The sequence below is a fragment of the Enhydra lutris genome, unplaced genomic scaffold (assembly GCF_002288905.1).
Source record: "Enhydra lutris kenyoni isolate GAN:26980312 unplaced genomic scaffold, ASM228890v2 scaffoldscaffold55, whole genome shotgun sequence".
Classification (NCBI taxonomy): Eukaryota; Metazoa; Chordata; class Mammalia; order Carnivora; family Mustelidae; genus Enhydra; species Enhydra lutris.
Genome location: NW_019154139.1, coordinates 15,451,791 through 15,595,969, shown reverse-complemented (window position 1 = coordinate 15,595,969; position 144,179 = coordinate 15,451,791). Strand labels below are relative to the sequence as shown.

Sequence of the window (144,179 nt, the reverse complement as noted above, 5' to 3'; positions counted from 1 at the left end):
CAGTAGATGCTGAGCACACAGGGCTACTGAGTACTTGAAAGGTGGCTAGTGCAATTAAGGAACTGAATTTTTTTTTTATCGTATTTTGTTTTAATTAGTTTAAATTTAAAGAGCCATCTGTGGCCTGTGGCTACTGTCTAGGCAGCTCCGGAATCTAGACATACTTAAGGGAGCTTATTTCTCAGGAAGGTACTAACAAAAGGCTTAGGTTAGATCAAAACCTGAGCAACATCTGTGATGGTTCATAGAATCCTTGCAGGGGGAAAAGGTTCAAACAGTTTAGTTCAAGATCTGAAGGAAGGCTACGGCCAGGTAGCCTGAAAAGTAGCCTGAATTTTCTCAATTCTGTACCAGATCCTTACAAACTTTGATCTTGATGGGCCCGCTACACACAGTGTGCGTGACAGGAGACAGTGACTTAGAGAACCTTGCGACTCAGAGTGTGGTCCACGGACCAAGAGCATTACCATCATTTAGAAGCTTGTTATAAATGCAGAATTGCTGGCTCAGCTCCCAACCTGCTGAATCAGAATCTGCCTCTTAACAAGATCTCCGGGGATTCAAAGGCACATTCAACTGTGAGAAGCCGCTGCTGTTGTGGAAAGGCTTTGGAGTTGGGCGGGATCTGGGTTCAAATCTGATTGAGTCTCAGGCCACAATTGTCTCACCTGCGAAAAGGAGGTAATACCACCTACCTCAAAAGGTTATTGCCAAAATTCAGTGAGTTCGTGTATTAAAAAGAAAGGAGCTTGAGGTCTAGTTTATGTTGGATGATTAATCATTCATTCCTTCATTTATTCAACAGGTTATTCCTGACTGCCTGTTTTATTCCAAGCCCACTTCCTAGCCTCTGTTTAAAACCCCCTCCAGGAAAAACGACAACAGTAACAAAAACTCAGGGAAGAAAAACATTTTGTTGGGGATGGGAAGGAAAGAAAATCTTCCTCTCCCACAGTTTTAATACTAGAACATGGACAAAACTTATCTTTATAGGATTCTTGGGTCTTTTGGGATCTTTATTGATTCTCAAAGCCCAGGGGATTTTCTCCACAATCCTCGGACTTTTAACTAAGGATAAGTGTGTAGGGAGGGAAGAATAAGAGAAAGATGTGGGAATTAGGCACATAGTGAAGGTTTGTTGTTGTCTTGCCAAAAAATAAAAAGCATGAGAGCAGTCTTAAAAATTAAGCACAAACTGTGAACCACACACATTTTCTTTTATTAGTTTCCTGAAAAGAGCAGCGGCAGCCGTTCTCACTGGAGGCCCCACTGATAGGACAGGAAATGTAAGGGGTGTTCTTTTCTAGGCCCCAGGCAAAAAGGGTTTCTCACCCGAGCCAGTAGGTGTTACTCTGCTAAAGCCTGCTTGAGTGGGTCTGTTCGATGGCTGGCACATGGCCATCTAGGGGTTTTGTTTCCCAGACCACAGGAGCCCATTTTTCCAAGAGTTCCACTAGCTTTTTGTTTGATAACATCTATTTCTAGCAGCATGTACTCCTTCAACAGCAACTTCGATGAAACGAAGATTTACTGAACACCTACTATTGGGCAGGCCCTCTGCTGGGGATACAGAGATGAATAAGGAACAGTTGCTCCACTCCAGGGGCTCAGACAAAAGTAACTTCCACTGCATTCCTTCAGGTGATGGCTATTATCACCACTGTGTCTTCTTATTGCTGGGTGGGGTGGAAAAAGAGAAAATCTTTTGGCTTCCTTGGCTGCCTCCTTTAAATGCCCACTGACCTCACAGTGCTCTGCCCAGGTCCCAGGGGCTTGAAGGGTTAATTACTTGCTTGCTGTGGCTGGTTCATTGTTCCCCTGTACTTCCCACCCCTCTCCAATTCTATCTCCAATTGTAAAATTTGTTTAGTATACGTTAATAATGTTTTTCTTTTCACAGAGGTAGTGTACATTCATTCTAAAAAAATACAGATAAACAAAATGAAGAAATGTTTTAAAGCCTTCCTCAATCCCACTGCCTAGAGATAACCTGTTTTAATAAAAAGGATCCTTTTAAAAATTATAACAGTAATATAATTTCATATGAAGCACAAAATATAGAGGAGGGCAATCAGGCATAATCCAGTCTTCTGGGGCATGATCATTTTGGAATTTTGTCTTTCCAGTCTCCTTGCAGCTGCTATAAATGATGCCTAACAGCCTGCTAGAGTCATTATCTCCTTGTATACGATGTACACATGCAAACCAGGAAGGGGTACTTTTAGCCACCCTGGTGAATAAGAACATGTATGATTTTATAAAAAAAAACACATTTAGAAGTTTGGTGTAATTAGCTCAATTTCTGCTGCTGTTCACATTTCATCCCTGGGGACAGACTCTGACCCAAGAAAAGTGTCTTTCTTCCATGTCATCTGAAATGGGACATAGAGAAATCTCTACTTTAAGAATGTCCAGGACAAGAATTCCTAGTGAATTCACAGGGAAGAGCGCGTGAATATCATCAAGAGCCTCCCACGTGCCAAGCTCATGTCAGTTACCGCTCACCACAGTTCTGCAAAATAGCTATTATCATGCCTGGTTTACAGATGATGAAAGAAAATTTCAGAGGCTTGCCCGAGATCTTCCAGCCAGTACTCAGCGGGACTAGACCCCAGAGCGGAGAGGCAGTGGGTAGAGAGAATGAAAAGCCTATGCCAGACTGGGGTTCAGAACCCCACTGGTCCCACCCACGGGGACCTCGGGCAAGTTAACAATCTGAGTTTCCCTGAACTGGACTTGAGTGTGACGCCACTAGCCTGAAGGGCGGACCTAAGGAACAGTCCTGAGAATCAAGCATGGAGTCCACTGTAAGGGTGTTGTGGGGGACCCTGTTGGGCAAGTCCCAGTTGTCTTTTATGGGGACATCTGAAAGAAATTCCTGTTTGATTTTAACTCTAAGGACAGGTGACTCCTGAGCAGCTTGTTTGCTATCTTATGGCTTCCAACTTGTCAGGTTTCCCTGTGGCCTTGTTTCCTAGAAAATCTCTGAGCCCAGGTTAAGGCCCACCTCTACGAAGAGTTAGATTAGACACGTTTAGCCTCACTCCTGTTTCGCTCCAGTTTTAATTTCTTTGTTCACTCCCACATTTGCATGATTTTCTTGAATCCTTTGTATTCCTATGAGCTCTTTTACATTCTTTCAGATTTAACCTTCCATTTCCTCTTCTGTGAAGTGGGGGTAGTATTTATTTTAAGGGTATAAGGCACTTAGCACAGTGCCTGGACCATATTAGATGTTCAATAAATGGTGTGTCCTTCATGCTTTTGGAATAAGCCTTTGTCCCTTCATTTAAAATGGGCGCTATTTGCATTCTGAAAGATTTTCCGGTTTACAACAGAGTTCAATACAGAGTTCTTTTAATAATAAACAAATATGTTCAAAGTCGGACTCCATTTTCACTTGCCTTCCAGAGTATCCCTCAGTGAACCTGTCTGTAATTGGCAAAGGGCTGGCCCACCAACTCCTCCTTCCACCTGCTCCACGCCAGTGTGGCTACTTGTGTGCTATTTGCGAAGTCCTTGGGACGGAAGGGACCGCATTCTTCAATGAAAACCATTCCTTCAGCTTCCCTCAGGGATGTTAGGATAGAAAAGATCTGCTGCAGAAAACAGAACTAAAGCACCAAGTTTTACTTCCCCTTAAGAATGGCCTCCCATAACCAGTTCTTCAATTTTCCCTGTGCCTGCAAGGGGCCGTTCAATTCTAGTCCCCCCCGTCTCCTACAATAGGTTTCATTATTTCCACTGATCAACATTTTGAAATTTATCAGAAATCGACAAGTGTATCATTTAGTGATTTCTTAAATTACCGTTTTTATAGTCTAACCATCTCATAAAATTCTTAAGCATCTTGAGGGTTTTAAAGTTTGTCAATTTCCCTTCCCAACCCCTAGCACTTTAAAGGTATCCAATTAAAAAGTAAATTAATGGAATTAGTAATATGTATGGAATAGGTCACCGTGAAGGTCACTGTCTAATAATCTTCAAAAAGACCTGGGCAGGCAGAGCCCAATAATCTACTTAGGGCTGCTTAGAGCAGTTTGTTGGCTCTCTGACACCTGGTTAGTTGAGTGTTGAGAAGTTACTTAGCTGTGCTTCTCTGAGCTTTCTTTTGTCCTCTCTCCTTCCTCCCCTCTTTCCTCTCCCTTTTCTTCTTTTTAAAATGTTTTTTGAATTTTGAATTTTGAATTTTGAAAAATTTTGGGCCACCAGCCTCTGTATCAAGCACCAGGGTACCAACAGGGGCCAAAATGGACAAGGCCCCTATCCTCATGGAGCTTCTAGTTGAGGGGGGATAAGCATTAAGTAAATCACATTCATGAATGGGGATAAGATGACAAATTATCGTAGACACCACGAAAGACTATAGTGAGGTAGGGGATCAGACTCCGTCTGGGGTTAGGAGACAGCTTCTCTCTATTGAGATATGAGGAATGAGTGGAAACTAAGGGAAGAATACAGTTTCAGGCAGCAGAAAGAGCATGTGCAAAGGCCCTGTGGTGCTGGGAGTTGTGGTTCTCTGGGGAAAAAAATGAAAGAAATCTATTGTGGCTAGATCAGAGAGAACAAAGGTGGGGGTAGGGGATGCTTCTCATGAGGTCAGCTAGGACAGAGACACATGCTCTGTAAAGATTTTGACTTTCAGCTTAAAGAGTATGGGAGGAGGCCACTAAAGTGTTCTAAGAATGGGGCATGGAGGAACTGCGTGAGTGACTTACACATCTTAATTTGTCTCTGCAGGAGCAATGCAGTCATACACGTGGTCTCTGACCTATACGGTGACAACGGCGGCAGGGTCCCCAGCGGAAAACTCCCAACAGCTGCCCTGTATGAGGAGTCCCCATGTGCCTTCTTCCTCCGTCGCACACAGGATACCAGTTTATCCGCACAGAGAGGAGCACGGGTAGGTGACCTGCCTGAGATGCCACTGGACTTCTACATTTGGGGTCATTTAGCAGCTGTTTTCTCAAAGGGCAGGAGGAGTGCTGTCCTCTGCAGGCACTCAGCACCACCCTGAGTATAACAGACTCTTGCAGTCCCCACGGGGCCCTGGTAGTGGGCATTAGCAAGCCCATTTCCCAGATGCGGAAACTGAGATGATGGCTCAAGTTCAGTCCCTCGGGGTCACACAGCTGATAGATGCAGGGCCCAGACTGAGCATCTGTCCTGTCACATCCAAAGCCTGTATTCTTCCCTCTCTTCTGCTTCAGAGCCCCAGCAGAAGACCCCCTTCCAGCAGTTTGCCCAGGCAGTAGAGCCTTGTGGTAGGCTTAGGCCTCCTGTGACTGGATTAGAGGAGGGCTTCCCCACCTGAGGGCTGAAGGTCTCTGGACAGCGGCAGTTGTTAAGGAGGCTCAGGGAACCCCCAGGGGTTCTATTGGTGCTTTGTGCCCAAAGAAATAAGTCATCGGTTTTGCCCATTTTTTCCCCAAATCTCTGTTGGGGAAAAAAAATGTTGTTGCTGTGATGAATGAACCACAAATCCATTAAGAAGTGTTACCTGAAGCAGAGGAGCTTCTTGTCATCATGCAGTGTCTTCATCAAAAGACACGAATCCTAGAATGTCTAATGTGCAGTCATCTGAAAACCACGTGACATTAAAAAGGACCCTTATTCTCAAGAAGGCAAGACTCTGCCACACGGGTACTGGGAGGCGTTTCCAGCTGAGCAGCTGTGGGGGACACGGGAGGAGGCCCCCTCAGGTGTCGTCCACATGGTGGCCCAGCAAAACGCAGCAAGACGCCAACCCCGAGGCTGGACGTCGGCCTGGCTGCTGGCTGACCGACTCCAAGATCTGTCCCCAGGGTCAGGTCCCCCTGACCTTTATTTTCTCAGGGGACCTCTTAGAACATCTTTCCACATCTTTAGAACAGACTTTGAAAATGGTTTCAGGAAGCCTTTTGATTCTGGGGCAATGGCAGAAGAAACACCCATGTGGTCTTCGGTCCGTGTTTTTGCTGAGAAGATGTTATTAAGAAGAACAGTGATAAGAATATCCTGTATTTCATAGGACTTTTATCTTATAGAGGGTTTTCACATATCTGACCCTCAGGATAACCAGGTTCAGCATTTTTACACAAGTGAGAAACAAGACTATGGGTTGCCCAAGGGTCGCACAGCTAAAAAGGGGCGGAGGCAGGTTCTCTGGCACCTGAGTGAGCGGCCCATGATGCATCCCCCATGGGGCAAGCTCACATACAACACCCTGCCCCACTGCGGGCAAGCAAAGGCCTGGACGATACGAAACATAAATCCCCAAGTAATTTCTTCTTTCTTTCCTATTTGACTTCAGGCTATAATATGGGGCTTTCCAACAGAACAGGAGTAGAAATTTCCGTCCCTAATTATGTTTTGCTCTGGGCTGGCTTTCATTCCCTGAGCGCACTCCGAGTGGTAAGGGAGGTGTGCCGAGGAGAGAAGGAAAATCAGCCTGGGAGTTTAAACTCACAACAGGGGGCGATGGTAAGAACCAAAAAGAAGGAGAAAAATGGAAAAGAAGAAAGAAGAACAAAAAGGAAAGAAAAAAAGATGAGGTTGATTTTTGGAGGCATGAAAGTGATCCGCCATCCCCATCCTGACTCCCACTCTTCACTGTGTTTCCTGCGTTTCAGATACACGGGAAGCTACAACTATGGGAGCTATGGCAGCCAGCATCCTCCCCCCATGCAGAGCCAGTACCCGGCCCTCCCCCACGACACGGCCATCTCTGGCCCGCTGCACTACGCCCCTTACCACAGGAGCTCCGCACAGGTGAGTCCACGGTCCTGCTTGCTGGCCCGCCCAGGCCTCGAGGCACTTGGTGGCAGGTCTAGTCAATTTAACACAGTTAATAGGTACCTTCTGTATACCACATGTGTCTGTCACCAAGGAGAGGGGAGGATCCTTTCCTCAGGGTCACGTCCACCTTTTGGTGGCTGCCCACTGAAGTGGGTGCTCGGCCACTGTTCAGGCTCCACTCCCTCTTGCCACGTGGGTGCACACCACCTGTCTTTGGTTCCATCCTCTCTAATCCCAGGATCCAGTCAGCCACCGTGTCTGCTGCCCTGTCTCAGGCAGCCGCCCACACACAGGATCTCTGTCAGCCATCTTGCTGGTGTCGGCCCTCATCGAGTCCTGTCAGGACTGTCACCTGGCAGCATTCTAACTGGTCTCTGGGTCTCATGTCTTTTCCTTTCCAGTCTGATCCACACACACACCCTCACCAGAAGAATGTTCCTGAAATGAACCCTTTATCAGATTATTCTCAAGCCACACACTTCCTTTGGCTCTTCGCTCGTCTAACAAACCAAACCAACCCTCTGTGGCCTGTGGTGAATGCAACTTGTGGTTGCACCTCTAACACCAGTGTTGGGCCCTCTGCTTGTCTAAGACACTGCTCTGGCTTCAGAGGCGGCTGGTCTCCAGTTCTGTTCAATTCTACGTCCTTAACAGCTATGCACCCCGCACTGTCCTTGCCTCAGCTCGGGGCTAAGCTAGATGGTGACAAAATCCTCCCACCGGTCTCTGGGTCACTGAACCTGCCCCCTCTCTGGTCCATCCTCTAGACTGCAGCTGGAGGAGTCTTTTGGAAAAAACCCGACGGGCCATTAATACTCTTTTCTTGTCATCGCATTCAGAGTCACGTTCAGTTCTCTTGTCTCTTATGACATGTTACCTTATAACGTGTCTTGGCATATCTCTTATGACTTGTTACCATCTGGCTTTTGCCTGCTCTGTGGCTGACCAGCCACCCCACTCCCATTTCCTCCAGCCATGCCAACCCCTGTGCGGTTCACAGATGCTCCTCTCCCAGGGTAGGACTTTCTTTCTCCAGACTTTTGCGTGTTGTTCAGGAGCCGCACTTGTCTCTGCAGCACCTCCTGTCACCAGCCCTTCCTTCCTCCAGGACCTATGAGGTCCCACTGCTCTAGACTCACATAGCGCCTCTGTCGGCAACCCTCCTCACACTCTGTTATCATCACTGACTTCTCTGACTCCTGCAGGAGACCCCAGAGCAACTCAAAGGCCAAAAAATAAGTCTAGTGTCCTTGGGTCACAGGCCCTGGCACCTGTCGAGAGCCACAGCTACCTCTGACTGAACACTTGTCATGGGCTGGGCACCATCCTGAGCACTTTACACATCGTCACGGTAATTTGTGCAGAACCTCCTGCCTGAGGATCTGAACCCAGGCAGTGTGACCCCGTGTGTCTAAGCTCCTACACGTGGCCCTCTGCCCCCTCTCCTGTGCCGGCATTCACTAAGAGTTTCTGGAACCAGTGAGACAGGAAGTGAGGCAACACAAGCAACGGGAGTGCAGAGGACCCTCACTCCATGCTGCTGGGGGGCTCGCAGCCAGGCAGGCAGGATGGGAGCGCTGCTTGAGGCGGGGAGTACTCAGGATAAACTGGAAAGGGGCCCAGTACAGGCAGGGAGCTCTGCTGCGGAGCGCTTGTGGGAGTCTAGAAGAGAGATGGCAGGACCCGAGCGAGGGCGGAGGCCGGGATTGCATCAGCTGCTAGCCCGAGGACCAGCCTCAGAGGGGAGGCACTGAGGAGCCTGTATCCACAATACATGGGCGCTCAGGGCAAACAGGTCTCTGTTTTGATTTCCATCTGCAGTACCAAGGGAAGCCCCAGTATAATCCCCAAACAAGCCAAGAAGTTGATTCCACTAAACCATCACCCGGGGCATTCATTATAGGTCTCCCAACTGCGTCATGCAGAGAAGCTGGCTCCTGAGGTCCTGCTTCCCTTGGGAGCAGAGTCTGTGCTCCTCACTGTGATCTGCAAAATACCTCCGAGCTGCTCTGAGGCCGGCTCACACTGAACAGAAGCAGCTCACGTGGGCCTTTACTCACTCACTCATTCATTCATTCATTCCTCAAATGACTGTGGGATGCTTGCTGTGTGGCAAGCGGGTGCCAGTCCCTGATCAGACAGTGGAGAAAGGGACAGAAGCGCACCTGCCCTTGGAGAGCTCAGGCTCCAGTAGGAGACAGTCATCTAAGCAGCAGTGGCCAGATCAAGCTCAAGTCCTAAGCCGCAGTGCCCGTCATTGTCCTCCCTCTTTCTTCCCTCCCTCATCCTTACTCGTGAAATTTTAGGGGTGATATCTTTAAAGCCATGGCCATAAAGAGAAACCAGGGTCTCCTAAAGGCCCGTGTGGCCCCTGGTGATCAAAGATAGGTCTGCAGCCTCCACTCTGGAAGCCACAGAAGTCCCGGAACGGAACACTATCATTTAATAGCAGCTCTTAATCAAAGGACCAAGGACTAATTGAAAGCCCATGGAGGAGCCCTTTGAATCCAGATGAGGGGTGAGAGGTGACAGGGTTGGGCAGCACCATGCCCTCCGCCCCTCTGACAAGGCCTTTTGACAACCTCTGACCCCCACCCCACACTCACACTCTGTGCTGGAAGGGTTATGCCTTAGCCTCCATTTGTTAAGTGGGGTGAGAAGTTAATTATATCACCTCTCTACCCGGGTTGATTGGGGGGGGTGTGGCCAGTACAACACAAAGAATCCTTTGTTTTTTCATTAACATATATGCATCAAGCCCTGTTTTAGACACTTGCAAATACACAGACTCACTTAATTCTCATAGCAACCTGGGGAAGAAGGCATTTTTCTCCAGTTTCTAAAGATGAGGAGATGGCCTCATAAGGTAATTTGCCCCAGCTTATGCATCCAGTAAGTAGCAAAGCAGACTCAAATGCAAATTCTTCAGCTCTGAACCCCAAGCCCAGGGCCATGCACACTACCCCCAATGTGTTTTTGGAGGGTAGATGCGAATTCAAGAAGTTACTACAACTATTCCCAGTCAGTTTCAAGGGACCAAAGAGAAGAATCCCATACCCTAGACTCCCTCTTTCTTTCTTCCTGTGGTACTCTGGTTTAACCTTGAGCATAGAGGGGAAAACCCACTGCAGGGCTGATTAGTACCTAAGTACTGAATATCACACTTCATTATATCAGACTCACTGGGGAAAAGATCAGTCTGAACTGGAGAAAAACCACAATTATAGAACACGGTTAAAGAACGCAGGTGGTCATCAGCACTAGAGTAACTGAAACCAATCTTGGCAAATGAACGCCCGTCTTCAGGACGAATGCAGTGTGTCCGGGAAGTGCCGCCATCCTGCGTCCCAGCCCCAGCGGGTGTATGCTCGGAATAATCAGAACCCACTTCTTTTTTGTTGTTGTTGTTGTTTTTTAAATATTTTATTTATTTATTTGACAGACAGAGATCACAAGTAGGCAGAGAGACAGACAGAGAGAGGGGGGAAGCAGGCTTCCCGCTGAGCAGAGAGCCCGACGCAGGGCTCGATCCCAGGATCCCGGGATCACGACCTGAGCAGAAGGCAGAGGCTTTAACCCACTGAGCCCCCCGGGCACCCCCCCCCATTTGGTTTTCGAACTGGAGTATGTGTGTGCCCTTATCTGTACTAGTTATTTGCACAACACACGCTTTCCTCTTGGGTAATAACAAACATAGACCTCCAGTCCTGCTTGAATTCTCATAGTTTCTGAATTAGTGAGTCCCGATGAAGGAGGTTTCACACTGTAAGGCTTGAACGATTTCAGAAAAACACCCTTCTTGTGACTAGCGACTATGCCATACTTGTTCACATCCAACTAAGTGAACGAGGGATGGTCTTGGTTGCCTCTTCCCAGGTGCCCCATTCCCATGCCCAACCAAACAGGGAAAACCAACCAGACCAAATCTGTGGCTGCAAAAGATTTCTGAGCCTCATTCAACACACATTTGTGGAACTTCTGCCCCCCCTCAGCGGCGATGAATGTGCACTGGGCCCTGAAGCCCAAAAGCCATTTGATCAACTAGAAGCTGGAGGGCTAGAAATTCCCCTAGCGTGGACTAGAAAGCTGTGCTTTAGCCCTCATCTGCATGGTCAAGGCCAGGCCTTGCCAGCCAATCCCACAGCTCTCACAGAATCTCCAGTGGCCCCGCCCTGCCCAGGGCCATTCTGCTTAGGGCGTTCCCCTGAGCCAAAGGGGAGAAAAGTCAATCAGCCAGGGTAGTGGAAGATCTCTGACTGCAGAGCCAGCATCCTGGGTTCAAATCCCAGCTCTGCCTCTAATCAATTCCCTTATCTGAAAAATGGGGAGGATCGTAGTACATACTTATCAGGGTTGTGAGGGTTAAGTGAGTTGATAAAGATTGGAACAGGGCCTGGCTCATGGGTAACACTATTTGTGTAGATCATCTTTCGTGACACCAACTGTGTAATTGAAGAATATCTATTTCTTTCGCTCTACTAGCTCTACGGAGACAGGGACCATATCTTTTCTTCCCGGCTATTATATCCCCAGGGCTCAGAATAGATGTGGCTTTTAGCAGGTGTTCAGTTAAGTATCTGTCCATGAAACAAAATGAATGAATGGCTCCTCACTCTGGTACTAAGTTGCTCTGTGACCTCAAGCAGATCGTGTCCCCTTTCTTGACCTCAGTTCCTGCATCTGTGGAAGGAGAGGTAGGACCAGATGGTCTGTCACTAAGGCTCTTCTATCATTAACAGATCATGATCCTATGATGCAAAGAAGAATACTAGTAACAGCTAACACATTTTGAAAACTTACTATGTGGGAGTTCTAAGTGTTTCATGTGTATTAACTCATTTAATCCAGACCCTAAAAGCTCAGCGGATGTGGCTTGTCTGGCCAAGATTTGGGGGGGGCGGGGGGAGCTACATCCTCTTCCAGAAGAGGCTAAGAGGAAGCCTGCCCAGGGGCAGGCCCACTGGCAGAAACTCGGTGCGGTGTGAGAGCCGCCTTTCATAGGAAAACAGTTTGTGCTTCTGACTAGGCCACCTTTCACCCCTTGCTCAAGGAGCAGCCCATTTGCTGAGGGTCCGGGATAAAGGGCTCATTCTTCCCTCTTCATGTGCAGGACCATCGAGTCAGCCTTGGGGTGGGGACTTGTTTCTCAAAATAGAACTTCCTAATGTGATTCCAGAGAGGCCCAGAATCAATCACAGCTGGGATGGCCACCTGACAGAAAGTCGGACTCCTGATGCACGCGCACATGCACGCACATGTGCCCACAAGCCCCCCTCGCACCCCTCTCTCACCGGGCGGGGACTGGGGACTTCTCCCCAGCTTAACATCAGTGACCACAGCGTGTAATTTAAGCCAGCAAATGGTAACTTCCTGTTATGGGCCCTCAACAAAAAGCTCCTTTATTCTGGGCAGAGCTCTCTGGACCCCAGGGTTTGTGCCCAGCATGCTTGAGGACCCCGAACGAAACCGGATGTAAAGTGTGAAAGGTGAGGCGGGTGCCACAGGCCGGCCTCAGCCGCTCCCGCCAGACTGAATAGAAGCTTCATTGGTGGCTTTAATCACCAGGCTGAGGCAGCGGGCACTTCAGCCTCTCATCTTTCAATGGTCTCTTCACCACGGGGAAAACGAGTCACTGACTCATTTGCAATTAGCTGACCTAACGGGACAGATTTTTCCATGCTGGATTCTGTGGTAACAGGATTTTATTGTCCCATTAGAGATATTTTGAGCCAGTCTCATTTCCAGGCAATTACGCTTTTGAGCCTGTGACACCACCCCTGGGCACAGCTGCATCTAGGGTCCTGGATTAGGCACAAAAGCCACACTCTCTTGGGTTCTATGGGAAAGAGGCTCCATAAGTCCATATGGCGACATTTTACCTACACAGGCCAAGCCAAGGCAGGTTCTGTCAGAATGAGCAGGAAGAGGTCTGGTCAGCGCTCTAAGACCCCAGGGGGTCTTAGAGGAGGGGGCTTAAAGCAAGAGGGACAGAGACATTAAGGTATAATGGGGCGTGTTCCAAAACAGGCATGTCTTCCTCTCTCACGTGATTCAGTCATGGCTGGTTATGCCTAGTTTGTGCCACAGCGATGTGGGGGGACACGCTACCCCAGCCCTGGGTTTCCGTGCTAGCCTCACGTTAGCCTGCCGGTGGCTGTGGGCAGGGTGCTTCACCTCCTGGGTCCTGGGGCTCTCATGTGCATACACGGCCTGGAGTATGTGATCCCTGAGCTGCTTTCTAGTGGTAACACCCTGGTGTTCGGTTGCCAGATAGCTGCTGGGATGCCCGGCATCATTCCAGATATTGGGAATATGGTAGTGAACATGGCGAAGCCCAGCCAGGAGTTTATGAATAGAAAGCAGTGGAAAGAGACAGCTAACAAGCAGGATGGTAAGGGCCTGACCTGAGAGGCAGAGCGTGGAGCATTTAGCATCCTGAGATAGGATGTCCAGAAAAGTCTCTGAGGAGATGATGTTTGTGCTGAGATCTGAAGGAGGTTCAAAAGGCAGGTGATGCAAGGAGCCTGGGGCTAGGGCTGGAAACAAGTTCTAGGCAGCGGGAACAGGTAGGACCAAATTCCCTGAGAGGGGAACCAGCCTAGCATGCCACAGATGGGAGAGGGGGCCTCTGGGCCAGGGAGAGCACCATGAGCCAAGGTGACATGCATGTAGGGAGCTTACTTAGGAGACTATCAGGAGGGGGAAGCAATCTTTTGGGGAAAATGCAAGACTGTTTTGTAATAATATTAACATTACCTGTGTGATACCTGGGATCTTGTTTTCTTGGGCAAGGTCAAGTACCACTATGATCTCAGGCCTGAGGCTTCACCATGGCTGCCACACACACAGGACCATGTAGATTCTTGTACTGGGCACAGGAGTGCACTCAAGGGTTTCTGATCCAATTCGGGGATATGAAAGCCTTGGTATGCGTTCAGAGCCCTGGGTGCTTCTCCCTTGACTTCCCAGACCCCATCTCCACTCTTCTCCCTCTCTCTGACCTGTTCTTGGGCTGGGAAGTGGCTGCAGTTTCAATACAAGGCATGCTTTCCCATATAAAGAAACCCTTCTTACCAGGAGTTGGAGCCGTCTCTCTTGATCCCTGAGTAACTGTTTCTCTCTGCATGCTTTGGGCCTAACAACCTGCCCCTGCCTTCCTCAGGCTCCCACTCAAAGCAGCAGAATGGTTCCGTGTGGCCCCCTTGACTAAAGGGAGCAGCCACTGTTGTCAGAATCCCTTCTCAAGGCTGTCTCGGCTTCAGCCTGTCTGTCTCCCTCCTACCTAATCCCTCGGGGCTCCACTCTCCAACTGTCAGGGAAGACAGATGGGGAGCAGAAGAATTCATACTTACTCTCTCTCCCCTATTCGCTGCCTTTGCCATCCTTGTTGACTGCCTCCCATCCTTGCTGGGGTGGCCCTTCTGTAGCCCAGGGAGGAAGTCTGGGTGTGAACCTGCCGGCAACTTGGAGCTCTCGAAGGGAGCCTGAAGCGCCAGGAGTTCCTCCCCTCTAAAAGGGGCTTATTTGCATAGCTGTCTTGGAAACAGAAAAGAATGTGGAAGAAGCACTTCTCTTATTCCCAGTTCTTTCTAGAGCTACTTCCCCTCTTCTGCCCTCCACAAAAGCACCCCTCCCATCCCCTCTCCATTGGCTTATCTCGACTCCTTCCTCCACATTCACACCAAGCCCGACAATTCACCATTTCCTACTTTGTGCCTCTTTCAGGACTTCAGTGAATGTGAACCAAAAAGAGAGATGTTCTCTAAATGATAGACACTAATAATAACCTTTGAAGCTGTTGGCTTGCTTCCTCTCCAAAAGCCTGCTTTTAGGCTGCAGTTCATAATTGAATTCAACTGTAAAATGCTATTTTTAATAATGTCACTGTGTTTTACTTGGTGGTAGTATTCTCTTGGGTTGATGAAATGAGACCTGTCACATCTCCCTAATGGTAAAATTCACAGCCATACCTCCATATGTCCGTATCTGTTTGGACATGCTGTTACTTGTACACACACACACACACACACACACACACACACACACCCCTCTACCTGTACTCCAGTGGGGCTCTTCCTTCTTTTGGATTTGACTTCCCCAAATATTCTAGATTCCAAGCACAAAATCAGTACTCTTACTTGAGTGAACACCAACTGTAGATATGAAATCCTTTGCATTTCTCCTGTTGGTTCCTTCCTAGACGAAGGTTCCATCTTTCAGAAGTTCACTGATTTCCTTCCTATCAACTTTCATTAATAGCATCTTAAGAAATTAACTTAAACTGTGAGCATGACCAATATTGTGTATATGCAACTTGCAAGCTAAGTTTAACTTTGTGGAATTTCTTTCCCCTCAACAAGTACCCTTTCAATAGCCCTACTTCCCGGATGGAACCCTGTTTGATGAGCAGTACTCCCAGACTGCATCCCACCCCAGTCACCCCCCGATGGCCAGAGGTGCCCACAGCCAACACGTGCTACACAAGCCCGTCTGTGCATTCCACGAGGTATGGAAACTCTAGTGACATGTACACACCCCTGACCACGCGCAGGAATTCTGAGTACGAGCACATGCAACACTTTCCTGGCTTTGCTTACATCAACGGAGAGGCCTCCACAGGATGGGCTAAATGACTGCTATTGCAGGAATCCATATTTAATATTAATAATAATTATTAATAATAATAAACCCAACAACCCACCCCCAGAAGACGTTATCTCTATACATCATAACTCATGGACTACTCCTAGGTGTCCATTTCCCTAATGAACGTGAGTCTGGGATTCAGTGTGGAATGAATCAACTTTAGTTCAGAAACAGGACTCACTGAAAGTCCTTCTTGAGATTGGGTTCCTGTAGCCAAGCCAGACTTGACTGTTTCTATAGAGCACTATTTTGGGCAGGCCAATCTGTGCCTTTTCCCTCTGTTCCATGACTTTGCTTTGTGTCGGCAAACACTCCCCATAAGCTACTTATTTTCCTGTTGACAAAAGCTCATTAGTCTTGATGGATACTAGAGACAGAGTCTGGTTTGTGTTCTTGGATGGGCACATAATTTACCAAGAGCATTCACCTTGCCGTCTGTCAGTCATCTTACTGTACAACGAACAGCCGTCAGGTATGTTCTACGCCTCCCTTCTTCCTGGTGGTGCCATCACTGCTTCCGGGAGCACCAGAGCAAAACGCTGGTGTCTGGAAAACTCTAGAGTCCCTGTTACTACACCCATGTCTTTCCCAGTACCTGCATTGTCTTGGAATGTAAGCACTGTCTAGAGGGAAGGAAGAGGCCTGTTCTGTATGCCTTAAGTTGATTGAGGTTGGTAGAGGACCGGGTCTTCTACATACAAGTATTTGTCCTAAGTTTGCACAATGGCTAGTGTCAGCAAAAGGCAGGAGAGGGGTTTTTAAAATTCTGTGAGAATGTGGGTTTATGGTATTGAGTATAACACTCAGCTCTGCTGTATTAACTTTGTGAAACCAGATGGACCAAACGTTCACTTACCAAGCACCAAGTGTGAAAACGACTTTCATGGTTCCTTCATAAGACCATAATAATTTCCGACACTTTGATAGAAAAAAAAAATTCAAAGCTGTGCCTTTGAGCCTATACTATACTGTGTATGTGTGGAAATAAGAAAATGTATTGTACTTTTGGAAAATTTTTTCGTAGGCATTTTTCTGTCAGATTTGTAGCAATTTGTGAGGTTTGTTAGAGATTAACATAGGTTTTCTTTCTGTATTATAAAATGCACCAAGCAATTATGGTGGACCTATTACCCTATGGGTAAGAAATAAATGGAAATATGACATCGGATGTTTTAGCAGTTGTTCTGTAAATAAAATCTTTGATCACACCACTCAGTGTGATAATCATGTCTACAGCTAAAATGGAAATAGTTTTATCTGTACAGTTGTGCAAGATATGGATGGTTTCACACTCAAATAAAAAGTATTGAAATGACCTCTTTCTTCATTTTCATTTTGCATTTGACATTTGACAATTTGTGTGTGCGTGTGTGTCAGAGAGAGAGAGAGAAATAAAGAGTAATACATAGCATTGTGAACACTTAGGGTCGAAGTAGGCAAAATTAGGTGGCCTCATCTGATTGTGCTTATCCACTTCCCCCATCATCTTGTCATAAAACAATCACTACCGTTTGATGGGCCACACATCCGGTCCTTGACTGATGTAGCATTGATAGCCTAATGGGGGTTTGTAGGGGACCAATTCTACATACAAGGATTTGGCTTAGGTTTGCACGATGGCTAGCGTCAGCAAAGAGCAGGTCTTATAGGGAATATTATTCTTCAATACCAGCATCATGAAGAGGTGCCCTGGTACTTAGTTCATTATGCTTTAATGATCACTGGGTGTAAAGGTATTTCAAGCGCAGGGCTTTAACTACTAATAAACTTCTGGGATAGAACAGTAACATTACTGAATACTTAATAAGTTTCAACAAATTCTTCTCCAGCTCTTCATTTTAATGATAGGGCTGAGGAGTGAGGATACAGAGGCAAAATGACTATTTTGTCCAAACATTAAAGAGTAGGATCTATGAGAAATTGAGAGCCACAGATTTCCAGAAATGGCAGAAGTGACTATTTTAACTAAAAGGCAAGAGAATTTGACAACTCAATTTGCATGTTGAAAGATTTATTTTTAAAGCCAAGGTCTTACTTGCCATTACATAACATATTTATACCTAAAAATGAGTTTAGGATTAAAATGATATATTTTACATAGCATCCCTTAAAAATATTTCCCTGTGTTGTTCAACAAAAAGAAAGCAGATGTTGGATTTCACTCTCTGAAGGTAAATTAGTTTGATCTCTCGGCCACGATGTGTTAGTTGGCCCAGTCTGAGGAAAGCAGCGCTGGAGGCGGGGGGGTGAAGAAGAAAAAATGTCAGAGTTAGTCACCGTGTAACAGGAACCGGAGAAGAACCAGGCCTGTTGCTCTCTTACAATAGAAAGCTAGTGCTCCGTAAAGGAAAGGATGTAGTCAGTCTGACATTGGACTTACCAAGCACGAAAAAAATGAAGCATCTGCCAAATTTTCTGGCCAGGTAGCACATAACGAACAACACTTGCACATAAGTAACAGCCCCAAGGTCGTTAAATGGACAGATCTTGAGGCAGAGATCGTCTCAACCAACAAGGGCCCAATCCCAGAGAACAGAGTGATCATTGCATCGACTTTGCAGGGGAGAGAACGCATGCCTCCTCCTCACCGCAGAGCCGAGGATGGGGTTCGGCGCTGTAGGAAGACCGCAGCTTTCCATGAGGACGGGGTTGCTGGGCGCTCTCTCCAGAACGCAAGGTGCCCGCTCTTGGGAGTGGAGTGTACTGCCCATGTTCCCAATTGTTCTAAACCTTCCATTTCAGAACTGAGAAGGATCTGATTAGGAAAAGACAACAGCTGCTGTGAACTCGTGACTCAAATGCACCTTCTCTCCCCTCTGATGGTTCCTCGCCAGTGACCAGAATGGGAACGGGCAAGGTTGGCAGCTGGGAGTAGGGCCAGTCACTTGTCAGAGGAAGAACAGAGGAGTCTTGGCAATAAAGGGACACTCCCCTCCTCAGGACTCTTTCTGAAAAGGACTCTGCCAGCTTGAAACTGGCTGAAGTCATGAACAGCAGCCAGGACGGCTCACCCACGCTGCAGGCCTGTGGTGTCCTAGGCATCCACCCTGCTGTGTCCCTTTGTCAGGCCTCTCGTGTGCCCCAGGTCTGGGAAGAAAGGGAATCTGTGGCCCTTCTGAGATTGCAACCCAGTCAGAGACCAATCAGAAATGTGTGCCATTGGGCAAGCCCAACCCAAATGGGGAGAGGGACTGAAATCTTGGAAAGAGATCTGAAAGGGAGTCTTGGCTTCACCACCACGTGACCTCGGAGGCATTACCTCCTCACTGAGGACCTCAAGTGGGCAGGTTCTAGGACTATAACAACTCAAGATTATGGCCTGTGCGCTGATGGAGCAAGGCCGGCAGATCCGGGTGCGGAGGGCAGACAGCTCAGGGGAGACAAAGAATGGACTGGCAGCTGGGCAGTGACTCAGAGAGGGAGCCACAAGAGAGAGGCGACGGCTCCACCAGCTGGTGCTCAGACACAGCCCAGGGTTCGTGCCCATGAGCCGGGCCGGAAACCTGCCCCCGCCACTGAGTGAGGCGTACCCCCTTCCTCAGAGCCAGTCCCCCCTCTTCCACGGCTCTGGACTGCGGTCTTCTGCTGTTTCCCCTGCCTCCAGCTCTGTCCTTCACACTTGCTTTAAAGTGACATCAATCAAAAGGTCGGAAGCGAATCGGCCGATGGAAAGAGCAAAAACAAACGGGCTGTTTGTCCCAACGTCTTGTACGTCTTAAAGGCAGAATCACAAGATTTAAAAAAAAAAAGTAAATGCTGGGGAAGGGATAGTATAAATACTCCCTTTATTAAAGGGAAAAGCGCATGTGTGTGTGGGGCGGAGGGGCTTGATGTAGGTCTCCTGAAGCACAGAGTTCACACTTAGTCAAGAGCCGGAAATGTGCAACACGTTGTCACTGCAAGCTTAAGAGAAAAAGATGGCTCTCCTCCTTGGCTTCGAAGTGAGGAAGCCCCAAGATTAAATCTCGCTCCCACTGAAGATGCTATAGAAGGGACATTCCTTCTCTAAGTAGGCCTGGACTTCAGCGGCTCTCAACTCTGGCTGCCCAGTGGAGTTAACCCTGTCCACGTTTTTAAAAATACTGACGCATACGTCCTATCACAGTAAGTAATTGGCCAGGAATGTGACAACCCACCAACCCCCCGCCCCCAACAACAGCACCAGCAGCTTTCAAGCTCCCCAGGTAATTCTAATATGCAGCCCAGGTTGAGAAGCCCTTCCACCTCCACGCTCTAAGATCCAGGGGACTGCTACTCCCTGAGTGCACACCCCGGGGTTCCAGTCTGTCCAGAGTGGAGAAAGGTGCCACTCCCCATAATCTAGGCCGCCTGGGTTCCCTGCAGCTGACGAAGCTACCCCTAAGGGCACTGTGTGGTTTGCCCTTCAGCCCAGCCCACCTCCCTACCGCCGCCTGCCCTCCTAACCCGGACCTTCTCTGCTTCAGTTCCTTGGCAACCTCCCAAGCTGAACCTGCTTGGACGCGGCCCCTGTGCTTTCCTCTTCTTCCAAGGAGGTCAGAACCTTTTGTGCTTCGTCAGCCTCCTCCCTGAAGCTCTTCCCCCGGCCCTCCTCCTGCACCTCGCGCCCCCCCCCAGCCTTCTCACCCCCATATTTTGCTGCTGCTGGTGTAGGTGCGACAGAAGACGTGGGCCCCAAGAGTTGAGAAAGGAGCTGTTGCTAGGAAAGGAGTGTGGGTGAAAAGAGGTGGTGGGCGGGAGAAACAGGGCTCCCCAGTCGTATTCCTCCCTTCGCCATCATAAATGCCTAAGAGCTAAAACCAGCTGTTTGAGAAGGATGATGAGAAATGATGAGGTCTGACTGCGACAGCAGGGGTGAGAGAATCAGCCTTGGGAACAGCTGCAGGGCTGCCGCTCGGTATTGAGACTGGCCTCCTGAGAGGGGGAAAGAGCCTCGGAGAGAAGCTGAGAAGAGTGGATTCTTCGGGAACTGCCAGACTGTGCTCCCACTGGGGCTGACCTCCCGAGTGTCCGGTCCCGCGCCTCTCAGACCCCATCAATGGCGAGAAGTGAGATGAGTCAAAGCAAGTGAGTCTAAGCGAGGAGCCCCACAACACGCTCCCCTCCCCTCGCTCTGGGCGATAGGCGGCGCATCTCCGAATTGGGTCTGCCTCTGTGGATGGAGGTCCCCATTTCTTGGGGTCTGCTCTGTGCCAGGCATATCATCAGATGGCCCGTCTCCATCCCTCACAACCTCCTTGCAATGCCAGTGGCGTAATCGTCTCTGTGTACAGATGAACAGACCGAGGCCCAAAGTCACACACGGTTAAGTGGCAGGGCTGGGATCTGAACACACAACGGCCCCACTCCAGCGTCTATGCTCTTCCTACAACCACACTCTTGCCTTCTTCCTCCTTCCTCCTTTGTCTCCACACCACCCCCCACCCCCTCACCCCTGCCAGCCTCTCTCCTCAGCGCCTTTGGCTTGTGCAGTTTTTAAATCAACCTTGACCATGGTAATAGAACCTACTGGGGTTGAAAAGAGTTTCAAAAGTTCTGGGAAATTCTTGTGTGTGCTCAATGAGGGCAGTCTCTAAGCTGGGCACCAGATCCTTCCCCCACGCCCGAGGTGGCATTCCACTAACTGTAAGTCAACAGCACGCGAGCTTTCCCTCTGTCATTTCCCAGGGTACCTACGAACAATACATGATCAAGGACCAAGATTGGGTCATTCTACACAGAAACAGGAACAAAAGAAAATCAGTAATAATGTAAAAAAAAAAAAAATACCAGGTCACAGGAGGATTTTTATTAGCAGGTTGAAAAAAGACTCTGCAGGGGAGGTGCAATGAGCCAAGTATTCAGGAGAATGAAGTCATTTGAAGGGGGGAGGCGGTGGGGGGGAGCCTGGCTACCTCTTGCTGTTCAGGTCACTACCCTTTGACAGCAGTGGCCTCTGACCTCAACAACCCCACAATTCTGTTTTGACTGACCCTGAAACCCATGAAATTCAGATGTAGGCACTGCCCAAAAGTTGAGATAAAGCTGACTAATATGGGAAAAGCTCCCGGTATGTGCCCCCAGCTGAAAGGAGCTGGCAGTTCTTTGGCGGTAGACGCAATTTATTCTGTCCTCCTCCTTTCAGGGAAATGCTAATCCTTCATAGGCAACTGGAGGGGAAGACTAAAATGTGTTGATGATGAATGACAATAATCCTTTGTCCCCTCCTGCCTCCTCCTAGGGTTGAACCTTAAGAGTTTAATCAAATGTTGGTAAGTAAATTAATGCTTTACTGCCTAAACAGTTAAAAAGCAAGTAGTGGAAAGACGGGCTTTGAGAATATATTTCTTCTGACTTGTGTGAATCTCAAACACTTAATTGCAAAGACACGGATATGGGTGTGTGTGTGTGTGTGTGTGTGTGTGTGTGTGTGTGTGTGTGTTTTGAGTGTTTTAGTCTCCTTACTTACACATACACATATATGACAATGTCCCCAAACTGTCCTATCCCCTGTTAAATTGTGTCAGCCTTAAAGACATTAACTTCAAGGCTGAAAGACCAAAGCAGTGTGCTAGAATTACTATTCTGTTGTTACACATCAGCAACAACAAAACTCGTGTGTTTGTACACCAGTAGGAATAACATGACCTTTATCCCCGGATCTTCCCATCATTGTGAGGGAGGCTGCATTTTTCATTCCAGTTCAGCTAACATTTCAGGGGTTACTCCACACTGGGGCTGCTGTGCTGCCCACTTGGATGGCCATCTCTTGTAACCCTCCAAAGTTTTATAATGCTCGCTACAGCTGAGAAAAATCAATGCTCAAAGAGGGTGAGTGACTTATCCCTGAACACCCAGGGACAGAGTTAAAATTCAAACGAGTCTTTCGGCTTTCAAGTTTTCCTGTTAGATACAAAAAATCGGTTGTCAGTAGGGGTTTTAAAGAATTTCACAAATGATGGGCTTCTGAGATGCACACAGAGAGTCGGGACTCAAATCCAGGTTTTCCAATCCCCGGTCCCGGGGCCTTTTGCCACATGACAGCATTGCCACCCAAAGCGCTGGGTTTTCCCAAGAGGTGTTGGATGGGATTCCAAGCCAGCAAGATGCAAATAGGTCTGACCCACATTCCAGCTCTTGGATAAATAAAAACTCCTAAAGGGCAGAGCCCATTTTGTGTGCTTCATTTGAGAGTCCCACTGTGGACAGTCAATATTAAACAACGATAGAAGGACTAACAGCATGGGTTCAATTTTAGCAATTAAAATACTGGGAATATGCCTGAGGAACCTAATAAAGGTGCTAAAAGGCTGGATCGAGTAAACAGAGATTTTTAGGAGGTTTTTTTTTTTTTTTAATTTTTTATTTATTTGACAGACAGAGATCACAAATAGGCAGAGAGGCAGGCAGAGAGAGAGAAAGGAGGAAGCAGGCTCCCGGCTGAGCAGAGAGCCCGATGTGGGTCTCGATCCCAGGACCCTGGGATCATGACCTGAGCCGAAGGCAGAGGCTTTAACCCGTTGAGCCCAGGTGCCCCAGATTTTTAGGCGTTAAAACAAAACAAAACAAAACTTTGAAGTCATCCAGTCCAACTCTAATTTTATGATACCTGAGAAATTAAAATAATCTGCACAATTATCTGACACTAGCTGGCAACAGACCCTCTCCTGTTTTCCCAGTGTTATTTATCTTTGTCATATGGCATGGTAAGAGAATGTTTTCAGGAACATCACATTCCACAAACTGAAGTTGCACTGGTTGGCTGTGGGGTCATCATTGATAATGAATTGTGTCTCGGATTTAACTTTTACTTATCCCACTGACCAACTGACCTCTTAAGGAATCTCCACTGCTGGCTTTCAAGTTTAACCAGGTTGGTATTTTTCAATAAGTGTCTCACTAATTTTGGTCTCTTGAACTCCTCTCAAGGCATCCCTCCCCCCGGTCTGCCAGCCATCCAAGCTCTCTCCACTATTCTCTCTTTATAATTCACCTTCTCCAGGAAGGCTTCTCTGCTTCCTTGTCTTCCCATCAATGTGTATCTTGCTTTGATTTGCACAGTGCTCAATTCTCCCCTTCCTGCTAGAAAAGATTCATGGATTGCCTGGCTGTTTCTTAGACCCCCAAAGGACAAGATAAATGGTTTCTACTCACTTTTCACTCACTTTTATTTTTTTTTGGGGGGGGGGATGCCTAGCACAACACTGTGCTCCAATAAGCACCAAATATTTGTTAAAGGAACAGACCATGTTAATTAGCTTCACTACAAAAGGGGGATTATTGGTAGAAAATGAAATAAAAATCACTTTTATCTGCTAGGTTATTCTGAATTCTCAAAGACTAACGGGTCACAGGCACACGAGTTTGATAAGTCTATGGAAAAACTAGTTGTGGTTGATACTCTATCAAAATCTTGGCCCAGTGGTTCTCAACCCTGACTGCTCACTCAAATCAACTTGGAAGCATTTACAGCTATCAAGACCTCACCACAGATCAACTGAATCAGAATCTTTGCAGCTGTGCCCAAGCAATGATTTGCAATGATTTGCAATACATTGGTATTTGATTGGCACATACTGATTCCTACAACCTCACCCTGATTAACAGATTTTTCTAAAGACTGAGCATGATCAAATATGGTTTTGTTGTTCTTGGAATCATGGAGTTTTGGAACTGAGAACTAAGATACTATCTGGACCAACCCCTTTATTTTATAGCTGAAGATTCTGTGACTTAAGAGAGATTGAGCAAGTAGCCTGACACAGTGGCAAGGTGATTCCTGTGTGACAGGTCATGTCCTGAATTAGTGGAATTCTCTGGTTCAGGGGCTGTAGCAAGTAGAGCAAACTGTTTTTTTCTTAAATTTCTGATTTCTTCTATAGAAAATGTATAAAGTGTGTGTGTGTGTGTGTGTGTGTGTGTGTGTGTGCGCGCGCGCTCACCCACGCACATACAAGATTTGGATTTTAAAAGCTGTTAGCACCAGGTACTCCTTAAAGACCAATCTGGCACATTCCATTGAGTCCATTGTCACAGCAGAGGAAATGCCACAAGGGGATATATCAAAGTCTAAAAGAAATGACTAATAGGTATTTGTGGGTTTTTTTCACTGGCCCCGGTCCATAACATTTTATGCTATCAGAGCCCAGTGCACTTCTAACCCTTAACTATACCAATTATTTATAGACTTATTGCTTGTGAGCAAGCTAATCAACACACTGAACTTCCCTTTTCTCTATAAAAAGGAAGATAGTGCCTGTCCTATTGACCTTGCATTTTTCAGCCATTAGGAGGATTAAATCAGATGATCTATTTGGAGATATCTGAGAAGAGTAAAGCACTATGTGAATATATGTATAGAATATACATATGAATAGAATAAATATATGTATAAAATCATTATATTACTATCTTTTAGAGCAACGACTTATAAATACTTATGTATTTTTTTTATTATCTGGGCTCTAAATCCTAATTCTTCAGTACCATGCCACCCAAGAATCAACAGGAACTGGAGCTATGCTGGACTAGAAGCTCTAGTCACTGAAAGTATCACATAACTAAATATTCAGGGAGGTAAAGTGATGTAGTGACCAGGATTTAGCTAGTCTAGGCTCTAGTCCCAGAGTCTGCTTTTAACTATTGACTTTGGACAAGTCACTTAATGTTTCTGGGACCAGAGTCTCGTCAGTGGTCAAAGGATGACTTGAATTAGAGTCAAAGATCCTTTTGATTTATAAAATCAGAATATTAGTGCTTAATTAAAATTACTAAAGTGCAATTTCCCAAGTTGTTAATTGATGTGGTTTTACATTTTTTTAAAATCTCTTTTTAGAAGTACAGGGTTGGAGGCTAAAAACATAAGCCTATTTCTGGTAAACAGACATTTTGAATCCATGTCTAAGACCCTCTTTAAAAGAAACATCTCAGGGCACCTGGGTGGCTCAGGTCATGATCTTGGGGTCCTGGGATAGAGCCCCACATCAGGCTTCCTGCTCAGTAGGGAGCCTGCTTCTCCCTCTCTCTCTGCCCCTCCCCACAGCCCAGCTCATGCTCTCTCCTGCTCTCTCTCTCAAATAAAGTCTTTTTAAAAATTCTATAAAAGAAATATCTCAACTCAGATACTTCATGCTTGTTAGTATCCTGTCCTGGTGCCCTTGTTCCAAAAATAAATCTATGGTTACCCAAAAGGCATGTAATATACTACTAGACACAGAGTAGGCACCCAAATACTATTACCTTAAAGCTCTCAGTTTGAGTCCTAGCTCTTGTTACCTAGCTCATCTGAGCCTATTTTCTTATCTATAAATGGGAACAGTACCTTCCTCAACGATCCATTGAGACAGTGTATATTAAAATGTTTTGTACACTGTAAAAACAATTGCAAGATATTACTATTATCTAAGGAACGTAGCTTATTATTACTGCAACACCTCTAAGAACTGTACTTTTTTTTTTTTTTAAGATTTTATTCATTTGACAGAGATCACAAGTAGGCAGAGAGGCAGGCAGAGACCGAGAGAGGGGGAAGCAGGCTCCCTGCTGAGCGGAGAGACCGATGCAGGGCTCAATCCCAGGACCCTGGGATCATGACCTGAGTCGAAGGCAGAGGCTTTAACCCACTGAGCCACTCAGGCACCCCAGAAACTGTACTTTTGATTTCAAGAGATAGATTAAAATCTTTCTGAATTAGTTTATTATGGGCACAGCATGTACTCCAGGGCCTGGCTCAACAAGTATGCTCAATAAATGTCTGCTGCATGAAAAGTATAATCCAGGGAAAGACCAAAAACTCCATGAGCTTAGATTCCATATTCCTTTTTATCACCAAATTCCCAGAGCTAGCACAGCATCTGACACATAGAAGAAGTAGAATAATTATGAGATGAACAGATTTTTGTCCCCTCTAGTTCCTCTTCCGCACAGCTCAGGAGGTCGACATGGGCAGAAGAGGCATTAAAGAGGATTTTTGGTGAAGGTTGCTTGGAATGGAAGTGAGAATTACTCGGGAAATTCACCCATTCTCTAACAAATAGCTTGGGAGAGCAAAAAGAGCATAGATTCGGAGTTCAGGTTGTTTCCAAATTGTCCAATCTTGGTATATTACTCTATTAACCTCCCCAAGACTGTTTCTTCATCTTAAAGTGAGAATAAAAAGAGAACAGTACCTCCCTCAAAGGGTTAAGCACTAGCATGGAAGCCCCGTAAGAGCAGGGGCGTTATTTGGGGCCCACTGTACCTACACTGAGCAGTACTGAACTTTATTGAAGAGTGCTGGGCACAACACAGGTTCTCAAGTACTTGTTGACTTTGTGAGACACCGACTGAGAGGACACAGGTGAAGTATGTAACAGGAAAATGGCACATAGTAAAAACATTTAGCAAACCTGAGCCTCTTTCACCTTCACTTTCCGCATCGCCACTATCATCACTAAGACATCAGTATTATTACAGGACTGGAGGGTGTAGAGCAGCTGTCTTTGGGGGAAGACCCGGATTTAAATCTCTCATTCCCATTTACCAGCTATGTGACTTAGGACAAATTACAAATTTGTCCTAACCTATCGGGGTTCCTTAGCTTCCGCAAAAATCTGCGTGTCGCGAGAATCAGAAGCTGCATGGCGACCACCTATCACTGAGTCTGGAGCCCCCGCGGCACGCGATACGTGGCAGCGACTATTACTAAGGGGGAAAAAAAAAAGACCTTTTATCCAGATAAGTGCCTGCAATTTCCCACATTACTGCTGCCGAATACATCATAACATGACCGCAAAAAAAGGGGAGGAAGGAAAGAATTTCGGAGAGACCGAAACCGCTAAACGAGAAAAAGAGGGAATTAAACCGGTGCTCGGCAGTTCCCACCACGGGATGCCAGTTTCCGCGACTGTCAACCTGCCCGACCAGCCAAGGCTAGAGCAGGACAGTCAGCTCCGATAGGAACAAAAAGGAGGCAGAGCCGACGCTTACACCCTCCCCTTAACGGTCTCCTCGCCGCCGGCCTCGAGCGGCCCCGGGACTCCCGTTTCCGGCCCTGGCCGGACCACAGCTCCCAGCATGCCTTTGGCGGGAAGTCTTTCCCGCTGGATGACTACTAATCCCGGCATGCCATTCGGCAAACCAGTAAATTAGTTGGAAGAGGGGAATGCCCCCAACGAACGCAGGGAATTGTAGTCCATTTAGGTGTTGGCTCTTTGAGGGGAGGAGAAGAGCCGGGTAGCTCTCGTCAGCTGAGGAGAATGATTCATAGAGGAGGGTCAGCAGAGAAAAACAGTTCTGTCTGCAAGCGCCCACTTAAAAGGCTGGACTCTTGTCCGAGGGAGGGAGAGGCAGGAGAGTAAGCCAGGCCTCGGGACTGACCCCGCCTCAGGCCGCTCGTCAGGCCTCTATCGAGTCCTGGGCCTTGACGGGGGCGGCCGCGAGGCGCCGGTTGCTGGGGGACCGTGACGTCGCGGGGTGAAAGTTGAGGGGCGGTGACGTCGGCCCAGCCCGGGCGGAGGCTGGCGGGTTGGAGGCAGGAGGGAGGGAGGGAAGGAGGGAAGGAAGGAAGCTGGGAACGAGCGAGCGAGCGGGGGCGCGAGGCGTTTACCTGGAGGCAGCGGCTTGGGCGCGCAGAGCGGCCGCGGCTCCCCCGCACCTGCGGCCATGGATGAGGAGCGCGCCCTCTACATCGTCCGGGCCGGCGAGGCGGGGGCTATCGAGCGGGTCCTGAGGGATTACAGCGATAAGGTAAAGAGCCCTGGACCCGGGCGTGCGGTAGAGCACCCCCGGGCCGCCCTCGGGGCTTGCACCTCGCATCCCTCCCAACCCCCTTCATTCCGGGGATGCGCGTTACTCTCCCCCGAAAACGTTTCCGGCTTGGGCATGCGTGTTTGTGCCCCCAGCCTTCCCCGTCCGTGCATCCTGCATCCCCCTGCCCCCACTCTGGCGCCCACTCCTCTGATTCCGGCCCAGCAGGCTGTCCTGTGGTCCTCCTCCCAAGCGTGCAAGTCACACCCCCGGAATCCGTAGATGTGCGTCGGTGCCCTGTGCCCCGTGCCCCACTCTGGGATGCCTAAGTGCACGCGAGGCTTCCTCACCTGTATAGCATGAAAATCCGTGTTTCCGTGCTTAAACACGGCCCTTGATAGGCATAAAACCTATCAGCCACGATGGCAATTCTTTGTATGCCTACAGCACCGCACACTTTCAAGGCTTGATGTCTCCTGTATGGTCAAACTTGATTCTCAGGGTGTTTATAGGGTAGATGGTACCATCCTTCCCATTTTATAGATGAGAAAACCGAGGCGTTAAGAACTGAAATCATGCCAAGGTCATGGACGTACTATGTTGTAAGTTGGGGGTAGATTCTGACTCCGAATAATACCTAGTACATGTATCGGATTAACAGCTTTCCCATCCATCATCTCATTTAATCTCAACAGCAGTCCTGTGAGGTTTTATCTTCATTTTGCAATTGAGATTGTCTCTGTTAAGTAACTTGCCCAAGGTCATCCTTGTGAGCTGGGATTCCAACTGAGGTCTTCAAACCATTAATTGTTCTTTCCACTTTACAACTGTGCAGTAAAAAGGTATCTTGTTATAGATCCCAGTCACTTCTCTGAATGTTTCTCCAAGAACCGTTAGCTCTCCATTACTTCTCCTTCCAGGAATTTTACATGCGCACTTCAAAAGGTAGCATATCACACCTTTATTCTTCATTCAGGAGATTACTTTATAGGAATTGACTGACTACTCACTTCTGTGAAAACAGCCAACACCAAGTCTCACCTTAGATACAGCATCTTCTTCCTTTCACTTGCTCCCTCTCGTAGTTTCCCCTTCTGTGTTTGCTGTGTGCCCACCACTGCACTTTATTGTACTTTGTATGATTGAGCTGCCATTGTGCCGTTTCTGCCCTGGGTGGAGAAGATCCAAAGATAAGACACCTTCATTTCCATTTCATCTTCCCAAAAACCCTGTGAGGAAAGTGGTGGTATTCCCCATTTCCCAAATGACATTTAGGATAATGTTGCCCTAAGTCCACACAGTCACTTAGAGATGGGGCTGGGATTTGAATATAGGTTGTCTGACAGCTCTTTCTACACTACTATGTTGCTTTCTCTGGGAGGATGTATGGCTTGATTAAATTCTGTTTGTATCTTGCTCTTCCACTCTTTGATACGCTTTACTATTGTGTATCTGCCTAATTTAGGAGAAATTCATTTAAGGCATAGGTGTACATATTGTGGAGATTATATTCATTTAACCTGATTTGTAACTCCTTTCCAAAAAGAAATTGAGGCAGCTACCAACTGATTTTCAAAAGAATGGGTGTTGAATCAATGAGTATTTATTTTGCAATTACTATATGCCAGATATCCAGCAATAAATAGGAACTTTCTTCTTTAGAGAAGGGAGGAGGAAAAACCCCCAACTGGATCTTACCACTTTCTTCAATATTTCTCCTTCCCTTCATGTCTAAGCTGACCAGAACTCCAGATTTGATTCCTTGAGTTTATCTCTTCCTCTCCTTGATCTCCCTCCAGGTTGGTTTCCACTTACTACTCCTGGCCAGGTGCTGTCAGAGTTTAGCTTCTGGACATCTCCAGCTCTCCTTTCACATTGGGAATGTTTTTAAAGTTATAGTGCCCAGTGTATATTATTTAAGGCAGTATTCCTGAAGTACTCTTTGAGCCATGCCTGAGAATGCTCTGATTTGACACGAGCCCTGTCAGTCAGCTCCTTCAGAAAAGAGCTCTCATGTTTAATGCTGATTATAGTAGGGCTGGCGTACAAAGAAAATAGCTAAGGTTCATATTGGCAATGGGGCTTTGCCCCTCAAGGCAAGGGAGACCTTGGAGGCAGATGAATAGGAAGGGGAAGTATGACTGTGGTGGTCTGGCAATAAAAAATGGGGAGGTGAAATTAAACTACCCAGCTCTATGGGATATGGAGTCTAAAACCCTTAAGTAGCTGAATACTGTGTGCTTCATTTTCCTCATCTGGAAAAATAGATTTGAGAAATGTTTAGGGACATTGAGGAGTCTAACCAAGAATGGAAATGAACGATGTACAGGGAAAGTGACAGGTTTGTTATTTGGAGGACGACGTTCTTTATGCTACCTTATTTCTCTAATAAAGCTAGAACTTGGGACAGTTCTAGAAACACAGTGTATACATTTGAGTAGGGTATGTAAATAGCCTGGACCATGTAAGAGGACTTTTTGCTTTCCAGTTTGAGGTTGAGTTCCAACTCTTTGAGCTCATTCCACAGATTTTTGCAGAGGAGCATGTTTAATGGGCTGTTCCCGCCAGATAGTGGAAAGAAGGTAGAATTTAGAGTCAGATAAATTTTGGTTCAAATCTGCCTTTTATTGGCTTCATGGCTATGGATGTTATTTTAAGCCTGAGTCTTGGCTTACTAATCTGTAAAATAGGGATACTATTACCTAAGTTATCATATGGCTTAAATTAACTGAAGTTTAATGCTGTACACTGAACACAGTGCACCTAGGAGGCGCTTACTCAGTGAGTTATAGTTCTAGTGATCAAGGTACTCAGGACATCCTGTGGCCATAGCACAGGCTCTGGAGCCAGACTGCCTGGACTCTGATTTTCAACTCACCATCTATGTGGCCTAGGACAAGTTACATAACTTTGTTGTGGCTCAGTTTCCTTACCTGTCAAACAGGGACAATAATAGTACCTACAGCATAGGTTTGTTGTCAGGATTAAGTGAGTTTTATGTCTAAAGCACTTAAAACAGTACCTGGCAGTGAGGAAGGCAGGAGTTAAACCTGTAGTACTGAGTTGATGTAGCCTGATTTAACAAAAAATTAGGGAAATATACTCCAGCCTTTCTTTTTCCTTGACCCTTATATTTTCTAATGGGTAGCAAAATACCTTGTACCTTGTTTAGAGCATAGTTACCTATCTGGCTCCAGGTAGCAACATCTAATTTCTACTGTATTACTGAGACTCTAATTTTCAAGCCTTCTTCCTTCATTCCCTGACCCTTGTTATTCTGGGGAGAGGGAGGTTCCATCTATCCCAGAAAAAAATGAAACTTGTCTGTTTTTCAGGGGCATAATGCAAGTTGACCTAGCATAGGAAAGTATTAAAAAACAAATAGAGAGAATGGTTACTCTTTTTCATTTGTCTCAATTCACCTGTTAACCTTCATTGAGTGCTTGCTATGTTCTATGTATTATCTATCCCAAGCATTTTCACACGTCATCACATATAATTCTCTTACATTATTACTTATGAGAAAGATAGAAGTATTCTCTTTCACAGGGAATAGGAAATTGAGATTCAGAAAGACAAGTGACTACCTATGGGCTCAAGGGCGTATAGCTAGAAGTGGCAGATTCCATATCCATGTTCTTTAGATTCCATACCCAGGACTCTTTTTGCAAGGTCATGTTGCCTTTACCCCGTCTGTTCTGTGTTTTTGAGCACAGAAGAGAAAAATGTTTTCAGGACCAATACAGTACTTCCTTTGGTTACCGTTGGATCCTAATCACCTCCACTCCAGTTATAGAGTGAGCTATTAATTATGGGACATATGGATTGGTCTAGTGTAGGCTGTCCAGGCTCCTCCTCCTTCAAGTCCTGTTCTGATAACAGATTTACTAGAGGGGGGCCTGGGTGGCTCAGTCAGCTAAGTATCTGCCTTCAGCTCAGGTCATGATCCCAGACTCCTGTGATCAAGTCCCACATCAGGCTTCTTGTTCAATGGGGAGTTTGCTTCTCCCTCTGCCTCTTCTCCCCCCATGCCCCCCACTCGTGTGCTCTCTCTCTCTCTGTGTCAAAATAAATAAAATCTTTAAAAAAAAAACAGATATAGTAGAGAGATTACCGTCTCATGGTGTTGTTAGGATTATCAGAACAGTGATCAACGGCCCCGAGATATACAGTATTATCTTAGCTCCTTGAATCAGAGGATATTTAGACTAGAAGGAATCTCAAAGGTAATTGGATCTGTCCCCTTTAGTTAATAAGTGAAGAGACTGAGCCTAGAGTCGTCAACTATGATGATAGAGAGATGGCTTGGTAGCCGTAGAGACTACCTGGATTTATGATTATCCCATAGCAATCTCCAGCAGGATTCCATTTTGGAAATATGACAAATTTATGACCAAATTAAAGATAACAGTTATATAAGATATGGGGAAGTAGGTAGGTCTCCAAGAGTACTCCTCATAAGAAAAGAAAATGATACTGATCGCAGCAAGCTCTTCATTTATGTGCTAGAAGAACCTGATGGATAGGGACCTAATATTGAGCCAGTTCTAGAAATACAGGCCACACATTTGAATAGGGTATGTAAATATCCTGGTCCATGTCAGAGGACTTTTTGCTTTCCAGTTTGAGGTTGAGTTCTGACTCTTTGAGCTCATTCCACAGATTTTTCGCAGAGGAGCATGTTTAATGAGCTGTTCTTTGTTATACCTTGTTCTTGTTTCCAGACTGAATTATACAATCTCAGTTACTGGCGTTTAGTTCTAGGAATAATCTCTATTCGTGAAATACAGCACAACACACACACACACACACACACACACACACCCAGTAGGCAAATTCCCTTGTATCAGTACTGTTTGAGTATATCTTCTAAAATATGAAATGACTCCTAGTTCTCTAGTAGGTCAGTATTTGGCTAGATGCCACATCATAGGCCATGCTATAATAACAATAGCGGCCACTTATTGAACACCTGCAATGTGCAAGGTGCCATACATAAAAGATAAGGAAACTCTGACAGGTAATAAAGTTGGATAACTTGACCAAGGTCACACTTTTTAGTAAACAACAGGACTGTACTCAAACCCAGTGCCGTCTGACTCCTAAACCTGAGCTTTTTAGAGCCTACTCATGGGATATAAAACCTACAGGGAGGAGTCCTCTTAAAAGTCTGGTCTATCACGGAGCTGTTCCTAGTTTACTTGGTCTCTAAATTGAACAATGGTTTTACTCTTTAGTTTATATTTGACTTGTTGCTCCTGTTCATCTGGAAATTAAGCATATAAAGAAGGTGAGTTGGCTGGCTGTTGGCTGGCAGTTCCATAAAGGTATTTATAGCCAGAGTTGCTAGTTCCCCTTCCCTTCCCTTTCAGCCTTTGAAAAGGTATAGAATAAGGGCTAGAAGTACTAAACAGATTAGGTACAATCTAAGTTGTATCAAAGAAACCAGCCCTAGAGAAGCCAACATCTTTGGATCCAAATAATCATAGAGGGCTGAGCTTCTGAATAGATTGGCACATTCAAAATTCAATTTGTATTGCCTACATGCGAGTATATTTTCTAATTAAATTAAGCCCTCATGCTAGTTAGGGCTTTTGAAAGCTTTTCTTCTTTCTTTCTTTGTTAATGTTGTGGTTTTATGACCGGATCAGCCTTGCGTTTAAAAGCAACAGGAAATTTAGTCCTTGGTACTATTCTAAATTATCACCTTAAAAGATAAATTCTATGTAGAAATTGTCTGAAAGATATTTTTATAACTTAATGAGGGTCTTTCCAAAAGATGATTTCATTCTCTGTTCCTTTACCACAAATGCCAGAAAAAGTTGAGGAGAACCATTATATTGGCAACCAGGTTCATTTATCCCAGATAATTTATGAATTTAATATTTCACATATAATGGGAAAAAATCAGCTTTCTTGGTCTCTGAGTGCAATTTATTATCATATGTCTTGAACTTTTATTATGCTTCAGTTTAAAACCTTAGCCTGATGTCTGCTGCTGCTTTATCTAAAGTTAGTTTTTATTAAACCTTGCCTCTAAGTTCCTGAGTTACAGACTTCAGAGTTACAACTTGTTCTTCCTTTCTCTATTCTTTCTTTCTTTCCTTGTTCATTCATTCATCTTTCATTTTTCAAATTCCCCTTTTAATTATGAAAATAATGTACCAACAATGGATTTTGTCAAACCTCACCAGAAATCCTACCACCGCTATACAGTTGCTTTTATTTTTGCATTTTAACACTCAAGCCTTTGTTCGAATGCATCCATGTACTTAAACAGGTACTGTCACCATGGACATCTAGCTTGGTGTTTTACTATTTTTCCACTTGATGCCATTATAAGTAATCTTCCATGTTGTTAAGATATTTTTAGCCATCTTTTGTTTTAATAGCAATGTAATATTTTATCAGTGGATGCACATCAGTTTATTTCCTCAGTCTCCTGTTGTTGGATATTCAGACTCTCTTTCTTCCATAATATTAGATAACACTGCAACAAATATGATTATGTATATAATTTTTCTCTCCTTCTGGATGACTTCATTAGGATAAATTCCTAGGAGTAGAAGTTCTGGGTTAAAGGATGTGAATATTTTTATGTTTTCTAGTATATGCTGCCAAATTACTTTCACTTTTAGAGTTTATGTCAGTTTATACTGCTGCCAGCAATAGCACACCTGGATTATTGATGCCCATTTCTTAGAAGGCTTTACGTCCTCAGTCTTGGTCTCCTTTGATCTGGCCTTTAAGCAGCTGCCCAAAATATTCTTCCAGAATGCTCTACTGTTCATACCTCCCTCAGAATCTTCCTTTAGTTGCCTGTCACCTATCTGCCAGATCAGGTATAAATTTTTAAATTCAAGCTCTTCTTACCACCTGACATCATCCATTTTAATTGTTTCGCAAACCGTATGTGAGGCAGCCTCTTTCCAGTTTCTTCGAACAGCCTTGTCTCTTACCTCTAAGTCTTCCCCCTGACCATTTCTTCAGAACTGCTTCTCAGTCAACATTCTACATCTCATTTAATTTCAAAAATTGCTTCTTCTGTAAAACTGACAAGATAGAACCACCTGTAATGAAGATGTCTTTAGTACTTTGTGTACTTAACTCCTGATGAGTTGCCAATAAATGTCATTGTGGCTAATGAGAAAAATACAAAAGCAAGGCAGAGATGTTCAGTGGATATTTTTTTAAAGGAAAACTTAGGATTCATAAGAGCACTTGATTCTCCTGAATAAAACCTGAGAAAGGGAATGAGAAGCTTTGTGCTCTATTTTGGGTAATATCACTGTTTCTGTTGACAGTGGGCAAGTAACTTACTCCATCCTCTTTTTCAGCCACAGAAAGGAAAACAATGTTGCCAATCATTTGGATTGGAAATTTAGAGTCCTGGCACTCTATTCTCTTCCAGTTATTTTTTTGTCAATATCATTGGCATCATCATCATTACAATCCCTATATTTACTGAGTGTTTACTCAGCACCAGGCACTGAGATGTATGTTATATGCCTTAGCTATTTTAACCCTCACAGCAGCTCTGTGAACTAGGTGTTCCCTCTTTTCACGAGAGAAATACAGTAATAGAGATTTTATTATCTGCTCAACTAGTTAGTGGTGGAGCCATAATTTAAACCTTAATTCTTAGAGAATTCTGAAATACCAGTCTATTAAATCTCTTTCCTGTCTACAATTCTCTGATCATTTCTAAGTGCGTATGAAACAGAAAGCAACATTGGGTCTTAGCAACACTGAAGACCCTTCCAAATTTCTGTCCATTTTATTTTTCCATTCTCTTTCTCCACTTTCCCATCCCCTCACATGTGTCCTATATTTCATTCTGACAGACCTGTTTATTTCACAAATATATCATAGCATTTCACACATCTGAGCATTTGTTTCTGTCCTTACAGTGCTTTCCATTTGCCTTCTGGCAAACTCCTACTCATCCCCTATGATCCAGTTCAAATGCTCTATACTCTGTGCAAAGCATTCCAGATTTCCTCAGGCAAAGTTAGTGGCTTAGTACTCTGTTCTTTTTGTCTGTTTTTCTGCTGTAGGCTTTCATACTGCTTTGTAATTATTTACTTACATGCCTATCTTTCTTCCTTTAATATGATTGTTGAAATACAATGTGGGAAGGCAACATTTCTACAGACATGTTTTTAAATATAACCAAAATTAAAAATCTGTATATTTAAAATGACATTGTTTCCCCTTTTTTCCCCCCTCAGCATAGGGCTACTTTCAAATTTGAATCAACAGATGAAGATAAAAGAAAGGTAAGCTTTGGTGTTTGTGTGTGTGTGTGTGTGTGTGTGTGTGTGTGTGTATGTGTATTTCATTCATGGACTCTAAACAGTGAACTTGTTTTCATCTGGTTATTATTTAGTTTTTGGTTTCCCTTCAGTTTGTTTTTAGGAACTCTGAGAAGACGACAATACCAGGGGTAGTATGGATTACACCCAACTTTCTCTGTTTCATCCTCACAGGACCATTATACTTGCGTAAATCAGGGAAATGGGAAGAGTTTAGAGGGGACTCTCCCCATATCTTCTCACCTCCAGAGATTGACTTTATTTGGTGGCAGAAATGTAGGCTGCCCCAAAATGCATTGCTAATATTGGGAAACGTGGCTTTGGATTAGGTTTTGGGAAAGCAGCTGTTCGTGGTGCTGCCCCTCAACCACCCATTGTTCCCTGGACTGGTAGTTATTTATATTGTCAGCAATTGTCTTGGTCACTGACTTCACAGGCATAGAGGAAAATGGAGTCAAGAGCCTCACCAGCGGAGGAGTTATAAAAAAGGGTGGATCAGAGGGGTGCCTGGGTGGCTCAGTCAGTTAAGCGTGTGACTCTTGATTTGGGCTCAGGGCATGATCTCAGGGTCATGAGATCAAGCCCTGCGTCGATTTCCACCCTGGGCACATAGTGCCTACTTAAGTTTCTCTCTCCCCCTCTCCCTCTCTCTAAAAACAATAAAAAAATAAAAATAAAAATAAAGAAAGGGTGCATAAGAGATAAGACCATGTAATGTTATGTTTACCTGTTGGGGCTGCCTGTGGTTGCTTTACTTAGCTGATTAGAGCATGATGCTAAAGGAGGAGCTCACCTCCTCAGATTCCCCTGAGCATTTTGCTGGGCCCCCTGCATCTATCCCTGGCCATATAACTATCAAGACCAAGTGAGAGAATATGACTGAACCAGTGTAAACCTATCACTGCTGCTGACAAAATAGCTTAAATCCAGGGCTCTGCTGGGAATGGTTTGATAATATGTTGAAATCATCCCTTTATTTACCTCTACCCCCATATATGTCTATATTTTGCTCATTCTACCTCTTAAGACTCCTTCAGTCCATTATCTTCTTAATCCCTGACCTAATTCAAGCCTTCACCTGAGTTACTGTACTAGTTTCCCGACTGTTCTTTCTTTTTCCAGTTATGTGTCTTTTCAGTCCACTGTCCATAATTCTAAAACAACAATATGATCTTGTCACTCCCAACTTTAAAACCCATGAGTGACTTTCTTTGCCTATAGAATAAGGTCAGGCGTCTTAACATGATATAATACATGTCCAGTCATCTGATCTCTGTCCGGTACTACTCTATTATATTTTATACTTTAGTCATATGAAGTATTTCCAGCTACATACACATCCACATCCCTCTGTCTCTTTCTTCCTAACTTTGCACAAGTTGTTTTCTACCTAGAATGCCCTCTCCTTCTTGTATACCACTTCCTCTTTTCACCTACTCAGCTCCAGGAACACCTTCAGGAAGCTTCCTCTGACATTCTGTCATGATGAAGTAGCCCTCTTCAGTGTTCCCATAAAATTCTATGTAAATCTCTAACATTATGATTGCACATAGTCTCTCTCTTTTTTTTTTTTTAAGATTTTATTTATTCATTTGTCAAAGAGAGAGAAAGAGATCACAAGTAGGCAGAGAGGGAGGGAAAGCAGGCTCCCTGCTGAGCAGAGCCCCATGCAGGGCTCGATCCCAAGACCTGAGGTCATGACCTGAGCCCAAGGCAGAGGCTTAACCCACTGACCCACCCAGGTGCCCCACATTATCTCTCAATTATATATTAATGTCTCTCGTTGATAAACTCTTCACACTCCAATGATAGATACTAATATTTATATCCTCAACATCTAGAATGAACAGCACATAATAGGTACTCAAAAAATATTTATTGAATGAGTGACATGGGTATAAACTCTGAAGAGTGAAGATTTAAGATTTAAGATTTCTTTTGGATTTGAACAATGTAGACAAGACTAGAGTGTGGTAACAGATTCTCAGCTAGGGATATGCTGGTTGGAGAGCCTTTTCAAGATAGGCCTGCCCAGAGAAAGACAATTATCATATGATCTCCCTGATATGAGGAAGTTGAGAGGCAATGTGGGGGGTTTGGGGGGTAGAAAAGGAATAAATGAAACAAGATGGGATCAGGAGGGAGACATACCATAAGAGACTCTTAATCTCGCAAAACAAACAGGGTCAGAGGGAGGGGGTTAGGGAGAGGGTGGTTGGGTTATGGACATTGGGGAAGGTATGTGCTATGGTGAGTGCTGTGAAGTGTGAAAACCTGGCGATTCACAGACCTGTACCCCTGGAGCTAATAATACATTATATGTTAATAAAAATAAAAAGAAATAAAAATTTTTTAAAAAAGGTCTGCTCAGGCCTGACCCCTTATCTATTGAGTCAGAACTTGGGGGGTGGAATCCAGGCATGTGTATTTTTATAAATAGTCTTCAGGAAATAAGTACTTACACATTTGGTGGGAGTACTAAGTGGCACAATCCCTGTGGAATAGAAACTGGCACCATCTACCAAAATTACAGATGCATTTTGCCCTTTGACCAAGCAACGTCACTTTTAGAAATCTATTCTGTGAATAGGTTCAATCCAAATAAATATAGTTATTTATTGAAAATTGTACATAATAGCAAAAGATTAGAAACAAACAAACATCTAGGGAGTATTTGAAGAAACTCGGGTACATCTGCATAGTGGCATACTATGACATAGTAAAGAGAGAAGGGAAGGAGGAGAAGGAGAGAAACAGGTATATGCTAAGGGGACAGAGTTAAGTGAAAAAAAGAAGGGGCAAGGTGTTTAAAAGAATAATTTTTGACACACTCATGATAGGTATTCAGGCTAGGGAGGCAGTTGCTACTTTTATTTTGAGAGAATCTCAAATATATATATATCATATATATATGATATATATATATATATATACACTATATCTCTTGATTCAAGGTGCCTTGAGACTCTGATACTAGAATCTGATAGTGCTTTTACTGGTCAAAATAAGTACATTAAGACAGAGATTCCCCACACTCCATGTAGGTTTCAGTTGAGGCAGAATAATTCCCCCCTCAGTTGTTAGTAAAGCATGAGTATTTTCTGTAGGATAGTAGCAAAATGTAACACATCAAAGTATTTTCTTTTACTGCCTGCTAGATCTTTGGAGATAGTAGCTTCTGTATCAGTGATGGTAGGTAGATTCCTGCTTCCTGGGAGGTCAGATACAAACATATGCAGTTAAGGACCTAGCTAGCTATCTTATTAATGGAAAAACATAGGCAAACAAAATCATGTTAGTCTCCAAGGGTTAAAATCATTAGTGACTCTTTCATGCCTAAGGCCCTAAAACTATTGGAATGCGCTAAAGGATCTATATCCTAACAGCTTTTTAGGTTCTCTCTGTAGAGATGTAGAATAGTATAGGCATGACTCCACATTAAATCCAATCTGAAAATAAGAGGAACTCAAGTTACTGTACAATTTGTTTTGCTGCCCTACTTTTCTTTTCCTCTTTCCTAAACATGTCTCTGGAGCCTTCTTCCAATAGCTCCTTGGTAACAGCAGCACCCCTTTCAATAAACTACAGGTGCTATCTTTCTGAAAAACACAGTCCCTTTCTTCTAAGAACTTTAAGACGACTTAGAGGTAAATGTAAGTGAACAGACAGAGCCTTTCAAAAAATAAAACTTGATTATACTGAGCTTTTAAGGAAATGGTTATAAATTAATGATCCTTATACTATATATATATATATATATATATATATATATATATACATATATATATATTCTATATATAATAAAGACCCTATATATATATATATGTATATATATATTATATATATAATAAAGACCCAACCCTTAGGTAGTGTCTACATTTTTTACAAAGATTTGTATTGCAACAGTAATGCAGTGAGGATATAAGTATGGTAAGAATATTGCCAACCCTATTTTATGGATAAGAAAACTGAGGCTCCCGTTAATGACAACTTGCTAACACTCACATGACTAGTAAGTGGCAGGTCCTCAAATAGAGAATGGATTTTCGTACTGATAAGCGCAGCTCCGCCACTGCTCAGTGCTCCATAGCTGCCACTCATTACCACTTGAGATATATTTCAGAGGTTTTGAAGTTATGACTCACTACCTTGTTTTATCTCTTGTTTCATTCCTTGAGACACCATTTAGGCAACTAGACTTAATTGGAAAATAGCAAAGGAAATTACCAACAAGGAGGGCTTAAGTTTTTCGGGAGAAGCAAAGTCAGATACAACTGTTAAATTTTGCATATAATGCAAATAGTTCCAGGTGCATGTGGATCATTGTATAGTTGGATAAAAGCACCTGTGCTTATTGAAGCATTTGCCTTACATCCTCTACCTCTAGGCTGTGATTGTTTACCTGCACATAAACAAATATATCATGCAAATAGGTAGGATGGTGGGTGGGGAAGTATGATAAATAATCTGAACATTTACATCGTGAGGAAATAAAATCTCTTATATTGGCTTCTAAAACACAACTGATCTGAAGACCAATAAAGAGTACTAATTGTGATAAATGTTTAAAAATACATGTCATAAAAGAGTAAAAGAATTGCAGCTCTTTCACCTGTCTGGTAAGAGAATACAGCCATATCGAGTGTGGAAAACCTCAGTTGTCTGAGATAAATCTTTGTGTACATAGCAATTTTCCTCAAGAGAGTAAAGTTAAAAATAGCCAAATTTTGAGCATTTATATCATTACCTCTAAACTCACATAGATAGCCCATTTTTTATAAAGGCAGAGAGTAATTGCTAGTAGAGAACTCTTGAAGAACAAGAACTCTGGCTTAGTTTTCTTTATATACTTCAGCCCCCCCGCAACAGAAAATAGGTACCTAGATATAGTAAACACCTCTTAAATAAATGGAGGGAACTTGGGAGATTGAGTGGAGGCCAGAATTCCTATGACTTGTACATATTGTTTGACTCTAAATTTGATATTCTCTTAATTATACATCAGAATCTCAATGTAATGTTTACTGGAAAAAAATGGATACAAAATTATTCATACAGTATGATCATAATCATGTAAAAGTAATAACTATACATAACTATACACAGAAAAATGACCAAGGAAATTTACTAAATGGTGACTATCTGAATATTATTATTTTTCTTTACCTTTTCTATATTTAAGTAGAAAATTACAGTAGATTATAAGAATATGGTTATTATATAGCACATATTATATATTCTATTCTTCTATAATAGCCTGATTAGAGGCATAAACAAAGACCAATGCTTTTTTAAAAATCATTTATTTTCTCTAAAATTGAGCCTTCTTGATTATCTTATATATGCCTTTGGAAGGGAACATAAAAAATGTTACTGGTTTGGAAATAATATCACTCACGGAGCCAGTTTATTGTGCAAAATAAATTTATATGAACATGAAAGTTCATTCTACCATTTGAAATTTTCATTTTACTTTTTCCTCCCAGACTTGAGTGTACTTGGCATATTAGTAGAGATCTCTGTAGTCCACAAATATTTTTTCAGTAATTCCTGTGTGCCAAGTCCTGTGTTAGACCTTGGTTGCTAAGTTGGCTATTTGCCTGTGGTGTGTGGTTTGGCACTTTCTCAGCTACAGATGCATACTAAAGATTGCCATTGTAATCTTTGAATTATGAAATTGAATTATGAAATAATTATGAAATTATGAAAATGAATGGGTAAATTTCCATATTAGATTCCCTTAAGGAAAATGTGCCAAGACAGAACCATTGATTCTATACTGTGAATCCATACTTAGGAATAACTCAAGGCATGATACTTGTCCTGAAAGCCCTTTACACTTATTTTAGTTATTTGTAATTGTTAAACTCCAGTTTTTGCTAAAACAGAATGAGCTTTATATGCCTTGTAAATTTGACTCAAATTTTTTTTGATGTCTCACCTTAGGGAATATTCTGACACATGACGCTAGTACAACTCTTATTTAGAAGACAGTAACTTTAAAAATAATCATTTTTATCATTTTGATTTCTTTAAAACACACATTCACACATGCGTGCACGCACACACACAAAAGCATCCTAAGCCTTTTACTTTCTAAAGTTCTAGTCCAGCTGGGATCTGGCATAAAACTTGACTTAGAAGGGCTGAATTGTATCATAGGCCAAGGTGAATGCTTCATAGGAGTTCAAAATAATTTAAATTTCATTTCAGATTCCATTTTTTATCTTGGATGTTTACAAAGGCATTGAGAGACTAAGTGTAGGGAGAAAGAATCAAACAGCTCTTCCAACTTAGTAGGCCATAGATGTGGCAGCCCACATATAGTCTTTGGATTACATTTTAGGATTTCTTTTTCAGAATAATAAGAGTAATATCTCCAATTTGTACTTTAGAGTTTCAGATTCATTTTCTCATACCAAAAACAAACAAACAAAAAAAACAACAAAAAACTGATCAAGAAGTTCCACTTCAAGTCATGACAGTATGAGAAGTTCTACAGACCTGCTCCCAACTGAAACTGGTGAAAATTATTTTTAAAAAACAATCATTTAAAGTCTCTGAAAATAGTCCTAAGAGCATACAGTCAATAAGAAGTACTTATTCAAGAAAATCTACTAAAACTCAGTAAGAAAAGTGAAAGTCTATGGTATTTGAACTGAGACCTGCTCCCTTCCGCTGTATTAGCTGAGTGAGATAGAAACTGTTCTCCAGACCGATGCATTCAAGATTCGAGAAAATAGAACTCTCTCTTTCCTCAGTTCTCAGGTGGAAGGCTATCTTCCCAGTAGGGATATAAGATCAGCATTTCTCATCCTGCCCAGCTACCTGTTGCTGAGACTAAATTCTAGGTGAATGCAGTTGAATGGTGGGGTCCCCCTCCTTTCACCCAGCTCTCCTTCCACAGTACAGAGGCTCTACTCTGGATATGGCACCACAGAAAATAGAGGAGCCCCAGCTGCCCTTGCCCTCACCTATGGGATGCAGATTCTACTCTGGGAGAGGCAAGCTGAGAACAGCTGGGGTTGCTGTTTCTCTGTCCCTTCATCAAACTCTCAAGGAGATATCACCCAGAGCGAAGCATGACATTGTCTTTGCCCACAGCATCAAAACCAGAGCTCAGAAATTGTGCCCAGAGGAACAAGCAGACCTTATATCTCTGAATCTCTCCCAAAAGGAATCAACATCATTTGCAACAGAGTGTGAAGTGCATGCCTGAGGATGCAGGTTGTGGCGAAAGGAACTGGAGGGAGACTGATAGTCATTGGAGATGCAGGCTAACCAGAAGACTGGTTAGTTTGCTAGAGAGAAAAGGGGAAAGAGGCAGCTGGGATGAGCCATGGGGTGGTTAGAACAAATTCTAAATACTGACCTCAGGGACTATCCCTTCAAAGGAACCCTAATAGATTGGTTCAGTTTGTGGAGCAATTTGTGCCCAGGACATTGTTGAAGACAATAGATCAATCATCTGGTAGTTAGTGGAACTTAACAGCTGGGTGTGGTCAGAGAAAGAGACGGTCAAAGAGGGGCCAGCCAAACCCACTGTCATTTTAGAATGACTGTGGCATAACTGAGGGTGAGCCCCCTGCAGAGCAACATCTATATATAGGGAGAGGGAAAATATACTTAATTAAAATAACTCATCCAGTCACTGAGCAAATAATAATAGCAAGTTTTAGAGGGCAGATGCAATATCTAGTGTTGCTACTGTATATTACATAAAATGTCCAGTTTCCAAAAAAATGTATATATGTGTGTGTATATATATATATGTATATATATAAATTCATATATATATGAATGATGTGAAGAAACCAGAAAGAATGACCTATACACTGGAGGAAAAAGCAGGTGACAGAAACTGTTGGTGAGAATGACCAGATGTTGGCTTTAATAGACAAAGACTTCAAAATAGCCATTATAATTATATTCAGAGAACTAAAGGACGCCATAATTTAAAAATTAATGCAAGGGTTGATGACAATATCACATCAAATAAAGAATATCAGTACAGAGAGAGAAATTGTTAAAAGGGAAAAAAAGAACCAAATGGAAATTTTGGAGTTGAAAGGTATAATAAAGTACAGTAACAAATAAAAATTCACTAAAGGAGCTCAACATGAGGTTGAAACTGGAAGAAGAAAGAATAAACAAACTTGACGATAGATCAACAGAGAATATACAAGGTAAAGAACAGAGAAAAAAGAATAAAGAGAAATAAAGAAAGGGTCAGAGATATGGGATAATGTTAATGCCAACAGATATATATAATGGGAGTACCAGAAGGAGAGGAGAGAGAGAATGAAGAAAAAATATTGAAAGAAGTGATGGCTAAAAATTTCCCAAATTTATTGGAAAACAACCTACACATCCAGGAAGCTTAATAATTCTGAGTAAGATAAGTCAGAGATCCACAAACAAATATATCATTAGCAAAAATGCTAAAAGCCAAAGACAAGGAGAAAATCTTGAAAGCAGCAAGAGAAAAATGACTCATCATTTACAAGGGAAGTTCTACAAAACATACAGCTGACTTCTCAAAAATGTAGGCCAGTGGCAGTGGGATAACACATTCATTCAGCTCAAAGAAAAAAACCTCAACCAAAATCCTATTACCAGCAGAGCTATCTTTTAACAGTGTGAGGAAGATAAAGACATTTCCAGATAAATGAAAAACTGCAAGTATTTGTTCCAGACCCACCTTATAAGAATACTAAAAGTTCTTTAGACAGAAAACAAGTGACCCAAACCATAGTTTGAATTTACATGAAGGAAGAAAAGGAACTGGTAAAGGTAATTGTGTAATTTTAAAAGACTATATAAATGCATATATTTCTCCTTTCTTAACTGGTTTTAAAAACATTTGTATAAAACAATATACAATGTATTGTTGAGCCAATAACATACAGAAATGTAATGTATTTGCTAAATGGCACAACGATGAATAAGAGCGAAGCTGTATTAGACTAAGGAAGTGAGTCTAGATAGTAACTCAGATCCTCAAGAACAAATCAAGAGAATCCAAAATGGTAAATAAGAAGGCTAATATAACAAAATCTCTAAGTATATACTTGTTTTCCTTTCTCCTTGGGGTCTTTAAAAGACAAAATTATATAAAGCAATATTTATCAAGATCTATTGTTGGGTTTGCAACATTTGTAGATACATATATAACCATGATGCTACAAAAAGAGGGAAAGGGAGTAGTATCATATAGAAATAATGTTTCTATATCTTACTGGAATTAAGTTAATATAAATCTGGAGCTGATTCTGAAAAGTTGTATATGTGAAGTAAGCCCTTGAGCAAGAACCAAGAAAAACTTAGACTCAGGAAATAACTCAATTTTAGGAAAACCACAAAATGTTGTTGAAAAAAATAAAATCTAATAAATGGGAAGACATTTCATGTCCATGGATTGGAAGACTAACTTTTGTTAAAATGGCAGTAGTTCCCATATTGATCTACAAATTTAATGAATTAACTTTTAGAATTCTATGTAGCTTCTTTGTAGAAATTGACAAGACAATTCTTAAGATTCATACAAAATTGAAAGGGATTCAGAATAGCCAGAACAATCTTGAACAAACTTGGCTCACAGTTCCCAATTTCAAAATGTACTACCAAGCCACAATATTCAAGACAGTGTGGTACTGGCATGCGGATAGATTAAATATATGTATATACATGTAGATCAATGAAAGAGTATCAAGAGTCCAGAAATAAACCCCTGTGTCTCTGGGACTAATTTTTGACAAGGATGCCAAGACCATTCAATGGGGAAAGAACAGTCATTTAACGAATGGTGCTGTGATAGCTAGCTAGTCCCACTTAAAGAATGAAGTTAAACCTTTACTTCATACCATATACAAAAGTTAATTAAGTAGATTAGACCCAAATGTGAGAGTTAAAGCCATAAAACTCTTAGAAGAAAACAGAGATAAATCTTCATGACCCAGAATTTGGCAATGGATTTTTAGATATGATCCCAAAAGAACAAGCAACAAAAGAGCAAAATAGATAAATTGGACTTCATCGAAGTTAATTTGTGCCTCTAGGGACACTGTTAAGAAAATGAAAAGACAACCCACGGGATGGGAGACAGTACTTTCAAATCACATATCTGGTAAAAGACTTATATCTAGACTACATAAAGAGTTCAATAAAAGGACAACCCAATTCGGAAATGGGCAAAGGATCTAAATAGACATTTTCCCAAAGACATGCAATGGGCCAGTAAACACATGATCAAAATGATAACATCCCATCATTAATCACTAGGGAAGTTCAAATCAAAACCACAGTGAGATTCCAGTTCACACTCACTGATACGGCTAGAATAAAAAAATCAGATAATAACAAGTGTTGGAGGTGGAGAAATCAGAACCCTCATACCTTATTGGTGAGAACATAAAATCGTGCAGCCATTTTAGAAAACAGTCTGGCAGTTTCTCAAAAGGTTAAACTCACCAATTGTACTCCTAGTATCTACACAAAAGAAACAATATATGTCCATGCAAAAACTTACATGTGAATGCTTACAGCAGCATTATTCATAACAACCAAAAGGTAGAAACAACCCAAATATATCAGTTTGTGAATGGATAAACAAAACGTGTTAACCATACAACGAAATATTATTCAGCCAAAAAAATAATAAAGTTATTGATGAGGGCTACAACATGGATAAACTTTGAAAAAATTATGCTAAGTGAAAGAAGCCAGACACAAAGGTTACATAATGTATGATTCCATTTATATTAAATGTCTAAAATAGGCAGATCTGTAAAAACAAAATTGATGAGTTGTTGCATAGGGGCTAGAGAGAGAGAGGAATGGGGAGTTAACTTCTGACTAGTGGATTTTTTTTTTTTTTTTTTTTGGGTAACAAGAATGTTCTAAAATGAGACAGTGATGATGATGGTCGTACATGTGTGAATATACTGAAAACCAGTGCATCGTACACTTATTAACAGGGTGAAATTTATGATATATGAACTATATCTCAATAAAGCTTGTTATTAAATACTAGTAGGTAACACACACTACCTGTCCATCATCATTCTTTTTTTTTAAAGATTTTATTTATTTATTTGATAGAGATCACAAGTAGGCAGAGAGACAGGCAGAGAGAGAGAGAGGAAGAAGCAGGCTCCCCACTGAGCAGAGAGCCCGATGTGGGGCTTGATCCCAGGACCCCGGGACCATGACCTGAGCCGAAGGCAGAGGCTCTAACCCACTAAGCCACCAGGCGCCCCTGTCCATCATCATTCTAAGCAGTATATGATATTAACATGTTTAATCCTTACAACCAGGCTATAAAGTAGGTACTCTTATTTTGCTTTGCAGATGAGGAAACAAAGGCACATAGGAAATTATTTGCCTGAACTAGTGATGTGGGAAGCCATGATCCAAGCCCAGGCAATCTGGCTCCATAGCCCATGTGCTACACCGTACGGCCACTCATTAATAATTCAGTTGACCTGCTGTAAAGCTTAGGAATTGATTCTACTCATTTTCTGATTTTAGGCTTCTAAAATTTGAAACTTGATGCAGAGCATAAGCAAAGCTTTGACACTGAGCTGATTATCTGCACTAACAGGAAACAGAAGAGCGCGCTTTGCAGTGGGACTGGATAGGGTAGTATGTAGTGTCAGCTCTCCCGTTAAGCCGTGTAGTACTTGATCAGAAGGAGTTAGGCATCCTGCAGTTTTTGTTTTGTTTTTGTTTTTGTTTTCCAAAAAGGTACTGTTTCTTTTTCTTAGCAGTTAGCTCTTTTCTTCCTTACAAAGTTTGATTGTGTACTACGGAAAGGGAGAACATGCATGTCTGCCTTTGACTAATTAAAAATTCTTAGGGACCTGAAAGAGTTTACTGACTGAACAGACATCTCCAGTGTTCCCAGCTTCCCCATTTATAGATGAAAAATTGAGAAGTTGATTTGCCAAAGGTTGCAATTAATGAATGGAAGAGCTAAGACTCAACCCATGTCCTCTGTCTCCTTTTCTGGCTTCAGTGCTCCTCCTCAGGGAACTCACAGTGTAGTAAGGGACCCAGAATATCTTCCAGTACTGTGTGATTCCTTCTAAGTAAGGTATCCTGCACCAAGGGTCATCACACTCAATACTTTTAGTAGCAGGAAACCCACAGCAGCCGCTGCTGTCAGATAGCTTTAATTGTTAGAAAGCTTTTGGTTATATGAACTCTAAATCTGCTTTGGTTGATCCCCCTACTTTACACGTATCCCTCTCTGCCTCTACCTTTGTCCACTGTTTGATACGTTTTCCTACCTCCTTTCGCCATACTGTCTCTATCATGTTTTCCCCACTTACTGCCTAACACTCAGATTTAACAAGAAGCTTTTTCTGGCTGAATTCTGTATAGTTTATTCCTTCAGTCTTTTAATACACAGCTTAAATTGCTATACATTGAAACACATTTACATTCCTTATTTATTCATTTTACACATGTTCAGTCTTCCCAATATATAAACAACTTAAGTTATGCGCTTTTTAGCTCCCCAACCCAAAATAGACTTCTTGTCACTTAGAATTTATTTCTCTTGAATCATTTGCATGTACTTGAATTTTAAGTTGGGAACATTTTGAGTTGTGTGCCTATATGGGGGCTGAGTACACAAGTGCTCAGTAATGGACACTATAGATTCCAAGTGAACACCACAGAACCTATAAAATTAATACATAATTGCAATGTTATGTTTATAACATCAGCATTTTCCTTTTTCAAGTGGCTTTGCCATTAAGACAAATACAGATAACAATTTCCTAGCCATATTGTGCCTGTGTAGAGTATGCCTGTTAATGTTTCTTGAACTGTTTGTTCATCTGGCCATCTTTATGATGTAAGGTGTATTAGCCTCTACTCTACCTCAAGCTAAAGATTTTTAAATATATAATCTCATTTAATATTTAAAAGCCCTAGATGTGGGGCGCCTGGGTGGCTCAGTGGGTTAAAAGCCCTAGATGTTATTCCTATTTTTAGAGATGAAGAAATGAGGCAAAAGTGATTTCAAGAAATTTGCCCAAGATCACATAGCCACAAGGGCAAAGCTAGTGCTTGAAGCCAGGTGCTTTCTTCACTTCAATTGTGCTGTTTCCCAATAAGTGACATATAAGGTAAATTACATCTAACTGTATGTTCTCTTAGATGCTATCTATATTAACTAATGACTAACTGTGATACAGATACATTTCTGTCTTATAAATGAGGAAATTTAGCTTTAGATAGATTAAGAAAATTGCTCCAGATCCAGGTTCAGAAAATAGTAGCACTAGAGAATAGAGAGAAAAACAATATTCTGTTCTCTGCTTTTTCTGCTATGTTACTAGTGTTTTCGTGTACCTTAAAGGATCTCTAAAATCTCATAACTGTCACATTGGGACACCTTAACTTCTCTGTTGTCCCTCTTCTCAGCTATCTTAGTCTGCTCTAGTTGCCATTAGCCGAATACCATAGACTGGGTGGCTTGGTTAAACAACAGAATTTTATTTCTCACAGTTTTGAAGCTATAGGAAGTCCAAGATCAGGATGCCAGCAGTAGGTTTCATCCTGAGGCCTTTTCTCTTGGCTTGTAGATGGCTGCCATCTCACTGTGTGCTCACATAACCTTTTTGTGCAGAGACAGGTGGGGGGAGACTGTGAGTGAGCTAGCTCTCTTGTGTTTCTTCTTATAAAGACACTAATTCCATTGGACCAGGGCCCCTCCCCAATGACCTCACCTAACCCTAATTACTTTCCTGAAAGCCCCATCTCTAAATACCAACACATTGGGGGTTAGGACTTCAACATATAGATTAAATGGGGACACAGACATTCAGTCCATAACATCAGCTTACCATCAGAATGCCCCTGACTATCTTCTATACATACCTGGGCCATTACAGCTGAGAACCAGGGATTCAGAGATAGAGTAATTAGTACAGAGTGAATAGTTCAGTGTCGTGGGATAGATGGCACTGGACACAAAGCAAGGAAATCCCAAAGGAAAAGACTGAGAAACTGAAAAAGGCAAAAAGGTAAAGCAGCTGTAGAGATCCATGGGACCATGATCTCTATTAGCCACTAAGCTATGAGGTGTACATTGTGCCAATGTCCATCTTCCAGCCCTGTTAGTACATTGCATAATCAAACTACAGCTTATGCTAAGAATTTGCTGAAGATTAAATGAGATAATGACCCTTATTTGGTAAATTATAATAAGCAACAAACAATGATACTTTGTATTTGCCAATATATTAAAGCACTAAAATATGTTTTACGTAGGTAGTGGAGAAAAGGGCTTTCTGAAAAATAAAAAGACTCTTAAGTACTAAGAGAAGCAGAGTTGGCTGGTACTGTATTTGAAGAGAAATAAAAAGTTTGACATCCCCATTTCTGCCCTCAGTCAAGGAAGGATGGGTAGCTGAGTGATGTTGTGTTTCCATTTACACCTAAACAGTCTTTCCTATCCCTTAATGAACTCTTGATGGTGCAACATGTCTTTCTCGGGATTGCTAATTAGCAAAAAAGCTTGAGCCAAACTTATGTAATTGTTGTTCCTCTGCACTCTTTTCAGTCTTTTTGGCAGAATTACCATGGTATAGAACATAACCGGAAGGACTGTCTTACTGAAAAGTGTGCATGTGCATAAGGGAAAGTAGAGGTGAAATTTAGGCAGTGAGATAAAACCTTACTCACGAGGACAGTATCCATTACGTAAAAAGTGAGAATTACCATCACCTCCCGTACTACAAGCAGGAAGAGAAACACACAGTGCACAGATAAAATATTAAGCTAAATATCAAATGGACCCAGCTGCATGAATATTCATTTAGAAAATTTCATCTTTAGCTTTTAATAAATAAATTCCAAATTTGACCTTCAGAATCCTTTCTCTAACCTTTATTAAAAGCACAGTTAGAAATTCTGGCAGTGAGTCGGTGATTGTTTAATATTTTTGTAAAACACAAATTTTTAATAGGTCTGTCTTGTAGAACTGACAACACTGTTCCAACTGTTAATTATAGTAAGCTTATTTTAGAATTTAATACCCCCCCGTCTGTCTTGCATGCGCACACATACACTCACACACTCATGTGTGCTGTACCCAGAGGGCAAAAGTTTAGAACTATCAGATTTAGGTGGCTGACCTTCAGCTCCGGTTAAGAACTAAAATTAGATCCCTGTGGAATATATATCCAGTGACATCCATCAGAGGAGAGAGTAGGCACAACCTTGAGAGGCCAGGGAGGTGTCAACCAATGGACTCTGCCTTAGCTACAATATTCCTTTCATATCTTATTTTCTAATCTTAAAAATTCCTGTGACTTTTGGTATTGTGAGTTTTAATGTATTTATTTTCATGTAGAAATTCTTCCCCACCCTGCCCCCACTAAATCTTTTAGTAAACCAGTGGTTAAAGAGGATGTACTAAGATTGTCCTGTGACTTTAAGTATCCTTGGCACTGTGCCACATCTCCCAAATGAATATGCATAGTCTATTTTAAGAGCAGTGTCCTATCCCATCACTATAGGAGCACTGGTTGGAGCGAGAGCATAAATCGAGCATGTGGTTAATGTTGTGGACATAATGGACAAAAAGTGGGTGGGCGGGAGTCCATTCTTACTAAAGAGAAAGTAGTAGACTCTAAGAATAGGTATTTACTGCCATGAAAATAGAAGAGCAGAAACATTAATAATAAAAAAGTGATAATAAATAGAACCATGTTTAAGGACTGAAGTTTGTTTATTGAAGGAGGAAAAAAATCAGTCTTCAATAATTCCTTTCACAGGCCTAGCTTAACCCAGAATTGCTTTGAATATTAGAACACCCACTTTTGCTTTATTTTCTTATACATCATGTGATACCAGTTGAATAAATAAAGAGGAAGACTGAGAGGTAAGAATCTGAGTCCCCCTTCCCATTGTAGCTTTCTGTGCTACATTAAGCAAACAATGTAGCCTCCGTTGGAGGTTTCCTATCTGTAAAATAAAAGAAATATTCCCTAATCCTGAGTACCTTATTAAGTATTATTTTTAAAAAGAATTCTGTGGCCAAACAAAGGAAGTATCAGTTTTTAAAAATTAAAAAGGTTTCTTTTCCATAGTACATCTGAGAATCTTTAATACTTTATTAAGCTTTATAAGTTTCTCAGACTTACTCTCCCCAGTATACACTTTTTTATAGAACCTTTTGCACTGCTAATGTTTGCTAATATTAAATAGTCCCTATAGCCCCTTCTAACTCTTAATATTCTAATCTGTCAATTATACTCATTTTGTTTGACTCTTCAGCTGTTTTCTGACCTGTAGTTATCGTATGGTTACTGCCAAGTTGAACTCTGTGTGTGTACCCTGAACTGGAAAGTTACTATATTTTCCTCTTTCTTATAAATAAGACAGATGTTAGTCCATGTTTTTGGCAATGTTCACTTTCTCTGTTCACTGTTGTTTCATTTTGATTTAGTTATTCAATCATTGGCCCACTTTTATTCTAAATTAATCTATAAATCTTTACCTGTATTTCCCAACTAATAGTAAAGATTTTTTAAAATCTCAGCTTATTTAATCTTTTTGATAAGTACTGACGTTAGAGAGAAAATTACATGTCAAATATACATATAGGCTTATTATTTCAATCAGAAAAATAAGCCTTCAAAATATTGCTGTTGGCTGAGATTATTAATTAGAGGTCTTGTTCCTGGAAGCATACAACTTTAGCTCTTACTGTGTACCATCATCTTGTTTGCTAAAACAACACTGTAATATATATTATCCCCATTTTACACATAATGAAAATGAAGCTCAAAAAAACCAAGTAACTTGCCCAGATCTTACAGGTAAAAACAATGGCAAAGTGAAGACTGACTCTGGAAGTCTTAAGTCATATTCTTTTTTTTTTTTTAAGAAAGTGCTCGTATGAGCTGGTAGGGGGGTGGGGTGGGTGCAGAGGGAGAGAGAGAGAGAATCTTAAGCAGGCTCCACACCCAGGATGGAGCCCATCCTTGGGCTGGATCTCACAACCCTGAGGTCATAACCTGAGTGGAAATCAAGACTCGGACTCTTAACCAACTGAGCCACCCAGGAGCCCCTAAAAGTCATATTTTTTTATTACAGCATGTAGCCTCTCACTAAATGATCGTAATACTACATATGGCGTATGCATTTTAGTTATAATGTTAAATAATGTTTATTGAGTATTTATTTTATTCTAGGGCAGCACATGCATATTGTCTTATTTAATTCCCCCACCTCCTATGAAGGAGGTGCTATCATACCTGTTTTACAGACAAGGAAATTTTAAAAGTTGACCAATTTATTCTAAATCATACAAATAAATAAGTGGCACCTAGGAATTAAGCCCAGAGCTTTAATGACCTATCTGGACCTAATACCCTATATTTAACACATAGTGCTTTGAAGATGTAGCACTTACTATGTATGTGTGTATATATATGTGGGTATATATTCAGCATATTTGACAGCATCTTTATACCTGTGGAACAAAAAGAAATAGTATCGGACAAATCCTGCCCCCCACCAGAAGTGATGAAAGAGATAAGAAATCTCCATAAATATAATTCAAGGTCAGAAGTGTATTAAGTGCTATAAAACTGGTAGATGTAGAAGAGGTTACTTCCTAAATATTACAAAGATGACATTTGCCTTGAAGATACAAGCCAAAGTATTGGGAGGGTCAGGGTTTAAGAAGACATTCTAAGTGCAGGAAATAACATGAGAAAAGGGACATACGTTCACATAGGTAGTAGAGAGTAGGTTTCTTAGCCCAGGTCAAGGATATTGTGACAATAAGTAGTTGAGTATGAGTTTTGGAAAGGTGGACCTATGGGGGACTTATGATCTGACCCCCTCCTAGTTAATGAGTTTAGGTATATTTTATTTGAGGTGTCCACTGTGGAACAATTATGGAGAAATGTCTACCAAACATTATCATTTTCTTTTTGCTGCCAACTTTGGGAAATGGTTCCCCTATCTCCTGAATGACTGATAACTTCCATCAACCAAGTTGTCCAGATTAGAAATCTGAGAGGCTCCTTGTCTCTTTTCCACCCTTGACATCCAGTCATTCTGCCAATCATTCAGTCAGTTCTGCTTCCTTAAATCTCTTTGATTTCATTTTTTTTAAAGTAAGCTCTACGCCTAATGTCTGGCTTGAACTCAGGACCCAAAGATCAAGAGTCACGTGCTGTACCAACTGAGCCAGCCAGACACCCCTTAAAAATCTCTTAGCTTTCTATTTCTCTGCCCTAGTTCACACGACCCTCATTTTTCACCTTATTAGCCATTTTTGGTTCTATTCCCTTTCTTGTGCATTCTCCATATTACTATCAGAATGATAATTCCAAAGCACTCATCTAATGTCTTACCCCTGCTTAATACCCTGCAATAAGTTCCCCATTTCCCTCTGAATTAATTCCAACTCTTCATTCTCTTCAGCATACAGACATGGACTAGTATATCTTCTCTTTAAAAAAAAAAAAAGGAAGGAAGGAAAAAAGCAGAAAAGAATCTCTTTTGATCTTATAGTCTCTCTTATTACCATCCTATTTATCTGTTTCCTTATAGTCACATGTAGTGAAAGATACGTACTTCTCTCTGCATTTTCTCATCTCCCAAATACTGTGCAAAAACGGCTTTTATCAAGGTCACTGTGATCTAGTGTTGCCAAACCCTTAAACTACTTGCCACACTCCTAAATTTCCCTTGCTTCTAGCTGTAACTCTTAATCTCTTTCATCAAGTTCTCCTCCTCCCAGCCTGTAAGTATGGGCATTTTTCAGGACTCTTACCTTAGTCCCTCTATTTTCTATATATTTTACTCCAGGCCATCTGTTCCTATAGCTCCAAACAACCTTTACTCATAGAGAAGACATAGCCCTGATGGCTGCTTAAGGTTTTAGCCACATATCTTCACCTTTCTACTTGACATCTCTGCAAGCATTGCAAACTTAATGTATCTATACATAATTTTCTCCAAAATCCATTCTTCCTCCAGTCATCCCCTTCTCAGTAAATGGCGCTCTACCACTCAAGCCAGGAACTTTGCTCTCCCCCACAAATGGCAAGTTCTGTCTCAAAAATATACATCAAATCCATCCACCTCTCTCCCTCTCTACTGTTTCCATTCTAGTTGAAGCTGCATTTGTTCCCCTCCCATTTTCCGCACCAGGGTGATTTTTTAAAAAATCTTTAATTGGGTTGTATTTCTCCTTTGCTTAAACTCCTCTAGTGATTTCATAGCATTAAAAATCTAATCTCCTTATCGTAGCCTATAAAATTCCACGTGATCTGGTGCCATTTTGCTTTCTAGTTACATCTCCGAGCACTCGGCCACTAACATCACCCATTCTGGCTTTCATGACCTTAACACACCAGGCTCTGCCTGCAGTACTCTGCACATTTAGCACCATCTCACCATTAGGTGGCTTAAATATCACTCTAAAGTTGATCCTTTCCCCCATTATTTTCAATCATACCATCCTGTTATTTCTCTTTTAACAATAAAATTTTTTGTTTATTTATCTTCCCCATTATACTGCCATCCCCATAATACGTAACAGAATTATGTTTATTTTGTTCACCAGTATACAGCTATCGCATGACACAGTAATATAGTAGGCATTCAAGTGTTTGTTAAATGATTGAATGGAAATCAAACATGTACATTTCAGATCTCACCTTAGATGCCACTTCCTTAGGAAGTCTTTCCCTGAACTGGTCTACTTCCTCCCATAGAATTTAGATTTGTACTGTCATAGTTTTCACTTAAATCAGTGATTCTCAGTAGGGAGTGATTTTGTTCCCCGGGAGACATTTGGCAGTTTCTGGAAACATTTTTGATTGCTGTGACTGAGCAGTGGTAGTGAGAGGGTGTTACTGGCATCCAGTGGGTAGGGGCCAAGGATACTATTAAATATTTTAAAGATACATATCCTCAGAGAATTACCCAGTCCAAAGTGTCAGTAGTGCTGAGACTGAGAAATTCTAGTGTAGACCTATCAGACATATTGTCACCCTAATCCATGGCTTATATTTCTTTGTAATTCTCCCATGTTCAATTTTAAGTTCCTTAGAAGTTCGCCATTGTCTACCCAGTATGAAGGACATTGCCTTGGATTTATTAAATAGACACTTGGTGTCTTTTTGGTGAATTAATAAATAGATAAACAGGGGCGCCTGGATGGCTCAGTAGGTTAAAGCCTCTGCCTTCGGCTCAGGTCATGATCCCAGGGGCCTGGGATGGAGCCCTGCATTGGGCTCTCTGCTCTGCGGGTAGCTTGCTTCCTCCTCTCTCTCTCTTTACCTGCCTCTCTGCCTACTTGTGATCTCTGTCTGTCAAATTAAAAAATAATAATAATAAAAAATAAATAGATAGACAAATGAAGATACAAACTAGCCATGGCACAACTGGGTCATTGAGGTGAAATATAACTTCTGTTACTTATGGAATGATGGAACAAGGGGTTCTATATGAGTTATTGATGAAACGTCATATTTCAGAGGGCGTTTTAAGTTTAAGTTGTTGCAACAAAGGGGCCCCAAGATAGATGTGATTTAGGGAATGTTGGTTTTATTACCTTTCCAAGTAATAGTTCTGAGGTGATTGATTAGTTCTAGTTAGATGGGTGAGTGACTTGCTGCATAAATTTATTCAGTTACCCCATTTCCTTCTAAGTTGTGAAGTTATGTTTCACCATCTGAGCATTGTCGTACCTGAAGTGGGCTGCCACTTCCAGGTTACAGAATGGGACAAGAAAATGGAGAAGGTATGCCCACTGTCATAGGGTCCCAAACCCGAAAATGTCATGCCACATGCCCACATACATTCCATAGGCAAGAGCTCAGGCATGTGGCCATGAAGAGCAGCTGAAGAATGTGGTATAGCCAGGCAGTCATGGGCCTTGCCACAGTTCTCTTACTATGTAAGAAGGAAAGAATGGATTTTGGTGGACAACTGTCAGTTTTCAACACAATGCCCAGCAATTAAACTAAATCTTAGATAAGCATATTTGAGATATATTGTTCCCTCATCACTCTGGGATCAGAATTTGTTTTACTACTTTGGTTATACAGTTGAAGAAAACTTATATAATATAAAATGCATTCTCTCATCAAAAACTAATGATGTGGGGCGCCTGGGTGGCTCAGTGGGTTAAGCCTCTGCCTTCGGCTCAGGTCATGATCTCAGGGTCCTGGGATCGAGCCCCGCATTGGGCTCTCTGCTCAGCAGGGAGCCTGCTTCCCTTCCTCTCTCTCTGCCTGCCTCTCTGCCTACTTGTGATCTCTGTCTCTCTAATAAAAATAAATTAAAAAAAAAAAACTAATGATGTACTGTATGGTGACTAACATAACATAATAAAAAATTAAAAATAAATTAAAGATAAATGCATTCTCTGGACAGTGCTTCTTAAATTATTTGTGTTGGAGGGCCAAGAGTTTTTTTGTTTGTTTTGCAGTTTTTCCCTAATTTGTGGTAGACTAGTGCTTTCACAAAATACAATAAAAGTGAAACACTAAAAGAAATAATCATATCCTTCAACAATCACAGCAAAGTTGGATTACTATAAATATTTCTAAATGCAAACTCAGTTTTTTATACCTATTTCAATTTGTGTAGCTATCTCAACAGTCTGGGAACAAATAGTTTGTGAAGTGGCACAAATCTGTAGACACTTTTGAGTAGCATCTACCTTTTGGGTTGCCAGAGTGTAGTAAATTATGATGCCTATATTTTGAGCAAAGATTTTTTTATGTATAGAACTTGACTTTAAGTTTTTTTTAAGTATTTTTAGAAATCACCTTTTAAAACTGTGTAAATCACAAAAGATCATTTGAATGTTCATATATGCTTTATAGCATGTTCTGCTTGTCTCATGGCTAAAGCCAAAGCTGATCTTAGTTTTACAGATTCATAGTGAAAAGCTTATCACTTTGTAGCTGGAAGAAGGTTGCTTTAGAGAGTCTTCCAGTTTTAGTATATTTGCTGCCAAAGCAAACACTGCCTTAAACAGTCTTTAATGCATGGTATAGATGAAGAAAGAGGCCTAATAGGGTGTCATGCTCAAGATACAGTTAATAAATGGCAGCTAATGGTACAATCATTGACTTGGAGTGGAAATCACATTGGAGTCAGATGATCTAGATAAAGGCCTGGCCTACTTCTTAGTTAAGTGTCCTTAGGCAATAATTTGGTAAGTATTTAGTGAGCATTTCTTAGATTGAAGGATATATATGAGAAGTTCTTTTGTAAACTGTACACCACATTAAGCAAACAATATCACCATAATTATTAAAATTATGAAACCACGCCTTCCAATGCTAATAAGTCCACTCTTCTTTCTGGATCCTGCTGTATATCATTCTAGAGGCTTACTGAGAACAGAAGTCATTTAATAATGCATCGATTTAAACTTTTTTTTAAGATTTTATTTATTTGAGAGAGAGAGAGCACAGAGGGAGAGGGAGAAGCAGATTCCCCACTGAGCAGGGAACCTGACATGGGGTTTGGTCCCAGGACCCTGGGATCGTGACCTTAACTAAAGGTAGATGCTTAATGGACTGAGCCACCCAGGCGCCCTAAAATTATTTTTATAAGTATTCTGGCAATGTGGAAAAATGCTGGTAATTAAATTAAAAATTAAAAAGAACAGAATGATGTACACAAGATGATTGTAGCTGTGTCAAAACAATATGCATGGGTTACTGCTAATCAGTAGATTGACTAAGAATAAATCCTTCCGTCTACTGCACGTAAAATACACTAGCTAGTGTAATTATGAATGTTTTCCTATTAGAGAGCTTTTAGTAACAGGAAGGATGTGTTGAGCATCAAATGACTGCAGCAAATTGTGGTTTGGATATTCCTTGGAGAGGAAGAATGTTGGGGGCTGAAGTGGTTAGAAAAAAATTTATATCAAAAGTGAATTAGCTTTGGAGAATGGTTAAAAGTTGAATAGCTGAAGAGGAATGGATGCAGGGAGATGGGAGGCAATAAAAAAGAAAAAAGAGCTCAGTGTGAGATAATTTGGAAGGGAATATAGCTAGAGGGGAGGGTTTAAGGGGGAATAGTATGAAAGAGAAATCTGAAAAAGCAGGTTGGAAAATCTTAAATGCTAAACTGTGAACTTTGAGATTCACTGACATATACTAAGATGTAAAACCTGTACTGAACACTCGCCGCATGCCAGGCACTATTCTAAGTGCTAGACATGTGGATGTCATGTAACTCTTAGAGTAAATGAGGCCCGGGGAGGCCAAGTTTGCCACAGGCTCACTGTTAAAAGATGGTAGAAGAGCCAAGGTTTAAATACAAGAAATTTAAATCCAGAAATTATGCCCTTAATCACAAACTGCTCTGGTTCTAGAGTCCATGGTAGATTAAACAAGTTTCAAGCCCAGGACCACTGACCTTAAACAAGTAATATACTTCACCCCTGGAGTAGTTTTTAATATTTAAGATAAGAAAAATAATGTGACCAGATAGTGACACCCCATTCCTATCCCTGCCACCCTTGTACATCTTCAGGACAGTCAAGGAGAAGTGAAGGTATTCATGCTAATGGCTTTCAACTCCGCCTACTTTTCTGTACTTACCTGGTTCATTGCTCTCAGTTAACCCCTACCCTCTAATATCCAAGTTACAGCAGTCCATTGTTAACCATAGTTCAGTGGTTCTCAGAGTGTGGCTCCTGAATCATCAGCAGAATTTAGGAACTTGTTAAATGTCCCAATTCCAGAGCCTCACTCAAGACCTACTGAATCAAATTCTGGGGGTGAAGTGCAACAATGTGTTTTAACAATCCCTTTAGCGGATTATGATGCATGATGAAGTTTGAGAACCACTGCTCTAGTAGACTCCCAGGTTTCAGTTCAGGAGCAAACTAACCTTTTTTGGCAGTACTAGTAGTAACATTGGGGAACCATTTGGGATCTTACTCTTGAATTTATGCTGTTGGATTTGCAGTCTGACTTTATAGAAGTAGTCATGGCTTGCTAAGTTAGCATTTTAAAAGGGCTTTTCCTCAGACTCTTTGATTCTTAGTAGTTATACTTTGTAAGCATACCTAGACTTTGCCTTATGACTTTAGTTCATTACAGAGAAACAGACCTCTAAGTGGAAGTTATTAAACCAGAAAATATTTCCATTAATTTTAATGGAAAAAATTGGGTTCCCTGATAAACTAAGATACCAAAATAATTTTCAGATTAAAGGTCGATTAGCATCTGCCTTTGGCTCAGGTCATGATCCCAGAGTCCTCGGATTGAGTCGCACATCAGGGAGCCTGCTTCTCCCTCTCCTCCCCACTCATGCTCTCTGTCACTGTTTCTGTCTCCCTCTCTCAAATAAAATCTTTAAAATACACACATGCATACACGCACGCACACACACACACACACACACACACGTGTCAGTTGAACAATGAAAACAAGTCTGTAAATATTTTGAAAGTAAATAAAAACGGTCTGTACCTAACATATAATGTAATGACAGTTTGTTGTACTTGCAAAAAGAGGAAGAGAAAACTTGATAGTAAGTGGTACCTGGTGGAGGAGGGATACAAAGGAATCATTCTTTAGAAGATGCTGGAGAGTCAGGGGTTAGGGTTTAAGGATGGGAATTTGTGGGGCACCTGGGTGGCTCAGTGGCTTAAAGCCTCTACCTTCAGCTCAGGTCATGGTTTCAGGGTCCTGGGATCGAGCCCCACATCCGGCTCTCTGCTCAGCAGGGAGCCTGCTTCCCCCCTCTCTCTCTGCCTGCCTCTCTGCCTACTTGTGATTTCTGTCTGTCAAATAAATAAATAAAATCTTAAAAAAAAAAAAAAAGGATGGGAATTTGTGGTTATCTTGCACTTAAAAATAGGTCTAGCACACCTGAGCCAGCTACAGGGATATAGATGAAACATAGCCTCTATTAAGGAGCCTGGAAAAGGAGTGAGATGCTCCAACAATTTACACAAAAGCAAAAACTTAGTTTTAGTTGGAAGCACAAACAGCAAAAGAGGGAGCAACTGGGGAAACATGTAGACCCCTCAGTCTTCAAACTAAACCTGAGAAAAAGAGTGGGCTCCTGACGGGTGGACATGGTAGCAGGGCCTGCCATGGAAGGAACAGCAGGGGAGAGGCTAGGATGTATAGCCAGGGGCCTGGGAATCCGTTTGAAGCACTTGAAAAAGAAGGGGAGCCATGCGTGACAGAGCAGTGGAAAAGTGAGCTGTGGGCTCATTTCAGCTGCATTCTGTGGGCACCAGGGAGCTGTAGAAAGTGTTTCAAAAGAGAGGAAAGTATGTTTTAGGAAGAGTAAAATCAATTGAAAAAAAAAATAGTTACAGCACAGAAAAATACCGTTAGAACAAAAATAAAGGTGAAATACAAGAGTACCTTTGAAACAGGTAGAGCATGCACTCAGCAGTTGGAAAAGTGTAAAGGATGCTCCTTCTTCAGTTTTCTTGCCTGGTGTATGTATGTATGCAAAACAAAATTTTTCTGGTTCATCCAAATGTATGTGATTTATTAATTTGCTCTTTAAATGTTCTCTGACTAAAAAATGATTATGTTGAGTATAGCAGTAAGTGTTGAGTATAGCAGTAAGTGTGTCTATTAAGCATCACTTTTGTTGTATTTTAGGTATGTCTTAATTTTTTTGGCAGGTTGTAATAAAAGAGAGAGAAAAGAATCGTTATCCAAAAAGTGGTTTAATTTTCAAAATATGTTGGAATTATAGCAAAAATCTACCTAGTGATCATTATGTGAGGCAGATCTGTGAAAAGATGGTGTGTTTAAAAACAACTATGATTGAAAATTGTACTTTAAAACTAAAACTCTTATATTTGGTTGCCCGTTGAACTTCAGGAAGCCTATAGATGAGGAAGTTTTTAATTACAAATTTCGTAGGCTCTCTAATCTCTATCATGTAGCCTTCTTATGTCTGAGAATTTCAATCCATTTGATTTATAGCCTTGTCTATTCCTATATGTATTCATGCTTTGCTTTTTCTTTCTTGAGTCTGAAGGTGGAACAAGAAAGGACCCATATCGTCTGTAGATTTGGGGGGTATTTTACTGTTGCTCTTCTCTTTGGTTTAAAAAGGAAGGAGGTAAAGGTGTCTTTTTAATTCAATATGTAGAACTCCAAATTCACATATATAATATTTTATAATACCTTATTTATTACATGTTTCTTAACTTAAGCAGCAGTGTAGATGATTTCTCTCCTGAGTAAAGTTATTTGGGAACAAGTGTTATCTGACTCCACCTCCAGAAATATACTGCATAGGAAGTAGTATATAGAATGTGGTTTTGGTTTTGTTTTTGTTTTTTGTCTTGGATCTGAAAGATCAGACATTGGAGAAGAATTTCCCTGTTTTTTATATTTCTGTAGTGGGAACATTATACTTAGCCCCGCCAAACTTGTGTTCATTTTTTTTTTTTAATGCCTTAACGATGATAATAAGACATTGAATGAAAGTCCCTTCTAGTTATCAGAGATGGCCGGGATAGAGTTGACATTATTATAAATTTTTCTCAGCTTGTCAAGTTAATTTCCTTCCCACCTCCAGAATGTAGTATAGCCAGCCCTTGAACAATGTAGAGGTTAGGGTGCTAGTACCCAGCACAAAGAATCTGCATGCAATTTTTGACTCTCCAGAAACTTAACTGTTGATAGCCTAATGTTGACCAGAAGCCTTACCCATAACTTAGTTAACACATATTTTATTTGTTATATATTATTATATCCTTTTTTTACAATAAAGTAAGCTAGAGAAAAGTGTTATTAAAAACATCATAAGGAAGACAAAATACATTTATAGTACTATACTGTATTTATAAAAAAAAAATCCATGTGTAAGTGAACCCATGCAGTTCAAACCCCTGTTTAAGGGTCAACTATACATTTAAAGTTGCCACTTCATGGCTGTACAACTAGGAGGTACTGAGAAGGTACACACAGCCTGGGATTCTTATCAAGATCACCATGCTTGACCCAAAGATAGCCTCCTTATAAGAATTAAAGTCTGATGATAGGTAAATACAAACTTTGTAAAATCTGATGTTAGTCCTAGTTGTTGCTGTTGTTTTTACAAAATGTAACAGGTACAATAGAGTAGTTTATACCTGCTTACTTCACACCTACGGTGCGAGCTTGAGAGACCCACACCTGCAGTTTCTGGACAAGAAAGCTGGACGTTGAATTTTGAAAGAATGATCAGTGGTTCTTAAATTTAGGAATAATAGAAATAATTAAATTTCAAAAAATGCAAGACGGATATGTACACTCTGGGTTGTCAGCTATGATTCAGACTAATTGCCTTTATCTTGATAGTCTGTGTATTCTGATATTAAAAATCTGTTGAGAACAAAGCTACGTAAGACCTGACTGATTCACTCTGGCCCAGTACAGCCTCTCTGGACTTTAATTTCCATATCTGTAAGTGAAAGAAGTGCAGCAAATATAAGGTCTCTTTCAGTTCTAACATTGTGTGACTTAAAAAAAAAAAAATTAAAAATCTTTTCTAGCCAGAATCTGATTGCTATTACATACATTGGTAGAGAAGTATTCTGTTTTAAATCATTTAAGCCAAGTAATGATTTTTGAATACTCGTTCTTGTTTTTCAGAAACTCTGTGAAGGCATATTTAAAGTCCTTGTAAAGGATATCCCAACAACATGTCAAGTGTCCTGCCTGGAAGTTCTCCGCATTCTCTCCAGAGACAAAAAGATTTTAGTTCCTGTAACAACCAAGGAAAATATGCAGATACTGCTGCGATTAGCGAAGCTAAATGAGTCAGATGATTCTTTGGAGAAGGTGTCAGAGTTCCCAGTTATTGTGGAGTCATTAAAATGTCTGTGTAACATAGTGTTCAACAGTCAGATGGCACAGCAGCTCAGCCTGGAACTTAACCTTGCTGCAAAGCTCTGTAACCTCCTGAGAAAGTGCAAGGACCGAAAGTTTATCAATGACATTAAGTGCTTTGACTTGCGCTTGCTCTTCCTCCTGTCACTTTTGCACACCGACATCAGGTCACAATTGCGCTACGAGCTCCAGGGACTACCGCTGCTAACCCAGATCTTGGAAAGTGCCTTTAGCATCAAGTGGACCGATGAATATGAATCGGCCATAGACCATAATGGACCTCCTCTCTCACCTCAGGAGACAGACTGTGCCATTGAGGCCCTCAAAGCTCTCTTCAATGTGACGGTAGACAGTTGGAAGGTGCATAAAGAGGTAAGGTTGAGAAGGATATTCTTATTTACCTATAACTTAATTGGTCTGGGCCATCCCTAGAGCTGCCTACAAGGGAGGAATCCTTACTTCCCATTTGTGTAACACTTAGCAGAAAAATAGGATGAAGATGGGCTATTACATTATTTTTGTTTTTTATGGGTTTTTAAATTTTTAATTCCAATTAGTTAACTATGGACTATTATTTTGTAAGGTTGGCAAATATAGTCCTTTTCCCAGTTGTTCTATCACCTGCCTTTTTTTTTTTTTGAGTGCCTCTTTCAGTCACAAGGTTTAAATGAGAAGATTTGAAGGGAAATAAAACAATATGATTCATAAAGTTATAGGCATTTACAATGATTGCCATCTCAAAGAAAAGATAAGCTAAATTAGGCCAGATAAAATTGATCAATCAGAATTCATGTCTGTTCAGAAGAGCAAAAGATCTTGTGTGTATCCCCTATCATCCCTAGAGTGTTACAGTATGAGATAACTATCAGAAATGTAGGACTACATGTAGATATCCATAGTTTTACACAGTTCTAGAAAATACAATTACACCACAGTGTAGGAAAGGTTTTTTCTGGACTAAGATCCTTTTCTGTGGCTTAGACCTTACAGCAGCCAAAGGCAGATTTGATAGTTTATATCTAAGTACCCACAAGAACAATATGCTGAACAAGAAACTTAGCTTAAGGAAGGCAACAATTTAAGCAAAATGGATGTAAACTTTTTTCCTTGTTTCTAGAATCTTAACATTTCACATTTACATTTTCTTTAACCTTAAATGATGAGTGAAATTGAGCCCTTGCCTTAAAAAAAAAAAAAAAAGAAAGAAAGCAAAAAAGAAAAGAATAAGGAAAGAAAGAAATGGAGTATTTTGGTGCCAGCATAAATTATCTTTTATGACAGCTGACTTGAGGACTTAGGCTAGCATCTTGCTGTGTCCATTTGAAGCAGTGCTCACCATGAATACAGATCTGTTTTGCCAGCAGCCTACTTTGAGAGGATTATCTCAGTACAGTGCTATAGTGAGAATATGCAGGCATCTGAGTTTTAAAGTGCAAATAGGTCTATATTTTGAAACCAAATATTTGAAGATCATTCCTAACAGCTGTTTTAGATGACTGTAGTATGGTCAGTTTTTCCTGAGACTTGGCAGGAAAAGATGTGGAAAGCCCACATGCTCCATTTATGCTTTGAAACCAAATATTTGGAAGTATTTAAAATATTATGTCTCTATGCTTATTTGGTCCCTTCTATGGTTATTTTTCTTACACTGTTTGTTTTGGTGTTTTTAAGTTCTCCATTTAGTTGCAAGGGCTCTTCTGAGACTGTTGGTTTGCCATTGTTGGAGCCCCTATTATTTAAATTGTGCCCAAAATAGTAGCTCACACTGTTCCAATTCCTGACTAAAAGGGTTTATTATAATTCAGTGGCCGCACATCAGTATAAGTATGGAATGACATGTAATATATATCAGTAAATTGAGATTAGCCTTCATTAGTTTAATAGTGGGGCTGGAAGAAGCCTTGAAGATGTTGAAGCAGCAATTACTCATTCTGGGTAATAGAAAGTTTATTCTCCAAAAGATATGTGAGAAAGGACCAGTAGTCCTGAAGCAGGCATCTGTGCAGACCTAGGCCTTCTTGTGAGTTGTGGATCGGTAGATAAAGCCATTATAAAAATGTGCCCAGTTATTGTGACTCTGGGCTATTACTGAAGTTATCAGAAATTTGAACAGTATTGAAACCAGGATCTTGCCAACTCATTTAGGCAAGAGTGTGGGAAAGGTTTGTTGTTGTTGTTTTAACCAGTTCAGTCTCCATGAGTCTCCAGATTCAAAATTTTAGCAAACATTTAGTTAGTCAGTCCATCAATAAATATTTATGGCCATTTACTAGATATTATATCAGCATTGTGTAATATGTTGGCAATAATAGGCATAGTCTCTGCCTTCAGTTTTGTTGGTAGGATAGGTAATAAATAAGTAAACAAATATATAATTCAAATTGTGTTAAGTGCTAGGAGAGAAACAGTGCAGTGATTGCGAATAGTTAGCATAGTCAGGGAAGACCTGTGAAGGTGTCTCCTGAGATAGGATGACAAAACGATGAAACTGTTTGACAACTGGGGAGGTGAACGTTTCTCAGAAATTGAACAGCATGTGAAAAGACCCAGAAATCAGAGCATAGGGAGGGACTCAGAACTTAACATAAGGAAAATCTGTAAAAAGGATGCAGAGAAACTTGCCAATAAGAGCCCATTTACTTGGATTTTACTAACACCTCGATTGTCAGACAAATGGCATCTTTCTCCAATCAAACAAGCACCTGAAGATTTGTTAATGCTTGAAGATAGCTACTGAAATAAAAGGACATTGAAAACTCATTATACAGAAGAATCCAACTTTAAAATTTAACTTTAAAAATATTATTTTCCTTATAATGAAAATACATGCTCATCATAGATCTAAGGGGAAAAGTAAAGAGGCAATAAAAAAGTGCAAATCACCTATAAAACTACCACTCGAAGATAATCACTGTTTGCATATAATATATACCTTTCTAACCATTCTTCATTGTATAGTATGTAAAAATAAACATATGTGTAATTTCTTTTTATAAAAACGCAGTCATTTTATAATCTTGATCTTTTTTTCCACAGTAAATGTTCTTGAAGAGTGGTGGTTTTCGAAATGTTCCTTGAAGCCGTAAAGTTCCTAGGAATAGGATGAGTTCCAGGTTCTCCACCCTCACTTTCAAAAGAGCATCTTTGATTATTGCAGTTGCTGTTGTTTTTTCTCTTTATAGTAGGTAACTAGATATCATGTGGGGATAAAAAGAGTTCTGCAACAAAAAATAATTTTTTTAAAAGATTTTATTTATCTATTTGACAGAGATCACAAGTAGGCAGAGAGGCAGGCAGAGAGAGAGGAAGAAGCGGGCTCCCTGCTAAGAGAGAGCCCAATGCGGAACTCGATCCCAGGACCCTGGGACCATGACCCAAGCCGAAGGCAGAGGCTTTAACCCACTGAGCCACCCAGGCGCCCCCCCCCAAAAAGTAATTTAACCGCCAATTTATTCTCTTTGTCAAAGGTTGGTAAATCCTTATGAAGAACTAATCTTCATAAGTCATTTTATACTTAATAAATAATTTTATACGTGAATATTCCTTCATAAAGATCTCTCAACCTTTAACAAATTCCTTATGTGTAGGCATTTAGATTGTTTGCATTTGTTTGCTGTTTTACATGGTAATGCAGTGAATTTTCTTATTAGGAAATTTTGTAGATAAATTCCTGAAATTATTGGGCCAAAAGATTTTTTAAAACTCTAAGGGTTTTTGATCTGTATTGCCAAACCGCCCTTCAGAAGAGTGCTAGTTTATACCTTTCCAGACCCTGGGCATTTCACCTTTAAAGATCTTTATCTATTAGACAGCTCAACTGTTACAGAAAATATAGATGTTTGGTTTGAGTTTTAACTGTTTTATAGGTATTTTTAATCACTGTTCACTTACAGTTCATCAAAACCAGAAAATTAATGACTGCGTTTTTCTTGAGGCTTACCAGATTAGTGCCGTTTGTCCATTTTAGGTTCATGCCTCAGTGTTAAATTCCTGCCTGTCTGCTGATACCATCAGCAAATTTGGAGATTCCTTTCCATTCAGTAGGAAAGGTAGCTGGGCTTATTTCTACACGGTGTCCTTCTGTCTCCCTCACTTCCTCCTTCCCTCTCTGTCTCATACTTTCCCTTTCCTAAAGGTAATGGGTAATGTTTAAGATTGTCAGAGGCTCCTTTAGCAGGACCTGAAGTCAGTTCTAGAAACATTAACCGAAATGGTCTTGTCTTCCTCCTCCTTTAACACTTTGCTAAATCTCTTTGTCGAAGGAGTTAAGCATGTTACTGTAGAGATCCCTCACTTAGCACACACTCCCTTCTGCAGTGCTTTCCAGGTTATCAGTGCATTGTGATGAGAAGACACAAGGACCAACAGACATGGTAGAGCCAGACAACCAGGAGCAAACAGAGAAGTAATACAAGTATCTGAGTAGTCAAAAGATGCATTTGAGTCAGATAAAACAGTGAATGTCCATAAGAGTTATTTGGGAATGTCACATTGTAACAGAAGAGGTTAGTGCCATGATTATTTTAGAGACTTGAAAGGGAATGTGGGAAAAGGACATGATATTAATTAAATAAAAATAAAGCTTCAAGCTGTGCCATGTTTTTTTGCTGAATCATCTTTTTAGTAAATATTGAGTGCCCAATATATGCTGAGTTCTACATTAGTCATACAAGATACGAGATGAAGAAAGCATCACTGCCCTCAAAGAACTAACAGTCTACTAGGAAAATCAGACACATGAACAGAGATGGATATACAACTGTTTGTTACATTACTTACTTTTCTTCTCTATATTTTCTGTATGTTTAAAAATAAGAAAGAGTCACCTCCGTAATGTACAGATGCTTCAAATACCATATGTTCTAGATCTTTGAGGGTTTATCTGACCTCACTGGCATAGTCTTTCTGCTAAGCAACATAACCTAGGACAGAGTATACATTCAATAAATATTTGTTTAATGAAAAATAAAGTGTGATATAGAGAAATATATAGGAGAAAAAATCCAAAGTAAGCAGGGAAAAAGGAAAAGTTTATGATACCTTTTAAAATGTCAAAGCTGTTGGGGCATCTGGGTAACTAAGTTGGTTAAGCATCTGCCTTAGGCTTAGGTCATGATATCAGGATCCTGGGATCAAGCCCTATGTCTGGCTCCCCACTCTGCATAGTCTGCTTCCCCTTCTTCCTCTGCCCCTACCCCTGCTCATATTCTCTCTCTCTCAAATAAATAAAATCTTCTTTAAAAAATCAAAGTTGGGGCACCTGGGTGGCTCAGTGGGTTAAAGCCTCTGCCTTCGGTTCAGGTCATGATCCCGGGGTCCTGGGATCGAGCCCCACATCGGGCTCTCTGCTCAGCGGGCTCTCTGCTCTGCTTCCCTCTCTCTCTCTGCCTGCCTCTCTGCCTACTTGTGATCTCTGTCAAATAAATAAATAAATTCTTTAAAAAAAAGAGTCAAAGCTATTACAAAATTAACTAGAAGCCCAAGACATTTAATAGCATTGTTTAGAGCAGCAGATTTCTAGCCTTTTTAGAGTTACAGCACTCTACTTTATAACATTTATATCTTCCCTTGTAAAGTAATTCAAAAAAGCATAATATTATTACTCTGTGCCCAGCACCATGTTCAATGAAAAAGATGCAGAGGTAAAATACATTATCTTTGCCTGTGAGGAGACAGAGAATTTTGATTATATACAATTTGGCAGGACAGATAACCTTGGTAAAGGTAAAGCAGAAGGGCTAGGGTAAAACAGGGTCAAATGTTACCTGAGATATAGCTGTATTTCTAGGTAAATGTGTGTATACTTCTGTGTGTGTGTGTATGTCTGTGTCTGAATGTCTTTCACTTTTTATGGAATTGAAATCAAATTTTCACACATTCCTAAACCTTCTTGAAGAAATTAGAACTGTCCTGGGTTAACAATACAAGATTAGGACTTGGTGTGCAGTTTTCTCCCTTCAGACTTTCACAGGCATTGATTAGATCAGTTGACACTTTGAATGAAAAGATGTGAGGAAATCCATACCTTTACAAAACAAAAGGGAAATCTTCCACAGTATGCACAGGAGAAAAAAGGCAGCAGGACAGTAGTAGAACTTGTAATTAAGAAGTAAGGACTATATAAAGAGATCCCAAAGACTTTCCTGAGATTTTATCTCCCTTTTAATTGAGTGTTACTTTATTTTGATTTCCACTATCACAGCAAGCCTGTTTGCTTTCTGTCTCTTCCTTCTCCCTTCATCCCTGGTGGCTTTTTTTTTTCTTCTCAATCTTTGGAGATAATGATTTCAGAGGACAGAATATTGATATCTGAAAGATATGATTTCAGAGGAGAGAATATAGATATCTTAAAGATATCAAAACTAAGATGAAGCAAGTAAATTATAGTTATATAAACTGTATTTGTGGAATATTTTATAAAGAATAATTATATTTAATCTTTCCAGCATCTTTGTGACACAAGAGCATTAACCCCGTTTGATAAAAAAGGACACGAAAATTCAGAGTTTAAATTACTTATGGAAAGTCATACAGCAGAATAGCCAATACTAGAAAATAGTATCCACTCTAACCTTTGTTAAATAATAATTCTTAAATAGTAGCATTCATTCAGCAAACTTTGACTGAGACAGACTAATGGAATAGAGTCTAGAAATAAACCTACGTATATATAGTCAACTCATTTATGACACCGGTAATATTGAAGTGCAGTGGGGAAAGAGTGGACTTTTTAATAAGTTGTACTGGATCAATTGTATGTCTTTATGGAAGAAAAACTAATTTGAATCCTTACCTTATGCCATACACAAAAATTAATTTGAGATAGATAAGGACCTAAATATGAAAGGTAAAATAACAAAGCTTTAAGAAGGAAACAGATTATCTTCATGACTTTATCTATCAAACATTTCTTAAGTAGGCAAAGATTTCTAAAACAGGACAAAATAAAAATCAAATTTTAAAGGAAAAGTTGACAAATTGGTCTTCATTAAAATGAGCTCATCAAGAGAAGAAAGTAAAAAAGCAGGCCACCAAAACAGAGGAGTTATTTGCAACACATCTATAAAGAACTCTATACGGAATACATTAAAAAGCCTTACAAATCCATACAGAGGCAACCCAATAAAAAAATCAGCAAAAAGGCTTGAACAGGCACTTGACAAAAGAGGTATCCAAATGACCAGTAGTCATATGAAACTTCATTAGTCATCAGGAAAATGCGTAATAAGAGACCACTGTGCACCCAAAAGAAGACTAAATTTTATAACTCTGACAATACCAAGTGTTGCCACAACTGTAGAGCAACTATTGGGAGTGTAAATTGGTATAAACACTTTGAAACACTATTTGGCAGTATAGTCTAAAGCTTGACACAGCAGATGAGGCGTAAGATACTATATTCACAGAAGTACCCGTCAATATAGCCCCAAACTGGAAACAATCCAAGTGTCCATCCAGAGTAGGATAGATAAGTAAAGTGTAATATATTCACTGCATTCAGCAGTGCTTTCTTAAACTAACTGTGGTGAAGGACCAGATTCTTTTTTGCCCTAGCTATCAGAATAAAACTCTTATATAATACAATATTACATACATTGTCAAACTGGAAGAGTCTCTAAATGCTCACACATACTTTTTGCACGGGGGGGCACTGCAGATCAGTGGCAAACAGGATGTGGATCGGCACTGGCCCACAGACTGCACCTCAAATAGCACTACTCTCAAGTGATGAAAATGAACACAAGTGATGAAAATGTGTAGACTAGCTACACATACCAACTTGGATGAATCTCACAACCAGACACAAAAGGGCCTAAGTTTTAGGATTCCATTCAAGCAAACTTGAATGACAACAAAAATCACTAACCTGTAATGTTAGAAACTAGAATTACCCTTGAAGAACAGGCGACTGTCATCTGAAGAGGCCATGAGGGGAATTCTGGAGTTCTTGATCTTGACATTGGATCATTTTTGTGTTGGTTATATGGATGTGCTCATTTTGTGAAAATTTATCTAGCTGCCCACTGATGACTGCATCTCTTTTTTGTTTTACTTATAATTTACATTAAAAATTATTGAATATTGGGGCACCTGGGTGGCTCAGTCAGTTGAGCATCAGACTCTTGGTTTCGGTCTGATCATGGTCTCAGAACAGTAGGATTGAGCCCTACATGGGCTTCATACTGGGTGTGGAACCTACTTGGGATTCTCTTTCTCCCTCTCCCTCTGCCTCTCTCTCTTTCCTCTCTCTCTCCCTGTCTAAATAAATAAATAAATAAATATTGAACACCTATTAAACATATGTACTCTAAACTTCTAAAGTTACCAGATTAGTGGAGAAAGCAATGGAAATGCAAGTGTGGCATTACAAATTATGATTTTATGAAAGGAATCATAATAAGATAGTGATAGAAAATAATGGAGGAAGAAGCCTACTTAGATTAAGTGGACAAGGAAGAGGCTTCTCTGATAAAATGTTTTAGCTGAGACCTAGGAGATGAAAAGGAATTGGTGATGCCAGGAGTGGGGGAAACAATCCATGGATTTCAGCAGTTGCTTTGGGTACAGAAATAAAGAGAATTTAATGGATTTATGGTAAAAGGGCATTGCAGACCTAAGTACAACTTGAGAATTGGTGTTACACAAGTTGGGACACAAGGAAATGGGATGGAAAGAAGTAGGATTTTGTTTTACAGTTGCAAGTAAGAAGACCAAAATGGATAGTTTTGCAAGAAGCTGATCAACATCAGTGTGAGAAGAGAACAACTGTGATACCTAGAATAAAGGAAAATCTAGTGTTTTTTTGTTTTGAGAGAGAGCATGCATGAGCAAGTGCGTGGGGGTGGGAAGGGGAAGAGAGAGAGAATCCCAAGCCAACTCCTCATTCAGCATAGAACCCGACGCAGGTCTCGGTCTCCTGACCCTGAGATCATAACCTGAGCTGAAATCAAGAGTCATACACTTAACTGACTGAGCCACTCACGCGCCTAAGGAAAATCTTAAAATCTTTTTTTTTTTAATTTTTTTTTAAAATTTTATTTATTTGACAGACAGAGATCACAAGTAGGCAGAGAGGCAGGCAGAGAGAGATAGAGGGGAAAGCAGGCTCCCCACCGAGCAGGGAGCCCGATGCGGGGCTCGATCCTAGGACCCCAGGATCATGACCTGAGCTGAAGGCAGAGGCTTTAACCCACTGAGCCACCCAGGCGCCTCTTAAAATCCTTTTAAAAGGAAGTGCATTCCCACTTAATTTTTAAAACCAAGGAAAATATCTTATTAAGAGTTAAGAAATGGAAGGAGTACCTGGGTGGCACAGACAGTTGGGCGTCAGACCCTTGGTTTTGACTAGGGTTATGATCTCAGGGCCAAGGGATTGGGCCCTGTGTGGGGTTCTGGCTAGGTGTGGAATCAGAGTTTCTCTCTCCTTCTGTCCCTGCTCACTGCTCACACTTGCTCTCTGTCTTTCTAAAATAAACGGATAAATCTTAAAAAACAACAAAAACAAGTTATATGGAAGAATTTCACATGTGTTTCAACGTGCTTCATGTAATTTGGGGTAAGTAAATGTGTATTTACATATTAGAGAATTTTGTTTCAGGCATTTGAAAATGGACGGCGAATGGGACAGTGTCTGGGTCAACCCTGCCAGTCTTCATGTCTCTGGCATTCCACTGAATCCTCCTCCCCTTTTCTTTCTTCCTTCCCCAGCACACAATTATTTCATTATCACTCATTTCAGCTCTATCTTCTGTTTCCTTTCTCCCTCATTATTCCCCTCATCTTCAAATGTTCCATTGCAAGTGCTAAGCACTTCCTTGTGTATCATCCTCTTTAATTCTTTTATGACCCTACCAGTCACATACGTGTGGAGATGCCTGTGGGGAAACTTTGGCTCAGAGAAGCTATATGACTTGTTTAAAGTCACAACTTAGACACTAGACTCCCAAATGCAGTGCTTTTTCCGTTGTGCCACTGAGGCCTTCCTCTCTTACAAATAAACATATAATAATTTTATGCTTAAAATTCTGTCCTCTGCATTATGAGTAATGAAATTGTGCTCTATTGTTTGTTAGATTTTTTAAGACACATCTTCTCACCTATATGTGAATATAAGAACATATATGAATATATGTATAATATGTGAGTATATTTCACTTTACACAGACTTGAGATCAATATATGCTAAAGTTTTAAAATTTTTTATAAAGTTTTTTGAATTTTTAAATAGTTTTTGAAGTAATTGGTGACTTCCTGAAGTATAGCGTACACAGGATCTCTATTATAATTATCACTCATTTTATCTGTCTTCTAATTACTATTTTTTTTTAAAGATTTTATTTATTTGACAGAGAGAGATCACAAGTAGGCAGAGAGGCAAGCAGAGAGAGAGAGGGAGGAGGAAGCAGGCTCCCTGCCTAGCAGAGAGCCCGATGCGGGACTCGATCCCAGGACCCTGAGATCATGACCTGAACTGAAGGCAGAGGCCCAACCCACTGAGCCACCCAGGCAGCCCCTGTCTTCTAATTATTAAAAATCTGGACAAAGAGAGAGATGACTTTGATACAGGTGACTAAAGAAATTGTAGTGGCCCAAGAGCTCACTAAAAAAGAGGACGTAAACTAAGTGATTACTCATAACTTAGCTTATTTCCTACTGCTTGCCTTTTTCTCTCTGACTCTCTATGTGTCTTTAATACCAATGAGTGAGTAAACATTGGGAAAATAGGAGATTAAACTCAGATCACTTGTTTTTCATCACTTGCCAGTAATTTGCGGGGGAATTAGCAAGATTTGGGGAAGCTAGGAGATTAAGAAGACTCATTAAAATAAAGTTGATAGATTATAGATTTTAACTTAATTGCTTTTGAAAATCAAGAAATGAGGCATTAAGGATACATAACTGGCTCTTAAAATATCTGATAGCATTATATCTATTTAAACTTTTATAACAATTAGCAGACTGGAACAATATACTACCAAAAGAATCTAGGCTTTCTGGAAATGGCAAAGATCATTAGATGAATTGAATCTTACTGTAAAACAGAGTGGGACATGCATGGATGTTGGTCATGCATCTCTGTGCCCAGCATGCCCTAAGGGAGCGGCTAGATCAGTACCATCTGCTTTTATCCATTTCTGGAGGTGGTTGTAGCTCTTCATATGAGACAGTAACTATTCACTTAGTACTGAGAACTTTTTCTACAGTATCCTGACTTCTATTATGTATGGTATAAGAATGACTGACTGTTGCGGGGGAAGGCAGGTGGGCCATAAGATAACTCCGAGGAAGGTAGTAATACACCAAACTCCTTCGTTAAGGCATTCAATCCCGAATTTTTCCTCTTGTCTTTTTTATTTGCCATAGAGTGATTCTCATCAGTTCCGTGTCATGGCAGCTGTCCTTCGCCATTGTTTACTAATCGTAGGTCCAACCGAAGACAAAACAGAAGAGCTGCACAGGTAGGTAATCTCTGTGTTGCTATCTCAATGAGGAATATCATCAATTCTTGTTTTTATGCATCCAATTTTTGTTGTTAAAAGCACAAGAAAGTGAAAATATTACAGTAAGTCTGGTAACTGTTGAGAAATCATTTCTGTGCCCTGATGAGAAATTTTCATTCTATTCCCTTTGACTTTGTTAAATTGAGTCCCAACAAAAGAGAATTTAGCATTTGTTGAATTCAACAATAAAACCCAGAGTTTTAACAGTAATAATAGCACAATTCAGTAGTTACTGAGTACTAAGTGTGACACGGTGCTAAGTGCTTTATAAAGATTAACTTACTTTAATCAGCATACTCATCTTATGAGGTTACTGCTCTTCTTCCCTTTCGATAGGCCATGAAATTGGGGCATAGAAAAATGAAGCAATTTCTTTGAGATTACACAGCCCTAGTAAGTGACAGGACTTGGATTTGAACCCTGCTTTTCATTACTGCACTCAATAGTCTCACTGATTTCACTGTAAGAGTAGTTACCAAAAAGTATACCATAAGCAATATGTATTAATTAAATTTTTAAAACTTATTATAAAAATTGGGTCACAGTCTCAAGTATTAATATTTAAAAAATAGTTCAAGTGTTGTGACTTGCTTGTTGGAGCTCTTGGTGGACTACTGCTAAAATGTGTCATTCTGTAAGAATTGAGTTCATGTGTTTTTCTAGTTCTCTTTCTATTGTAGATCAGACTTGCTATAACAACACTTCTGACTTTAACATAAGACTGCTTATGGTGCTTTACTCTTTAAAAATACAAGTGGTATTTTTTTTAAGATTTTATTTACTTATTGGAGAGAGAGAGAGCATGAGCAGGGGAGAGGCAGTGGGAGAGGGAGAAGCAGACCCCCCACTGAGCAGGGTGCCTGACTCACTGGGTTCAATCCCAGGGTTCCAGGATCCTGACCTTAGCCGAAATGAGATGCTTAACCAAGTGAGCCACTCAGGTACCCCAAATACAAATGGTATTTTAAATAATTCAAATAAATTCAAATCTGCAAACAATTACCTTTGGCATTAACTCTGCTTTACAAATAAATTTGGATTCCTCTTAATAGTAGAAAACACCTACATTTACAATATTCTATTTTTCAAAATATGGCTTAAATAAAACTTCATAGAAACCCAACAGAGTGTAAAAATGGAGCATAACCTTATTTTTCAATCAAATCCTTATTATTTTAGTTATGATCAGCAATTTATTATTTGCTATTTTACAGAGTTTGTTGATAGGTTACTTTATGTACTCTGCCCTGCAAACATTCAAAAGATTATTTTATTCACAATTAAAAAGTGTGATTTCTTTTCCTTCAGCTACAGATCAAAAGTTCCTTTAATTTTCTTGAGACTGTGCCTTTAAAAAATAATCAGATTAAGTGCAATAAATCATGGCCTCTAAAACAATTTAAACACTCTGACTCATAATTTTTTTCATAATTGAGACACTAGAAATACAGATGCTAAAACTTTTAAAAAATGGATTTACAATAAGAACAGGAGTAAATTGATGACTTTTTCTTTTGGAAATCAGTTATTGTAAGTTAAATGGCATTCATACAAGAATATAAGGAGAGGGACACCTGGGTGGCTCAGTCGTTAAGCATCGGCTCAGGTCATGATCCCAGAGTCCTGAGATCGAGCCCCGCATCGGGCTCCCTTCTCCACGGGAAGCCTGCTTCTCCCTCTCCCACTCCCCCTGCTTCTGTTCCCTCTCTCTCTCGCTGTGTCTCTGTCAAATAAGTAAATAAAATCTTTAAAAAATAAAAAATAAATAAAGTCTTCGTAATAAAAGAAAAAAAAGAATAAGGAGAAAGTGTTTTGGGAATTGTTACACTGGTTACAAAAAAACATTGCTAAGGATTTCTCTGATAAATTTAATATTTTAACACAGCACCCAGTATTTATCAAAAAAGAGCAAGAGGAGAGGTTTTAAGAACCAGATTTTTAAAAAAGTAATCAGATTTCTTTATTTTCTTTCTGATATTTACTTTAAATATTCTTTTTAAAGATATTTTACTTTAAATTTACTTTTGTCTTAAAAATTGCTCTGATAGGGCGCCTGGGTGGCTCAGTGGGTTAAAGCCTCTGCCTTCGGCTCAGGTCACAATCCCAGGTTCCTGGGATCGAGCCCCACATCGGGCTCTCTGCTCAGCAGGGAGCCTGCTTCCTCCTCTCTCTCTGCCTGCCTCTCTGCCTACTTGTAATCTCTGTCTGTCAAATAAATAAATAAAATCTTAAAAAAAAAAAAAAGTTGCTCTGATAAAATATCTATTAGCTACACTGTAAATAAGATTTCCCTAGAGCCACAAGTATATCTCAAAGCCTTTCCTAGGAGACTGAAGTTGCTGCTGACATGACAGTTTATCTGGAATTGCCCTGCATGTCCCTTTAATCGGAATTAAAGTGATTAGTATCATTTGAGAGTAGTGACTCTAGGCTAAGCCATTTAAATACAGAGAAAACTGCATTAACCCCAAAGGATTATATTAGGAAACTTACTAGGATTTTAATACCCACTAAATTGTGTGTATTTATTTATAGTGTAGTACCCACTAAATTCTGCATATTTATACTTCAGTATTTATACAGAAAATCATGTGTGTGTTTAAGGCAAAGTTAAAACAAAAAAAATCGGAATGTTTTTCAAAGTAACATTTTGTTCCATTTTTTTAAAATTATTTTGTAAGTTTATTTTTTCTTTTTGACACTTTAAGGAAAAATGTAACAAAATAGGTAAACCTGGATAGTGTATGATTATGCATTAAAACTCAAAGAGTTGTGGTAACAAATGAGAAATTAATAAAGCACTCTGTCCCTGCACCGAGGAAGCACTCAGCAAGTGTACGAGCTGCTGTCACCTCTGCCGTCACACTGCTGCCACCGCCACTTCTTTTACTGTTATTACAATAAGCACACTGGCTTTTAGGTCCAATACTTAGTTCCAGATATATTTTTAAAAGTTGTTTTTGATTTTGATATTTTGTTAGGATTTTTATGTATATCCTGTGATCATGTAGAGAAATCTATTTTCCATTCATCTGTTTTTCGCAAGCCAGGGATGTTCTATGATACGTGCATGCCAGGAGACTACTAGGCTCCTTCAGGAGACAAGTGAGGAGAAACATGGCTAGGCCACAGCTTTTTCTGATGTGCGGTCTCCTTTTTTTCCCCACCCCCAGAGCAATCAAGAGGACAGGGACATAGAGATAAAATGAGTTAGCTCACATAGACAGTTGACCTTAACCTTTATTTCCACTAATCAGCATCTTAGATAGTTTTTAAAATCTACTTATTTCATTTCCTTTTGTCTATACTTAAAGTAACAAGTAAATTGTTGGTTTGAGTCATCTTTTTTTGATACATTAAAGGACATCCTAATTCGGTTCATCTCTGTTATCTTCCTGAAAGTATTTTCAACCCTCTTGTCCATAATCAGTAAACTTATGCATACACTGCCAAAAACAATTCCATATGGATGTGGTTGTGGTTTTGTTTTATTTTAGAGATAAGGGGGAAATGGGAATGGCCTAAATGCTAGAGAGGTGAGAAGAGTGGAGGACCAGATCTAATTTAATTTATTTTAGCCTCTCAACTCATTTCTTTCACTTAGCACACTGGCATCTACAAAATGCTTTTGCTCTTTTTTTTCCCCCACACTCAAAGAGCCTGTGTGTCTTTAAAAAGTACTTATCTCCCTGCCTTTTTTGTTGTTTCTTTGCTTAGACTAATTTATCTCATATACTGGAGACAATTTAGTACCTAATGATACCTCATTACAATCCTAAGCAATGTCTTTTTTTCCAGCTTTATTGAGATTCAGTGGACGTATCACATTGTTTCAGTTTAAGGTATACAATGTTGTTGATTTGATAGATTTACATATTGTGAAATGATTACCACCACATCATTAGCTAGGCATAATGTCTAACACATGACCAACTTTTAATTAATGTTTGAAAATTGAGGGGAGAGGAGATGGGGGAATGGTTAAAACAGGTGAAGGGGATTAAAAGGTACAAACTTCTAATTTAAAATAAATAAGTCACAGAGATTAGAAGTACAACATAGGGAATAAAGTCAGTAATATTGTAATAATGTTTAGTGACAGGTGGTAACTACACTTATTGTGGTGAACACTGAGATTGAGTAATGTATAGAATTGTTGAATCGCTATGTTATTGTACAACTGAAATTAATATAACATTGTATATCAACTATACTTCAATAAAAATTTTTTTGTTAGAAGATTGAAAATTGGATGATATCATTTTTTGCTTCTACTTATTAACTGAGCACTTACTATATGCTAGGCACTATGTGGAACTTAAGGACAATAAAGATGAATATAGTATAATCTGTGTTCTCCAGGGCTTACCAGCTAGGGGGTAAAACAGACATGTAAGTAAATAAGTACAGTTATTTTGATGAGTGTTTTGTAAGACATGGACAAGCTTATGTAGGTATACAGAAAACAAGAGAGTTTACTTTGGAGAGATCGCAGAAGGGGGTTCTTATTTTATTTTTTGTTATCATTAAAGCTCCTAGCTCTTTAACCTGATTCTTACTGTGAATAACCGTTATCTAGGTGAAGAGATATCCACAGTGCATACTCTGGAGAAACGTAAAGTCTAAATGAGGAGACAAGACATAAATATTATGAAAAGTTAAAAATAAGCCAAGACCATAATAGAAGAGCTATCACAAGATAGTTTTTGAGTAGTTTCCCAGTGACTTAACTATCCAAATAATAATTGCTAATAGAGGGGCGCCTGAGGGGCGCCTGGTGGCTCAGTGGATTGAGCCTCTGCCTTCGGCTCAGGCCATGATCTCAGAGTCTTGGGATCGAGCCCCGCATTGGGCTCTCTGCTCAATAGGGAGCCTGCTTCCCCCTTTCTTTCTGCCTGCCTCTCTGCCTACATGTGATCTCTCTGTCAAATAAATAAATAAAATCTTTTTAAAAAATAATAATTGGGGGCGCCTGGGTGGCTCAGAGGGTTAAAGCCTCTGCCTTCAGCTCAGGTCGTGATCCCCGGGTCCTGGGATCGAGCCCCGTGTCGGGCTCTCTGCTTGGCGGGGAGCCTGCTTCCTCCTCTCTCTCTCTGTCTGCCTCTCTGCCTACTTGTGATCTCTCTCTGTCGAATAAATAGATAGAATCTTAAAAAATAATAATAATAATAATAATTGCTAATAGAATTTAAAAGACTAGCTCACTGTGGTCTAACATGATGAGTAAAGTTTTCCTTACTCATACTATCTATAGCTGTTCTCCATCTTCATCCAGACCTCTGGTCTCCTGGTGATTCCCGTTTCTCCTACCTATGAGCCCTCTATGGGTTTACCTTCTTTCCTTTCTAATTCTAAAGCATTGGTTCATCATTTCAACCTATCCATATGCTCTCATTGTCATGTCTTGCTAGTCTTGAAGCACCCAACCCCAGATCTGTCAGACCACCTTCTTTTTCTACTTCTAAACTCAGGCTTCTCTGACCCGTGGGACAGTTTTACCTAACCCAACAGTTTGATCCATCCTCTCCACTGCATTTAGAGTTGTTTCTCAGAAAGAAGATCTCTGCTTAGAATCCTCGTTGGCTCCCCTCTCTCTTTATGTTCAAGAGCAAACTTGTATTGTCATTTTGCATTTATTAATAATCTGCCTCCTTATCAGGGGAATCTATGTTTCCCTGGCTTCTGTACCTTTTTCTTTGCCAGAATAACTCTGGTTTAAGGTCATCAGTAACCCATCTGGCTATAATTTACATCTTATCACGGCAGCCCCCTTTATAATACTCCTACCCCACTCCCCACAGACATACATGTACTTTTCTGGTCTCATTGTCTACCAAGGCCCCTCCCTGCCTTGTCCTTTGCTTTACACGGTATACTTAGGGCCTAGCACAAGGCATAGTAAGTATTTGTTGAGAATGAAGTGATGTTTAAGCTAGTCTTAAAGAATGAGAATATTCTTCTAGGCAGGAAAACCCATGGCCAAACACAGAAAAGAGTTTGTGTCTATGGCGTATTTAGAGAACAATGACCAGGTCACTATGGGTTAAAAAGCTATGCTTTGCTGAGAGCAGCATTCAGGAATCTTTTCATCATATCTTATCCAAAGTTTTCTGGACACTTCTCACCTGCAGTGGCTCCAGTCTTCTCTTAACTATCTGGTTCTTCTACTGTTCTCGAATTTTATCTACTTGGGCTTTAGAGCCATGGCTCCACCATAATGCCTATTACTAAGGTCACTAGTAACTTCCATTTTGCAAAACCCAGTGGACACTTCTTGTCATCTTACTTGATCTGTCCCACATCATTTGACACCCCACTTTTGTGTATGTACTTTCTTCCAGGATACCATAATATACTGGTTTTCCTCCTACCTCACTAGTTGTAATTTTTTCCTCAGTTCCTCAGCTTCTAGACAATAGAGTGCCCTAGGTTCAGCCCTCACAGTTTTTTAGTTCACACGCATTCCCTCCCTAATTTAATCAACCTGTTGTCTTCAGACACCATCTATCTGCTAATGATCCCTTAGCTTCTATCTCTAATCCAGATCTCCCTCTCCAAACTTGACTCTTGCCACTAACTTCCTATTAACATCTCCCCTTGGAAGTCTAATAGATATCCCAAATTTAATATATCCAAAATTAAATTCTTAGTCTTCCCCTGAAAAGCTGCTTCTCCTGCAGTGTTTTCCATTTCAGTTTATGGCAACTCCAGCTTTCCACTTGCTAAGGCTTGAACTTGGATTCTCACACTTCACAACTGGCCTGTCAATGTCTCAAAATGTATCCGGATGTAACCGCTTCACTATTATCATCATATTCAGTCACCTGAATTTTATAGTGATATCCTGATTCTTCTCACCTTTGATGTCCTGCCATTCTTTTCTCAATGCAGTAGTCAGAATAACCCTTTTTAGGTAAATCAGAGTATATCACCATGAAAGACCCTAGAGTGGCTCCCACTTCACTGAGCATAAAATTAAATTTTAAGAGCCTGCAAGACCAATCTGGCCATACCTGATCTCCTGTCCTACTCCTTTTCCTATATATAGTGGTTTGGCAACACCAACTTCTTTACAGTTCTTCATTTATGCCACTGCTTCTACCTTGGAGCCTTTGCTCTTGCTTTTCTTTCTGAAATGTTCTTTCCCCACATTGTCACATGGCTCACTACCTCACTTCATTTCTTTGCTTAAATGGCACCATTTTAGTGAGGTCTAGCCTAATCACTCTATTCAAAATTATAACCAACCTGTTCTGTCTTACTTTCCTGGGTTTCTCCACCAGGCCGCTTATCACCTTCTATCATGCTATTTAGTGATCTTATTTCTTTTGTTTACTTTTCATTGACTATCCTCTCCATGCTGGAAAATAAGCTCCCCAAAGGCAGGGATTTGTCTCTTTTCTTCATAAAACAATGCCTGACACAAGTAATAAATAATTACTGAATCAAGCTAAAGTTAGGAATTTACATCTTTTGGAGGAAGTCTTTTGGAGATCTGAAGGTTCATTTAAGTAAGTTCTCAGCCATAAAGAAAAGATATGTGACCCCCAAATAAAGAAGATATATTTGAACCAGGAAGATTTGTTAATGGCTATAGGTCTCCATGTAGCATTATCATGTTCTTCATTGTCATTTGGTATTAAATTATGTTTAGTCCAATGATTGATACAGGACTGTATTTTTAGATTGCCTCCCCTCCCCCACAACTAACAAGGCTTTAATCAGGGCATTAAGGAGTTCTAAATAGGCATTGCTTTTGAATCTGCATATCAGGAGGGGGCTGGGAGCATGAGTAGGAGGATGTCATGTCCCAGTGATTAATGATCTCTAGGAAGCTGAAAAGGGGAGAGTAATATACACAGTATTTCTACCCCCTGGAGTAGGAATGCAAACACCATTGTGCGGATCTGTGCATAGTCACTGACTTCCTGGTAGCTGGAGAATTTCATACACTCTTCTACCACAAATAAAACTGTCAGAGAAGTGACAGAGCTCAAAAAGCGGGCCTTCCTTACTTAAAAAGAATAGCTCAAACACAGTGAGCCAGAAAATTAATTTTGTAGTTGTTTGGAAACCCAGTTGTTTAATAAGAAAAGTGAAAATGGGAACTTTCCTTGAAAAGCCTAAAACCTCCAAATATTTGTTGAATCAAACTCTACATTTGGTTTCTTAAATTTACCAGATTCCTAGAAACTGCTTATTTTAAATGAATTTAAAGGAAAACATTCCTTTGTAATGAAATGCAATGCTTTAAACTTTTCAGTGTGGTCTCTGGTGCATTTAGAGAATCAAACTATCAATGGACTTCAGTGCCTATTGCCTTATGTGTTGAAAAAAAATCCTAACATTTCAAAATGGTTTATACAGTTGTAGAAAGTAATTCTATGGTAGAGTTCTTTTGTTTTATTTGTTTTCATCCCCAGTGAATCTGTGATATTTAATAACAGTTTCCAAATGCTTAAGTCAGAAGTGAAACATTTTTAAGTCTAGATAAGGAACTACAGAGGTTTGCAAAAATTTTTTAAAAGAAAGTTTGTGGGGAAAGCATTGTATTTCAACCAATTGTGATTTTTTTTCCTGTGAATAACCAAAATTAGGGCCATCGTTTAACAGGTAGTAATCACAGCAGCAGCAACAGATTTTTCATGGGGACCATCAAATAACTTGTATTCTGCCAGGACTCATTCATCCATAGGACTTGTTATTTTTGCTTGTGGCTCAGATTGTTTTGATACCTTTTACATTACTACTCATTGTTCTGCACTGTCTAATTTTTAACCTTTGATTTCTTATAAATATTTTTCCATGATATAAAAAGAAAGGAAGGAAATACTCATTCTTGGAAAAATGAGGTCTACACTTCAGACTGAGAGAAAGAAAACAAATGTATATATTATTTCTGTTTTGTTGTTGCTTACTTTGTTTTATTTTTGAGGGTACCATTATAATCTAAATTAAAAAGAACTACTATGGTCTAAATTAAGACAGCATCAGATAGATTAAGCCCTGAGTTTGGTTTCCAAGTGGTTAGACTTCTCCATTGCATTTGCAAGAGTTTATTTTTAGTCAGGATGTGGTTATTTTTAGATCTGCTTCTCTGTCACTAGGAAATGTAATGCCTGTCTTTCCATTGTTGTTTATCAGGAAGTTCTGAGGCACAGGCTTAGGAGATCCAGTTAGCAGAGAACACCACCTCCTTTTAGATGAAAGAATGTGAAATAATGCCTGAAGGAAGATCTGTTAATTGAGAACATATCTAATTTTAAAATTATTAGTGTCACTTTAATCTCTTACACACTGAGCAACAGAACAAGATTTTTAAGGAATACCAAAAACACAAGGTTTGGGTTCCCCCTACTGGTGTGCATCCCAGGTGCCTGTGTTAACAACATAGCAGAAAGGCCTACGGGATAAAGATTTGAAATGGCTATGTTGGGCTCTTTTAAAGAGACCTGGTGATGAGAAAAGGAGAAAAAGCACCATTACCCATTTTCTGCTAATGTCTTTTTAAAAATGGGATGATCTAAAAATTGTATTTTTTATGTCCAGAAAGAACAAAACTTAATCCTATAATATTTGGTTTTTAATGTTGTTGCCTGGGATAAGCTGCTTATATACAGCTTCTCAAATGCTTTATGTTATAATCTAAGGAATAATAAAACACCAGTGGCTCCACAAAAGGATTTAAAACCCCAAGGAAAAAATATAAAGCTAGCATTGTGTCATAGTAAAATTAAAGAGCTGGTGTTAAAGCTAATTCCTATTTTAGCATTTCAGAAAGTGACATGACATCATGTGATTGTGTGTGTCCATTTAACATCTGTTCTTTCTAATTTGTCATATGTGTATTTAAAACAGTTCTCTTTATTTTCTGTCTCTTAGTCAGTAAATGCCAAGTAATATTAAAGGCTTGTTTTGAAAAAGAAAAATTTTAATTGACTCCTAGAAGTCATTTCTGAACTTCTTCTTATGTTTGCATTTTAAAAGACTATTCAATGAAATTAAAATATTGTATTTTTAAATTGCTTTTCAGCAATGCAGTCAACCTTTTAAGCAATGTTCCGGTCTCTTGTTTGGATGTTCTCATTTGTCCATTAACCCATGAAGAAACAGCCCAAGAGGCAACGACACTAGATGAACTGCCCAGTGATAAAACGGCTGAGAAAGAAACTGTTTTGAAAAAGAATACCATGGTATACAATGGTATGAATATGGAAGCCATTCACGTTTTACTCAATTTTATGGAGAAGAGAATAGACAAGGTAAGACTGATAAAATGGGAGGCCTTGGGAAGATGTTTCTAAAGAATGTAAATGTGCCATATATGCAGACATCACAAGGACATGATTTTTAAATATAAGCTTTTTTAAGTAGCTGATGTTTTACCTAATTATATCCTAGAAATCATTTTATTACAGTATATAATTAATTGCAAAAACCAAATTTATTTGCTTAAAGCCAAAAATTTTGTTGATCCAAGACTAAAACTATGACTGGTGCCTGAAAGTGAAGGAAAAATTAATTACTTTTCCATGTAGGTATTTTGTAAGACCTAGAAGTAAAAATTATCCCCCAAAAAAACTTGATGATAAATTCTTTCCATAATACCAAAAGGCTATCTTTTAAAAAAATCATCAACTTTTCATTTGCTGTGAGTTGCTTATTTTCTTATCTCTCACTTGCTTTTTCAGGTTAATTATATTAAAAGGTAGCAAGGTAGTGTGGGTGGGTCATCAAAACCTTTGATTCATTTAAGCCCAATGTAGGAAAATCCAGGGAGGATAAAAACAGACATTAAGGGGCGCCTGGGTGGCTCAGTGGGTTAAAGCCTCTGCCTTTGGCTCAGGTCATGATCCCAGGGTCCTGGGATCAAGCCCCGCATCCAGCTCTCTGCTCAGCGGGGAGCCTGCTTCCTCCTTTCTCTTTACCTGCCTCTCTGCCTACTTGTGATCTCTGTCTGTCAAATAAATAAATAAATAATCTTAAAAAAAAAACCAGACATTAATAAACATGAAGTTAAGTGATGGAATGGAAGCTTATGTTGCTTTAATAACATAAACTGTCTCTCCCTCGAAAAAGGAGTATTAACATGCTCAGTTATACAGAGGAAAGTAATACTGTTAGAAACTAATACAGTATGTCTGGTTTTCTTTATAGGGAAGCAGCTATAGAGAAGGTCTAACTCCAGTTCTCAGCTTATTAACAGAATGTTCCCGAGCCCATCGAAACATCAGAAAATTTCTCAAAGATCAGGTAACTGCTTAATGCAAATTACACCTCATAGTTAATCTTCTTATATGTGGCTTTTAAAAGTAGAATTAATGAGTTGCATTCTTTCATAATGGTTTTCTTTCATAAAATCAGAAACTCCGAAAAGTTAGTTTTAATCTTTGAAATCTTCATAATCCAGAAAAACGTGACCCTTTGTATTTTTCTGAGTCATTCATTCATTTATTCAACAAACATTTTAGATCTACTTTGTGCTGTCTTCTAAGCACTGAAAGATGACGTCTTTGCCTTGTAGAGTTTACCTTACAATGGCAGAACAAAAAGGAAATGAATATATATATGTTATAATGGCATGTAGAGATGTGTTCTAAAAAAAGAAGGAGAAGGGGAGACTTAGGGGACTAGGGAGGGCCTCTGTGAGAAAATGACATTTGAGCAGAAACTTTGATAAGAAAAGGATCTCTGAGAAAACCTGGAAGAGGAATGTAAAGAGAACAAGATCAAAGTCCCTGAGGTGAGAGGATGGTTTGGTGTGCTTACGGAAGAGCAAGGAGGTTAGACCAAACTGGCAAGGAGAGTGGTAGATGAAGTTAAAAAAAGGTAAGTAAGAACCAGATGCCTAAGGTTGTATAGGACTTTTGATGCCCTTCTAAGTGAGATGGGAAAGCACTGAACCATTTTGAGAAGGGGAATTAGATGAAGGGGACGCCATTTATATTTTAAAATACTCTGGCTGCTATATATAGGATAGACTAGGAGGATGTGAGTGGATGCAAGGAGGCCAGTTGAAAAGAGAGCTGATGGTGAAGGTTTGGGGTAGGATGGTAGAGTTCATGGTAAGAATTCTTTCCATCTGCCGTTATGATTTATCTTTGTCTCCCCTTCTATCTTAATGGGTGAGTTTTCCCTGCTTTCTTCTGTGACCAGCCTCTGCACTTGTGTCCTGGATTCCTTTCCTTCTCGTCTTCTCAGGAACTTTTCTCCTGCGTTTATTTCCTCTCTTTTTGAATTAATCTTTTTTTTTTTTTTTTTTAATGTGCTAGGTCATTTCTGCCTTCACCCAAACACACCTTCCATCTTAAAAACAAAACAAAAAACCTTCCCTCAATTACACTTCTCAAGTTGCCTCCCCATCACTCTGCTCTTCTTAGTGCAATGTTCCTCAAAAGAGTTTTCCATACTCTATTCTTTTTACTCGTCTTTCTCTCCTGAACCCACCGAAATTAGGCTTTCATGCTTTCCACCCTACTGCAAAGGTGCTCATCAAAATTCGTCAACCCAATATTGCCAAATCTGATAGCTCTCAAATATTTTTTTAATGCATTCCCCCAGTGCATTTTGATGTAACTGACTATTCTGTCCTTCTTGAAATACTTTCTTCCCTTGGTTTCTAGGACACAATGGGGGAACCTCTTTGCAATGTCTGAGTGCCCCAAGACAATGTTGTCTTTGTCTCCACTCCCACTTCCCTGGTGATCTCATTCAGCAGTCATGGTTTTGAAAATCATCTATATGCTGTTGACTCCCAAATTTATATTTCCAGCCCTGACCTGTCCCTTCAGCTCCAGACTAATGTAACAAACTGCCTACTCATCTCCTCCCCTTAGATGTATAGTAGAGGTCTTTAACATATGCCAAAACTAAGCTCTTGATTTCCCACCCCTTCACCCTGTTTCTTTCCTTCTTCCATATTTCAGTATATGGTCCCATCATTCACCCCACTGCTCTTTTTCTGCCACATAGAATTTCCCTTGTTCAATGAACCAGCTTCATTTTACCCCTTTATGTTTATGGTCAAGATTTAGTAAGCGTCTTACTATATGGGAGGCACACTAGTAGATACCGCTGGTAAGGAGAGATGAGAAAGTGGAGACTCTTTCTTTGAGGAGTTTACAGTTCACTAGAAGAAGAGAGGAGTGCAGTGAAAACATGAATAATCATTTAAATCTAATGAAATAGTTAATGAATTAAGGTAATTTCCAGTTTGATTATTTTAAGACATTCTACCATGACTAGGAATACTTGGTAAAGAATAATGAATGAAAAATATTTTGTTTTCTGTATTTTAGCTTTTTTTCATAGGAGATCCTATGAAATTCAACTGAACTGTTTAGATTTTGCTTTCTCTGCCCAAGATAGCCCCCCAAAAAACCTGTTTCTTAACAACTTTGTATGAAGGCCTTGGGCCACATATTATGTGGACACAAAGATTATAAGACCCACTTTTTGTCCTCAAAGAAGCACTACAGTATAAAGAGATGAAACATGACAAGTAAAGATGACTAAGATATAAGACACACACAAAAAAATCAACTTTCCTTCTGAGAAAGATGCAGTCTAAACTGTAATGATTAAGAAAGGCAGAATATGTGGCGCCGGGATGGCTCAGTGGGTTAAGCCTCTGCCTTCGGCTCAGGTCATGGTCTCAGGGTCCTGGGATGGAGCCTTGCATTGGGCTCTCTGCTCAGCAGGTAGCCTGCTTCCCCCTCTCTCTCTGCCTGCCTCTCTGCCTACTTGTGATCTCTCTCTCTCTGTCAAAGAAAGAAAGGCAGAATGTAAAGTAACAGATGATTAACTTTGGTAATAGTATAAATAGAACAAATAATATAAATAGCTAATTAATTATTACACCCTGTAGTTAATACCTGATTAAATCCAACTCACGCATACCCAGAGGAAATTGGTCTTAAGTATTTAGACAGGTGGAAAGAGAATGTGGTAGAAGTTACTGACCCAGGTTGGATTAGTCTGGAGAGGCGCTTACAGAAGAGACGAGATTTTGTGGATTTGAAAGAGGAAATGGACAAGATTTGTCAAAGAAAAGAAAAAAATTTGTTGGAGGGTAATATTTGGGAGAAAATAGAATGAGTCCATACAAATGCAGATTGTCTGGGAGTAATATATAAGAATAAAAGCAACAAACTTCTATTTAAAAAAAAACTTGTTTCTAAGAAACCCAAAACACAGCTAACAAAACTTTGGGGTGATAACCTTTGTTAATAGATTCTTTACTCTGGAACAGTAGGCACATACTACATGCAGTCCCTTGTTCGATATCTCATTCTTCAATATATTCAGTATATAGAGACCATATAAAACTCGGTATGGTTGGCTGAATCTTTACTGTGCAGTGACTTTGTACTTACAGAGCACAGAAATCATGGTGCTCTACTATTAGAAATATGGCTTCTGTAAACACTTTGAGTAGATTATTCAGTTTTCTGAGGTTTAGTTGCCATTTGTGTTCACAGCACCTTCAGTACCTCCTGATACATGGTAGGCACTCAATATAGAAGGAGAGAGGAAAGTCAGTTGAGTGGATTAAATAAAATGATATAAACATGAAGGGTCTGGCACGGTAAATTATTATTTGACTTGGTTTTTATCTCCATTTCCTCTCATAGTGCCTAGCTTATAGAAGGTGCTTTTAAAAAGATTCTGAGGGGTGCCTGGCTTCCTCAGTCAGTAGAGCATATGACTTGATCTCAGGGTTGTAAATTCAAGCCCCACGTTGGGTGTAGAGATTACTTAAAACCTTAAAAAAAAAAAATCTGAATCCATTCCTCCTTCAGTCAACAAATATTTATTAAACACCTGTAGTATGCCATGAACTGAGAAGAATAAACAAAACAAAGACATCCCTGCCCCCTTGGCACTGACTCTTGTGGAAGAAGGGCCAACGGTAAAGCAATATATACTGTGTCAGGTGGGGATGAGTGCTGTGAGGAAGGCTAAAACACTTAGAGGGGGTTGTGTACAAAAAAGAGAAGTCATATAGGGTGGTCAAGGTTAGTCATATAGGGTGGTCAGGAAATGTTATCCTATAAGTAACATTTGAACACAGACCTGAAGTTAGGGAATGAGCCATGCAAGTTTCTAGAGAAAGAGTTTCTGGGCAGAGGGAGCAGCAAATGCAAAGACCATGAGACAGGAAAGTGGATGGTGTGTGTAAGGAGTTCCATGGAGGTCTGTGTGGCTGTAGCAGTGTGGGCCAGAACTGTAGAAATAAAGTTAGAAAAAGAGCAGGAAGCTGGATTATGTGAAACCTAAGGAGTTGTAAGGACATTGTTTTTCACTGTAAGATGAGAAGCACTAGGAACTAGAAGACTTTGAGAACAGAAATGACATGATCAGACTTTCAGAGGCTCTCTAGCTGCTTTGTAGAGGATAAATCACGGAAGAACTGGGATGGAAGCAGAGAGCACTGGGAGGTTGTGGTAATAACCAGTTTGGGTGAGACATATCAGTAACTTGGATATGATAATATTAGAGGAGGCAGTGAGAAGTGGCGGAATTATGGATATATTTCAGAGGTAGAAACAATATAATTTACTGGTGGATTGGGTATGGGGTGTGAAAGAAAAAAGGCTATTTCCAAGATGTTTGTACTAAACAGTTGGAAAAATAGACTTACCACTTAATGCGATGGAAAACTAAGAAGGAACAGCTTTGGTGGGAGCATGGAAGATTTGTGTTTAGGACATGCTAAATTTGAGAGGCCTATAAAAGTCTGGAAGTCAGTAAAGAAATCAAGATAGAAATATAATTTAGGGAGTTCTCAGTGTAGACCATCTAATGCCATAAAACTGGATGAGATCACCAGTAGATTCAGTGAAAATAGTGAAGAACATTGCCCAAGAGCTCAACCCTTGACTATTCCAATACTTAGAAAACAAGGGGAGAAAAAGAATTGGCAGAAGAGGCTGAGATGAAGCAACCAGTTGAGATAGGAGGAGACCCCGAAGAGGGAGGGGTCTGGGTGGATGAATTGAGTGAGCGAGTGAGCAGAAAAACAGACAAACCAAGAAGTGTCCTAAGCCCTCTGCAGATCACAATCAATAAAATAGGGATAGTGATATTACTACCTCCTTTGCAAGTGTACTGTGGAGACCGATTATACAGAATGTATGTATATCTCTATTATAGCAACTAGCACCTAGAAAATATTCAATAATGAATAGCCATTTTTTATTATAAAATAAGGAAACCTAAGTACAGACTTTTTCTTTCTTTTTTTTTTTTTTTTTTTTTTTTTTCCGTAAATACTGAAAATGCTACAGGAATTACAAGAAGCGGAAAAATCAATAGGAGTCAAAGTTTTAAGGAAGGCCCGGTGGAAGAAGGAGAACCTTGACCCTGGTTTTAAAGTGGATTTTGATAGAGGCAGGCAAAGGCATTCCAGATGCTTTGATGATTAAAAATTCCAAATGAATCAGAGTATTTCATGGTGGTACAGTGAAGGGATGTTTCTCTTCAAATGAAATTTCATTACAACCATGAAATCACTTTAGTTTTTTTTGTTTTGTCTTATTTGGAAGCAAAGCTATTTAGTTTTTAAAAGCTTTTTCCATTCTTACAAACCTGAGCTCATAGACATTATAAGACTGACCAGTTGCATGGTACCATCCTCACTTACTCTAGGACCCCACAACTGATGATGGTTTTTGCATTTCTGCCATTAGGTTTTACCACCATTGAGGGATGTGACAAATCGACCTGAAGTTGGCTCAACTGTGAGAAATAAGCTGGTGCGCCTCATGACACATGTTGACCTTGGAGTCAAGCAAATTGCTGCTGAATTCCTTTTTGTCCTTTGCAAAGAGAGAGGTAGGTTAAACTCTCTTTGCTCTCTACGCTTTTATTTTTCAGAGGGAATTTGAGAAATCTTTCTGTTCATAGTGGCCATCTCATTCCACTCTTTTCAGAGCTTACTCTTATCTTCTATTAGAGGGCCTGAGGATATATTAAAAATTAATCATTTAAAAACATTTTCTATATGCTTCTGTGCAAACACACTCACATTAAACTTTGCCTTCTGTATCCTTACCCCACGCTTCCTAATCTTGTGAGTCAGGACCTGGAGTCATAATGAAAAATCTGCTTAAGTAATTCAGGTACTACTATTTTTTTTTTTTTTTAAGATTTTATTTTTATAAGTAATCTCACTCAGTGTGGGGCTTGAACTCACAACCCTGAGATCAAGTGTTGCACGCCCTTGAATGCACCAACTGAGCCAGCCAGGTCCCCCAGGGTGCTGATACTTTATAACCAGACACAGCCCTGGGTTAGTTCCCCTTTTTAATTCCTCTTGGAATTAAAGCTATAGGAGTTATGGTTTCTTCACTGTTATTTTATCAGTAGATAATTATTTGATGTGAGCTACATAACATAATATGGAAGTGAAAAAAGGAAGATGGAAAATGCAAAGAATGCCAAAGATACATTCCTTACCCTTGAGATAAGGATAAGATAGCAGTAGAGAGAAATTTTAAAACAACTATACCACAGTGTAATAAACACCATTATAAAGTGACTGTCTTCTGAGATAACATCTAATAATTTCAGATATTTTTTTTTAATTATATGGGCTATTTCCCCTGCAAAAGCAGGTTCTTCAAACAAGGAACTTCAAGATACCCAGATATTTTTACCTATTTTTTTCTTTAGCTCCTAGTTTTATAAATGTACTGGTATGAAAATCCCATCTAAGCAGATTTTATATTCCACTTTTTTAAAGTACCTCTGTTTCGTGAGACAGAATTTGGAGGTAGAAAACTCACTTCTCTCAAAATCTTAAGTTAGTTTAATTCTTTTTTTTTTTTACCCAGCTTTATTGAGGTATTATTGACAAGAAAAGTTGTATGTATTTAAAGTATATTATACAACATGATGATTTGGTACATGTATACATTGTGAAGTGATTAACACCGGTTAAGATATCTACCACCTCACAGTTACTTATTGGTTTTTTTGTGTGTGTGGTGAGAACGCTGAAGACTGATCTTAGCAAATTTCAAGTGTAGATAGAATAGTATTAACTATAGTTAATAATATTAACTATAACCATGCTAGTTAACCGTGCTAGACATTGGATCCTCAGAACTTACTATAACTGAAGGCTTACAGCATTTGATCAGCAGCTCCTCATTTCCCCCATCCCCGACCACCACTCTACTCTCTGTTTCCAGGAGTTTAATTTTTTTTTTTTTAAAAGATTACACATTTAAGTGAGATCATACAGTATTAGTGTTTCTCTGGCTTTTTCACTTAGCATAATGTTCTCTAGGTTCATCCTTGTTGTAGCAAATAGCAAGATTTCCTTCTCTGTCATGGCTGAAATAAATAAATACACACACACATATCTCCTTTATCCATTCATCTGTCAGTGGACTCTGCTTTTTTCCATATCTTGGCTATTATGAATAATGCTTTAGTGAACATGGGACTGTAGACATCTCTTGGGAATAAAGACTTCATTTGCTTCAGATATATACCCAAAAGTCTGATTGCTTGATTATATTGTAGTTGTTTCTAATTTTTTGAGTAGCCTCTGTGCTGTTTTTCATAGTAGCTGGACCAATTTGTATTCCCGTCAGTGGTGCGTAAGTGTTCCCTTTTTGCCACGTCTTTGCCAACACTTACCATCTCTTATCTTTTTGGTAAAAGCTGTCCTAACAGGTGTGAGGTGATCTGTCATTATAGTTTTGATTTGCGTCTTCCTAATGATTAGGGGTGTTGAGCCTTTTCACAAAAATACCTGTTGGTCGTTTGTATGTCTTTTTTGAAAAAAACGTCTTTACAGGCTTTTTGTCCATTTTTTAATAGAATTATTTGGGGTCTTTGCTGTTGAGTTGTATCCACAGAATTCTTAAACTTTATTTTCTGACTTTATTTCCACTTCAGTTCCTGTTAAGATGGTATATTAACAACATAATTTGATCAATATAATAATAATGATAATAAACACAACTATTATGTATGGGGGTGTCATGTTCCAAACATTCTATGCCATAAGCTCATTTATTTCTCATAAGGACCCTCCAGTGTCATAAATGAATTAACCTGGCACTTTCAGTAATTTATTCAAGGTCACACAATTGCTTGAGGGCTAAAGCCCAAATTTGAGTCCTCTTTCCATTCTGCCACATTTCCTTTTATAATAATTTTCACCAATTGTCCTCATATCTGCTCTTTTAAACAATTCAGTTCTTTCATGACTCTGAAAAAAGATTGATGTAGCATCTTGGAATTAAGTGACTGGTATAGTCATATGGTAATCTGTAAATACTGGCTGAATTGAATCAGTTTTTCCAAGATCAGAAATGAGCTGTTTGGGGCACCTCAGTGGGCTAAAGCCTCTGCCTTCGGCTCAGGTCATGATCCCAGGGTCCTGGGATCGAGTTCTGAGTCGGGCTCTCTGCTCAATGGGGAGCCTGCTTCCTGCTCTCTCTCTGCCTGTCTCTCTGCCTGTTTGTGATCTCTGTGAAATAGATAAATAAAATCTTTTTTTAAAAAATTAGAAAAAAAAGGAAAAAAAAGAAATGAGCTGTTTTTTAAAGTGTAATTATCTATGTATACATAAATCTAAATTACACACTGTATCTATCAGTCAAAAGAAGTTTATCAAAATATACACTAACATCTTATCCATTGTTACCTCTCACTAGGATGACTGGCGACTTTTTTTTAGTTCTGTGTATTTTATAATTTTTCTACAATGACCATTTCTTTCTTTTTTTTTTTTTTAAGATTTTATTTGTTTATTTGACAGAGATCACAAGTAGGCAGAGAGGCAGGCAGAGAGAGAGAGGGAAGCAGGCTCCCCGCAGAGCAGAGAGCCTGATGCGGGGCTTGATCCCAGGACCCTGGGATCATGACCTGAGCCGAAGGCAGAGGCTTTAACCCACTGAGCCACCCAGATGCCCCTACAATGACCATTTCTTGTTTACTTTTAAAAATTTTTTAAAGAGAAAACTAAAATTTATTTCTTCTATAATTACATATCTAAATACATAAATTAACATATCTAAATATAGTCACTTTACATTTAATGTGTCAGTGTGATAGTAAATATGGCATATGCATTTATAAATGAATTTGCTCTCTGTTTCTCATTTGAAAGGATTACTTTTGTTCCCTCTTAGTCTATTTGAGGTTTTTATAATCCTAACTTTGAGCCCAAAGCCAACCCATATTAGCAGAAGTATATCATTTTCATTTGACCTTGAATAATTCTATATATACTCATCCACTTTTCCTTCCAGTTTGATTTTAAGTTTAGTAGATATATTCTTCTGGAATAAAAATTTACCTATTTAACAAAAAAACAACTTCTGAGCTAGAGCCAGGGAATACAGAGGTATAAAGATAAACAAGGTCTCTGCTCTCCTATTCCTTTCTTACCAAGGGTTACCAACTCATATGCCTACAAGTGCCAAGTTGGTAATAAAAATGGACCGGACATAAGAAGATAAATGAAAACTGACACTTATCTCATTGCTGGGAAGGCAGCGGGTTGGGAGTAGGGGAACAAGGGGATGGTGCAGAATTGGAGAGAGGACATCGCTGCTACTTAGCTCCAATTGATTGTTACCATGAAGGAACATATGGCCAACGTTACCAAATCTTGCAGGTTTTTCAAGAGAAGCCAGGGCTCTGAATTTTTACATAAAATCTCCCAGTTTTTAAATGCTGTCAACGTATTCTAATTTAAAACCATCTAGCCAAAAAAGAAAGAAAGAAAGAAAAGTTTGTAGTCTACATTCAACTTGTAAGTCATTAGATTTTGGAGTTAGCGTTAGGTTTGGAGGGAAACTCTATTAAAATGAGATTAATTCCAAATAATTCATCAGTGTTGAACTTCCCTTTTAAGGACGTTCAAAGCTAAGCTTGAAGGTGAAGATACCACAATCAAGGCTCAAGAGTCACGTCACACTAAGTGGAAACAGCAAACAGCAATCAAATTAGGTTAGGGATGCAGAGACTAAATGAAGAATGAAAACTGAAATGGTACAAGATACAAAGGGCAAAATTTCATGGCAGACTTGGCACAGAAAGAGTAATTCAGGTGTCTTAAATACCCATCTATGCCAGGCTAAAACTGTAACCCCAGTGGACAGTGGCCCACGGGTTAACTTGTACTCATGCCTACCAACTTGTGTTGAGCCAAATCTAAACTTGTATTACCTGCTCTGCAAATTGTATACTTTCTCCAGGGTGCCTAAACAGAGGCCTTATATCATCTAATAAAAGAAAGTAATTTATAATACAATCCTCCCCCTGTTAACACATTCATTAATTCCCAGCATGTGCTAGGCACTGTGGTTGGGGCTGAAGCACACAGAGAAATAAGGCTGGAACACCTCAGCACATAGCCCCGCAACTGCGAGCTTGCTCTCGTCTCCTTTATTTCAGTCTCCCATGTAGAAGTGTCAGTTTAGCTTGAAGCTAACATCTCTTGCCTGCTGATCTTTTCATCTTCTTGGAAAGCAGTTACCTTCTATTCTTTTGTTAACTCTCCCTATGTGTTTTCCTCAACCTATATACATCTCCATGTCACTGTCCTTCACATCTTAGCATCTTGAAAGATTAGTCTGGTTTTCCTCTTAGTATCCTTACTAGCCACTCAGGCTTCAACTTGCTGCAAGTTAGGCTTTCCACCGTCAATCCCTCCCTTCCAGACCCCCCTGGAAGTGTTCTTCATAAGCACACAAGGTAACCAAAGTTCATAAGCAATGGATTTTTTTTTTTTTTTGGTCTTTATCTTACTGTTGACCACTCTCTGTCTCCGCGCTACCAAGCACTCCTAGATTGCCTCTGACCTTTCTTTCTAGTCTTACCAACTGTCTTTGCCCACACTTAATTGCCAGTGTTCCCTAGAGTTCTCATCTGACCCCTGTTCTCCCTTTCCATTGTTTCCTGAGTCATCTCATCCTCTCCCTTGGCTTCTGCTTCAGCCTATTTGCTGGGGATTCCCAAATCTGTGTATCTCTTAATAAACTTAAAATATTCATAGCCCTCTGTTTCTGGTCAGGTTTTCTTCAGTCTGTCTCCCACATGGCCAACAGAGGGATTCTTCTAAAATACAGTCTTGTCATGACCACCCTGTAGAACTGTCAGTGACTTCCTGACACCTGGTAAAATCCAAATTTTATTAGATACTAACTTCATGGCCTGCCTCTGTATTCTAAATTCGATTTGCTATTATATACTTTCTGCTTAGTCATGCTAAATTTTTTATTCTTGCCTAATTATACTTTACCATTTCTTGGCATTATCTCCACGACTTAGCAGATGCCATTCCCTTTGCATGGAATATCTTTGTTAGTATGGTGAGCTTTATTCTTGAAGATCAGCTTAAGTATCTTCTCTGTGAAGACTTGTCTCATCATAGAGGCAGAGTTAATCATTCTCTCTTCCTTGTACCATTTTTACTTAAGTTTGTTTTTAGTGCTTTTGACGTTTGCTATGTTCTCACTCTCAGTTAATGTCTAGAATGCAAGTTCAACGAATTGAGTTTCTTTAGGTCAGAGATCATGTCTTCTTCATCTTTGGATTCCTAATTTTAACAAAGTACCTTACAGATGGTTATAAAAAAGTAAACCTTTCTGCTGTCTGAATGGAGTATAGTGACTATATCATCTTGTGGATCTCTCCATATCAAGGAATAATCAGTACACTATAAGAGAGAAATGACAGCCTGAAAGAGGGAATGACTGGGTAGTGTGGACACAGCCAGAGAAAGTCTTCACAGAGAAATGGGAAACAGCCTTGGTATTTATAAGAAAGAGACTAATTCAAGAAGAGAAGAATCCACGATGCCACAGAGGCCAGAAAATGAAGAATCCATAGCCTTTGTGGCAGATCTTAAAGGTTTTATCCACGAAGGTGATAACACCATATTTTTGCTTTACAAAGATCTATGAGGCAGTTATATGGAACGAGGAATAAAAGGATGTGAGACTAGAAATAGGGAGACTAATTAGAGGAAGTTGCTAGTGTAAAATTTCCAAAAGTAGCAGTATTTGGAAGGAAAAGGATTATAAAATCTCTATAACAGAGAAAAGGGAATGGTCTCTGGGTAGAATCTGGCTCTGCCACTCTGTCCTTGGTAAACAGCAGAACTTCTTTTTGTTTTCATGATAGAGTGTGATAAGACCCACATTTGTGTAAGCAATTATATCATAACTACCAGTGCATGTCTAACTGCAGTGTACTCCTGTGGTTGTTTTCCTCTGTTCATAGTGCCCTCTGGCATCTTGATAATGGTGAAATATTTTATGCAGCTGTCTGACTGAATGCTGATTTGTCTCATTTCTGTAGCAGTTTTACAAAACTAACTGCATGGTTGATTACTGGGACAAAAAAATAAATATTTTTATATTGTTTCTTTTTGGGTTTTTTTTTTTAAGATTTTATTTATGTATTTATTTGACAAAGAGAGAGCACAAGAAGGCAGAGCAGCAGGCAGAGAGAGAGGGAAAAGCAGGCTCTGTGCTGAGCAGGGAGCCTGATGTGGGGCTCAATCCCGGGACCCTGGGATCATAACCTGAGCTGAAGGCAGATGCTTAACAGCCTGAGCCACCCAGTGCTCTGTTTCTTTTTGTTTTTAAGGGCCACCCGGAAAACCTTTCCTTGCCTTAGCAACTCATTTTAACATCTAAATTCAGTCCATTTTCCTTTTACTACCTTCCCAATACTGAACAGGATATCGTACAATACATTTGAAAATAGTTAAAAAGTAGCTCAAAACACTCCACCAAATAATGTCAGTCAGAACTTCACAAAGAAAATGTTTCTCACTGTGAAAATTTCATAATCCATTTGTCTCCCTACCCCAACCCCCATTTTTTAAGTATTTTATCCTATTAACAGAAGTTTGATTTTAAAACTATTGCCTATAGCCTTACCTGTTTTAAAGGCAAAGTGTGTCTTAAATAGCCTTTGTAACCCAAACTGTCACAGAGTTGACACGTTTGTTCCTGTGAATGAACAGTAAGCATTATTTTCATGAAAGTGCTAGGTGTTTTTTACTATTAACTAGCTTCCAGGAGGATTGTCTGATTAAGAAAGCAGATTATTTAATATTCTGTGTACTTCTTTTTAATGTATTTTGGCCTTTCATAAACTCTGCATTCTTCAACTATTTTAATGTTTAGCCATTGAGGTGGTTATTTATATTTTATGTCTTTTTTATTATTGTTATTTTTTAAGTATATTCATATCTCAACTTAGACATTTGCAGTTTTAGTGAATTTTTTTCCTGGAACTTCTAAACCTCTTTATTTATTAAAAAAAAAATAAGCCTTATCAGTGGGGTGCTTGGGTGGCTCAGTTGGTTAAGCATCTGCCTTCAGCTCAGGTCACAGTCCCAGGGTCCTGGAATCGAGCCCCACATCTGGCTCCCTGCCCAGCAGGGTGCCTGCTTCTCCCTCTGCCTGCCATTCCCCCTGCTTGTACACACACTCTCTCTCTCTGTCGAATAAATAAATAAAATCTTTTTTTTAAAAAGGGCTTATCAAAAATGCTTCAGTGAGAGTATCAGTGCCATGTGCGTTCTGATTTATGATTCTTCGCCTCACTGACTTTGTGTCTGACCATGTCATTAAAGTCATGTCTGGGGGCACCTGGGTGGCTTAGTCAGTCAAGTGTCTGCCTTAGGCTCAAGTCATGATCTCAGGGTCCTGGGATCAAGCCCCACATCAGGCTTCCTACTCAGCAGGGAGCCTGCTTCTCCCTCTCCCTCTCCTCCTCTTCCCACTTATGTGCCCTCTCTCTCCCTCTCAAATAAATAAAAATAAATCTTTAAAGTCATGTCTAATCTCCATGAATATTAAAAATATCTGTATGCACTAGATATTCACTTCTCTAATTATCCATTAAGAATTCATTAATTTAGGTAAGCCTTCCCAGTCTTGAAGAGGCACTGAGAGTAAGAGGGAGCATATTCAGATTTATTCCAAGGGCTTTCAAAGTATATCACACTGACCCCTCATTAAATTCTAATATGATTCTATCTAGCATCTACTGAGAATTATTACCAAAGAGACAGCAGTTACCAATAGGTTTTAAGGTAGAAAATGGTTGAAAGAGAATAAACTTTAATCTACTTTATTATTTAATCCATGTTTCCTTTTGCACAGATTCACCAATTTGCCATATCCTTTGAAAGTAGGACTTCCTTTTATTTGTCCCCAAAGTACCTATTTTCAGTGTCAAGGAAGGTACCCTCTAGTTCAAGAACTTGAAAATTTTAATGAACAATTCACTCCTGGACTATTCATCCTATCAATGCCTTTAATGATTTCATACTCTGATCACATATATCCCCTTTCCCTACCCTATTTCCCTATCTGCTGCCCCTTTCAGACCCCAAAGTCACTTTAATTGCCCTTCTCTGAATCTTCTCCAGCTTTATTTTGTCTTTTTTGAGGTAAGTGCTCTGAATTACAACAGTATTTCAAGATGTAGGTTTTACCAAAACTTTATACATGAAAAACAATAGTGTTTCCTATAGTTGCCTTTAGGATGACATTTTATTGAAAGCCTTAAATAAAATTTTTATCTTTAGATTGAATATTTTAGTGTTTACCTTGAAACTGTATCTGAAGAAAAGGAAGTGCTCTTAAATAAAGCTAACAATTGTTTAGTATCTTCCTTAAAGGTTCTTACAAATCACACACACACAAAGAATTCCTGTAGTTTCCGGTTACCCTGCAGAAGTTTTATGTGTCTGCTTATCTTAGACTTATCACCTTGTACTGATGACAGGGTAATACTGACCTTTACCAAATGGTTCATTGGTCTGTTGCTATTGTTGTTGACTAAGAAGTCTACCGTGCTCAGTTTACCTAATATTACCAGGGAAAAAGAAAGAGTATTTACTGTGTGCCAGATACTTTTCTAAGCATTTTGCATGTATTAACCTGTGAAGTAGATTATTATTCCAATTCTCTAGACTAGAAAAAGTAGGGTACAGAGCTGTAAGATAACTTTCCCAAGTCAACCAGCTAGTAAGTGGTAGAACCAGTCAGTCTATAAATTTATAAATCCAATAAAATCCAGTCAGTCTAACTCCTGGACCTTACCTTTTCAGTGGGTATCATGCGCTTATGTACTATTGCTGACGTTTTGGAATAAGTAATGACTTACCTATCCTTTTTACAAACATCCTTAAGTTTTGTGATTTCTGGTACTCTTTCCCTACCATTCCTATGAAGGGTACAAGAAAGATTTTAGATAATGACTGTGTTGGTAAAATTCCAATCTGGGTTTCATTAATTCTAGTTTCTAGTCATGATTTCTCTAAAACTGGATAAAAAGCTTTGTGACCAGAAACTTAAAACACCACCCTTACCAACAGCATTGTGGTCACAGAGGCTCCACTCCTGCCACAAAGTATATTCCAAACAGCTCCACTTGACTTTCTGATACCTGAAAAAAGGCTTTTGGTCCTCAGAGCATGTAGGAGAATTTGTAGGTAGTTCAGTAAAACCTCTACCATACTTTGAAAACCTCTCAATTTTAAGGTTTACTGCCATGGTATGAATCTCCCAACTTCCCTGTGCTGGGGAATAGTCGGTAATGACAGTGAGCACCCACGGATTCCTCTAAATACCTCTTCTGTTTTTGCAGTGGACAGCCTGCTGAAATACACTGGCTATGGGAATGCTGCAGGACTGTTGGCGGCCAGGGGCCTCTTGGCTGGAGGAAGAGGCGATAACTGGTACTCAGAGGATGAGGACACAGACACTGAAGAATACAAAAATGCAAAACCAAAGTATAGTATCAAGTTTCTTTCCACCTCACTATGTCTGTGCCTTTGATTTGGTTATTTGCCTCTCACTTCCTTCGTCTCTCATTTTCCAAGTGTTTCTTTTCTTTTGTGGATTTGGAAGCTTTCCATTTAATAGTGTTTTTAGAGCAGTTTCATAGCTAGTGGCTTAAAGAGTGACTTCAAGTGATTGAGGAAGGATAATATTGCAAGAAATACTCTGCTGCATGCTCATGACCCTCTCTGAAGTATCTGGAGAGATGGTATTTTTAGATACATGCCATCATATACTTAAAAAGTATTATTGCCCACTTGTTGCTTTCTTTCCCATAAGGTTGAGATTTTATAGGGTATAACTAAGACCAAGTATTTAATTTGCTCATTTAATGCTTCAGTTTTTCTCAGAAATCTAAACATACGTTCCATGAATTCTGATCTTCCCTCTTGCATAAAAGCCATTATGAGTCAATAAAATGGTACCTTATTAGCAAAAGGAAAGAAGTGTAGCTCCACAGTAAATTTCAATCCAACACTTGGGTAATAGTCTTTTAACAGATGTGTTATTGCACTGAGGCAAACCAGAGACTCTTATCAAGTCTTCCCTGAATCAGTGCTTAGAAATCAAAGACACTAATTCTTCTCTTACCCCAAAACAGACCACCTCTACTTCCTTCTGTTTCCTCCCCATCCTTTTCGTCCCCTTCTTAACCCCCCATATCCCAGGTAAATTTCTTAGTTCCACTTATTGGAAGTTATATGAGCTCAATTTTCTCGTTTCCATTACTAAATGTTAAAAGGGTATGCCCTTTCCTTTTGGCATTACCAATGATGTTGACATGCTAGTTTTTCTACTGACATTTTCTAGCATGTAGTGAGGAACGTGGTAGTTGATGAAGGACAGAAAATCATTATCTTCAGAATTGGGCTTTTTTTTAAAGGATAAATTGTGCCCTGTTAACATGAAAGTACTAGGTTATCAGAAGGTAAAAGCAAAGATCATTTCCTAATTAGACAAGACTTATTTGGCCTGTATTCCTCGGCAAATTGGGCCTGGGTAAATAGCATTACTTTTAGTATTTCCAGTTCAGCCTCAGCAGGATCTTGTAGAGTGTGTCCTAGAAAAAAAAAGACTTTTGGGGAAAAAAAGCTAGCAGTGACTCTAAGCAATACATTCTTAAGACTGCCACCATTTAGATGCTATAAATCGGCAGCTCTGTCATCTAACTGAAGCTTAGATAGAGGAATCATACTTTAACCTTTCCCTAATTATAGAAGTCATCATTCTAATTAGTTACTAGCTCTTGACTTTTCTATTTCATAAGCTACATTTTCTTCAGTCTAGTATTTTCTCTCCCTCCATTTGAGACATTAAAGAATATCACTTGAGGTATACCTTCATATTTTTAAATGAAAGTAGAAATTACTTTAGGCATTCATTGTGTCCCAAGTTATGTGGACACGTCAACTAAGATTTAAAAAAAAAAAAAAAAACTCTTAAATACTCATGGGTGGTTGATGTCCTTACATCTCGGTGTGTATTGTTGATTTTGCTTGACAGATGACTTCTACCAGTGGTAATGATCACATATCTTATAAGCACCAGAATGCTACTATAACAAGAAATTGCTTGGAGAAAATATAAGAACATTGGGTCTCTCCTAATAGAATGGGAAATAGAAATGTGTTAGATTATAAAAGTGATGTTAGATTTCAGGAGAGCACCTTTTGTTTACACTGAGGGCCATGATGTTTGGTATTGTGATAGTCTTGGCTAGGAAGTTTCTATACTTAGACCCTATGACATTCCTAGTTGGAATTTTCATCAGCTTTGGACCTGGCCTATGTTGTTCATAGGAATGGCGTGTTAGTGTCATCAGAACAGTCACCATTGTGGAATCTTGTTGCTTCTTAAATTGCTCATGACAAATGTGAATGTGTTTCTCACACAGCATTACATCTTTCCCCTTCAGATATATTTGCACCTGTTTTTTCCTTACATCTTCCCTCTTTCAGGTGAAACACTAGCGGGATGTTTGTTAATTTAAAATACTTATTCATGGGGTGCCTGGCTGGCTCAGTTGTTGGAGCATGCGACTCTTGATCTCCAGGTTGTGAGTTCAAGCCCCATGTTGGGTGTGGAGCCTACTTTAAAAAAATGAAATGCTTATTCAATGGTCCTTGTGGAAGTAGTGGGAAACAAAGTACTTTACAAGCAAGAGAGCCCTTTGTGCTCTGGGGAGTGATCTATAACGCTCGAAGAACTTTTTCCCTAAAAATTACGAAAACTCTTTACCAATCTAGTCAAGCTTATAAACTCAGCCCTGAAAGAATTGCTTTTTCCCCTACTTTCTGATTACCCTTCACCATCAGTGTTCTCAAGATCACAGTATGCTTTTCTTATGATGCATTTATTCACAACAGTTGCTAGTATTGGCAGAAGCAGAGAAATTACCCTTTATCCAGTTGGCCCTAGTCCCGTTGTCAAAAATGTAAGTGGATTCTGATTGATGCACCAAGGTAACCTATAATCCTTTAGTGGAATCTGAAACCAACAATTGTGTGGAGCTTACATTCAGGCTATGGGAGACCGTTAATTTCACAACAATCTTTTTTGTGTCAAAGTAAGTGTATTTAATGGACTGGAAATGGCTTTCGCAATTAGCAGAAATATAGAATCAAGTTACATGCCACACAGGTTTTTGGTGTAAATCTAAGCCATGCTTGTTTAAAGTTTTCAGATAAACTTTGGTCCTGTATCAAAGAGAAAAATTTCTAAATTCTAACTTGTATACCAGTTTCTTTTGTGCCTCTGAGCATGGAGGCCCCTTGCCTGTATGGGTGGGTATGGGTACAGTATAACCGACTAGTGTGGTTTTGTACATCATCCCGAACAGCAGTCGAAAGACGTGTACTAATGACATTTGGCTCATTTTAGACCAGTGGCTGTCAGGCTGGGTGTATAGGAACCTAGGAGTTCAGAGAGTATCTTTAAAGGGCTGCTAAATGGAGGGCAGGAAGAGGGGACGGCCAAGGTGGGCAGAACTCCAGAACACCTACTTGGACTCTTCATACCCTACACTAGTTCATAATCACATACAGAAGCTTAAAATCATTGCAGAAGCAGCTCGGGTGTTTCCTTCTCAGCTGTATTTCTCTTAGGAGTAGCTGTGGCAGCGACTGTATAATTTCTCCAGCATGAGACAAGAGACTTTTTTTTCTTTGTCAAGATTTTGTTTTGTTGCTTTAAGTCTCTTTGTAATTGTCACCATATATTGAAGATGTACCCTCCAAGAAAACCTTTATTTTTAATATTTCTTGAAGTAAATGAATAAGGATGTGGTAACTTTCTACGGTTCTTTTTACTGTTTTGTTGGGGATCAAATATTCTGGGGAGTTTTTCCTGGAAAGACATTTCTAGCCTTATTTGCATAGGCTTTCCCACCCCATCTCCCCCCTATCCTGGTTCTGGGCTCACAAGTGCCTTTTCCTGGAAACCCTGATCCCTCTATTTTCAGAGGTTGCAGACTGTCCACCCAGAGGCTCGACTTAGCCCACAGTTAGCTGCTGCTTGGCTTGTTGGATCGTTGGTTATTTAGTTCTTGTGTTGTATCGTTGGTTATTTAGTTCTGTGTTTTTATTTTCTGTTTTACATAGTACTTCTTAATTAGTTGCCAACATTTAGAATTCAGATATTTCAGATGCAAATTTGGATTTCTGACTTCTTTTCAATAAGTTCTAATAACATTAAGCCTGCATTTTCACATGGCAGGCAACTGGCTGATGGAGCTGAGTGGCAGTGGTCCCCATCATACCAGGCATAATCTCCTCTGGTTTAACAGTGGATCCTTTTCATTCTTACCTGCTTAGCCCCTGTAGAGATTTGCCCTCCCAGGCCCTCCTTTAACCAGAATGGTTTGAGTAAAATTTAATCCCTACTTTTTAGAGACTGAAATTAACTTTAATATAGCTCGGAGAAATTTTAATAGCTTTTTTGTTAAGTGACCTAGTAGTACTGTTGATGTTGGCCAAGTGTAGCAACAATCTGAAAAGCAAAAGTCTTGAAATATATTTCAGGTTTTGCATATATATTCATAGGCCCAAACCTTTTTATGTCTTAATCCCTTCATCACCAGGTCCATAACTGTGGTCAGTTCATATAATGACCTTATATAATACAACATGTTCGATGATACTACAATGAGTTTAAATAATTCTTGTCACCTAACTGGAAGACGTATATAATCACAGAATTGGAATGCTGGAAAGATGGGGTAGGGGAGCAGACAGGGTGAGAAAATTACCCAGTGTAGTATCCGCCACAACTAGTGTACCTTAAACATCTTAAGACTCAGTCTTAGAACAAGATAAAACTAACCCTAGAATTTCAGTATCAAGATCCTAAAACCTACAAAATTAAGTCTTAGAACTATATTATCTGAGGTTCTATAAAGGTAGCAAGTGGATGTTCAACTGAAAATAATCTCTTTTATGAAACCTCACATCATTGTTACAGTGACTATTTGTTTTCCTCTCTGGGAAGGGAAACCAAAGGAGTCTTATTTGAAGTGGGGAGCAGGAGGGGAGACAATGTCCAAGTCTGCCTCCTGACCCCGAGCACATTGGCATTTTTCCTATGAGAGTGGTACAGTTTGGTGCCCTAACTTGTGTTTTCTGTGATATTGCGTACATTCTTCTGTGTACTGGGGGTGGGGGGTATTGCTTCAGTAAAGGATGATAAATTCTTACTCTGTAAGAATGAATTTCTGCCTATTGCTTTTATGCTCCTTGAGCAAAGGATTTTGTGACTTTAGTAGCTAATTTCAGAGCAAGCCATTAAATCATTTTAGCAGCAGAGGACTTGAGGTCAGCTTGTGGAAAATGGACGTCATTTCTATTAAGCCCTTAAAAGAACCAAAAAAAGAATCAAATGTGCCCTGATTCAGGAATTCATGTCCTGACTTTACATTGTGGATACAGCAGAGCTTACCAGTGCATCCTCCTGACACGTTTTACCCCTGAGGCAAATGATGGCTTGTGCTAATGTCGTTATAGAATACAGCAGTCTGGGGATCTGATTTCTTAAATCACTCCTCCATTGAACTTGAGAAGAGGAGCCTTCTCTCTAGAGACAAATCGAACGTGTTTTACATAGTTAATCCATCTACCTTCCGTTGTACTTCCTTCTAACGCCTGATTTCCTTTGTCTGCTTGGGAAGTAGTATGTGCTATAATAAGTACCTTTACTAATTTATTTATAAGACTCGTTGTTTTCTAATTTAGCATGTGGCAGAAAAGAAACCAGTGAAAACATTCTGTTGTTATAAGCCTAAGCAAATAATAGATGGGTGGTGGAGTTACATTTTCAGTGTGGCATCTGGATACATCTTTAAAAACGCTGTAGTTCTCTGAAGCCTTGTCTGGGTCCCCTTTGTTCTTGACTTTTGGGGACTCTGATGACCCCAGTTCAGTGTTGTTGTTTTTTTTTTTAATGACCACTAGCTAGAGGCCTTTTTCTCTTCTATTATGAGCACCTTAAAAAAAAAAAAAAAGAGGGAATAGTAGCACACAGTGAAGTGTCTGAGGTTGGCACTCTAGCCCTGTGTGGTTTTTAACCTCATTGTGTATCTGAATCAGCAGGAAAATAAAATACGTAGATTTAGTTGCTCTCAGTCGAGGCCTAAGCCTTTTCTTTAAAGTTTACCAAGTGATTCTAATGTGCAACCAAAGCTGAGAATGACTGACAAGCCTAGGAGTTTTCAAACTATGTCCCAGAGTTCCTAAAAGTGCCTCAGGGGCAAACTTAAAAGGAAACAAGTAAGTATAGACAAACAGGAGAGGCTTTAGGCCTCCACTCTGCTTGGCCACCCCATCCCCTCTTCTGCTTGAGTAGTTCCACTTTGTCTATTTTATATATGGGCTGTCTGTGTAGATTTCATTTGTTTCCAAAAAAGGCAGGGGGAGGTTGGTGGTGGATTCATTGCTCTGAAGGGAAAAAAAAAGTTTTTAAATCATAGCTGTAGGTGTAGGTCTTAAGGAGGACTGTTAAGACAGATGTTTTAGAGCTGGTTTTTGAGAATGCTGAGCACTGAGTCCTTCCACAAGAATCTGAATATAATGTGCCCTCTGAGGAATGTAGAAAAACAAAAGGAAATCTTTTAGTAATAGATAATAGTACCTAGTGACCTAGCCCTTTTACTACTCAAATGAGAAATCCCTGGTCAGTAAAGAGAGTTAACCTGCCCAAGTCAAAGTCTAAAGAAGGGCTTGCAAGCTAGCTTCCAGAGGACCTAATTGATCACAAGGTCTTTGTTTTGGCCCACAGGATTGTACCTCCTGCCACTTTAGACTGGCACTGTCCTCAAGTTTACCCCAGTCCCCAACACTCCACACTGTTTATAGCTGACCAGTTCACTCATTTGCTTATCCTGCAGACCTGGCCACTGAAAGCATTTGTGTTTGTAGACCCTAGAAAGCAATTTATTAGCAATTTGCTCTTTGTTTTTAATGACTGAATGGAATATCCCTGCAAATTGTCCATACTTGGCTGAAACAAAATGCCGTAACCTCTTGTCTGCTTTTCCAGAAAGATGTTTAAATTATAGATAACTTAGCAACCATTGAAGAATTTTCTTTTATCTCCTTTTAAAAAAAAAAAAAAAAGTGTGGCTTTCCCCTAAGAGGGTAGCTTGTTTGGTATTAGAACTTCATACAAAGTTTATGGGACATACACATTTTAAGTACTTTATTATTTCTAGAAAGTCAAATGGTGTATACCTGTCTCTTGGTAGGTTAGATTTCATTCTTTTTTCTTTTAAGTCTAGGTCACATCAAATCTAATTAAAATTGTTCTTCTGCTTTATCTTTTATTATTTGAACACTCACTGCCTTCCGTGGTCTCACTAATGGACTAATTTCCTGAGATGATAAATCGGCATGCTTTCATTTTCAGATTTCAGCCTCTCTGCCATCCTTTTTTCAGGTTTTTTTGACACATTTGTTTTATGCTGTATCACAAAATGGATTTCTCCTACTCTGAAATCATTTGTCTCCTTATATTAGTAAACTATGCATCCAAGGATATTTATCCTAACGGCACCAGTCAAATTTCACATTTTTTAAAAGCAGCCATGCCTTTAAAAAAACAAAAAGTTGGCAAGTCAGCTATTGGTTTTTGTTTTTTTTTGTTTTTTGTTTTTTGTTTTTTAAGTAAAACTACCACCCATTTCCCAAAGCAAATTAATAGAAAAAGTAAATTTTTTAAAATACCTGTAGTAGTTCTATACTACAAAATTGCTATTATTGCCCATTTTTGGCTATTATACTCTTTCTTATTATAACTTACAACTTGGACCAGAAAGTATAGAAAGAGCATAATTTTAAAACATACAGCATAACTTTTTCTTCTTTTTGTAGCATTAATCTTATCACTGGTCATTTAGAGGAACCAATGCCAAACCCCATAGATGAAATGACAGAAGAACAAAAAGAATATGAAGCCATGAAACTTGTCAACATGCTTGATAAACTTTCCAGGTATTGTATTCCCATCCATTTTCTGCTTGGTTTCTAAAAATGTTCTATTTCTTTGTCTCTCTTACTGAGAGTTATCATGGAACAGCAACTCTGGAAATCCATGTTAATTGGAACAGGGTGGCCTGGGCAGCAGCAGTTCAGATCTCTCTTGGCTACCATGGTTTTTCTACATGTGCCGCTTCTGGATGTGCATTCTTAAACATTTAAACTCTCAGAGCTAGGACAGTAACTACTAGATCATTGTGACATTTAACCAACTAACATCCCTGTCTTCAAAAAGATGCGATGAGTTAGGTTCAATGATTTTGCTGCTTCTTGTATTTTTTGTTTTAGTCTGTTTTGGTTTTTGTTCCAAATCATTACGCTTTTTCCCCCCTCATTTTTGATGTGCAAGTTGGCAATTCTGTCTTTTTGGGTTGCTGCTGAAACCAAGAATTCTAAAATGTCATGCACCCAACAGGAAAAAGCGAAAAGGAATAGCTCAAATTAAGGGTTTTCTGAAAGCAAGTGCTTATATTAATTAGGGGTTCTAAAGACAATCTCCCCTTCCCTTCTTGCTTCATACCGCCTTCCCTTCCCAAAATAGCCAGTCTTGAAAATTCTTAAGTCAAATATATACTAATCAGCAACTAGTCATCTTTGAGGAATACTGGAAAATATTAATTCCTTTCACACTTGCCTGAATTGCTCTATAGTCATACATTGAGTCACTGTCTCCTTTAAGCCATCTTGAGTGAGTGCTTCTGTGTGTCAGTGGCAGCTGCCACTTAAAGGTGTACTTCTTCTGATCATCTCCTTTTTCACAGCAACTATATGTAAAGGCTAGTACCCCTCAGTCAGAAAAAATAGCAGCTAGAATCCAGGGAAAGCCAGAAGGTGTAACAAAGAAGCAAATAGAGGTTAAGGCAGAGCAGGAGGCTGACTGACATGGGAAGTGTGACATATGGGAGAACTGCAGAGTCTGATGATGCTGGTAATGTGGTAGTAGTTTAGTAGTAGATAGAAATAAACAACTTCATCATCTAGATCACATCTACAAAGCTAATATGACTAGAATTCAGTATCTTCCAGCTAGTCCTTTTAAATTTCCATCCTTTCCCAAAGAGGTTAGAATCTACAGCTAACTATGCTCACAACCTTTGTTTGCAAATGACATTCTCCATACCTTTATATAGAGCTGACATGTTCCTTTAACAAAGGAATTAGAATCAGAGAAGATACTGTAGGCAAACCTACAGGAAGGAAAATAACACGCTCTGAATGAATATATAAACATGAGATTTTTGCTTGGCTACTTCTGAAAGGATCTGATGTAGCTAATGAAACAGTGGTATAAGTACAAAAGTTAGGATGAGAACCAACAGAATCCATCTAGTAGAAGCTGGAGAGGGAAGTGTTAATGAGGACCTATGTGGAGCCCATCAGTGGGTTAGGACAGTAAGCAAGTTTCGTACATTTCACTCCAATAATAAGAGTCCTTAAGAGAACACAAATGTTGTTCAACTGCCTATATACCCTGAATGAGTAAACTCCAAACTAGGAAAGTGGGAGATGGGGAAAAGACTGCCTAAAATAATACAGTATAATCCAAGTACTTGACTTACTGAAAGAGACAAGATCATTTCATAAGACATCCCTATACAAGGGACAGAAAACGGTGCTAGGTCCTTCTCCTTTTAATCCCAAGGGAATCCACATATTCCAGAAGCTGCCAACAAATAAATACTCAAATGTCAAGTTTGAAATATCCAAGCTTCCACTTGATTTAAACTATGCCTCAAAGAAAATGTGTACTCACCCAGAAACACCCAGCAGATGCCCAACTCAATCTGAAGGTGATACTGATTTCACATGTATAAAACAGCACGTATGTCTTGTGTTGGCTTTGATAGTACCAATTTTGCCATTAAAATGTAAGTGAAAGGCAACTTTAAAAATAGTCCTAAATCACTGATATTTTGCATGACGTGTGGTGGGTTTTTTACATTGTCTGCCTTTGTGTGTGTGCTTTCTAACATTTGCTCTCACTAATAATCAATGACAAAACTGTATGGAGATCAGCAGTGGGCATTCCAAAGCAGGAATGCAAAGAATGAAGCCATTCTTTATGCGTCTTATATGTTTGTCTTAAGTTTCTTCTCTCTCTTCACTGTTGATTTTTGGTTTTTGGTTTTTTTGAGGTAGAAGATATGGCATAGAGCGAAAGTAGACTAAGTTCAGTACAATTCAGGGAACATTTATTAAGCAGCTACTCTGTGCAAGGCACTGTGCTAGGAAGATAAGGGAGATTCAGAGAATGTGTAGGCTCCGCCTAGAACTCACATTCTAGTGAAGGAAATGGCTATAATCTGTTCTAAAATACAAGGTAGTTGGCAAATGATGACAAATAAGGTCTATGTTAAACTGTAAACACCCAGGAAAAGGAGCAGTTCATTCTGTCTGGATGAATCAGGGACGATTTCACAAGGAAGATAGCATTTGTGCTGATTCTTGAAGCTTAAAAGGTATTTAACAGATACGTGGAGAAATGACCATTCATTCCAGGTAGAGGGAAATCTACTCTTATTGATAAGATAAACCTTTGGTATTCACATACTGCATCTTTCTTCCAAAAAGCTCAGGTTGTTTTATCATTATTTGGTTAATATAATCTGTTACCAGATTTCTAATTGGGGGAAGACCCAAAGAATTGCCCCAAATATTTCCAAGCGAATGCCGTGATAATCCATTTCCTTTTAACAGTTTACGAAACACTTCCACGTACATTCTCTTTCTAGCTTCATACCAAAGTGAGACTAGGAACTTCATTTTCCAGAACCCAAGACCTTTGCTCTGTCCACTGTGCTACTGTGTCTGTCTGTTAGAGTCAGTGTTTGCCAGAAAACTTCCTGATCATCCTCTTCAGCATTGTGCTACCAGTTAGTTCCCTCTACTGTCCTCTGAGGATGTTCTTCATCCCACCAAGTCTTTATTGTGCTAAGAGTGTACTGTAGCTTTGTCGGATTAACTTTTCTTCTCAAAAATGAAATCATTTTCTCCTGGGCCTGAATTGAAAGGCATGTGAGTAAAGGCTAGGTTGGAGGTGACGTGGCCAATGAATGGACACTAGACACTTCCTTTTTTCCATCCATAGGAGAGCAGATGTGAAGGACCTGCACCAGGATGGTGGTTAGCAACAGTGGCCCGTGCCAAAGCACTTACCAAAGTGATGACTAAGGTTGGTCATGCCAAGTACTGTTACTGAGCCTGGTGTAGGGTATAGATGTCACCCACTCCCAAAACTACTACAAAACCACCAATGCAAAAATTAAAGTTACATTTCCACTTTGCCTCCATGCTGAACACAGCAACCACTGCAAGGAGCTCACTACCTTAGCAGCTTTATCGTAGCTATATTTCCAAGGACACCGGAGAAATTCATGCTCAAACATTTTCTTCCCATTGAATACCAACTGACTCAGTAGTATTCCGTGTGTGTGTGTGTGTGTGTGTGTGTGTGTGTGTAAGGATTGTATTGTGACAGATGTAGGTAAGGGGATTGGCAGTGGACCTGGAGGTCTTAAGAGTTTGAAAATAATCTGAACTCTATAAATCCCATCATGTCTAGCTAGTACAGTGCCTTGTACCCTGTGGTTCCCCTATTGTGTGATGATGAAATAATGAGCACAGCTGATCCCCAAATCTGTAGGCCAGTTTTTTGCTCTATAAAATAGCCTACATGGTTTAACACCTTTGTCAATTCCATTTCTTGGCCAGATATGATAAAATTCAGGACTGGAAAGGAATTCCATAAAAGTACATTGGCCCACGACTGACTCATTTAAATATTAGGGTACATAATTTCTTTAAAGTGATCACTGTAATATATATCATAAACATTAAGTCCTGAGGCATGACATTAAAAATGTTAAATGAAGCTTTCTATATGAGAGCAGAGGTGAAAAGGGGGATGAAATTTGCCTTCCTCTCCACCTCCTCTTTCCTTCTTTGAATTGGGAAAAAAAAAAATAAGCCCCCGCAACTTAAGTGGGTGATTAGAATGGGGACTTAGTGGTTAAGCAAGTCCAGTGCGGCTAATACAATTGTGTTCACCTTAGCTACAGCATACAGCTCATGTACAGTAACACAGCCTCCTCCGGAAGAAGGGAGAGACGATTGACTGGCTTAAGCTTAAACCAACCAAAGGAAAAAATATTTCAAGTTTCAATTTTCTTTTGACTTTTCTAGTCCCCTTCACTTCCTTAATTGGAACCAGGCACTGATTAATTATTGCCGTCCCCCCACCCCGCCCCGGTCACATTTAACAAGGTGCATTGCCATTTTTGCTTACATATTCTATCAGAATCTAAAATTTAAATAATTGTTTTCCCCTTTCTTTCTTATATATTTTATAAATATATATATATGTATATATATATATATATGTATGTATGTATTTGCCAGCCATTGTGCAGTATTTGGGACATGGCTTTCTTAATAAATGTAGGTTCCAAATACGGGAATAGTTCTCTTTAATCCAGAGATAATTTTCAGACTTATTAAATCTGGGATGGGCTAACTGAAAAGTAATATCGAATTTTTTTCCCTATGAATAAGCTACTCTGCTTACAAAAATATCAACAATTGTGATTACACCCACCTTTATGATAAGTTAGTCAAGGACATGTTTTTCAGGTATGTTTCCAAAACATCTTATTTTTTAAGCATTGTGAGCTATATTGTAGGTACAAAAATGTAAAGATCTTAATTGTGTATACCAGAAAATCTTTTAGATCTGTGCTGTCCAATATAGTAACCACAAGCCATATAGGAGTACTAAGCACTTGAAATGTGGGTAGTCTAAACTGGGATGTCCAATAGGGTTAAAAACTCAGGCTTTCGAAAACTCAGTATAAAAAGAGAAATGTAAAATATCTCAATTGTTTAATATGGATTTTACGTTGAAATAATATTTTTAATATACTGTGTTAGCAAAATATATGAAAATCAATTTTACCTATCTTTCTCAGTGTGGCTACAGTTAAAACTACATATATGGCTTGCATTTGTAGCTTTCATTGTATTTACGTGTTGCAGCACTATTCTGTATCATTAAAATATACCGTAAGGTTGCCTGGAAGTTCCATTAAGGGAACTTGGACCCAGTTAAATTAATAGACCCTTAAAGTGGCAAGGAAACATTGATTTGAGAAGCTTGATATTATGTATCTTTAGGTTATAGAGGGCCCTTCCACTGGCTAGGCATCTCCAGGTAGGATTTCATGTGACCTTTGTACTGCCTGTTGGTAATCATTGTCCTTTAACCTCAGTAGTGGGAATGACTACTTTGAGCTCTTGGTTTAAGCACTAGCTGAAACGGCTTCTCTCTATTAGAGAAACATCACGTAAGAATGTCCCTGGCTGTTTGTGCTCTTAGTTACCTTCCTTCAACTTTTAAGTCTTTCTAATTGGGGAAAGCATGTAAGAACTCCTGTTTCTCTTGCTTTATTCAGCAGTGTCACTTGGCATGCTGACCTCTTATTAATATTTATTTTGCTAATTTGGACTACACAATAGAAAAATTCTATAGAGAAATTACCAAGAAAAAAGAATACCTTCACTTAAGGATAAAACTAAATTTGATTCTTTAGCACTGTCCCTAATCTCTTTCTACATATTTTTTTAACCATGCTATTTAATGTGAGGTAGGTAACAAATTTTTAGAAGCTTTGCATGTGATCTTCTAACAGAAATGAGGATAAAAAACTAATATTTATTTACTGCTTTCAAGTGTAAAAAGTAGTTCCATATATATGATCTCCAATGATCAGTGAAGCAGCCCTCTGAATTAGATAGGGCAAGGAGGATTTCACTGAAGAATAAATGGGACCAATCATTAAGTGACTGACCCATGATCAGGCACCTGATTAATGACATAATCAGGACTCAGTTCTCAGTCTTATGACGCTAGAACTTAGGTTATTTTGAAAATCTGAAATGTGTCAGTAAGCATATTTACCTGAGAAGAGGATTAAGATTTGGAAGACGTGTATTTCTGCTTTCTCATTCCATAGTTGAGATCTTCTCAAAGATTAGCTGAGGTGCTAAAATAAATAGTTGATATCAAACACACACACACACACACACACACACACACACACCCCTTTATATGAAGGAAACCAGTAAAATTGCTGTGATTCTATGTTAATGTAAGTTATTTTAATTATTTTTAAAAAAGAATGATTACAGGTATTCTAACAAATTCTTACTACAATCACATTAAGAAAATCTAACTTTAAAAAGGCTTTCCATTGAGACTATTTAGGCAACTCCTAATTTCCTTTGTAAAGTAGAAAGTAGTCCAAAGTACTGGACATTATGCCACACTCATTTGTTATAGAAATATTTTTATGCGACATATTTACCTTCCTAATTGCACCCAGTCCCAAAGCACGGTGGTGTGGTCTGAGGGAAGATTTCAGAATTATTTTGAAAGCAGCAGCCTGAAGACCTCAAATTTGCTATGGAAAAGCCACCATACCCCTTCAAATGTACTGGGTTAGTGGCTTAGTGAAAGATCAGTGCACCCAGTCGGCACTAGGAAGCCATTAGATGGAAAATCACAAAAGTTGAAGGATCAGGGTCCAAGCCCAAAGGACATTCTTGCCCAGCATGTAACTCAACATGTTAAGCAATGGCCAAAGTTATAATATTTTTCTAAGAGAAAAAGAGGTTATAAACACTTGTAAGCATATCAACAAGTTATTAGGCGTCCACTGTACTTTGGTGGATTATCAACTGTTGCAGGAACGCCAAAATCTTGAAATAAGATGCACTCTCAGACTTGGAATTAGAGCAAAGATTACAGAGCTGCTTTCTCTGGGCTAGCACAGGCTCCACTCTAGCAGGCCTTTTTGGAAAAGCTCTGTGTTCATTAAAAATGTTTTCCTTATTTACCAGTTTCTCATCCTATCTTTCAAATGTGAAAAGGAATTAACTATGAAATGGCTAATTTTAAATGTCAGGGTTCTTTTTTTCTAAGCCAACCTTACATTAAGAGCAGGAATCCCTGTACCACAGAAATGGCTCCCAATTATCCCATCTTGGGTTTTGTTATACATTGTACAGAAGTCAACAAAACAAGTATGTAACAGAACCTGCCTACATAGCAGCCACCCTCATTAGAAACAGAGAATTAATCAGGGGGCGATTGAAGGAAGCAATGCCTCACAGGTTTCCCCCTTTCTTCTTTTCTAATCATAGAACAAAATATATTACATAAAAGGATCGGAACTATTATGCAGTACTCAATTAGAGGGAGGTGAATAGGTCTCTAACATGCTGTTTTATCAAAAGAGCAGACTGGTGTTTGCATGACTGTTGTTTCATTACAGACCCTGTCATTAATTCCATGTGTCAATACTGCCCTGTAGTACACAGAGCAGACAAGAAAGAAGAGCCCTTGAAAACAAGGGAATGATTTTTGAGTCGTTATCAAGCTAAGTGGCAAGCGGGAAGCTGAAACTCGTATAGGTAAATTCGAAGGGACTCTTGGGAGATCTGCAAGTGGGAAACAAGAATGCATTTTACCAACTGCTTAATTATGTCCTGGTTTTCAACAAGTACACTTGAATTGAATGCTTTGTTTGTATTGCACAAAAACATGTGCTGTGGGCAAGAGTATTCTCTTGCTTCCAGGTCAAGTAAGGTGTTTTATACACATATACATCTGGCCTATTCTATAGTGTGCGATTGGGTATGTTAGCGTCTGAGCCCCAATATTGCACTGTCATTTCTGGGGGAAAGACTTATGTAGGACCAGAAGCCCTAAGAAATGGAACCTTCTCTAAGGTTCTGAGAAATTATGTAAGCCCAGGCATTGCAGAGGACCATCCTTACAGGGAAATGGTGGCTCAGGAAAATGTTAAAATATTTCTGGGGGAAGAAAAAAATGAAAAATTTAAATATGGTATAAATCCCATAATCTCCCACCCCACCCCCAAATCTAAGAAAGTATTTTTTGGTTTCTGTTAGCAGTCCCAAGGGTTAGGCTGGGGCAAAATAGGGTTTCCTTCCTTGGACGTGATTTATCTATGTCCTCGTGCCTGGCCAAGCCCTTATAGATTATGGTTCCTTATCGTTTAGTAAGATCAAATTTCTAAATGATGTTTCGTTCCAGTTGAACATTCTTGGAGGCTTATCTCTTCCCTGGCCAGATGCCTGATCAGATGAGAAGCCCGCCATGATACTGTCACAGTGCCTAGAATGGGCTCTTTATCCAGTAGACATCACTGTACTTTTTGATGATAACGAGGGCAGTCTTAACTTGTGTTAAGGCCTGTGTATAGCATTGAAGGTAAGTATGAAGGAGTTGTTGCTATGTGAATATCTTAATCCTGATGCACATTTCAATATACAGTATCTCCGTTTAACCATAATGTACATATTATCTGACACCTAGCCATCCTTTTTAGATGTGACCTTCATATTTAGGGCCAGTAGCTCTTCATGAAATGGCCTGTGTACTGAGGGCCATGACTGAATTTAGATCCTTCCTTGTAACACTTGCCATTGCTTTGATTTACTTTTGTAATCATTCTAATCACCTGCCGTAGTTTTGCAGAAAGGATTTCTCATCTTGGTGTCGGTCAGTTACAGGTAGGATGCTGCGTTTGACTCTTAGGCTTAGAATATATATCTTGATTAGAAACAAAGGCTTAGCAGCATTGAGTTTTAGTGTCTTAAACACCTAGCAGCTTTTTAAATGGAAGAAAATTAATTAGTAGCCTATATTTTGGTTCTTAGAATAGAATCTTGGGGATCATCTTGTCCAACCCCTTCATTTTATAGATGGGTAGACTCAAGCCCTGAGAAGGAAATGACTTGCCCAAGGACACCCAGCAAGTTAGAGGGAGATCCGAGACTAGAATCTAGACCTCCCAATGCCGCATATGTAAGAAGCTGAGTCTACACTAGTTAGTGGTTGGGAATTCCAGGCTGTGTGGTACAAAGGGGGCCTGACTTCTGCTGCACTGTCAGAATGTCTAAGGACATAGACTCATCAGGGAAATAATAATTAAAATAATATAAGTATTCTTGACAAATGGTTCTCTACCATTCTCCATTTTTGCCATGACCCATGTATTATAGCTTCTTAATAAGCATTTACTGAGCACTTACTGTGTGCCCCCAGCCTATACTAGATAGTGCAGATCACAGCCAGATAAGACATGGACTCTGCCCTCAAGTTGCTCATGGTCTAGCAGAGAACAAGAAGTCCCTGGAAAGCATTATGCAGAATTTCCTGTAGAATGCTACTATCTTTCCTAACTTTGTAGATCTTGATGATGAAAATGAATTTTCTACTCAAAGATCTAGCTTTTCTCATGATCATGGTTTATTAGGAGTCCCATAAAATACTACATCTTCCCTTTCTATGAAAAGTACAAGATAACATCAACTGCAACTGAGTTTAGTCCATAAACACTTATGAAGGACTGGCTATTGGCAAGGCGCTGTGCTAGACACATAAGGGTATGAAAATTGAATACTTACAGCATAGAACATTTTCTTTTTAATGTCAGGGCAATACGGTTTCATAGCTTTCAAACTTTGTAATGAGAATTATTTTAGTAAGTATCCTTAGATGTGGGGCCCTTGAAATAGAAGACAAAAACACCTCTGTAACTATAATCCAGACTCGTCAGCCTAGGATTTCAAAGTCTCCATTCAGCTCCTCTTTTGTACCCCACATCTGTTTTGAGCTTTCTTTTTCCTTTACCTCAGCCAAACCAGCCTGCTTGCCAATCTCTGCACACAACTAACTCTTGCTTCTGTGCCTTTGCTTGACTAATTCTTCTGCTCCTAGGATGCCTTTCTCCCCGTGAATCCATGTCCATCCCTGCCATTACAGTCTGGCCCTGAGTCCGTCTCCTGCGAGGAGCCTGTGATCAGCATCCCCACCTCCTCCTGTGTCCCTCCCACATGTACATAACCCAGATGATGGTGGAAAAACATTTCTGTGGTATTCATTAATGCTTCCCATTCTCCGTCCACATCTTGCTGATCTAGATGTCTAGATACAACATCTTACTCAGTGAATAAGTTCAGTGAAACAGCCTAGTATAACCAGGTCATTCATCAGACCTTTTAGGAGTGAGTCTCTATACCAAATATTTCATTTGGGTATTTGTGGGCTGGTAGTTGCATGACCGAGGGAAGATTAGAAACGTTGAGATGGGAATGTGACAAGTAAGCCTGGAGTCCTACAGAAAAAAACAGTCACATAGCTGTGAGACATCCTCTCTCCTTCCACTCCCAAACAGGGCAAGAAATTTCCTTTAAACATGTTTCAATTACAATGAGAGGATATTGATGAACTGTCAGGGCAGGGAAAGCAGGGCTCTGCCTGTTAATCATCTCCAGCTGTTGATCCGCTGTTCTGTAATTCTTTCAATATTGTTTAATGTGTGTGTGTTTTATCTTCTGAACTGACTAAAAGCTGCTTGAGGACAGGGACCATGTCTTTTATTTGCCTCTGCATATTCTTCCCCCCACTTACTCCCAGAGTGCTGGTACCCGGCTTGGGGAAGCCTCCCATAAGCACATAAAGACAGGAAATGCAACTTGCGGTTCCACCTACATTCCGGCCATTACATTACTGTTTATATGTATAGTGACCTTTTCATGACAATTCAGTGAGGTGGGTGTTTCTATTCCATTTCTACAGATAAGGAAATTGAAGTTCAGGGAGTTCTAGGTCTTACTGTCAGTGACTGGTGGACCCAGGACTAGAACCTAGGTCTGTCTGACTCCAGAATCTGTAATGTACCTTTCACTGTACCACAGTAATAACAACAACTAATATTTAGGACTCATTTGCAGTTCATAGAACTCTTTGATCTGCATCAATGTTTTTATTGCTACCACCACTGGTTCTGTTATGGTTACTCCTCACATCATCACTAGGAAGTAGGTAGAACTAGTATTAGCATTACCCCATTTCACAGATGGGAAAACTGAGACTCAGACTTGCCCAAGATCACACAACTGGTAAGTGAAGAGCCAAGGTTCCAAACAGATGTCCTGACTCCAGATATTTTTTTGTACAGTGTATCACATTGCTGTCTTATATCACTTGCACAAATGCGTATGGTCATAGGGCCAGTTACCACTGACACCTCTCCTACAGAGGTTTCCGTAAGTCCAGGCATCCTGTGGTGCCCTCAGAGGGTGATACAAAGGGCCCAAAAAATAAATGCTTGAGAAGAATAGTTCGCAGGTGAGAATAAACATATGGGCCCCTTTATCCCATAGACAAGTTCCTATAACTTGGCCATGGGACTTATGTAATGTTCTTCTTAATTATTTCCATCATGAAACTGGAGCAGGGATGAAACCAATGGACTTGATCGAAAATATTCCTCCTAGGTCTGGAGAAGGTGAGAGCTACTTTGTACAGCTGATAGCTAGCCCAGCATCATCCTGTTATCACAGACATGGAGTTGTGTTGGTAGCGGGGTGGGGTGGGGGCCTATCCACCCAGCGTCTCATGGCGTCTCTAGTCCCATCCAGGGTCCTTCTTCCATCTACCCCGACCCTTCACTCCCTACCCCATCTTCCACAGGCCCGTTTAGACCTTCCAACTTTCTTATGCATCGGTGTTTTATTCCCAGCAGGTTACCCCCTTGTCCTTTTACGTCATTAGTGAGTAGTGTCTAATATCACAAAATCCTTCAGCACAGGCACTTAGCAGTAGGCAACTATGTTGTAAAAATGTAGGTAAGGGATATATATCAGTGCTAGAGGGAAGTTTTCATGGAAACGGGTTGTTTATAGCTTTCAACTAAACATTTCTACCTGGTTGTCAGGCAAGGGCCTCAGGCTCTTTGTGTCCTGAGAGATGTCCGCATCTCCCCACCAAAATCTACTTCATCTGCTGTGTTCTTGCTCCAGTGAATTGTATCGCCATCCTCTTGGTCATCTGAGCCGGAGGCCACAGGGACATTCTACCCACCCCCCCCTACCCCCTGTCTCTCCTTCACCGGCCCTCTCCCCTGCCAGTGGGTCACAGCCCGAGCCCACTATCCCATCTCCTATCCCATACACACTGTACAGTGACATCCTCATGACTGGTCTCTCTGCCACCAGGTTCTCCCTGGTCCAGTGAGCCTTCTACATTGCTGTCAGAGACCCTGCCCTATAAAACAGATGGGACATCCCTTACAGAGAAAAACCGAAACTCCTCACCTTGACTCTTACCTTTAAGACACTTACCTGCTAGAGCCCAAATTACCCTTGAGCCTTACCCTCCTGTCCCTCCTTCATTGAACTTCACCACTCTCCAAACACTGGGCCCTTTCACAGCTTCATGGGAGCACAGTGAAATGGACACAACCCAAAAAGAGATACAAAACACACAAGTAGATGGGACCATGCAGAGCCCTTTACACGGTCTCCTTAGCCTCAAATGCTCTGTGCCTCCTTTGCCCGGCATTGGGTACCTCCTTCGCGATGCCGCCCTCCCTTCCCCAGGCAGTTCGGTCCGTGCTTCATCTTCAGAGCTGCCAGCTCTTTGTTCACAATGGTGTGACAGCATTTACCCCATTATGTTCCGAGTTATTTTTCATATGTGTTTCACCTGCTCCTCGAGGACCACCGTGCCCACTCTTCCCTTCCCTGCCTCGTGTCCGACCTAGCTTCTGGCATGTAGGTGTTGAGCGGACACTGATCCGCTGAACTCGGTGTGCTCCTGCGGGGCAGTTAGAGCAGTTAATCCAGATGTGGTACACTGCAAAGAGCACTAGCCCGGGATGCAGGAGACCTGTGTCCCAGACCCTGTTTGGCACTAGGTGTGTGACCTTGGGTAAGTCACTCAGTCTCATTTAGTAAACAAGGGTGTTGGACTAAATGATCTCTGAGGCCCTTTCAAGTTCTATGATTCTGACCCCATTTCTTGGACCAGGAGCCACATCTCCTCCTTTATAACTCAGGAGCCTCCACACAGCCCGGCAGCCCTCCCGGTACTCACATAGTCTTTTGGTGCTCGCCAGAGCTGCTTGCTTAGGCTCCTGTTGGCGTATCCAGGGGCCACTGAGCTGTTCTCACCCCTCCCCAGGGGTGCCTCTAACCTCACACTACTGTGTGGCCAGTCCTCCCGGAGGGAGCCCTTCTTTGTGCTGTCCTCGGAGACAACAGCAAGGAGGTAGAGGGAAAGCAGTTTTATCGTTCCCCTTCACTCCAGATCCCGCCAGCACTACAGCTGCCACCATGCGGGTCCCTGGTTATAGACGTGTTCTCGGGGGGTGATGCCCATTTCCTTGAGAAATGAATTTCAAGCAGCTCCTGTGCCTCTTTGAGGCTACTCTTAAAGTACACCCCTGACATTTTGGGGGTGGGAGGAGGACTGGAGTCAGCAACTCAACAGGTACATTTGCCATAATCTCCATGTAATAAGTAAGAGCCTATGAAAAGATTAAATAAATCTTTCCTAATGCTTTTTGATTGACTTAATCAATAATTAATCATCTTTAGATGAGGCTGTAACTTGTGGAGTAGATGTAATTGGATTAGCTGAAAAGAGGCAGTTGGGGAGCTTTGAAGAGATTAAAATGGCTGTCAATCCCGTAATTAAACCGCCACAAACAAAAGAAGTGGTGTTTAAAAAAGAAAAAAAGAAAAGAAGAAGGAAAGAGAGAGAGAGAAGGAAATCAAAGGGCGGGAGAAAGTTGGGGAAGGCCAGTTGACTTGGATTGAATTGAGAAGTACTTATGCATCCCTAGAGGCTGGAGAGGCAAAACCAAATCTGACAGATTTATTCCACTGAACGAAATCCATACGGATCAAATCAGCCACTTGATTGTACGCTGGGCCCACTGGGACCCATGAAATTTTGGCAGCTTCAACTTCACTAAAACAATGAATCCACAAAAGGAAAAAAAAAGTTAATTATTAAAAACAGAAGAGACCTGCTCCTTGTCCTGAGCCCATTTAGACCTTGACTTTTCATACTTTTAATTGGCTTAGTAGGTTTGGCCTGTGTGAATGAAGTCTTTTATCTCCCTCTTTTTCTTTCCATGCCCCTTTCATCTTTCCTGTTACAAACACACAGAGAGCTTGAGGAAAAATACTTTGGTTTTTAAAGACTTCTTTTTAAAAGGATGTGGATTTGGGCGGTGGGGAGGGGTGTGTGTGTGATGCTGGTGAATACTTTTTTTTTTTCTCTCTTTTATCTCTTTTTCCAGAGAGGAGTTGCTTAAACCAATGGGACTAAAACCTGATGGGACAATAACGCCTTTGGAGGAAGCACTCAACCAGTACTCTGTCATCGAAGAGACCAGCTCTGACACAGACTAAAAGCGTCACCTGCCCAACTCAATATTGCTTTTATCAGCATCTTTTCTCTGTAGCTCCAGGGGAGTCTTTTCTCTAAAACATTTATGCCCTTGCTTTGGCTAGAAACACATTAACTGGTTTACTCACTGAGAATCCAGCATATCTGAGAGGTGATCCTGTGTTCTCGCGAGACCGAGGCGTTCGTCCAGCGCTGCAGTCGGACAGAGCGGCAGGGGCTGCCCACGGACAGAGAGGAGCTCCGTTTCATCAGGATGGAACTGAAGGACTTCATCTGATAAGGCAGCCCTGGCTGAATGTGGCCGTTCTGCTCGCCAAGGTTCTTGGAAGATTTAATCGTGGCCTTCCTCTCGCCTGTGAAAGCTGCCTCTTCCGAATCTCTCCAGCAGACGGAGGCCCGGGAGAAGCAGAACGAGCCTCCACGTAAGGGCTGAGGCAAGTGACTTGCTAGATCAGGACTGACTACATGGAAGCCAAGCAGCTGCTCCATAAACCTAGCCCCACTCTTCATTTCAGTTTTGTACAAATACGTGGAAATGCACACACAAACACACACACACACAGCCCCAGGCCTGCAAACTGATTACACTCTGAAAGTTTGTAGGTCCCTTATCGAGAACTTCAGAATACATTTCTCCCTATAAAGGGTTATAAATGATGGTTTAGTTCTGAGGCAGCTACAGATGCCTATTTATTCCTTATGTACCTTAACACTAGTACCAGAACTGAACCCCCATCTGTATCGTTGCATGGGAGCATGCATTCTGAGGTCCAACTCGGGGTGCCAGGGACACACATCCTCCAACCCAGCAGAGCGGTGGGGACTCCCAGCGTGCTGGGAGTTCTCCTGTGGCCTCTGCTGGGGCTGGAGGGGGTCAGCGGCACCCATTTGTACATACAGGTCATTCATAGGTCACAGGTTGTACATTGGGGACTGTGTGTGCGCTTGTGTGTTCGACCTTTCTACCACATGTGATCAGTTTAATGGTAACTTTATTTATTTAAAAAAAAAGAAACAAATAGTTACTGTTAAACTGATTAAGGCTGTTTATTTTTACTTTTAGAATTGGTCATACGAAGAAGTAGAATATGAATCCTGCAATAGACAGTGGGCCTAGTTTTCAGTGGCTAAAGCTGAAAGGGGTTGGTTTCCTTGTGTATATGTACGCATGTATGTACACATTCGTACGTACATACATGCATACATATACACACGTAGATAATGTGCTTAACCACTGCCTTTTAAAACTTTAAATTAAATAAAACATTGGGGTTGATTCAATTTAGCCATCTGTGTGTGTTTCTTTATAGATACATGGGGCAAACAATATTTCAGAGTTCATGCATTTTTAAAGTGTTTTCACATCCATTATCTCACCATAACACCCCTTCTAAGGATAGGTAAAGTACATGTATTGGTGGAAAATGTCATTTATCCAGAGATCCCTTCTCTGCCAAAACAACGGTTCAAGGATGGAGTTTTTAAAGGCCTTTGAGCTGCCAAAGAGATCATTAGAGTTTCTTGTAATTTACTCATAGGAGAGATCCTCAAGAATCTCTCCTTTTACCCCTTTACTAAAATTTGCATACATTTCTAACAGATTATTTTTTTCAAGCCCATTTAAAAGGTGGGGGGGGAGGCAGATGAGGCGGCTGCTCCGTAGAAGACAGGTCGACAGAAAACTGCTGAAGGCCAGCTGAAACCCAGCAGGGAAGGCAGGAAGGAGGAAGTCTACACCAGGCTTCGCAAGTCTGGGACGGTCTGTTTTCCAAAGGACACTGGTAAACCCAGAAAGATCTGTACCAACAGTATGGCCCATAGAGAGAGGTCCTCAGAGAGAGGACCTGGACTTTATTTTACAAAACTGAGTAAGTCCAGAATACTCCAGAATAAAAGGCTAGGAAGAATACAATACGCTTCAGGATTTTCATCCAGATAGTTAGACATTAAAACATGACCCATGTTTTAATAGTAAATAAAATGAAACTCAGCAATTCATAAATTTAGATGATGTGAAAAAAGTTTAGAAAAAGTATTTTTGTTACTTCATTCTACAAATGCATTTTTAAAGTATTTTTATAATTTCTACAATCAAATAGCTTTGGCATGAGTGTTCGCTTACCTAAATGAAGACATGTTTACTGAAATAGCATCTTGCCAGCTACGCAAAGTGTCTGAACGGTCCTGCTTAAGTAGCTGTGCTCTTGTGCTTTCAAGGAGTTTGTCTGACTCTGAGTTTCCCTGCGCTGGGCACTACCCACTAAGCTTTGTTTTTGAAGAGAGCGTTTGCAGGGGGAGAGGAAGGACCTCATTCTGCCCCTGGAAAGAAAATTAACATCTGCTGAGTGCTTACTGCGTGCTGGACTTTTCATGTCTCTCGTCGCAAGTAACCTCATCACATCTCTTGTTAGAGACCATCCCTGGCAGGCCTCGGTTTCCCAGTGACACAGCAAACAGGAGTCCAAGTCTGGCTGGCCTGACTCCCAACACCTACCTCCCTCCCCTCGCCACCCTGACCACCTGGGTCCTCGCCAGGCCTCCCAGGATTCTGCAGCGCTGCAGGGCAGACCTTCTCAGGCCGTTCTAAGCAATAACCATTTCAGCAGAACCAGTTGAAGGAACTCTATAAGCAGGGAGGTGACCGGAGTGATCTGTGAGTGGAAGACTTGCTCAGGACTGGGTTTCAAACAAGGACCTGGAATCCCTGAGGTCAGAGACCAGGGCTGCAGGCTTCCCCCCGGACAGATGCCTGCCACGATGGCCCGCAGCAGGGATGAGGAGGACACCGTGGCCATCCATGCACTGAGGGCCCATGTGTCCGTAACCCTCCCGTCCTCTGGCGCAGGGCGTGCCGGCGTCCTACGAACAGGCACCCGAGCTGCTGCTGCAGAGTAACAGGAAGACACTTGGGGCCCCTTCCCCACATCTGTGGTCCAGGGAGGTGGGCAGACAAGACAAGGCTTATCTGCCCTGTTTATAAATGGGGACACCAACTGAGGCGGTACGAGTACTGAGCATCCCCTTAACACCACGTCGGTCTCACTGCCTCCCAACACTAGGGGTCACGTGTCACCGGTATGGACGTCTCCCCCCGCCACGATGAAAGTAATAGATGAATATGTGTTCCTTATTGAAAGTTTGGAAAATGTAGAAAAAGTTAATTCTCCCAAATCCCACCACCGAGATAATCACTGTTAATGTTTTAGTGTATTTCTGTCCTGTATTTTTTCTATGCGTATATAATTTATTTTATTACAAGACTGGGATCATACTGTATTTACAGATTTGTATCCTGCTTTCTTCTTTAATATATTGTGAGCATTTTCCCATGTCAATAAATATTCTTCAAAAAGTAATGGCTACATGATATTCCATTATATGGATTGCGGTAGACACTGCTAGTTGCCTACCCAGTGTTACTCTTCCTTGTTAACACAGAAGATATCATGCCCCACCCCCCCGCCCCCCGCAAGAAGGTGTCTCCTGCCTTCCTGGGAGGCTGCAAGACCTTCGTCAGCACTGAAGAGCGACAGGACATAGGAATGGCTCCAAGAGGCACAGGTTTGCTCTGCCATACAGCACCGACCTTTAGAAGCCTCAGCAGCACCAATCACGACACGCCTAGATTAAGTGCCCAGAGAATTCTATAGTTTTTGTGGAGGAGAGGCATTTGGCAGTAGCAAGGTTCCCAGAGGACTTTCACAAGTCTGTGTGTGAAGGACAAAATGTCAGTGTTTCCTGCCGTAGAGTCCCAGGCATGACGTGCCGCGATCCTGGAGGAAAGAGGGGCGCACAAGGATGGGGAGACACGCGTTCTTCTTTAAGAGACAGGGACACCTGTCAGAACTACAGGCTATGTGGTGAGCGCAGTGTGGAGTAAGAGCCAGGAAACGCTGTCTGAGGAACAGATCACGTGGGTGAGGGAGGGAGAGAGTTTTATCCGCGGTCCTTAGAAGGCGGGAGAAAATGAAGTTTCCAGGGAAGACAGGCAGCACTGCTGACCCCTGCCCTGGCTCTTCAAGAAGCAGCGGAGCAGCCTTTCTGGAAGGGGACGGGGTGGGGAGAGGCCTGCGCCCCAGTGTCCTCCATCAAGCATTGCGAACCGTCAGCCAGCAGTCCCGGGCATCCGCAATGGTGCCCACACAGTGCATCCTCGGGGGAGAGAGGAGTCATTTGGCGGTTTTGAGCTTTGTGGTTCACATGAACCGTGGCTGAGAAAGATCGGCCTAAAGAATGGACTCTTGGGGTGCCTGGGTGGCTCAGTGGGTTAAAGCCTCTGCCTTCGGCTCAGGTCATGATCTCAGGGTCCTGGGATCGAGCCCCACATCAGGCTCTCTGCTCAACGGGGAGCCTGCTTCCTCCTCTCTCTCTCCTGCCTCTGCCTACTTGTGATCTCTCTGTCTGTCAAATAAATAAATAAAATCTTTAAAAAAAAAAAAAAAAGAATGGACTCTTATGCAAGGCTTCTGGAGTCAGATTTAGATTTTCTCTTAAAGCACCGCGGTGACGATCCTGGGCCGAGGAGTCCAGCTGTACCCCCGGTCTCAGACCACCTTTCCTGCGCGGGCCAGAACTTCAGCTGCGCATGTTTAAGGAAACATCACTGCGCCAGGTGCCGCGCTAAGCACTTGACGGACACTAATTTCATCCTCGTGGCCATTTTAGGAAGAACTATCATAATAATCTCCACTATTCAGAGGAGAAAACGAAGGCATAAAGAGATCAAGCACACAGCTACTAAGTAGCAAAATTTGAACGTGAGTCTGTCTGATGTCCATGTAAACACCAGGCTATGTGCTGCTTTTGCAATCAGACGAAATAAAGCCTTATTTGGGAGAAAAAAATGTCAAAAGAGACTGAAATGGGAAAAAAAAACAGAACTGGGAAAATAATTTTAACATGTTTTTCTTGTTCCATTTCTATGGCTTTATAATAAAATACATGGACTCCTCTTCAGGATCTAGTCTGCAAGAGACCTGTCCTCATAAGCATACCAACCCACACCAGTTTGTTCAGGAAACATTTACTGGGCATCTGCTATGTACCAGGCACTAAGGCGCTTGGAGATACAAATGTGACTGTTCCTTTCCCACACAGTGCCCGCATTCCGCGAAGTCCATCACCAGAGCCTGTGCCCAGGTGCTTGCAGGACGCCCGGAAAAGGTACAGCTGTCACGGCCCAGGAGGCTTGTGGGGGTTGATTGACGAAATCTCATAGGTGACGTCTGAGCTGAGCACAAGCTTGTCGTGTACAGGAGGAGGAGGACGCTACTGTAGCTGGAAGAACTGGTTCAAACGAAAGGTCATAAGCAAAAGGCACAGGACGTGTTTGCAGGACACGCACGGCTAAGCAGGACTGAAACAAAAGTACCCGGCTGTCCCGATGGGACATGGGAGTAGCAGGCAAGGGAAGGACACAGCGAGAAACACGTGCAGTACAGAGCTCGGCTTGGAGAGGGACAGACAGCAGGAAGCGAGACCAGACAGACCAATTGTCTGTCGCCTTAGTGCCTGCGAGGGGGAGCGGGGCCCGGACTGCAGCGGTGGCGATAGGTGTGGAAGAGGAGGATGGGGTCAAGAGGTGCTTAGAAGGCAGAATAAATTCAGTGAGGTCTTGGAGAAAAAGCAAGAGCTCATTTCAAATCCGACGGAAAGGACTCTGAGGAGAAGGTAATCTAAAGCAGCGGCTGCCCACCCGTGAAAGAAGCATCCTTGGGTCTGGGAGTCGGTACGTGGAGCGGCGGGTTATTTCAAGGAATGACAAATCCCCGGGGTCCCCGAGCATCGCTTACACACTGAATAGACAATGTCTCAGACTTGCGGGCACTCCCATTTTACAAATATTGTGCAGATACGTCTTGATGTGATGAATAAACATTCATCCATAAGCATTACCGAATTCATTGTATCCCTTTGGCCATCTGTCTGTATTGGCTAGACTTTCTTGGTCAAAATTCTGCTAATAAAACAGCCATCGTGTGGAACGGAGATCCACAAGGTCCAGGCTTTAAAAAAAAATTCTTGTAACTGAAAAGACTTAGAACTCTTAGCAACACATAACAGAAAGTCAAACTAGCTTCATAGTGGAAGAACACGAGGGTATTTTTCTGTTAAAGGAAGGAGCCATAAACAACAAAGCTGTGCAGAGAACAAGGATGAAGTAGCGTTTCAGTAACAACCGACATCTGACATCCGAGTCTTGTTATAGCACAGGAGGAGATAAAGGAATTTATAAAATCCTTTTTTCACAGTAAGTGACTTTTAAGCCTATTATTTTGTCTTCAAAGTGAGAAAACCTCAACATGAATTTCCTTCTTTCCTGCTGTAACAATTCTAATTCCCTCCTCCTCCACCCTCTCCCTCCAGATAGATAAGCTTACTGGGAATAGAGTCAAATTCAGGAAAGAAAAACAAATGTTGATAGATTTTTTAAAAACACTACCTCATTTTACCCAGAACAAAGACCCCTGAAACTAAAATCTTGACTATGGATTAATGTCTGATTTCTAGGTGGTTAAAAGAAAAGTTACTCCCGTGGTATTATAAGGAATCCATTTTCATACGAAAAGCTCAGTAAGCAATGGAAATTAAATGAAGTAAATTCCATCCTAAAAGTCTATGTGAGCCACATAAGGTTACTAACTATTCAACAGTCAAAAAAAGAGAGAGTCCGGAGCGCCGGGGTGGCTCAGTGGGTTAAGGCCTCTGCTTTCAGCTCAGGTCATGATCCCAGGGTCCTGGGTTCGAGCCCCGCATCGGGCTCTCTGCTCAGCGGGGAGCCTGCTTTCCTTCCTCTCTTTCTGCCTGCCTCTCTGCCTACTTGTGATCTCTGTCAAATAAATTAAAAAAAAAAAAAGAGAAAGAGAGAGAGTCCATATAAACCAAAGAACATAGTCAAATTTTAAACTTGCATGTGCAGTAAGTTCAAAGTGATTCTAACTGCAGACCTTTCTGGTTAAACAAAGCACTTTGAACACCTGCATTTACCTTGACCACCTTCTGGAAACCGATGAAATTGCAAGTAAAAGGATTTTTTCAGGAAGGCTTAGGACAGTGAGATTGAAGTCCAGAAGAGGACAAGCAGAAAAGAGCCTCTCACAAAATTTTAGAAACTGGAAATCAGATGAACCAGGGATAACTGACATAGAAAGGAGATACCAGATATCAAAAAACTAAAACGTGCAAGGGTAGGGGAATTCAAAAGCATGAGTATATATGTTGAACCAGCAGTGCACTAGAGCTATCAAATTTTAAGGAAATTTACAAGCTGGCTAAAAAGAACCATCATTAAAAATTATGTAAACCTCAAACATTTAATAAAACAAAGGTAACAGCTGTTCAAAAGTCTTCACTCCCTCTTATGTTACTAGGGACTAGGTCTTCATCTACCCTCTTGAAGTCATTCACATCTATTGTGTCTAGAAAGTGTGACACTGGTGTCCAACCACACATTTCTTCCCAAGTCCATGTTCACTGATGTCATGGCGGTAGCCTAAGTTCAGTTATGGTGGGAGGACAATGAGCCAACATTGCACACCAGGGCTTTCCTCCCTGGTGAGCCAATGAAACGGTTACCAGCACATGCTTGTGATAAACCCCAGACGGTTTAGGACTCAGAGATGCAGGGCACTTCTGAGATATGGGTGTGGGTAGGGTTTAAAACTGGCAGTCAGCCGGGCTCCTCTCCCCCACCCGCGCCCCTATATACACAACCAGGTGGTTGCTATTCTAGCTCCCAGGGTAAGGTAATGCAAAGGGCTCAGGTTTGGAAGTACTTTGGGGTACTTTGCTGTAAAGAGGAGGATCAGAAAAAAGACCTTCTCCCAGTCAACTCCAAGGACACCGGCAACTAGGACTGCCGCAGCTGAAGAAACCAACCCCCAAAAAGGATCTAAAGAGACTGAAGGTTAGGGCTCTTGCAGAGAAATGGCCAGATCCTGGCCCTTCCACGCTCAGTGAAGACACCTCTCCTTCCTTCCTGCACCAAACTTGCGTTTGATACTAATGTGCCCCGGGCTGCTTCACGTGCAGCAGACACTCAGCAAACAAAACAAAGACCCTGACTGCATGGACTGTGCCTCCTCTGGATGAAAACAGACGACAAATACAGCATCACGGGAAACTTGCCAAACAGCACCTACGAGTCGCGTTGACTAAAGCACAGGTAGGTCACGTAGAAGGTCACTGCCCTTCTCACAAGGCAGCAGGGAGGGCCTCTGTGGTAAAGGGTTATTTGAGCAGAGACCTGAAAGAGGTGAAAAGACCAAGGGGGGTCGGGGGGGAGGTGGACGTCTCTCCAGGCAGTGGGAACAGCCAGCGCGGAGCCTCTAAGCAACAACACATCCAGCGGGCAGCAGGGAGAAAGGCGAGAGTCAGAGACACCATGAGGCCAGAGCTCCGAGGCCTTCCAGGGTGCACGGCGAGCTCAGGCGGAGCCCGCAGCTGGTGCTCACGGACTCGCTCGGAAATATGAAGGGACAGTCGAGGGACAACAGATACTGGAGGAAACCCTCACATGGAAAACAGACCAAAACAAACAGAAAAGCGGGGCGCCCAAGAAAACTCCTACAAACTATGATGAATTATCATTACAGACTTCAACTCCATTATCAGAATAGAGATTAAGCAATAACCAAAAATAAATAAATCTGGAGCAGAACAAGACAACAAGGTAGAATCAACTGATAAGCGGGGAGCTCGGTGGCGAGAGGCTTGGCTCCTCAGTGTGGCCGGGTCACTCGAAAACCCCCGGCGTATGCGGGGCCTGGACGCACGCAGCGCGCAGGCGACACCTTCCGCGGGAGCGAGAGCGAGAGCAAGCCAGCGGCGCAGGGTCGGGACAGGGTCGGGACACGGAGGCCCCTGGGTTTCAGGCTTCTCACACTCCCCGTGTTTGTCGACACGTGGTTTGCCCCGGTTCTCCAAGAGGTGGATTTTTTTAAGCTCTCACCAGTCTTCACTGTACTTAGGGGAACCAGGAAGCGGAAGGGGGGGGGAGGTGTTTGTTCCTAAGCTTGTGCCAAAATGCGGGCGACAGGAAAACCCAGTCCTCCCCCTGCGTGTCCCCTCCCCCACCCCCGGCACGGCCACCCGAGCAGCATCCCCCACCCCAGCCCGCCGCTCGGGCCTCCTCTGCACAAACATGACGCTCTGCGGGCAGGGGCGGGGACGGGGGGGCGGGCAACCCCGCTCGGGTCAACCCCGCTGGGCCTCCGTCTACCTGCCCGCAGGTGAACCGCTCCGTCCCGCAGGCTGCCCCGCCTCCACGGCGTCACAGCTCTGAGTTGTCACCCCAGAGACCTCCCGAACCCCCCTGACCCGCTGTGGACGGGAGGGTCCGACGACACCCGTTCCTGGGGAGTGGGGGGCGGCAAGTTCCTGCCCAACTCACGGAACTGAGAGAACAGTTTTACTCACTGGATCCCCCGCCTGCTGGAAGAAGACACAAGTCCCCAGCAGCCAGGTGGAGGCGACGCGGGGCAAGTGTGAGGCGCGAGCTCCCACGCTCTCCCGGCCGACGCACCGCTGCCCCCGGCCCCGCGTGTTTACCCGCGCGGACGCTCTGCGGACCTGCCCTCGCGAAGGCTTCGTGACACCGGCATGATTGATCACATCAGTGGCCATTGGTGATTGCCTCAACCTGAGCCTCCTTCCCAAGGGTCAGGAGGTGGGTCTCAAAGTTCCAAACCCCTCATCACCTGGTGGGTTCCAGCAGCCAACCCCCAGCTGTAGGTGCTGGCCCACCAGTCCCCTCATTAACATAACAAAAGACAGCCCTAGCTCTCTTCACTCGGGAAATTCCGAGGGTTTTAGGAGATGTGAGCCAGGGACCAGGACAAAGACCAAATACTTACCACAATATCACAGCCCGCTATCATCATCGTCCTCATCATCAACAGCAGGAACCTGGCTGTGAGAAGCACGGTGAAGGTCAAACTCAGGACAGCCTTACAAGATCTTTAGCAACAAGGGTATCCCCCCGGAAATCCTCCGGCAGTTAAACCGCAGAAGTCCCCAGCTGCGTTAGCGTCCAGCCCAGCTTTCCCTTGTGTTACCCCCGACCGAGGTCGGAATCCTGTCATACTGTACTCGGTCACTGTCTCCAAAATGAGATGCAAAATAGGAAGACCCCGGGGAAAGAAGGTAGAAGTAAACATTACGTGCATTATCTCACTTAATACACCAGCAGGTCAGGATTCCCACACTTTCTAACTGGTAAGAAACCCGAGGCTCAGAAAGATAAAGTCCAGTGTACAATGTCACAAAGCAGTGATAGGCAGAGCTGGGATTCCGTGTCTCTGTATCACCCCCAATAGTATTTTATGTAACTATACCACAACTGATACACAGTTCTCCCTAAACCGGCACTAAATAATGGCTCTCTTCCCTTCCTGTGTCAGGGAGGCAGGAAGGAAGGAAAGAAGAGAGGGAAGGGAAGCCATCATTTACCAGTCTCCATTTGTCACCTCTAAATGCTCAGGAATACTTTAGGCTAAGTGCAGTAAGTACTCACTTTAGGACGCTATGATTTGTAAGATCACCTAAATGGACCCAACCAGTAGGCCCACCCTATACGCACAAGCCAATAAGAACAGACACCTAGATTTTGCAGGGAAGAAAGACAGGCTATTTACTGGTTGGCACCACCCAGGAGAAAGGGAGCCAATGCTCCAAAGTCCCCAGTTCCCTAATAACTTCCAAGAGCGGGCTTTTAAGGGCAAAATTTGGGGATAGGGTCCCTGGAGAAGGTGTTCACTGTTGACTGGTGCTCTGGTGCCACTTGGTCTAGTCCCTCAGAGGTCTTTTCCATCTCAAGAGACTTATAATTTGAAAATATCATGACTTGCAATCTAGTGGGGTTGTGTTCCTACAGGGTCCTCAGTTGGCCCAGCGTGCCTGGGGAGAGAGATATGACCTCTAGGGCTCCTTCTTCCAACTGAACCAACAGAGATGCACCTAGCTTCAATCATTCCCACTGCCGTCCTCAGGACCATATTAAGGCATAGCCACTGTTTTGACTCCTAATTTACAGAGAGGAGATGGGAGTCAAAGGTTAGGATACTTAGCTAGCTGGCAGCCGAAGTGGCCTCAAAGGCACAGGGGCAGACCCTAAGCCCTGCGGTCCAAGGGAGCCATCAAACCGAGCGGCCTCTTCTTCCCGCATCTCTAGACAGGCTTGCTGAGCGCCCCTTGATACCACCTCTAGTTTCCAGTCTGAATGCCTTGGGGGAACTGACCAACCCTCATGGAGCCCAGGTACCCTCCCTAGGCCACCTCCGGGTTCGGGGTCAGTTCCGGCCACCTCTCCCCTGGGCCGCGGAGGCCGCCCCAGTCCCCTCTTGCGTGCTCCCTCGGGCCCGGATTGGGCCAGGAGGGGACCGGAGTGCAGGCCTCCGGATCGGGTCTCCTCCCCAACCACTGTCCCCGCGGGGCCAAGCCTCTAAGATGGCGGGGGCGGGGGGCGGGGGCACCGCAGCCTGCGGAGGAGCCCCCATTCCGCGCGCCCGCCCGCCCTCCTGTGCACTCCCTGCCCGGGGGGAACACAGCCCTGGGGACGCACCTCCCGTCCCCACCACGACTCTTTAGCAAAGACAGCGAGGGCTTCCTCTCCACCCAGGCGGGAAGAGCCACCCGGTCCCGAAGGACCGGACCACAAGCCCCCTGATCTTAATACTTCCCGAAACAGGAGCAAAAAGTGAAAAGACACTCCTGGCCTGCAGGCCGCCATTCCTGGCTGGGCAAAGAGCTCTGGCTCCCCACTCACTGTGGGGAGAGGAGGGAGGTGCAGGTGGGGCGTGGGTTGGTTGGAGACAGACGCCCCCGCCCCGTTTCTTCCTGGTGTCAAGTCACATAATTTACAAGGGAGAAAAACAAAACAAAACAAAACAAAAACCTGCCGATCTGTGTGATCGCTTTCAGGCTTTGAACTTCTCCATCCTTTGGGGCTGATTATGGCCAAGTGACCCATATTTAAAAAGCATTTAGAATAAAATGATGCACTTTCTTTGTGCCGTCGGGTTCCCTGATGAAAAATGTTTGAAAATTGTCCTTTTTCGTCGGCGGTAATGGCTGTGCTCTACTGCAGCTCGTCCCCTCCCCGGTGCGGGCACAGAAAGGGCGGGGTAATCAAGGGCACAGCTGTGGACACTTTATGGCCTGCTGGGGGGGGAGGGGTGGGGGAGGAAGAGAGGAAAGAAGCAGATTGACTGTGTGTCAACAATCGTCGCTGGGAAAGCGAGAGCTCTTGGAGACCTCTGCAACGTGAAGTCCAAGATAAATGATGTCCCTGTTTGGCAATGGGACAAAATGGAGGTGAAATTCAATAAAGGCTGGCTGAAAAGAGAAGGGCCCCAAAGGCCTTTCTCTGCAGCTAGGCAGCCCACAGAAATAGGCAAAAGTGGCCAGAGGCGAGGAGGCCGTGCGGCCGAACAAAGGCCCAGGCGGCCACCGGGCACCGCCCGCAGGAGCCGGGCACAGAGCTGGGCTCGCGGGAGCCCCGCCCCCGGAGGAGTGCGGCGGGGGACCCGGGTGGAGAGAAATGACCCAGGGAACTCGGACCCAGATCTCCTTCAGGACCCACTAAAGCCTTGCATGTAGAGAAAAATCCGGGAAACAGGAGACGATCCCTCCGCAGGGCGGCGGAGAGGCTGAGTCACGTTAGGATAAAGAAAACATCGCACTGGGGGCTCCGGAGAACGCAGGGGCAGAGCGTCCCAGCTCAGCGCCCCACCCCCACCCCTCGGCAGGCTTGGGGAGAAGCAGGTCTGCGGGAGCGGCCTACTACTCTGCCGACTAAGATCTCATTCCATCCCACACCCGGGGAGGCCCTCCGGGATTCCCAGCCCCCAACTGACGGGCAAAAGAACTAAGGCTCCCGGAGCACCGGCGAGGGTCACCCTCTACCAGGTGGACAAAGCAGAGATTCGCCTCCGTCCAGGAGCCTCGGGCTCCGAAGCTTCTGCTCTTTCTCTTGGTTCCTACCAGCCTCCGAGGCAGCTCGCCTCCGCGGGAGGACCCAAGTTTCCCTCCCCGGCAGCCGCCCAGAAGGAGCTGCGTTTTCTGGGCCCGAGCTCTGGGCTGATGTTGATGGGCTTTAACGTTAAAACAAGTCGTATCCATTAGGAGTCAGGGTACTTCTAGAAAGGTCTCCTCACTCTGGCTTAAGTTAACTGATTAAAAATAAATTAACCAGTTATTTTACTAGCAAACCGAGTTTGAGAAGAGCAGAGGCATTGCACTTGGGACAAGCAAGCTATGGTGAACCACAGGCTGTTGTGGAGAGAGAGAGAAGGTCAGCTTTTATTAGGTTGTTAGAGGAAACTTGGTTGGGGAGGTGGGGGCGTTGCATAAAAGTTCGTGGGAAAAGACTTGGAGGTTGCAGTGATTTCTTGCTGGCGGCCAGCGGTGGGTGATGTGTTGTTGCTGGGCAAGGAGGGATCGTCCTTCTTTTTCTTAAAAGCAGAAGATGAGGGGCGCCTGGATGACTCAGTTAAGCATCTGACTTTGGCTCAGGTCATGATGTCAGGGTCCTGGGATTGAGCCCCTGAATTAGGCTCCCTGTTAGGGAGTCTGCTTCTCCCTCTGCCCTTCCCCTGCTTGTGCTCTCTCTCTCTCTCTCTCTCTCTCTCTCACGCGAATAAATAAATAAAATCTTAAAAAAAAAAAAAAAGGCAGAAAATGAAATCCCTATGTGGAAAATGTGCTCCCTGGTCAAAATAATGACCTTCCTTCTTCCCGCTGGTGACGCAGGCTATGGGGGAGTACCTGCCTGAGAGCGCCCCCTTCAGGGCTCCGACTCCATTTTCAATGAGGTTTCCTTTATTATCGCACCCGAACTGAAATTCGAAGTGTGTGATTCAGCAGCTCCATGATGTTAAAAAGAACATCGCTTCACCTCAAGTTAGTAGCAAGATGACAGACATCCCAGGTGTCACACACAGACGTGACAGTGTCTAAGGTCATCTAGCCCCGTGCCTCCCTCTCAAGGGTAAGGAGACTTCCCAAATCCTTCCAATAAACCTCCTGAAGACTTTTTGAATGGAATCAGATCACCTGCCCATCTCTGAACTGACATTATTAAAGGGAGAGGAATTGCCCTTAGTTAAATAAAGCCTAGACATGTAATCAGGGCTAAGATCAGCTTCCTCTGGAGCCCAGGGTAAGGAGGGAGACAGGAGAAAACAAAACAAAACAAAACAGGGTTCTGTTGGAAAGGAGATGAAAGTGAATTCGGGGTAGGCAACCAGGAGTGACCAGTAAACAAATACATCCACTAAAGAGGTCTAAGAAATCCACAGGCTTTGACTCTCCAGCCACCAGAATGGCAGAAATGAAAAAGATGAAAAGTGCCAGAAGACCAAGTAAGTTGGCAAAGGAGAGAAGCAACCAGATCGCTCATACGCCCCTGACGGTGGTGGTTACGTGGTACATCCACTCCAGTCTTTACTGAAGCTGAACGCATGGGTGCTGTGTTATGCACCAATGCTACTCCCAGAAATAGACCCGGATGCTCACCGTAAGACATGCTCTAGAACGTTCCTGTATTCCTAAGTGCCTGAAACTGGGAAGGCACCAAATGCCCAACAGCAGTGGACCAGGTAGGCCATTGTGGTGAATTCGCACAGCAAAGAGAACGGACAGCCCCTGTCACATGCCGCAATATATGTGAATCTCACACACATAATGGGGAACAAAAGAAGCCAGGGAGTGTAGAACCTCACAAAAATTGGAACTCCAAGGGGCTGACTCAGCAGTTCTATTGTGACAAAAGAATATTCTGTGTACATATAAAACAATATCCATGTATATAAAGTGCAAAACCAGACAAGTAATCTATCCACGGAGACACGCAGCAGTCGCTAGTCCTCTTGCAAGGCTAGTGCCTGGAAGGGAGCATGAAAAGGGCTCATTTTCATGGAGGAGCAGCTGTACATTCACGAGATGTGTGCAGGCCTGTGTGTACATTGTGTCCTCCTGGTTTAAAGATACAGATTCTAGAATCATACAAGCTTGGAACTGGATCCTTGATGCATCAATTAACTTGCAGAGTGACTTGGGGCGAGTGACTTCACCTCTTAAACCTCATTTTTTCATCTGGTATCTGGGGATAATTATACTAGTCATGCCATAGAGGCTCACGTGAAATGAAAAAATGCATACAAAATGCATAGCACGGGGGCATCTGGGTGGCTCGGTTGGGCATTGGACTCCGATCTCAGTGTCGTGAGTTTGAACCCTGTGTTGGAGCCCCGCATGGAGCCTACCTTAAAAAATAAAATGCATAAGGGGTAGGGAGAGGGTGGTGGGGTTATGGACATTGGGGAGGGTATGTGCTATGGTGAGTGCTGTGAAGTGTGTAAACGTGGCGATTCACAGACCTGGGGCTAATAATACATTATTTGTTAATAAAAAAATTAAAAATTTTAAAAAATAAAAAATAAAATGCATAGCACAACACCAGGCACACAGTAAGTAATCAATAGATAGTATCTATTAGTATTATTGTTATCATCATCATTGATCACAATAAAGACAGGGCCTTCTCAGGCACAGTATTTACTCTGGGGCCTCAGCAGTAAAGTTAACAGTTTTAGGGCCACTGGTGACAGGGGATTTCTTTGCAATGAACTGGAGCATTCAGGAGGAAAATGGCAGAATCCACAAAGTGACACAGACCAGTGCTTTTCAAACTTCGCTGCACATACAAATGCGAGGGACCCTGGCTAAAATGCAGATACTGATTCCATGGGACTGAGTGAGCTGATGCTCTACGTTTCTAACAAAGTCCCAAGTAAAGCCGATGATGCTGGTCTGCAGACCATACTTCAAGTAGCAAGGCTGTAGGTCTTGGAGGATGCAGGAGTTGGAGGAATTTGAGAGACATTTAGGGTGTGTGCACGCATGGGAGGCAGCTTTCCCACATGGTGGAGATAGAATGTGGCACAGCTTCTATAACAAATCCTGTCTCGCATGCCCTGCACAGAGCTTCTGCTCTCTCCTCAACCCTAACGGCCATACCTGCCACGAGGAAGTATTTTTTTGTTTTGTTTTCTTTTTAAAATGAACATATGAGGGGCGCCTGGGTGGCTCAGTGGGTTAAAGCCTCTGCCTTTGGCTCGGGTTGTGATCTCAGGGTCCTGGGATCGAGCCCCACATCGGGCTCTCTGCTCATCGGAGAGCCTGCTACCCCCCACCTCTCTGCCTGCCTCTCTGCCTACTTGTGATCTCTCTCTGTGTGTAAAATAAATAAATAAAATCTTTAAAAAAAATAAAATGAACATATGAGATAGGCAAATTGTATCAGAAAAAAAAAAGGCAACTGGAAACTTCAGGAAATGAAAAGCTATACACAAAAGGAAATGTAATCACAGGCAAGGACTTGACTTGATGAAGAATAATTATTGATTCCAAATTTTTAGAATCAACACATAGATAAAGTAGAGAAGCTGTAAGTATCATTACCCAACAGAATTTAGATGTATCCATCTTGACAATACAAGGATGAAAGTTTGAAAAGTGAAAGTGAGGAGAAAAGAGCTGAAGAGAAGGCAGGAGCACTTAAAAATCTCATTTTAGGAAGTGATGAGTCAAAAAATATTGTTCAAACTCTACTACGATTTATAGAGTTTACTAGAAAGAGGACAGACCTTTGCTTTGGTCTCTATTTATCCCCAGTCTCTGGAACAGTGTTTGGCACAGAGGAAAAGTTCAACAAATACTTGTCAGATGAAAGGAGAACAGAGTGTCAAAGCCTAAAGTTATCTTGGAGACCACCTCAGTCCACTCCTATTCTCCTGATGATGAAAACAAGGTTCAGAGAGCTACAGGAAGTTGCCCAAATCCCACCGCTATTTTGCGGACAAGCCAGAGATTAAATTTAGATTCTCTAAACTCCCAAGTATTGTGCCCTCTCCCCCAAGCTGCCATCCTCAGCATGAGCCTTCTTCTGGAAGAATCACACTGCGGTTTGGCAGAAGTCCCTTCCAGTCTCAAGAGTACATCTGAGAGCTGACCCTAAGGGTACCCTTGTGGCCGGCTGAATGGCACCAAGGAGCCAAGACGGGGATGGGAACCTCAGGGGACTGACCCCAGTGCCACGGACCTATCCACCAAAGATATTCATAGCTAAGAGTTTAGCATGTCTTCCTCGTCTTTTTTTTTAAATATATTTTACAATTGTGATCATATTGCATGGAATTTTACCTACTTTTTTCACTTATTATTAATAACATGACCCCCTTCTCTGTGACAGCACATTCTGAAACACTTGGTTTTCTAGTCATTTGTATAATATTGCCTCACAGGGCTATACTCCCCTTAAGCATCCCCCCCACTGCCCACCACCATGGCTGGCTGATGAGGTTGCTTACTATTTTGGCTTTTATTATTTGGGCCTTATTGTAATGGCCTCAGTGAATGGCTCTCTAAGAAAATCTTTGCATCTCTTAAAACTTGCTTAGTGTAGACTCCTAGAGCTGGAGTTACTGGAAACAAGGAAGAAGCATTCCTAAGACTTTTGTTACAACCAAACTGCTTTCCAGTAAGTAACGCTATATTTTCTAAGGGACCATCACATTTCTACCTGACTTGTTACGGCCGAGGCTCTGACAATGTGTTTCATCAAAGATTATCAGTCCTTTGATTCCATGGCTCTTTCCTCACCCTGTGTGTATATATGGTATCGCTCAGGTCATGCATTCATTTAATGGACATTGAATAAAAACTACATAGAATCTGTACTATGCACTAGACAGTCTGTGTATGTACAGTCTATGTACTACTGCTTGAGATCTATACCTTATAGTCTTTACTCCAACTCACAACTCTAAGAAACAGTATTGTTATTTTCCTCACTTTACAGCTGAAGAGATGATATACGTAGAAAAGTTGAGTAGATTCCCTAAGGTCACGCTACCGTAAGTGACAGGACTGGAATTCAAAGCCAGGTTCATTGGACTTTCCACCATTAACTAACCGTTACCGACCCCAGGTGTGGACTGCCAGGCTGCGCCCGCGGCGCTGACTGCTCAAAGTCTCCAAGGCCCTGCATCAATCTCTGTCCCCACGTCCCAATATCTGTCTAGCCTGCTCGCTCAGTATTCCCAGCGGGGGTCCCAGCGCACCCACCTCCCGAACCATTTATTGAGGAAATGCACTTTGAGCACCCATCGCATACCCAGGGTCCCAGTACACGAGAGACACAGCGCCGTCTCCGTGGACCTCACAGTCCAGTTGTCGGGAGGAAACTGACGATGCGCAGGTGAACACAGTTGTGTCATCACAAATTGGAAAAGAGCTCCGGAGAGAAGAATCGGGCAAAGAGGTAGGAGGTGGACACAGAAAGGCTGGAATGGGACGGCCACGTGCAGAAGACTGAAGCTGTCTCAGTCCTCCCTTCTTGGCCCAAGGCTTACTTTCATCAAGAAAACTAAGGAGCTACATACAAGATCCCTTTCAATTCAGAGGCTTTAAATTTGGACACATCTCTGCCTAATCCCTTGTGGCTACCCCAGTTTTGCAGTTTTTCAGTCCTTTTGTTCCAGCTCTAGATTTTAATTTTGATCTCTGGCCCCGTGCTTTGTAAACATTTTTGATTGCATACGCCGCCAGCAACAAGCTGAGCTGCGCGTAAATGTTTTCTTACTTATGTACCAATGCATGCACAGAAACTACGGTATTAACACACACTATCACCTGTGCCATTCAATATAGTGGTAACTTACTTTAAATTTTAAAAAACTTAAAAATTCAGTTCCTTGGTTGGACAGGGCTACATTTCAAGTGCTGATATAAAACATTTCCACCATCACAAAAGTTCTATTGGACAGTGCTCTTCTAAACTTCAGACCAAAATAGAAATGTTTAAAGGGTAAGATTAAAAATTAAAATAGAGGGGCGCCTGGGTGGCTCAGTGGGTTAAGCCTCTGCCTTCGGCTCAGGTCATGGTCTCAGGGTCCTGGGATCGAGCCCCACATCGGGCTCTCTGCTCAGCAGGGAGCCTGCTTCCCCCTCTCTCTCTGCCTGCCTCTCTGCCTAACTTGTGATTTCTCTCTCTGTCAAATAAATATATAAAATCTTTAAAAAAAAATTAAAATAGAAATTCCAATATTTTCCTCCCACACCTTCTGAGATCATCTAGCACATCCCTGAGAGGCATGCAAACCATCCTCTTCTTTAGAGATCACGGCTCTAGAGGTCTGATGTGAAGAGTGGATTAAAAGCAAAAGCAAAAAACCAAACCAAGAAACTACCTTCTTCACCAGTATGCCTTCTGTCCAGCACTCCAATCCGGTCCAATCCAGCTTCTGGGAGAGGTTAAAAAATACCTCCAAGGAAGAGGTCTACCTCTGTTCAGGCTGCCATACAAATACCACAGACTGGACGGCTTATGACCAACAGAAATGTATTTCTCACACCTGCGGTGACCAAAGTCCAAAATCAGAGTGGCAGCATGGGCAGGTGAGGGCGCTCTTCCAGGCTGCAGACTTCCCCTTGGATTCTCCGCTGCTGGAAGGGGCAAGGGAGCTCTGGCTCCCTTTATCGGGGCACTAATCTCACTGGTGAGAGTTCTACCCTCATGACCCAATCACCGCCCAAAGGCCCACTTCCTAAGACCATCACATTGGGCATTAGGATTTCAACATCTGAAATTGGGGCGGGGCGGGGGGGAGGACACATTCAGACCATAGCATAGGGGGCGCAGACGGAGCTATATAAATCAATAGAAACACATATTCCAAG

General features: G+C 41.4%; 2 protein-coding genes across 9 annotated transcripts in view; both read left to right on the top strand.

Annotated features, from left to right (window-relative positions):
• LOC111157597 (regulatory factor X4) overlaps positions 1-15,527 on the top strand; it is a 140,726-nt gene extending 125,199 nt beyond the window's left edge. For both annotated transcript variants that reach the window (XM_022519144.1, XM_022519145.1), the window contains 3 exons: positions 4,741-4,903; positions 6,612-6,750; positions 15,138-15,527. In XM_022519144.1, coding sequence (XP_022374852.1) covers positions 4,741-4,903; positions 6,612-6,750; positions 15,138-15,410 — 575 coding nt within the window. In that variant the 3' untranslated portion in view covers positions 15,411-15,527. The remainder of the gene's footprint in view (positions 1-4,740; positions 4,904-6,611; positions 6,751-15,137) is intronic.
• Positions 15,528-27,909: 12,382 nt separating this feature from the next.
• LOC111157569 (RIC8 guanine nucleotide exchange factor B) lies at positions 27,910-125,718 on the top strand. 7 transcript variants are annotated; one of them, XR_002641307.1, is made up of 13 exons: positions 27,910-28,107; positions 36,339-36,386; positions 64,055-64,663; positions 75,656-75,750; positions 85,826-86,054; positions 86,950-87,045; positions 92,484-92,628; positions 102,436-102,580; positions 109,988-110,107; positions 113,241-113,324; positions 117,481-117,619; positions 118,266-118,442; positions 124,330-124,579. XR_002641307.1 is itself a non-coding variant. In XM_022519088.1 (11 exons), exons 1-10 carry the CDS (start codon positions 28,024-28,026, stop codon positions 113,278-113,280), a joined length of 1,611 nt encoding a protein of 536 aa, XP_022374796.1. In that variant the 5' UTR covers positions 27,910-28,023; the 3' UTR covers positions 113,281-113,324; positions 117,481-117,954. The 7 variants fall into 7 exon arrangements, 5 of the variants coding, with proteins under 5 accessions (XP_022374796.1, XP_022374794.1, XP_022374798.1 ...); XR_002641308.1 differs by lacking the exon at positions 113,241-113,324 and having other exon boundaries at positions 124,330-124,389; XM_022519088.1 differs by lacking the exons at positions 118,266-118,442; positions 124,330-124,579 and having other exon boundaries at positions 117,481-117,954.
• The last annotated feature ends 18,461 nt before the right edge of the window (positions 125,719-144,179 follow it).

What these genes read in the sequence shown, in the direction of transcription:
- LOC111157569 (XM_022519086.1), top strand. Translation starts at nt 28,024, where the DNA reads ATGGATGAGGAGCGCGCCCTCTACATCGTCCGGGCCGGCGAGGCGGGG. An exon ending in GAAAATTTCTCAAAGATCAG is followed by an intron (nt 87,046 to 92,483) that starts GTAACTGCTTAA and finishes TTCTGCCATTAG; the next exon opens with GTTTTACCACCATTGAGGGA. An exon ending in TGTCCTTTGCAAAGAGAGAG is followed by an intron (nt 92,629 to 102,435) that starts GTAGGTTAAACT and finishes CTGTTTTTGCAG; the next exon opens with TGGACAGCCTGCTGAAATAC.